The sequence below is a fragment of the Amyelois transitella genome, chromosome 13 (genome assembly GCF_032362555.1).
Source record: "Amyelois transitella isolate CPQ chromosome 13, ilAmyTran1.1, whole genome shotgun sequence".
Classification (NCBI taxonomy): Eukaryota; Metazoa; Arthropoda; class Insecta; order Lepidoptera; family Pyralidae; genus Amyelois; species Amyelois transitella.
This window is the reverse complement of record NC_083516.1, coordinates 6021846-6128510: the sequence shown is the minus strand read 5'-3', so window position 1 is coordinate 6128510 and position 106665 is coordinate 6021846. Positions and strand designations below refer to the sequence as shown.

The 106665-nt window shown below is 35.9% G+C and overlaps 6 protein-coding genes across 21 annotated transcripts; 3 read left to right on the top strand and 3 right to left on the bottom strand.

Annotated features, from left to right (window-relative positions):
* Positions 1–6085: 6085 nt before the first annotated feature.
* On the bottom strand, positions 6086–18045 carry LOC106132107 (vitamin K epoxide reductase complex subunit 1-like protein 1). Of its 4 annotated transcripts, none has more exons than XM_013331432.2 (4): positions 17949–18045; positions 12227–12412; positions 11687–11784; positions 6086–6749 (listed from the first exon to the last, which is right to left on the bottom strand). In XM_013331432.2, the coding sequence occupies exons 2-4, from the start codon at positions 12394–12396 to the stop codon at positions 6547–6549; spliced, it is 471 nt and encodes a 156-aa protein (XP_013186886.1). In that variant the 5' UTR covers positions 12397–12412; positions 17949–18045; the 3' UTR covers positions 6086–6546. The 4 variants fall into 4 exon arrangements, with proteins under 4 accessions (XP_013186886.1, XP_013186884.1, XP_013186885.1 ...); XM_013331430.2 differs by lacking the exon at positions 17949–18045 and adding an exon at positions 14774–14895; XM_013331431.2 differs by lacking the exon at positions 17949–18045 and adding an exon at positions 14666–14878.
* LOC106132050 (autism susceptibility gene 2 protein) lies at positions 16469–77451 on the top strand. 7 transcript variants are annotated; one of them, XM_060947125.1, is made up of 17 exons: positions 16469–17350; positions 30415–30537; positions 38012–38131; positions 38711–38746; positions 39840–39866; positions 66382–66441; positions 68147–69751; positions 69949–70097; positions 70531–70621; positions 71066–71256; positions 71702–71814; positions 72348–72508; positions 73184–73315; positions 74356–74412; positions 74884–75094; positions 75237–75433; positions 75488–77451. In XM_060947125.1, exons 1-17 carry the CDS (start codon positions 17111–17113, stop codon positions 75932–75934), a joined length of 3960 nt encoding a protein of 1319 aa, XP_060803108.1. In that variant the 5' UTR covers positions 16469–17110; the 3' UTR covers positions 75935–77451. The 7 variants fall into 7 exon arrangements, with proteins under 7 accessions (XP_060803108.1, XP_060803105.1, XP_060803109.1 ...); XM_060947122.1 differs by having other exon boundaries at positions 75237–77451; XM_060947123.1 differs by having other exon boundaries at positions 16470–17350; positions 70534–70621; positions 75237–77450.
* A 1713-nt stretch (positions 77452–79164) lies between these two features.
* LOC106132072 (NADH-quinone oxidoreductase subunit B 2) lies at positions 79165–81943 on the bottom strand. Its single transcript, XM_013331387.2, has 4 exons — positions 81801–81943; positions 81393–81704; positions 80854–81042; positions 79165–79399 (listed from the first exon to the last, which is right to left on the bottom strand). The coding sequence occupies exons 2-4, from the start codon at positions 81695–81697 to the stop codon at positions 79261–79263; spliced, it is 633 nt and encodes a 210-aa protein (XP_013186841.1). The 5' UTR covers positions 81698–81704; positions 81801–81943; the 3' UTR covers positions 79165–79260.
* A 273-nt stretch (positions 81944–82216) lies between these two features.
* LOC106132136 (cell cycle checkpoint protein RAD17) lies at positions 82217–87543 on the top strand. 5 transcript variants are annotated; one of them, XM_013331472.2, is made up of 10 exons: positions 82217–82365; positions 82697–82792; positions 83263–83563; positions 83806–83971; positions 84058–84186; positions 84440–84621; positions 84912–85070; positions 85320–85510; positions 86919–87040; positions 87329–87543. In XM_013331472.2, the coding sequence occupies exons 1-10, from the start codon at positions 82348–82350 to the stop codon at positions 87432–87434; spliced, it is 1470 nt and encodes a 489-aa protein (XP_013186926.1). In that variant the 5' UTR covers positions 82217–82347; the 3' UTR covers positions 87435–87543. The 5 variants fall into 5 exon arrangements, with proteins under 5 accessions (XP_013186926.1, XP_060803344.1, XP_060803343.1 ...); XM_060947361.1 differs by having other exon boundaries at positions 82697–82804; positions 83806–83908; XM_060947360.1 differs by having other exon boundaries at positions 82697–82804.
* Positions 87544–87633: 90 nt separating this feature from the next.
* LOC106132137 (RNA-binding protein with serine-rich domain 1-B-like) lies at positions 87634–92125 on the bottom strand. The gene is made up of 7 exons (XM_013331473.2): positions 92035–92125; positions 91821–91931; positions 91346–91483; positions 90692–90835; positions 90339–90580; positions 89284–89404; positions 87634–88839 (listed from the first exon to the last, which is right to left on the bottom strand). Coding segments are annotated over exons 1-7 (885 nt in total). The 5' UTR covers positions 92037–92125; the 3' UTR covers positions 87634–88712.
* Positions 92126–92405: 280 nt separating this feature from the next.
* On the top strand, positions 92406–105263 carry LOC106132079 (uncharacterized). Of its 3 annotated transcripts, none has more exons than XM_060947460.1 (5): positions 92406–92533; positions 101085–101200; positions 102135–102299; positions 102592–102693; positions 104771–105263. In XM_060947460.1, the coding sequence occupies exons 2-5, from the start codon at positions 101111–101113 to the stop codon at positions 104849–104851; spliced, it is 438 nt and encodes a 145-aa protein (XP_060803443.1). In that variant the 5' UTR covers positions 92406–92533; positions 101085–101110; the 3' UTR covers positions 104852–105263. The 3 variants fall into 3 exon arrangements, with proteins under 3 accessions (XP_060803443.1, XP_013186849.1, XP_060803444.1); XM_013331395.2 differs by lacking the exon at positions 92406–92533 and adding an exon at positions 97928–98063; XM_060947461.1 differs by lacking the exons at positions 92406–92533; positions 102592–102693 and adding an exon at positions 97928–98063.
* The last annotated feature ends 1402 nt before the right edge of the window (positions 105264–106665 follow it).

Sequence of the window (106665 nt, the reverse complement as noted above, 5' to 3'; positions counted from 1 at the left end):
TCAAGACTGTTGGCTCTGTCTACCCCGCAAGGGATATAGACGTGATCATATGTAATGTAATGTAATGTTAAATTAGATGCCATTAGCGAATATAACTTAAACCAAAATTAAACATATATTTTATTGGCACGGGAGAAAGAAATCTGGTTTTGCTCGGGTCGTTCATGTTTATAAGTTGTTTGTCAACTATGTTATGAAGTCATCTTGATATATCTTTGTCGATTATCGATTTAAAACATACACGGTAATATAAACAGTGAATCATCGATATGAATAGACGCAGGTTTTCCTCTGCACTTGTAAAGACTAGGAATGTGACATTGTCTCATGATTACGAGTTGTTTTTGTGTTATTTTATTTATTTCCTGTTGTAGATGTTATCTCCAAACACTAAGTACAATTTATCGTTCTTTAAAGTGTTAATTAAAATGCGTAAGTACATCATAAATTTTCAATCTTGTTTTGAGCTCGGAGTATATTTTTACTTATGTTTATGGTATTTATTATTTGTTATAAAATGCAATGCAGGTGGATGATTTTGGCAGTCCTGTTTTATTACTTCTTTTCCATTGATTAGTTGCATCTATATTAGTTGTATACTTACATCATGCAACTAAATGAATCAACGGAGTTCTATTCCACTTGTGGTTGAGATACAAATAATTTTCAGATATCTAAGGAAAATTGATAGCCCTACTTGACAGGAGTTCACTCGCTTTGAATAAAACTGGGTAGAACTGCTTGTTAATGCATATTATCTATTCGATAATAAGTGCAAAAACATCAGTGCGTGGTACAAACCAGAGCACCTTCGGCTTTAGTGGGTGAACCGGGCACATTTATCAGCCCAGATGCATGCCAATGAGGTGCCCAAAATAGAGTAACTGTTACCTAGAACACGCGCTAATTAAGTTCATTACGATAACAAAAAATGCTATATATGAAAATATAAGGCATAGATGTACCGAAGTGCATTCACAGTCAAATCGAAGTAATAAGAAGAGTTTGTTGCCTAAATAAAGATAAATAAAAAAATAAAATAAAATAAAGTATGAGACCAAGAAGCATCAGTAACTATGAATATTTATGATCGAGTGTAGCTAACAAAACATCTCACCCCCAGTATAAGAGGTTTCTTCGAAAAAACAGTTAAATAAACTTTCACCAACTGGCATGAAAAAATAGTTTTGCCTACAATTGTCGCAAATGAGCAAAGGGCTGCCTACTCGCTTGATTTGTTTGCGCGCGATCTACACCAAATCAAGGTAACTGAATTAATTCTATAAGTGTAGGCGACTCGCATAATATTAAAGACATCATACTTGCCAACTGCCACCCGACAGGCATTCCGACCGATTTTGTAGATAAAATACCAGATATAACGACGTGCAAGTTCGGAGAAACCGTACTTTACATACCAACACGTGAGACTATATCCTTAACTTATTATGAAATCGTTATCTGTCCCATCTACATTCGTTTGGTGTGATTATGTTTATCCCTGATCTTGGTACGTATAATAAACTTTTTAATTAACACACAATTTTTTGAGATGAAAGTACCTATATGCTGTAGGAAAAATGGCTACTTTACCTGTATTGATATCCGTATTTTTGGGTTGGTCCTTTAATTTTTCTGTCTCTTACATTAAAATCGTCTTTCCCCAGATCATTTTACAATCCAGCTAAATGTTGAATAGAATAGAATAGATTTATTTTTGGATATATTTTTGGACAAAATTTGATACAAGGTATCACTTATTAACGGCATATCACTTAAATCTAATTATAACTACTGAAACCGAGTATTGTGATTATTCTGGCTCTGTCCACTAAAGGGATTAAGGCGATATCTAAATGGCACATAGGTATTATGCTCTCCTTTGAATACTACTTTATAATCCTTGTTTGACACATTGGATAAAGATTATGATTAAGAACTTACCTATGTATTGTATAACTAAGAATCCACCAGAACTGAATTGCTAACAAGGAGACTAATGGTTTTGATTGCATACGGCTATCGCTTTTAGTGGCGGTCTCTTGATGTTCATACAAATATGGTTGCTATAAATTACGCAAATGAAACTTGTACATCTCATAAAAGGATTTCCGTTTCGTTATATTATTTTTTTTAAATATATAACTGTAAACTTACTAGCACTTTTCAACAGAGACATCCCCTAAAAAAGTAATGAATTTGACATTTTTTTATACATGTATACAGGAAACTAATTACATGCTCACTGACAGATTGACTGACAGATCAACGCACAGCTGGGATTTGATTTTTAGTATTTGGTAAAGTTCCTTATGTAATCAGGTGGTGCACTTAAAGATGATTTCCTGAAATTCCGGTGGGAATAAAGTTGACATTTTACACGGGTGCATTTTATTAAATAATTATGTAATTATTGTTAAATCTTTAAAGAAAACCATATCCATGTATAATGTTGAGAAACCACGTCACTAACTTTCATCAGCTGATCAAACACCTGATACAATACAGTAATAAATAACGTAACGTGCAAACTTCGTAAAGGTGTGTTTAGATTATGTAAAGGTAATGTTTACATAAATCCTGTCTAAATTTGCATTGAAAAAATTCTGTTGTATGCCCGTTCTTTATAAGAGATGCATGTAGCATTAACTTTTTATAGTTAAAATTATGACCTGCAATACAATACAGAATCTAAACCTTCATAAGTAATCGGGAACACTTCGGCAAGTTTGAAATAAAAGACATTGCAAAGTCACTATAGGAGGTACAGTATATTTATCCCATTCAGCAGGGATTGGGCATCAGCAGTTGAATGCAAAATAAATTTTGAAGCAAATATTGTTTTATATGTAAACGAATTTTTTTTATTTAATTAGTAATCACTCTTTATTGCACACAAAAAAGACCAATGTTATGGACATAGAAACACCTAGATGCAGATGTAGTAGAATGGTTTATGTATGACGATGTATCTACGACAATGCTTCAGTGGTTGACTTCAGTGGTAACTTTTGTGAAGACTGTACGTAATAAACTCAGTAAATACACTGCCTAAGCCACATCCATCCATTACGAAGTGTTACTAGTTACAACAACGGTTGGTATTTGCCCACCGGCCGATGGTATCTGCCTATCTGAGGTGGTAATGACTTGCCAGTTACAAACCATTTTCACGGTTTAACCAATGATTAATGATAAAGCTGTTTGCTTTCATTAACCAGTTGTTTTAATGATGCAATCTAATTTTGTAAGTAATATAGTGTTTGAGGTATGATGTTAATAGGGAATTCTTTTATTTTTGACTTAATATTAATTATATATATTTTATACTACGCCCGCGGCTCCACCCGCGTTTATCAATAAATCCAGCTAAATTCCCTCGGGATAAATTTTACAATATGATCCCAGTAATTCTTGTTCCCGAAGGAATTTCTTGTTAATTAATTAATTTATAAAATCAATTCAATAACATCAATAAATCATTTAATAGAAAACTTGTAAGTGCGTGGGTAACACTCCAGTGAAATATTTAGGGCGAATTATGTGCCTTAATTAATCTTGAATAATCAAAATGCTGGTAAAGGCAACGAGATAAATTGTCTTGTCCATATCGATCTCCTATCAAAGTATTTGGTTAATGATTAATTACCTTGCTGCAAAGTTTCTACTGGGAATACTTAATCGACAAAATGAGTCAAGATAGAATCGTTACAACCACCCACAAAATGTGCTGTGGTTGATTATTATGGGTAATTTTATCGGCATTGCAGTGGAAACCTTTGTTGATTGCGACTTAAAAACAAATCATCTTAAAGTGATGTCTTGACTTGTTAGTAATTTTATCTAAGGTTTTATTAGCAATCAGAAGCGTAAATAAAGGTGCTCCGAGGGCAAAGAAAAATACATAAATAAAAGACATGGTTGCGCTTAGAGGAATACCTACCTCGTTCTTCTCCCTCTTTCTTTCTCAAATAAATATTTCTTTTTTTTTTTGGAAAGATGGAGCCTTCAAACGCGGTGGAATAATACTATAGTCGCATATATTTCATTCCTTGACATCTCTTTTATTTTTTAATCAAACTCTCGAACCAATAACAAAATTAGGCTTCGAAAGGCGCGTAAAGCCACTGGTCGTGATTGGTCGTGCAAGATCGAAAGAATCTGCTCTCACACGTACAACACATTAATAGTGCAATGATCTTTAAAACCTACGTGCCTTAATAAATCGATTAAAATTAAAACGGGTGTGGGTGTTTAAGATCCTATTAGAAGTACTCCGAATATTTATGTCATGTCACTAAAAAATTCAGATACGACGCCACACGTTGTTTGTTGTTTCTGTATTAAGACCCCTACAAACGTTGCGGAGGACAGACGTGAGTCGCTTAGTGTAATAGCCTTACTTGCCCATCGTGGTCAAAGGCGGACTCCGGGCTCTTCTCCAAAAGGTGAAGGCGCAACCGACAAACGCCACGAAGATTATGATCACTGAACTTGAATGAAAACTTTTTGCAGATAAGTTTAGTTTTATGTTTAATGTAGATACTATTTACTTACGGATACAGTGGAGTGTTACTCCTTCAGAAACCTTATAGTTCCAAAAAAGGCAGGTTTTCGCAGCGGCAGCTGTTAAATTTGAGGTCAACAGTTTCCCAAAATGGATTGTCATAAGTAGTGAAGGCGATTTGAGCAGACATAAAGGTCTTGCGGTTCCGTATGATGATATAATTATCTCCCACGTCTCTCGAATCTAATTCTCTGCCAGCTAATAGTATTAAGGTGAACCGGAGTAGTGATTTTAAGTCATCTTCTTCCTTGCATTTATCGTAGATGACTCTTCTGACACGTATATTTCTTTTATTATTTCAAATGTTTTACATATAATAAAAATTTTGTATTCAATGATGGATGACGCAAAATTTATCGAAAAAGAAAACACCGATCTCATGACCTGAAATATGAAGTGAAAATTAAAAAAAATCAACTTATTTTATAGCGATGTTTCGTGTAGTGTATTTATATTTTTGCTTTCGTGAAGTGACATTCAAAGTGAGGTATGTTGTGATTCGTAATACGCCAACCACACGACAATTAGACGCGACCATGCGGCGCATGATCATAATTCGCGTGGGTGATATTTATGACGAGCTCCCACATTGTCAAGTTTACGGTCAGACGTATGTTCACTCGTATGTGTAATGAACTCGTCTATATTGTTTCTTCAAGCAGATAAATTGTTCCATGCTAGGCTGACAGCGAAGAAAAATCAAAGGGTGTGCAAGTTTACAAGTTGCTCCTCTTCCCGCGCAGATTATACAAGATGATCCATTGAAAAGGAACTCGGGCGAGCAGCCTATCCCTTTCTCTTCTTATTTATTATTAATCTTATTTTATTATAAATAATCCAATAGTACGTGGCCGCATCTTTTTTGGGTACTGACCCGGTTGCCAAATGAAGACCCTCCGAGTAAGCGACAGTCTTATTTTTGTACGTATGTAGATAAGGTAATTCTTACACATAACTTTTCCGTCTGGACCAGCCCCCGTAGCAAGGCACGCGCTACGCCGTTATTATCGCGCGTAAAAGGTGGAGTGTTATGTATAAAGTACAACATACAAACATGTCAGCACGCCTATTTACCAGAGGGATTTTTTACGCTCCTTCTTTCTTTCACATTTCTCTTGCATCCTCAAAACTCTACTTCTTCTAAACATGGGGTATGTATTATTTATTACTGGAGCTCCAAATACCTCCTATTTAGGACATCCGCAATGCTCCCCTAAAATCGACTAGACCCTGTCCCACTTTAGTACAAAAGTCATGCTAACCATATGGTTAGCAAGACTTTTGTATTGCTGTACATATGTACATACAACCCACAATCATATCGTGCCATCATCAGTTTGAACGACGTGCCTTCGAGTAGGTAGAGGTAACCAGGTATACCTACGGTCATCACGCTCATGATTAAGTACTTGGTAAATAAATCTTAAGAAGGAAATGCCTGCCCAGCGTAGATTTGGTAAAATAAAACTGAGAATTTCTAGGTTCAAATAAAAAAATATTTTTATTAAAATAATTTTATTTACCACGCTAGTTAAACCTATTGTACAACTGCATCTGATACCTTACCTAATCTAGCGCTACAATAAGACTAGGTAGGACCTATTTCGAGTGATATGGAGATGTACCAGCAGCAAAATTAAAATTATAGAATTGAGCAAATAGAAGGTATACAAACTGCAGTAGTCTTTCAAACAAAAAAAAACAGCGTAGGTTTGCACATTTTCTTTAATATTTTTTCCTATAACTAATAGTGACCACACTATCGGATCAAATTTCTTTAAGATTCCTTCGATGATTTATTAAAATGGCTACTATTACTGCCATCTATAACTTAAATGTGATAAGTATGCACTAAATAGTACTGCTATTCAATAATAGATGGCAATGTAAATTAGTTACAAATGTAAATAGTAGATGGCGCTGTGTCATAGACTTAGTAATCTAATGGAAATAAAGATGGCGCTATATACTACCTTAAACTATTTACTTTTTTCAGTCAACAATCTATCTTTTTTATACACTAAGCCTACTAATGCTGCATTTATAAAATATGTAGAGACACACACAATACAAAAATCTCTTAAAACAAAAGCGAGAAGATATGCCAAATACACACTAGATGCCACTGAAGCGATAGCCAAGTAGAACTGCAACCGCACGATGAACTTTTGATCAAATGTTGCTGAAAACAATATTTTTTTTATTATTCATCATAATAAAACGTAAATAAAGTTAATACTATAAAAACTTAAAACTATTTTGCTTTGCCTGCCTGAATAGCCCTGTGCTGGCTCATTATGGTGTTTTTCTATGGTAAATCCTCTAAATAAACCAGAAAAACACAGACTGTTATAGGTTGAGCTCAACACCTATTCCTACGCCCATGATACTGTACTGAGAGTACTGAGAGCCCATAGAAGTAATGATAATATATATTTTTCCGAGTTCTATCGAAAAGCCGCTTATGTTATGACAAGTGAAAGTAGGTGTTTCACTATACACGAGCGGAGCTTTAAGTACCTATATAGGTATTATTGGCGGGACCGAACGATCGTGATGTCTACTTCATCTAGTCTTAATAAGGCTAAGCCTACGATATTTTGAAATAGACCGGAACAATATGGCACACGAAAGAAGGGATGGAGAATAAAGTAATTGCGTGTAGAGCGACAACACAGAACACAAAGATTGGCGACAAGCTGTCTATTTTTTTCGATTACCTGATCTATAAAAAAAATAGGACACCCAGCTTTTTTTTACCTGCGCCTGTCTGTCCATCCGTTAATTCCGTCTGTTTAACGTCTGGGTGCTTAGTGCCCGGACCATAATACCAGAAAGCAGTAATTTGGCATGGTTTTAGTCATCAAAAGTGATAAAAGAAAATCCTGATTTTTTATACCTCCCCTAGATATATGGGATACGTGAACATAACATTTGTATTTTGTCGTGTAGTAGTTCTATGGTACCTGTGTGTGGAAAATCATTTAAAAAAATTCATAAATCATATGATCATGGGATCCGTTTGCGGAATTGTGACCCTAATATTTTGATAGAGGCAAGTGTGAATGTATACGAGATCAATAGGAAAAAGATTTCTTTTTCTTCTCAATCTCTGGCCAGACTAAAACATGAGTCTCGGTCCGATCCTTTTAGCAAGTACTTAAATATAACAATAGCCATAATGTTGAATTCAATCAATTTACGTGAACGGAACAAACTATTTTATTTGATACTATGGATCAACAACACAGATCAAACAAAACTTCTGGAGCTTTCAATATCGAAATGAAATATTGCAATCACAATTCGTTCAACAATCGGAATGTTTGGCAGCGATTCGGGGAATTATCAAGCAATAAATGCTTACCGAATATGGCGGAAATAAATTTAGTAAAGTTATTTAGCTGTTTATTGGTAAATTAATGAACAATGCCTTTCATCAGTCAGCAAGTTATAAATTAAATTGATTTGTAATTTATGGAATCGTGCAATATAAATTACATTAGATATATATTGTATGCTTAGCACATACATTCAGTCAGAAAAGTATCGGGAATGGATTATTTATTTATGGTTCCAAATTCAAATTTTTGTTTTTTTTGTTGTTGTTAGATTGGCACAACTGTTCATTTTGGCGCGGAGTTTGAGTTGCATCTGTTGTTTACATTAAATACAGTGCTATTTTTAGTTATATCATATCTAGTGTGTATTGCTAATTTCATAATGGATAAAAACATCGAACAAAGAGTTTGTCTTAAATTTTGCATTGCCAATGGAATATCGTGTTCGGAGTCACTGAAAATGTTACAGAAGGCTTACGGTGAATCGACTTTATCAAAAACTCGTGTTTATGAGTGGTACAAAGCGTTCAAAAGCGGTCGAGATGTGATGGAAGATTTGCCTCGCTCTGGTAGGCCATCAACGTCTGCAACTGAAGTTAACATCGCAAAAGTGAAGGAAATAGTGACTGAAAATCCTCATTCAACTTTGAGAGAGATAGCCACCGAACTTTCTGTATCTCACGAGTCGATCCGTACCATTTTAACTAATAATTTGGGTATGAAACATGTTGCCGCTCCGCTAGTCCCAAAAGACCTGAATTTTTTTCAAAAACTCAATCGCATGAGTGTCGCTGAGGACATGCTAGAACGAGTCAATTCCGACCCAACATTCATGAAACGCATTGTTACTGGTGACGAGACGTGGGTTTACGAGTTTGACATGCAAACTAGTCAACAAGCTTCGGAGTGGCGCCTTCCAACTGAACCGAAACCGAAAAAACCACGCCAAAGTCGTTCAAAAGTCAAAGTCATGTTGACTGTTTTCTTTGACTATCGCGGTGTTGTGCACTCGGAATTCTTGCCGGAAGGTCAAACGGTAAATAAGGAATATTATTTGAGTGTTATGCGGCGTTTAAGAGAGCAAATCCGACGAAAAAGGCCAGATTTGTGGAAAGAAAATTCTTGGATTTTGCACCATGATAATGCACCTTCGCACAAGGCCATCATTGTGAACGAATTTTTAACCAAACACTCAACAAATACCATCGAGCAACCACCATATTCACCAGATATGGCTCCAGCCGACTTTTTTCTTTTTCCTAAACTCAAATTACCACTTCGTGGCACCCGTTTTCAATCGGTAGAAGACATAAAAGAGAATTCGCGGCGAGAACTGACCTCAATTCCGGAAACAGCGTTTAAAAAATGTTTTGATGAATGGATTATTCGTTGGCGTAAGTGTATCGTTTCTAAAGGAGCATATTTTGAAGGTGATAAAATAAATTTGGATGAATAACAAACAGTTTGTGTATTATTGATCTTTTCCCGCTACTTTCTTGACAGAGTAGTACTTCAAAGAGCGGTAGGTATGTTGATAGTGGTACCTCTATTTTACATTGTATAAGTTGTAAAACATAAGTTAGTAGACATATTTACTTATGTTTGTTTTCCTTACGAAACAGACAGAAGAGTAGTCTCGAAAAGATGTAATTAATGAGATAACACTAAGGACTAATCCGCCACACTCGTTCGAGAAGAATGTGTGCCTATCTATATATACCTACCATTTACACCATTTTATCAACCACTTCACACTTCCCAAGAGTACAAACGTAATCCTATTACGATAACCGTTATTCGCAGCCCGTGCGCTACCAAATAAGCATAGTGTAAGCAGCTCCACGCTGTTTTGCAATATTTTTCTCGCGGTGAAGTCACGACGCTTGCTCAAAACCACAGCGTGTAAATTGCATCAAACCTGCATAGTAATATCGCGCAAACAGGCATGGAGAAAGTGAACTAGGTAGATACTCTGTACCCATCTCGAATTTCAAATAATTTTGTGTTCAAGTCAACCATAGAATCGTTATTATTATGTTGGTACATATAAAATGTGCTCGGGCCCATGGGGACCCGGTCATTTGGGAGGCGTTCAATGGGCCGAAGCCAACATGAAGAGGCCCTTTGGTACCATTTGTTCTAGAGTGAGATGGCGGCAGCTATGGAGATCTGTCCCTTGATGAACCATTGGGAAACACCAACGGACAGCCCTCCACAGCTGCCAAACTATTGCCAAAGAGGGTTTTACTTAGTCTGAGTCATGCGGATGGGATGCTAGTGGATTGGATTACTGGGCTATGGAGTGAGATACGGACATCTGCCTCGAAAACCTCTCACGTTATTTTGATTAAGCAGATGGTGACTCGCTGCTCATTGGCTATACAACAGCCTGTGGGCACCCTAAATAAGCCACCATGCGGCGGCCAGGGCGCAACACGTTAAAAGCAGCTATAGGATGCCGAAAGGTGCGGCCCCGGTTTCACGAGCACGAGGTATGACCCCGTGCTGGTTTCCCCGCTATTACGCCATTACGTGCAATACACTTCCATCCTGGAGCATAGGGACTGCTCTTGCGACTCCACTCTGGCCGGCCGACTAAGGCAAGCCAGAGGCGGGGAAAGTGTTACTGTGTGTATGTGTGTGTATAACGCATGTCGGTATGTTCCCCAGGAGGTAGGGTCCGTGGTGTCGCCACTCACCAACGGCTTCACCACAAGCCGCCCCGCGGAGACTGACTGCACTGGGAAGGAAACCCTTTCACAGAGGGCGGTGGGGTCGTCACGTCCCTACACCTTTATTATTATTATTATTTTCGCAAATTTTAGGATAGTTGGTAGGTACTAAAAGTTACGACTAAGCGCCGGACGTCTTGTGGTAAAGATATGATAATATCTGTATTCTGTGATAATAATCATCACCATATAGCCCTTATAAAGCCTTTTACAAATATTTTTCATTATTAGTTAAGCGTATGGAGATACGCTGCAATGGTTGGTACAGAACTTTATGTAAAGTAGGTACTTTTTACCTAAAATTTGGCAATGCATAACGGTTGATAAATATAAAGTTTTACCTAAAAGAATAGGTAAATATTTACTGAAATAAATGTATTCATTTAATATACATTTGGAAAGTTTCATCAAGTAGGTACTTACAAAGGGCGTCTTTCTTGTGCGCCTTTTAATATAAAATTTGTGATTAAAAAAAATTTTTTCATCGCACCGCGTCTTCGGTTATTCCAAAATTATTATGATTTCATTTAAGACTTTTAACATTGATTTTATCCACATGTGGAGTTGATTTTATCAATTACGATGTTTAGTGAGGCTGTTTGTTATACTTACACAATATTTTGACGTCATTACATAGGTACTAATATTTAAACAGTTAGCTTACATATTCATTTAACACTATAAAAGTGTCGTTTATCATAATTATCGGTAAATTTGGCTAAATCTATCTAAGTTAAAGTAACGCGTCACGGAATAGCATTTTTACTGTGGGAATCTCCCAATTATCACCATCCCGCGTTTACGTAGGCTGTTAAAACAAATAAATTATATCCGGTATCCAACTCGAATGAATAATTAAATTAACTATTTATTGCTGCATTATCTAACCTGATATGTGTACAGACTATGACATTAAAAACATTAACCACATGAAAAAGTCCTTCCTGTTAATTTAACATAGGAATGGTAACGAAGTTTGTAAACTAACAATGTATAAAGTCGTCTATAATGTTGTTCTCAGCACTGTTTTGTTAAACTATACTTACCTAAAAGTATCATTATGCAGTAAAATAGTATTCCATATATGCAATTCGGAACTTCAAGCGAGGATTCTTTTGGCATTACTCCAAAACCTTTTGAATACCTGAAAATAAAACAAATCTAAGAACTAATTGCGCTAAGCTTAAGTAAACTATCAAGCTGCATCTTTATGAAACCGCTTTTACATGGCCCTACCAGTGATAACTATTATCACGATTTACCATTACCACTGGCACGATTGCCATGTAAAAGCAAGCGCTTTGTATTGAGCAGTATACTCAATAAACTAGTATTCGGTTCTGTTAATTCTGTGATTCGGTTCTACGTAATGTTCAGATTTTTACAATGAAGATGTGTGTGAATTCATATGTTGTTAACGAATTTATGAATCTGAAAATTACCAAAGATTGAAAAAACTTCACAAATCTGTGGTAAAAAGACTGGTCCTGGACCATTCTCAAGCGCACGCCGGGCTTCTCTCCAAACGATTAGGATGTTTCCAGGATCAATGCCAATAAGAAGACTAGTAAAATAGACCAACTCACTCAGACGTCAGCACTCTGGAACAACTGGCGTACTCGGCTATGTCGCACAGGGCTTTGTACCCAGGGTGGGCCTCCGCCGCCATTTCCACGTACAAGGCATACGTCGACACCAGCACCCCGGCTATGGCCACGACAGTGATGTAACGAGATAGGGCTACGGACTTCATCATCCAAGCTGCTTGATATCTAAAACGATTTATTTATTCAACTAGAGTACGCCCGCGGCTGTACTCGCGTAAAACGTAAATCCATTTATTTTTCATTCCCGCGGGAATTTCGGGAACTCTTCCCTTAATTTCAAATTTCTACTGTACGTACATTGCTATGTCAATCACTCAACCTACCAGGCAGCATCCTCTTAATATACATACATAATCACGTCTTTATCTCTTAGATGGACGAGACAGACAGAGCAACAGTTTCTATAGTGTATCTAATATATTTAGATGATGAAAATTTTTAGAATAAAATAGATAGAGTACTAGCAATAGTAACTTTGCCTTTGGTAAATAGGCTGATTTAATCAGAGGTAATTACGGAATCGGCCTTCCAGGGATACGGTATATACGAACGTTATATGCTTTGCTGACCTAATGCTAACATACGTACAATGTCAAATAGATAACGCTGACGACATTAAGTGATACCTTGTTATCCTATATCCTATTTTATAAACTATTATGTCTACAAATCGTTCTGAATCACCAAATCTAATTGACTAAACACTAAAAAATTTACGAAGATGGACTGAGTAAAAACATAAACGTGTAAGTTATGTAGTGATCTGTATCAGCGCATTCAGCTTAATTTACAATAAGTCAAGTGCCGTATTTTAAGAATTAGATTTTTATTTGCAAACCGATTCACACGCTCTTTTATAAATCAACTTTATTATTAGGGGAGGCAGAGCTACAATAAAATAAAAGAAAAATGAACAATAGACATTCCATTTAAGTAGGTAAATTGTTTTAGGGTAGCTAGTTTGTGTGTAATATATTTTTTGTTTTGTTGGCAGGTTGTAAAAATAAGAGTTTTTTTATATACCTACGCTTTATTTGCAATAAGATTTTGCCCACTATTTTTAATTTTCCCTCTTTGAAGATCATACCTGTGTCCGCCCGAGGGTAAAAACATGTTACTTGGAAGGTATCGGGAACTAAACGCGGATATTCTGGAATTCTCACAACGGAAAATAATAAATAGATATTTATATTATATATATATATATATTATATATAGAGATAGCGTATATTCTTTGACACAGGTACACGTCATATTTCAGGTTCCTCCGTCCGTATGTACCTAGTAACGATTCTCAGTAAAATAAAATTCAACTTTCTAAAATTGCTCTATAAGTTTACTATTAGTACACACACTTAAACACAAACTCTAGTCTACTAAGTATTATAATTAACATGAAGCTTAACAATAGAAGCCAAAAATAATTATTATTTTGGAATTTTTTGAGGGAAAATAGATAATATATATTCTAAACATTTATTTTAAAAAAAAATTAGGTATCTATGTCTCTTTTAGGTCGGTCATTTTATTCAGAAGACATTTTAATATTGCAAAGCTAGCTTTTGTCGGGGGTAATAAGAGGAGCGTCCTCCATTTCTTTCGTTTTTCCGGTTTTTTAATAGGTCATACAAATTAAACCGCCTTGTAGGCTAAGCGTAGGCAAGGCACAATTGAGAATAAATAAAGGCTATAGGTATTGCACAACGATACAGTTTTGCTTAAAATTTACAAAGGATACTAGGTATTACTTTGGATTGCATTTTGTTTACATTTTGCAAAATTTTAAGTAAAATTTCTAGTAAACTAAAATGGAATGTAAACGATGCGTTATTTTATATTAAAAAGGAAGGACTCTGTTATTTAATATCGCTTAACATTTAACCAACAATCGAGTTTCCTGTAGCCCCGGCTAACTTAACAAGTTACTCTATGTCCTTTGCCGTACGTACCTACGTAGTACATACTTTATTTGCGCAAAGATTCATAGAGATCGGTTCAGTAGTTCAGTCCTATTTTTGTATTGGTGCCGTGTGGTTCCCGGCACCAATACAAAAAAGAATAGGACCACTCCATCTCTTTCCCGTGGATGTCGTAAAAGGCGACTAAGGGATAGGCTTACAAACTTGGGATTCTTTTTTAGGCGATGGGCTAGCAACCTGTCACTATTCGAATCCCAATTCTATCATTAAGCCAAATAGCTGAATGTGGCCATTCAGTCTTTTCAAGACTGTTGGCTCTGTCTACCCCGCAAGGGATATAGACGTGACCATATGTATGTATGTATGTATGATCGGTTCAGTGGTTTTATCGTGCAAGAACAAACAAACACAAATACACTTTCACATTTACAATATAACTAGCACTCGTAGTATAGTCTAAGTAGAGCTATAGCAGCTTTAAAACAATAAGCGAAATTACCAAAAGCTACTTAGATTATTAAATGTAATGTTGATCACTAAATGTTCTTAGTTACATCGTTAATTCACGTTGCAATCCTACAATAGGACTACCAAATTCAATTATCACCTTAAAATACAGATACTTCACGATAAGAGCCAGCTGACTGATAACACGTTCGACGACAAATTTATATAATAACAACACAACTTATCACGCTGTTAATTCGGGCACAACTGACTTCAAACATTTAGATAAGGCAGTCATGAATATTAATCAATGGAATAATTAATCCACCCATCACTTCAAATTTATGTTACCCTATTTGGTTTCATTTCTAATTATTTATTAAACAATTTCATTATGCGATGTTTCCATCTTTTAGGACACAAACACACCTAAATTTACGATATCGGTTCTATCATTATCGGCCAAGTCGGCTCCTGACTTAGTTACTTTAATGTACCTAGGTACCTAATTAAAAGACAAACAGATTTGAATAAAAATAGATAATTACCGAATACTTATAATTACAAACATATCTACCTACATACATATGTACATATAGTCACGTCTCATCATCATCCCTTGCGGGGTAGACAGAGCCAAGTCTTGAAAAGACTTTGGCCACGTTCAGCTTTTTGGCTTGATGATAAAATTGAAATTCAAATAGTGACAGGTTGCCCATCGCATATAACAAGAATCCCAAGTTTATAAACCCTATCCCTTAGTCGCCTTTTATGACATCCATGGGCAAGAGAAGGAGTGGTCCTATTCTTTTTTTTTTGGGTCCGGGAACACACGGCACTAACATACCTACCTACATCTATAAATCACCTCTTTCCCTGAGGGGTAAGCAGAGACTACATGTTTCCACTTGCCACTTCCCTGCATACTTCTAAGTAATACTCATACAGCATCATACCACCATCATACATACCTATAATTAGGTACACTAATAAATATAATAAAAGCGTGCTTTTAAATAAAGGCCGTGGCTCTGCCTGCCCCGTAACGTATCAAAACGTGGCTTGAGCAAAAAATTCAAACTTATAACTTGTTGAAAACGATATTTTAGGTAGGTCATCTTTACAAAGACCACTCCATTTCGGCATTTATGTCGTAGAAGGTGACCATGGGAGCTTTCAACTAACATTACAAACGTTTACGGGTTGCTGGCGGCAACGCTTCATGCCATGCGGCCTTTGGTATGCATGCAGGTAGCATATATCACGTGCTTAGCGGGCCTCATGTTCCGAAAATAATACCAAAACGACACAGATTTTCAATTTAGCAAACTTTCATCTAAAAATGACAACAAATACCAACCTTCACTAGAGCTAATCGAGAGCAAGTGACCAGTCAATAGGTACCTATTTGGTTAGTACATACAAGCTCACTCATCTACCTCAAAGTCCAATAGAACGAGTTTTAAATATCGTCAAAGTGGTATGTACTTGATGTACTAGCAAAAGAGAATTTTAAACGAGAAGAGGTACGAGAGTAAAATAAAATAATAAAAGGGCTTGATTATTTTACTCATAGTCATAGAGTCAACCAGTCCGGTACTAGTATCAGACGACGATACGACTAGTACTAGATCAACTATTCACGAACGTTAACAATGCACGTCTTATCTCTCTTGCTCTACGGTTAACTTGAGCTAGAGAGAAGATAAGTCATACCCCAATGATCGTGAATAATCTCGCAGCTCTTTTCATTCAAAATTTTGCCAACCGAACAAAAACAGTAAAAAGTAAGTAACCTTTATGAAGTGGCAACATCTGTCAAAGGTATAAGATACTAAAGTCTTTGTTCTGCAAAGAAGTGACTAAAATGTGCACGTGCATAACATTATAAAAAATACTTTCAGATAAAATATATTTTTTATGAAAATTATATTTATTTATCTGTCATATACATTACATTGCATACAGTAGCTCGACAGAAACAGACATATCGGTAAGAACGAGAGAGAACGAGCGCTACATTGCCAATGGCGCCCGATATCACGGAATGTTCGTTTGGTTAGGTTGGTATTACTACGTTAGTTCACCATCGCGACCGCAACGCAGCGTTGGCGTCGTGCAACACCTTTCATTGTATTGACTATTGACTGATTCTGAACACAGAGAATAATGTATAAAGTTAATTTTACGTTTTATTGTCTTAGTTCTTGTTGAAATATATTGTATTATGTCGTAGTTTAAGTGTAATAATGCCTCCGTTTACGTGAATGTAAAATAAGCTAGCCTGTCGAGTGCTACGCGGCCATTTTACTTGCAATGCGGCAACGGTGTTCGGTCCGCCATTGGAAACGGCCTGTGTCTTTTTCCGAGTGTAAGATTTGTATGTTGTCGAATATCACGGCATAAACCCAACGGATAACCATGTGTGGTCAAAGTGTAGTGCGGACTTTAGTGTAGTGAAGCACGGTGGTCGGGTGATTCGAATAATGTGTGAACGATGGAAAACGAAGTGAAGCAGCGCAATCAAAGAAATAGGCGAAGGGAGCGGGCACAGCGCATGCAAGCACAGCGAGAGAGCAAAGTTAAGGATGGGGACAGCGGGGAGGACGAGTCTCCGGCGAGAGAAAAGCCGCCTCGTCCTCCAGCCAGGCGGAAGAAGTCCCGGGAGCCCCTTGGAGAGGAGGACATCATCGATGGTTTCGCCATAATGGCATTTCGCACCTACGAAGATCTCGAGGTTAGTTCATTTGACTTTATTAGTTTTTGTCCCAAAACACCAGGCATATCTTTGGAAATACAAAATGCTAATGAGTCTTTATCAATGAGTACCTACCTATCTACTCATTTGTTTACATTCACACCTTGGTAGGATATTCACAGCATCACATTCATTTTATTGTCTGACATTAAAAGTTTCTACCAAACGTGTTTCTCTCGCTTTAAATATCCTTCTAAAAACCTTTTAACTGTACAAATATTATCTTTACTTACCATATAGTAAATCCTACTTATACCTATATTAAAAAGGAACCTTTATTTGAATCACAAAGTGTCCCAAAATTTTGTTTTATATCTACATTTCATATGACTATAGACCTAGCAACATAAAAACCGCGCTTCGTAATCGCTTTGGACATCGCCACTAAAGTGCATTGACCCAAAATGAACCCTGTAACTGTGCAAATGTTTTAAAAGTGACTAGTTTCCTTCGCAAACATAGATAACCTTTATTTCGAGCTTATTTGTAAACTGTCCCTAAAAACAAAGTTTTAAAACGTAAGTGGCATCGGTTTCGTAAAGTCATAGGGACATATACTATACACACGTACACTTACCTATTATGTAGTAAGCAGCTGACGTCGGGCGCGCCTGTGTCGGGGCCAGCGTTCTCGGCTGCCGGAGTGCAGTCGCGGTCTCCCACAAAGTGTAAATTTGGTCTAAGTGGCTTTCGCTCGTTTGTGTTCATTTATCGCACCGTCGTCGAATAGTTATATGTTTGTATGTTGAAGTCTCTTATGTGCATAATAAAACAACATTCTGCACTATCGTTTTAAATTATGGCGACAGGCTTGTCGTTTGTGGCTCGTTGTAGCGGCGCGCGTATGTTTTAGGTCTGAACAGGTTCCTTAACTCCTATTTAATTCACCACATGCAGTGTGCAATGCTTATGCAATTTCTGCTTACAATGGTTTCTAAGATAATTTTCTATGCAGAACGAGTTAATTTTATTGGTAAAACGCCAGCATTAATATTTATGGATTAATAAGCATGCTTTAATTACTTTATGTGCTGTTGGCCATTTTTAGGGTTACATACACGAGACATACATTTTTAGGGTTACATACACATAACCCTAAAAATGGCCATGGTATGCCATCGTACGGTAAAACAGTACCGTTAATAACTAAGATCTCACTGTCTGTTTATCTGTCACCATCCTGTATCACATGGATCATGATAACAACACAGTTGAAGTTTTAACCATAGTATACCTATGTTGCCACTATAAAAACGTCTTATTCTATTCAAGATTCACAACATTCCATTGTCAGACTACCTCAAATCCAACTTAAAATTTTTAAGTCCTGCTGGTGATAAGGGCTCACATTCTTGGAATAATTTGACTGTAACTACTCTTTATCATACAAGCTTTTACTCTCACTCCTACACTGTAACATGTTCCTTGACTCCATTAAGAAAGTGCCTACTCGGGTAAGCTTCAAGGCTCAGGTGCTTAGCTTCTCCTGGTCCAGAACAACTTGTTAAAATTGGTATTTAAGATATTTATTAATGTAATAAAATGTATATTTATTTTATTAAATTATTATTAAATATGTAATTAGTGTGTAGTTTAATATATGATGTAGGTTTATCTGACAATTACTTAAACACCCCCTTATTTCTCTGCTTATTTTCATTAATTCATTTAGCATTAAAAATTTTAAAATTAAAATAATAAGCAACATATACTAAAAACAGAATATAAGAAATAAATAAGGGAGCTGCCATACATTAAATGTGATTCATTTGCAATTGCATTACAATATTAATACCAGGAACAGGTAGGTTAATAATATTATTACAGAATATTGTTTAGAATAGAATAGATTTATTTGCAAATTTTTTTTTTTCAAATTTTCATATTAATATCAAAAATAAATAATAAAAATTAAATAACCAAATATCCCAGAAGGAGGGCTGCCATATATCACATGTGATTTTTTTCACTCTATTGTCATGGATAAAGGTATGAAACAATTTTAAATAAATCAGAAATAACGTCAACACCGAAAACGTTTACCCTGTCATCAAATGCTATTGGGGCAGTGGAGAGTAACGATGTAATTTACGGCGCTCATGATTTTCCCACGGTTAACTGCCGGCATTGACCGCGACGTCTCTTTTTGACACTGTATAGCGCTTTTTTTATTTTAAAGAGCAGTTAGTATTTAAATAATGAATACTAGCTTCCGCGTTGAGCTAATATTCCCGTACCAATTCCCATAAAAGTAGGCTTTTTCTAAGGATAGCTTAGCTATACTTTTACTTACCAAGTTTTATTAAATAGGATTCTGTGATTTCATTGATAACAAACAAACTTTCACATTAAGTAAATAATTTACCTATTCAGTATCTGTACCAAATAACACGTACATGTGTAATATTAATATTTTCAAACATCAAAACCAAACAAAGTTACTACCTTAATATTTATCTAGATAACTTTGTTTATTAAGAATAAAAAATGAGTCAGATTCCAAAACTAATTTAAAAAGTTTGACAAGCCCCATCTACCTGATAAGCGGCAGAAAAAGATTGGATGTGGCATGAACAAGTTAGCGAGCGTGAATTATTGTAGACATCGGCATTCGGTGGGGTGCGATTCGATCCATTTTCATTGTGTTTTAAAAATACAATATACTTTTGTGTTGAACTAATCAGTCAGTTAAAAGTTTCCTTAAATAATTAGATCAACAAATTTGCAAAATATGTATAATTTATGCAGCCTAAAGCATACAATAAAATGTAAATCAAAAGGCGTCTACCGAATTATCTCGATATAATATCGAATAAATATATATCTTTTAAAATTATTTTTTCTTTAAAACAACATACATACACGCAGGCAGAGACTACCTCTTTCCACTTGCCACGATGTCTGCACACTTCCTTCGCTTCATCCACATTCATAACTCTCTTCATGCAAGCTTGGCGGTTTCGGGTACTCTTGACCTGACCCTTTACCAGGACGTCCTTAATTTGATCAAGATACGTTCGTCTAGGTCTTCCCACTCCGACTTTTCCATCCACACTCTCCTTGTATATCTTGCTTAGTCAACCTGCTTTCATTCATCCTCATCATTCTTTAAAACAATTTTGGCATTTAAGCCCATTACTTTGTTGATTTGGCATTTAAGGTGAACTTTTAAATAAAATTCGATCCAGCACTGCTATATCCCATCCCCTTGTAACATTCCCATCCCAAGCGGCCGATGTTAGCAAACTATGACATAAATACTTTACCTGAGTCAACTTTAAAACCGCTTCGTTTCGCTTTTATTACCACTTACTCTGGCTTCTTCGTCGAATTTTGTTACGCCACTTGGATTTTCAACACCTTCAGTATTAAAAGTTAGAGAATAACTTAGCACTTTTTAACTACGTAGCACGTATTTACTGGTTAACGTTCTTTGGCCTATGAAGTTATAAAAGACGTAAGGAATTGATACAAACAATTATGTATTACGTATATAAATTTTATAACATACATACATACATACATATGGCCATGTTTATATCCCTTGCGGGGTAGACAGAGCCAACAATCTTGATTGGCTTAATGATAGAATTGAGATTCAAATAGTGACAGGTTGCTAGCCCATCGCCTAAAGAAGAATCCCAAGTTTGTAAGCCTATCCCTTAGTCGCCTTTTGCTACAATATAAATTTTATTTTTAAGTATAATGCCTTTTCTTTGTTTTGTTTACAATTACTTTGGTATATTCTGATACCTAAATTCTTCTGAAATGCCACGCTCCCCAAAATGCAACAAAACTAAATCGTAAGTTATTGGTGTGATTGCCGGATTTTAGAGTAGGTGTAGACGCAGTAGAGCCTTGATTACAGCTTGTTGTGCAGTCGGAGATTGTAGGTGGGTTGTAAATTGCACGAATTACGAAGGATTGTCGTCAGTGGCTACACACGACACACCTTAGGCCCTCGTAAACATTAATATAAAGTATTAGTTTTAGTTATTACTTCGTTTGTTTCTGTCGATAGATAGAATTAACCCCTCTAATCTCTGTGAGAGATTTCTTTGTTTATATCGAAAATCTTTAGCATGACAACATAAGACTTAGAAACTTATTTACATTATGTTCCTTGAACAGTTTTATTGAAATCGCGTGTGTAGTCGTAACAATTTTGTGATTGTCAAAAACTTCCACCCATAAACTACTTTCTATTAAAATACACGGGCTGTTTCTTTAATTTTTAACTTTTCCATTGTTCTACCTCTTCGCTCCACATCCATTCGCTTCTTGTAGTGCATATGACAGAAAGTAATTGGTTAATATTTCGCATCCTTCGCATCTCTGCCTTTACTTTACACACATATAATAATATAAGTAAGCTTCAACTAGTTTATAAATTAGGCACAATTCGATTATTATTTGAATCCTAATTCTATTCGAATATCAATAAATTATTATGTATTAGTTTTGTTATATTTTTACTAACGTACCTATTTTTAGTAGGCTGGCTAGTCACTTTACTTAACCTACCGTGGTATTATCGGTTATTTCGTTGATATTAATTAATAAGGGACTGGCTATTAACGATTTTCTGAAACAAAAATAATCGATTAGTCCAGAAAGTTCAACCGTGAAAGAGATTTCTTTATCGTATTCATAATTACATTGCTTCAATGGAATACAGAAAACTACATACAAAAGGCGGACTTAGTAAGAATAGATACAACCCAAACAACCTTCATTTGCCTTATTTATTTCTACCTTTAATACCATATGATAAAACATACATACACATAATGTCGTCTTTATACCTCATAGGATAGACAGAACCAACAACCTTTATATTATCTGTCTTTTTATGATAGACCGAAAAACGATGGGGTGTATTAGATATTTAATTGGGTTGCCTGATTTCGAAATTTATCCCCAAGCTATATAGTTCATTGTAATCGAGATACAGATCGACTGTCTTTAAGCTATTTATTTTTTATTAAATAATAAACACATCGATCGACGATACAGAAATTGAACACAGCCAGTAACGTTGAGAAATCGTTTGAAGCCATAACTCTTGAGCGCAACGAAATCGGGGGAGTTACTTATCAGGGAATTTCCCGCCATGGGCAAGTATTCGGTTTCCGACTGTCGAATGGGGTGAAAATGATTACAAATCCCCCCGAGCCAAACGGTTATCGCTTTTAGATCATAATGTGGTTTATGGATTTGGCAATTCACTGACAGCTGTTTGAATACAAAATTATACTTCTGAAGAAAAGTTTATCGCTTAAATTGAAAGAATACAGAAGTATATTTTGGCGTTTCTGCTGTTCTCCGTTAACTGTGAAGCTATTCTCAAAACTTCTTCATGTAGGTAGTTAGATGAGCGTGCATTTAACTGGCTTCACACTTCACTGTTATACACTTCCATTTCTTTTCAACTATGTCACTCCTATACATACATACATAAAATCACGTCTATATATTAGTATGTCTTGAAAGACTGATAAGCCAAGTTCAACTGTTTGGCTTGATGATAAAATTGTGATTCAAATAGTGACAGGTTGCTAGCCCATCGCGTAAGAGAAGTACCTGTCCCATGTAAATAAGCCTATCTCCTAGTCGCCTTTTACGACTTCCATAGTATAGAGATGGCACTCCATTTCTTTCCTTGTGTGTGTCCTTATTCTTGAGGCCTTATTCTTTTTTCTATTAGTGCCGGGAACCACACGGTCATAGATTAAAAATAAATATGATGCAAACATGAGATAGTACAATAAATGTTGACGTATCTATATTTTCATGCCAAATGTTTCACCCGCTCAAGGGATCGTTTAAAGAAACGCCAAGTGACACCCAAGTAGCGAGAAAACCGATGTCGGTGCAGACTTCAGGGGATATTCGGTGGCGGGCGGTTCTTGGTCTGGAGTGCTCGCGGCATATCTCGGCGATCTGCCACGATCGACCGCAGCCCTCTCGGCTCTCGGCCATCGTGATCAAACAACTTGAGTTTCCAAGTGCCAAAGTGAATGTTACTATCTGGCTTGTCTTCCACACCACTCGTTTTTTTAACAACCAAGCAGTACTCTTACACGCCCTTATCGGATTGAACTTCTTATGTGTAACGAATATCGTTTTACAGTAGGTACCTTTTCTTATCGCAGGTAAGAGCTGAAGTTAAAATGAAACCTTTACTAATTTACTATGAATACCCACATAATACAGTTAAATGGCTCAAAGCGGTCGGTTGACGAATGTTTAAGTTATCCGTCTAACAAGTGTATAATACCCGGTTTCTAATACCATTTTCTGATTTTATTTGTGGTGATGACAACCTGTGCTCTTTAGCTGGTACAAAAAAGTATTTCGAAAGCACAAACGATATTTCCACTTATACATACATCAAATCTATTGATATCCAATCCACAGCGAAATAAGTTATCAATTCATTTGAGCTTTGTTAATCTTTATTGTTAAATAAACATTTGTGGAGAAGTTTAGATGGGGCCACGCCAAACGATGGCTGCGGCGGCCGGCCAAGCCCCGCTCCCTTTGATTCCTGATGAGTTGACAACACAAATAGAGCGGAAACACCAGTTGATTGGTGCATGCTTTAGGAAGTTATGTTGTCCTTAATACCAACAGGAATAAATAAGCAAATGCATGCGGTAACTATATTGTTGTTCTTAGTAGCATAGCTGTTATTAAGTATTCTCTCATTATAGCATATTTCCAAGTATATTAAGTAACATATTTTCTTAATTTTATTTGATTTTATCTGGTTAAGTACTTATTAAATTATGTGTTAAGATATGGTCAATAATCAATAATCCATTACGCCAGTTCTTGTGATTGACTTTTCAACGATACTTTTCGTACATTTAAATGTTAAGTTTGACGTTCATTGTTAAAGTTTTTTACTTCTTGAAAACTGCAACCGCAACATGCTGCACATTTGGTAAAATGGTGACGTCACATCGAGCATATGTCAGCCGCCTGCCTTGTACTCACCACACTTTCATCAGACATAAAAGCCATAAGTTTATAATAATTATAGGTGTATACTTTGTAAAAAATCATAACGTTAAAGATAGGTACTTATTAATGTTATTGTCATTGCATAATAGTTTTTCTGTCTGTAAGAGCCACCTAACTTTTTTTGCATAATTGGTTATTTCGTTTTATGTTAGACTCATTTCATTGTGTATACTTTTGCAGTCACATAATATTAATGACGTTTCGAAACGTCGAATTAGCTATGCCATATGAATGCGAAGGGATATTTATTTAAATCATTTACAGTAAGATGTACCAAACATGTCGCATCGTTTATCAATAAACATGTTTCAAGATGTCAGAAGCATATCATGTAAAAAGATGGCTATTAAATTTCACCATGTCCGACAGCCGGCGTGTATCAGGGGTAGTCTTAATTCCTGTGTGGGGGTGGACGGCGAGACTCAGCCAGGTAATCGTTTCGTGACACGCGACCGCCGCGACACAAGTTTACAAACATTTCGATTACGTCCCTCATATTTGTTTTCACGCTCAACTATTTCCACCGTTCAATTAAATTGTAAACGGAGCTATTAGAATATTCAGTGAATTTTATTTGCGTTGCTTTATTTGATATTCATAAATCAATTACTGTCGCTTGCAATGTAAATGTTTTAATAAAATTTATTTCGCGTATTGCTTTTTGATGGAATAGTTAACGCAAATAGTGAACTCTATTGGTTTAATGCTGTTAACGACTTGCTTAATCTTTACATTTATATGTAAACCAAAGAATTAAAAATTATAAAAAGGTGAAAATAACATGAAATAGCAAAGATTCCTGCATCCTCCTATGAGAAACCATAAACCAGAGCAAAACCCTAATGTTTCATTAAGTAAGCAGAGAGAGTTCTAATCCCCGGCTCACTAACTCGTGGCTGTCTGATGGCTTAATTAATGACCTGCCGTGTCGCAGGTAATTAAACAGCTAAGGCAAATTGAACTTCGCGCCTGTGCCACAGCCTGCGTCTACCGGATTGCAGATTAAAAACAAAATGCAATTTAGAGTGTTAACGCTGACAACGCTCGACCTGAATATTTAACAATATTTGATTGCGAATTTGCCTCTTAAATTTAATTCAAAATAATATATATCAAAATTCAAAGGCTGAACGTGACCTTTCATTCTTTTTAAATCTGTTGGCTTTTTCTTCCCCGTTCGAGAATACCAATATAGTGTATAGTTCAAAGACTAATACCGAAACAACTGTCCAATTTGTTTCTTCAAACTCAAACTAGCGGTTAATCGCTTCAACCGCAGGTTATTTATCGAGGTAATTGAGCGTATACTAAACAATTACTATTATCTTTATCGTCTCTCACGTATGTATGTAGGTAGGTACTAATGTATACCGCAAATATTTGGCCCAATTTTGTATTTTATCTATTCTATAATACTTTAAACCTGTTTTTCCAATTATGAGAAAAATTAAATAATACGTACCTACATGTATACGAGGAAAATAAATTTGTACAATAAATGGCGATACCTAACCATGTAATCGTCCTGTATCCATATGAAATGGTTAAAGCTCAAGTCATTCGAATATGCTATGGGAATTTTATATATTCATGTAAAGTAACTATACAAAATACTTCGATCAAATTACGAAGTATGTAATAATTTGCTTTTGCTAGCTCATTATGTTTTTATACTTCATAATGGCAATATCGATTCTGTCACATTAGTGATTAATTAATTGTCGCTGAAGCAATTACTGCAAATGAGCGTTGTCGGCAATCGTAGGTCGCACGGGCTCCGAGGTGTGACGAGACCACGCAGCGACCGGTCGGCCACTTGGGTAAGGTGGCAATTATTACCTCGTGGTCCACTGAGGTACTGACCGGTGCTAATTATTCGACGGCGACTTGTAAACACTGCAATGTGGCATTTATGGTGTTTGTTAATTTACTCGCTTTCATAACTTATTTTATTAATAACTTATGATTAATTTACTTCTGAAAGTAAATTTAAAAAACAAAGAAAACAAATCTGCCATTAAAAACAAGGAAAGCAGGTTGAAGGTTTAGAAATGAATTGTATTTTTTTGGACAAAATTGACTAAGAGACAATTTTTTTATAAAGCTTCACTTAGGGCGAAACTGGAATTTGAGATAAAAAGTTTATTATGCTAATTGTTATTGCATTTTCTTCTACTTTATGTAGGTACGAGATTTTCAAATGATACCATTAAATAGTTTCCGTGTTCCACCCTAAGCCGAATAAAAAGCCGATTCACGCCAACCCATGACACCCTCACATATTTATAAGCAGGGCCCGAAGGGGTTACCCGTGTACATTTTGAGATTTTCTTTTGTTTGTCAGGGGCAGATGTTTGTTGACTCTCAGGCTTGTTACGCTACCTCCTCGTAAATTAAAATTATTAAATTAAATGTTTTTTTATGAAAAATACTGTTAACTAAATTATTAATAACTAGCTTTTCCCCGGGGCTTCGTTCACGGACATTGCTTTTTTAAGGCAAATCCCACCTAAACAGTCTTTTTTCCTGGTATATACTTATGTTCTTCGTAGTTCTCCTAAAGGCTTAAAGCATACTTTTTGGATAACTTGCCCACAAATTCTTACGCACTGAACCCGTTTTTCCGCTCTCGTGGGAATTTCCGGAAATAACGGAAAACAATATTTGTAATTAAAATAGTATTCCCGCGGTTCTGCTCTTATTATTTCTGCACTTATAATGTCATCAGTTCCTTGGTTTGTTTGTTATCTCTTCATTCTTTATTCACTCAACGCTATCTTGTAATTATTTGTAAACGCGAAACTTTTTAAGGATCAGTTAATACTGCAAATCAATACATGGCGCATACTTCGGAGTAAGACAATACATACTTACAAAGAATTTATTTACATCCCGAGAGAAATTTTCGCGATTTTTATACCATATTTTTTACTAATTAAAAATTTAATTATCCCTATTCAAGAATCACCGTAAAAGCATCTATTAACGCTAAAACTTAATGTACTACAGCGCAGGGCAGCGGGAAACAAACTTTTTGACACCCAGTTTGTATAAAATAGTTTGAATGGCCGTCATACCAATGAAGATAGAAGCTCAAATCTGCTCGTATATCACATGTCTTTCTTCCATTATTAGTTGGCTAACAGCATCGATATTTTCTTGTGTTACTGCTATTTTTGGCCGACGTATAATAAAGAACTGTAGTGAGAGAGGAACGGACACGACGAAACTCAAAATACCAACAATATATGGTCGTTTCACTTTGTGCTGCAAGTTCAGAAAAATTAACAAGCTCGGTAAGTCATTTCCTTGAGATGCTTGAGAGCTTCGACGAAAGTTTAATTTAAAGTAAAGTGAAAGTTAAATTTTACTCATCGACATATCGAATTAAAATAAAAATTGCTTTTTACTTTTTTTATTATCAAAAAAAAAATTGTGTTATGAATAAAATTTCAAATAACTGTAACATATTTTGAAAAGTTTATTTGATGTATCTACATAACAGCACGATTTAATAATTATAAGTTGTTAAGAAAGAAATAAAATGTTTTAATAGAGCGAGTTGCTATTAAGCGTGAAAATTAGCCCAAAGTGCCGGAATCACTTTTTATGATGCGATCTTACAAGCGACATCTGTCGTTTAGTTCAGTTGTCGTGTCGGTGACGGGGAATATCACATTTAATGGTTATGGTAATGGCCCCCTTCTCATCCCCTTCGGCCCCTACACCCCTCATAACCGCCGGACCTATGATGAGCCGTGGACATTTTTTTATGTATTCATTTAAAAATGTGTCAGTGGGACCCCTTGTTTTGTTACGCACGTCACTCGTTTCACCTATTGTTTTAACTAAGTACTTAATTGGTGGCGTTTAAAATTTGTTTGGACATTTATAGTAATTGCCATGTTATGAGAAATATGACGCCATGAAAAAAATTTTAAACGGCTACAAAAAAGGAGATCTTTGAGTGTACGCTCGGTCCATAGAAATTTGGTTAAAATCTGGTCATAAATGTGGAAGATTTTGTATACGGAAATTGATGTAGGGAGGTTAGGTACCAACTCACGAATCGCCTAGGTAAGACGATTTGTTAATTTAATTTTCAATTATTGAGAAGTATGTTTTAATTTATTTTGTGTTCATTCTAGTAGTATTATGAGGAATGTAAAATGATAATATTTTTATGATGACGTTTAGTTTTCTTTCTTACTAATCAAGCACAATAACTTGTGAGCGATGGTTAGAGACGTTTACAGATTTTTTTATTTGGGTTAGGTAAAAACGTTTCAGTCCCTTTCGAAAAAAATTACAATGTTACAAATAGCAAAGCTTAAAAAAATCGTTGGGAATTATTTTGTTATATACGCAAATAAAGGAAAGGTTTTGTTACCCACGGAGTTAAATTCACTATAATAATATGCCTTTTGTTAGTAGGATATTCGAAAGCGTAGGTATTTTTAACCAGGAAAATACACCCTTTATATGAAATTATAAAAATCAACTTCTCTCATAATTATACAATACGCGCTACTGTCACGTAGTATCCTTCTTTGTTATGTGCGGCACGAGCAAGTTAGATATTTAAATGAAACTCTGGAGCGGAAGAATTAATTACGTTACGGTATTAACTCCGTGCGTATCGCGTTACTGCGATCATAGTGTCAATTACAGAACTCATTTATTATTTATGCCACTTTTGGGAGCCAGTAGGTAAATATCGAATGATTTCGACATATTTCGTTCATGTAAGTTACGTATTTTACGCAAATATGTATGTAAAAATGGAAAGCAACGAATAACGATTTGTTTTTCTGAATCTGAAAATCAGTCATTAATTACTTACCTATAACTACATATAGGTACATAACAACTATTTTAATTACTTGGCTGCGAAGTTAAAGTATTATGTTTGTTCAAATTTCTTGGGCTTCACGTGAATATTTTTATTATTAAGTTTTGAAATTACTTTAGGATTTTTTATCCGGAGTAAAATTGACTAATCGATATTCCTTCGTCGTATTGTACGTCCTATATGTAATAATGATACTAAATATATACGGGACAAATTAAACAGATTGATTTAGCCTCGAATTAAGTTCGAAGCTTGTTTCACGAGATACTAATACGCCGATACTTTATTTTATAATAAACTAGCGACCCGCCCCAGCTTCGCACGGGTGCAAAATTATAAATGTTATTATACATAAAAACCTTCCTCTTGAATCACTCTACCTGTTACAAAAAACGCATCAAAATCCGTTGCGTAATTTTAAAGATTTAAGCATACAGACAAACATACTAAAATAGCGACTTTGTTTTATACTGTGTAGTGATACTTATATCTGTAGATTAATATCTAAGACGCAGGCCAAACAGAAAATTCGTTTCACATCATGCCCTAACCGGGGTTAGAACCCGGGACCTCCGGTGTTACAGACAAGCGCACTACCGCTGCGCGCACTACTGCTGCACCACAGAGGACGTCAAATATATATTTTTAATAGGTATTTTGTAAGAGTAATTAATAAACAGATAAAGTTGTTGAATGTGAATGAAGCGAAGGAAATATGATCGTGGCAAGTGGAAAGAGGTAGTCTCTGCCTACCCCTCCGGGAAAGAGGCGTGATTTTATATATGTATGTATGTATAAAGTTGTTAAGACCGCTTTGCATTGAGAGTTACTAATTCTTAATGCAAAGGTTCTAAACGAGGAGCTAGTTAGGTGGGTACTTAAAATGTTCTCGCGTCTCAAGACTCATGTATAGTCAGCCAAACGGACGAGACTAAGTATGATTAAGTGGAACCATAATATTACCTACTTTGACACGGAAATACTCATTCTGCCCTACAGAATGTCGTCGTTTGACTTGGAGCATACTCCATTTACTGAAATTAAAATTAGACGCCTAGTGCTGAAATTTTGCATAATAAAATATAAAATCATAAAGCCAAAAGTTACTTTTTTTATTGTTATGCTTGTCTTGGCAAATTTTTAAGCTAGATTTTTTTTACAGACTGCTGTTAAATGTGCTTCTTCACCTCGCACCAATGCCCTGTCAACGAAGCCAAGGCTCCCGCTGGCTGCGTTGGCCGCAGACCCTGCTCGAAATCACCCACCAAACAATGTCAACTCTCATGTAAGTCTGACAACAATTTAATTTAGATCAATGCCATTATTACCTACTCTCCCGGCGGTTTACTAACAGAGGATAGAAAAATGTTAAATCATTAAAATTGATTTCGTAGCAATATGATTATAACCGAAAATGTGGGCCACATTTTATGAATTTATTGTTAAAATTGAAAAAATTGAAAATTTATTCATGATCTACAATAGGTAGGTACTTAAATGCTGGTATTTATGCTTTAATATCAGCGAATGACATTGAGCTAGGCAATCAATATTCTCTTATGACCTGTTTGCGGTATGTTCGTCAGTGATCGCCTGTGCACTGGGTGATCTCATACATCAAAAGCAGTCGGGCTAAATCCGTACCTGTCGACCTCTTCCGGGCGCCGCTTTCTCACAAATGCGCAAACTGCCACTCGTCTTGTCAACACAACTCAGTCGCCTCATCTCCAGAGATGGTTTCTATAACAACATGCGTGAAATGCTCACTTGTTTGCTTATCTTCAACAGTTTACCAAACCATTAACCGCTATTGACGCCGAAAGCTAATTCAATCCTTTATTTAAACAGGCAAAAGAGCTCGGTTACACAGCTAATCGTTAAAGCAGTTATTTCTGCAGATTTTCTGGATTATACATACAGTCGACAATCGACATGCACTTGGTCGGTCGTTGAGGGTTTCTATCATTGAACTTAGCATGAAAGAAAAATAAGTTTTAATAATTATGTAATAATAAAAATAAAAAAATATAATAATAGTAAAAAATAGTAATAAATAAAACTATATAATATTATGATAAATAAAATAGGTACATGTGATTTATTTATTTAGAATCATTAAATTGAAAAATTAATTTATTCTCACAAATTTTGTGAAATATGTGGGAATTCAAAATTGGCATCGAGAAATCATTAAACGAGTCGACCAGTACCTCGGTATGGTGCGACGTGGCTACCCAGCCAGGCCGAATTCAAGCTCATATTGGCAGCCATGAAAAGTTTATTTGGTTAACACGTCGCCGCCGGCTGTCGGTCTGCTATCTGCAACGTTTTGGGTTTTAATTGAATATCATGATTATTTAACTGCATGCCGTCCAGCCATTTTCATTCATTCAAATTCGTTTCCGAATGCACATTTCAATTTCCAATATCAATTTGCAAAATGATTTGTTGTGTTCTAAAATATATTCGGATGTTATCGTTCAGTTGAATACTTCTGTTTTCCCAACACAAACGTTCAGCTCAAATAGGTTCACATTTCTTCCAATGCTCGAGAGCACTCTAGGCGGAATGCGAGCAGCAGTTTACCCTCTGTGCTCCCTCGTGCATTTCGACAGTTCGCCGCCGCCAGCCAAGATATGTCGCAATCCCATCCAATTTGCCTCCCGCCGCTCATACTGCTGCTCGAATAAAGCGGAAAATCTTGCTCAGACAACGAAAGGATAAATTATGCCGACTTCAATATTGAATGGTTTGCCATAAAGGCACATGTGTTCAATATTTACTTTCACCTACTTCTTTAAACGGTTTTTATAAAGATATATTAGAACGACCGTAACTGACTTGTTCAGAATTAGTAAGTAATGATTTAATGTTCACTAAAGGAGTACATTACAAATATAAAACAGTACAGTATAAAGGCGTGCTTATCCCTAACTGGGATCTCTTCCAGCCAACTTGACAGTAAGAGGAAATTTATTAGCATTTCTTTATTTGAATTATTATGCGTAAATCTTGCACGACTTTTGTAAGGCATACTTTGTGACGAGCAGATTTTGGTTTTAAAACAATATCAAGCATGTGAAACACGATAATTTGGCACGTGCCGTTGCCTCGAGCCTCTGTGGTGTCAGCTAATAGCTCTTCGCCGATTCAATTTGTTGGCGAATAGAATGTAACCCCCGATGTATCGTACGCGAATACTCGTATTAAGTTACGCCTTGTTTCTCGGCTCGCCCAGTAAAATCGATTCGCACATCTAATATCCTAGCCAATAAGTAAATAATACAATCTCGTTGATCTAGCGGTATCTGCAACGCCTAGCTGAACGTTGCGCCTTTCCACGTACGAGTTATGAGCTGAACATTTGCAGCACGACCGTTCTCCAATCGTTACCCATTATTAAGTTTACATTTTTCGGACGTACGGAACTATTTACTACTATCACTATTTACTACGGAATATTTTTCTTCGCTCACTGCTTACCCTGAAATTTCAACTACATTCCTCTTTGGTAATCTGTTTACTCTTGTGGTTAGTTCCAGCTATTTCTTTTACTTAATAAAGTTTCTCGGATTTTAATTATTAGATACACAAGGTTGTTAACACAATATTGTTAATACTTCTTCAGAGGCACGCCGACATTCTTTACATTTATGTTTTCTTTAGAAAACTAGCGAATCGTCACAGACTCGATACCGCCAAATAGATTTTTATTCTCCAGATCGGCCGATATTGCTGTTTGGCTCTGGCACGTTCTCCTTCTTTATCTTGAGAGTAAGAAGGTCGGATCTCTTAATATTACAATGCTTTGCACACCTTTATTTGCCCTGTGTTATTTTTTTTAATTTACTAATAAAGTATGTTTCTTTTTTTTATATACATTTTTTAAACGTTAGGTTACTTGTTTATTACAGATATAATATATGGTATTCCTTTACGCATAAGGAATATTATATAGTTGAAAGTAAATAAATAATGGGCACAAGCTAAGCTAAGCTTCAACCCCTAAATCGAAATCTAAAGCATGCCAAGCCGCACGTTAAGCACCGCTAACATTTCATCTTTAGCTTTGTACCCACTGCAGAAAAGAGAATACAAACGGGACTGCGCTATGTTGAAATTACGCTTATTCGTCCAGATCCTGACTGTCAATTTTTATTTTAAAATAAAAAAGTATACCGGTTTATCATGAATTTATCATAAAGTCAAATGAATTACTATTTGTAAATACTCGTTTTAAATTTAAATTGATTTATTGATAAATGATGTCTTCAACTCTTCATCGAGTTTTAATTGAAATTTCGACAGCGATTCCCAATTAATTCGACATTTCTCTTTGTTCAGAAATGTAAACGCGAAATCCAATAATATTTATGATTCACGTAAATGTGGTCTCTTTAAATATTATGTGTACAGAAATGAATATTAAAAATATTGACCTGTGAGGTGTGTTTTTAACAATTTGTATTTTGCAATGTCTAACATGTTTTATCGAACAGTATTTATCGAACTTTTATTTAGTCAGGGAATTGTATTTCTTCCCGTAGATTGAAAACTTTATTTTCGTACTTTAGCATCAGAATCTATCGGCAATAATTATAAGATTCACTAACAAAAGTTTTTTTTTTATAAATAAACGTGCAATTTCTAGTATGAATGATAACCACAAATTGGTATCTAACCTCGTAATCCTTGTTGGGAAATTGGTTAAGTCAAAAGTTGTTTGTAATGTCATTATTTACTTCACGTACTGTGCAGGCAATAACTATGCAGTCTGCATGTAAAGTCGAGATCGTGACAATGCCACTTATAGTATGAAAGGCTTGTGCCACATAGTTGTATCTCACAAAAAAAATTTACATATAAAATTTGTTTTAGTTAAAAAAGAATACCCGTTTTTAAAACTTTAACATTTTGTCACAAAAGGAGGTAACTTTCGTTTCATGACATGATTAAATCCGTCTGATTCTTCTTTGTCAATTTTTCTAAGTAAAATCGATGAACATCAAATGCAAAATGATTGTTTTAATGTTAAATTTATCACTTTAAAGATGTTCAGACAAAATAACTATGCATGCATAACTGATACATATCAAGGGTCTCTGTGGAGCAGCGGTAGTACGCTTCTCTTCTGTGACACGGGAGCTCCCGGGTTCGAATCCCGGCCAGGGTATGATAAGAAACTAACTTTCTCTGATTGTCCAGGGTCTTTGATGTTTATTTGTATATAAGTATTTATTATAAAACATAGTATCGTAAAGTTAGTATCTCGTAACACAAGTCTCGAGACTCTCAATCTGTGTAATTTCATTTTATTTTATCATCTTAAGTGGATTGTAAATTTAAGCTTTGAAGTATTTATCTTGCTAGAATAAGATCAACATTAAAATTTAAATGAATTCATTCTATGGAACTGCCTTTAATCTTCATACACTTATAAAATAGCAAATGAAAGAAGGCAAACGCTACCAATTAGTAATCGAACTGTGATGGACACGATGCAGTGGATATGCTAATTAAATCACAATTCCGTTCGTTCAGCTTTCCGCACCATATTAATCCGAGAGCGATCTGTCGTGAAATTCCATTTGGAAGTGCCGAGCAAACGCCGCTACTACTGGATATTCTTGTTCCTATTTGATTCAGCCGGTGTGATAACGCGTGAAACTAGTTATAAGACAATCATCTCGACGTCATGTAATACTGGCGAAAGAAACATGCATAGCTTATTTAATAAATATCATACAAATCTTAAAATAATTTTATAATTTTCTGACTATATGAAAGCTATTAATGTTTATTTATAGTCTATCGATTAGTGGTTAGTATTAAACACATTATAAAAACTGTAATTAACGTTACAAACGAAGCCCGTTAACTGATTGTTAAACAGCGCATAGTAATTAGAACAAGGCTTTGGCACTGTCGACAACTTCCACCAGGGGAGTAGCGTGCCTTGACATAAATATATTATGCAATGCGCCACTTAACGACACCACAACCACACCCTGCCACCTTGCAGTCGCTCGCATCTTGTAGCGCCGATCTACGACTCCCGCCACTAATGATACTGATAAATTATCTCAAACATTACGCCACTTATCTCTTGCTTTAAAATTTATTATAGCCTGTTGTAAATAAAGCTATAGAAACACTAAATCTGTAACACAAACGCTGGATATACCAGTTTGTATACGTGCTATCGGTCTTCCGTGGCAATTAAGGTACGGAATATGCTGAAGTATATTTTCTATTAATAAAATAAGAGTATTATACCCTCTCCTCTTTTCGTGCCGGCTGCTCTCTTTTTTGGGTGCCTAATCTTCAATCGGAGTCCACCTTTGATTACGATCCAAATTTAAGATGATCAGGAAATTTAATCTTTGATGGTGCTGTGTTCTACTATTTGTTTCTTGATGAAGACTGATGGCACTGAATTTAAGTACATGGCAACATAATATAATACATATGTACCGAATGTTCATGAAAAATGTAATTGAATGATTTATCTGGTTTGTCACGTTTTACCGCCATATGGACTTCTCATGAATAAGTAATGTTTAGCCACGGTCGTTGTTTCAATTAGAGGTTGTGTCGCCGGCAGGGCACGACTGAGCCCCGGCGTCGTCGACCGCACACCAACCAACCCACTATTGTCATAAAGAAGCCATTCACTGCCTTCAAACATTTTACCGTCACATGCTCACACCAATTTATAGAAAATGATCATTGTTTCTGGTCTATCGTAAACCATACCAACGGTTTAGCAGGATTGTATTGCATAACCTTCAGTGAATGGAACTTATTATTTATAGGTATTGCACAGTTATTTGTATGCGTGTAGTTTTGTATTGACAAGGCAAAAATAGAGAAATTTACATACATGGATTCTATTTCTAGGTAACACGAATAAAAAGAAGCGAATTCTATGTATATGCTGGGTTTTGTTTTTTTAAAGACAGAAATGTTGAAAAATATCCTAGTCTTTTCAAGTTTTTGCCAGAGGTGATAATTTTTTAAGGATAGGTAATTACGCCATCTCCCTAATACGTTCTATAGCTTTTTGTCTAACAAAGCTCATTAGCAAGCGTTTCGTACTTAAGCAAGAAAGTTGCATGAAAGTCCATTATAATTGGGGCGAACTGTAATGAGGGAAAGTAATTATGTGGCAACACCCTGTGTTACAACCCCAGACTACAAACCGACCGGGATTAGAAGGACCGTGCTCGCCTACGCGGGATGGATTAAATTGATATGTGCGACTCTACACGACTCGTTTATCTATGTAAAGGGTCGGGAAGCAATCCCTTTTATTAGATTTGGGGACATAATCGTGCATGCATGTCTTATTGTTGTACGTTAAAGAGAAGGGATATTGACTCTTCAACGATCAGTTATGTGAGTATAATAGGTTTTCACAACAATTTTTTGTATCTTATAATGGATCAAACTTAATAATACTGAATAGAAAAGGTTTTTTCTTTGCGTTATTGTACTATTATGGTATTTATTAACTCTCTGATATTTATATAAGAAGAGTGTTTTTCTACTCTAATTGTTGTCCTTATTTCTGCAATATTGACTGCTATTATTGCAGAAATAAGGTAAACAATTAGAGAGACAACATACAAAATTTTACGTAGTTCAGAAACCTGTTCTTAAAAAATAAATTGGTTCTCCAATTGTGCCGTGTGGTTCCCGGCACCAATACAAAAAAAAGAATAGGACCACTCCACCTCTATCCCATGGATGTCGTAAAAGGCGACTAATGGTTAGGCTTACAAACTTCGGATTCTTTTTTAGGCGATGAGCTTGCAACCTGTTACTATTTGAATCTATCATTAAGCCAAATAGCTGAACGTGGCCAGATTCAGTCTTTTCAAGACTGTTGGCTCTGTCAACCCCGCAAGGGATATAGACGTGACTGTATGTATGTATGTATGTTCTCCAATCGGCCGCTAGTAATGGCCTGCCGCTTGTAGCCTGTTGGCTCTATCTACCCCATAAGGGATGAAGACGTGATTATATGAATGTATGTCAGTCATAAAGAGCCATAAAATTATTCGAATGGAAACTTACTAAAACCATTTGCATTAATGAATATCATAAAAATTATAATAAGAAACCACCGACAGTAACGGTCCTTACCTCCTGTCGATGGGCTTCCTTCTATAATATTTTAAAATATATATTTGAAAATGTTGTAAGAAAGAAGTAAGTAGAATAAAAGAAATAATAAGAAAACTATTATGTTATCTCATAAAAGATAAAACATGAATCTGGTATAATTCAATTTTATTAACCATAAACATGACTGCCAAATCAAATTGGATGCGAACTTTTCTCAAGTAATAATAGCGTGGAAGTTCATTGAGCGAGGCGGTCGGGGAGTTATCCATTTACAGAGAAGTTATACTCGTTTTATTTTCTTTTAGCGTCGACGAGCGCGCTTGTCGCTGAGCATCAGTCGCTTCCCCTGCTTGAGCGCCTTTCGAACCCTACCGTAAAATAGACGCGAAATGTGATAAATGGAAAACTCTTTTTACCGTCGGACCTCCTTTGGCCCATTACGTTGTAGGTTGTCCTCTTCGTACACCGCCCTCTCTCGTCCTTTTACTATTTTTTTATTGCTTGTTTCCTTACCGCTCTAATCTTTTATTTTATTTTTCTTCACTTTCACTATACGCAACAAAACTTAGTACGTATTGCGAAGTTCAATAACATTTTAAAATTATATGCCAACTTAACGTTTTTTGTAGGGTATTACGCTGCTTCAGGACGCCGGTACGTCCGATGACAGTGGACGGGCTTCAGAACGACTCACGGGCAGTTCAGTCGCACCTCGCGACCCTGACTCCTCGCGAGATCGACTTAGTGACGTAAGTATTACATAGCATTATATTCAAGTTGCGTGTCACTTATCTATAGCACATCAAATTGTGATTTGTTGAAATTCAAAATACTATACGATCAGCTCGACTCAAACCTCACCGGATGCCATTTAAATAAATTAAAAATAACTTGTATACGAAAATCACAAATCAAAATATTTTGTTTTCGCACTCCGCTAAAAGTTTGTGACTGGCTGTAAATTTTACTATCTAGATAAAGCTAAACACTGAAGTGCATGAGCAAAATTACCTCACTCAATGTCGTGTTTGCATTTACTGTTTGATTGTAAAACGAAACTCTTATTCTATTTTGTTGCTATTTAATCCCGTCTCACCTGCTACGTAAATTACGTTTTATTTATTGTTTTGTGGGTAAGCTCAAATGCTGCAATTTGTGTACATTATACAAAGTATATATAATATATGTATTATACAAAGTACCATTTCATTGCGGACTACAAATAGCACTGCAATCTGTTACGGAATCGAGGGCGAGACGGGATAGACTTCACCGCCCCTAGTCATTCCAGTCCACTCACATGTTCGCTTTCTCTCTCCTGCCTACAGGCCAGTAGCCGCTGTAGTTCCGGAAAAGGCTATATCGTAAGTATACTCATTTTGTATTCGTCTGATTTCTTTATATCCTGCATGGTGACTTCTCCCATAAAAAATATTTTTAAAAACATGGCACATAATTTTGTTTATTAAATATTTAGTGCATTTTAACTCGAAGACGGCATTGCGGGATACGTTATGTAGCTCGTAATAGGCTGGCTATAACAGCCATAATTTTCGATTACCGTTTGCAAATTTACTCTGATCACGCAACACACATAGTCCCCTGTTCGATATTCGGCGCGTATCGCAGCTAAATCACGAGATTTGTCGAGGCGGTGCCGCACCGTACTACATAACATTACCTGCTCCCGCCTTATACTTCATGTTCTGTATTTATTTGAAATTGTAATATCTCAGCCTGATCCTGTTGTTTCCCTCGGCGCGAACTTGCCTCGTAAATATCACCTAACGTATTCGTCGATTTATGATACGATGATAGTCTCCTTTTCCCACATGAATAGAAATTTTATTTGCATTATGATGTTCGTCAAATTATACTTTACCTAATTCAAGCAAACGTAAACAAAAAAAAACTAAAATTAATTTTTGAATCGGTGTTTTCTATATCTATTTAAAAACATGTATGATTGCAGTACTATTGATAAAATATTAACCGATTACATTTTATATTCATAGAAAACAATTAGATTTAAAAGAAAATAGTTATAATAAGTAATGAGAGGTGAAGTGTCATTTGCTTCTTTAGTATATTAGTTACAAAAGAAGCTACATCCAACAAACTGCAGTGTTTGTAGTACAGCTTTTTCCTCATTAACAGCAGCGATTATCCATAATTATATATATTATTAACATATTAACGGTATTTCTAAGTTTACGTGAGAAAATAGTTCATAAGGAAACCATTATCTATGCTGTCTTTATTCGCATAGTATTATATGGGCTTGATTATACTAAAATCAAAATTGTTGAGTGTGTGTGATCAATAACGTGAATTTCCCCTTAAAGAGTCCATTGCATGCTATCCAATATCTTTACCCACAAGATTGTGTTTTTAATATGTGCATTCGAAAATGTTTGCTTGTTATTATTGTTAATAAGAAACTTTCTCTTCTTGCAGTGTGATAGTGAAGGCGACGACGATAAGGCAAGTGATTTTATATTAATTTCTGTTCTCGAATTGCAGCATTTACTGACCAATAGCCATTATCTATATAGTACCCTGTTACGGGATTATATTATTGAACTTTCTTATTTTAACTTGCTCGAGTTGAAACTTGTTCATGTTTTCCTTTGAATAGTTAAATGCGGGTAATACGAGTACAAGCGCATTGGGTTCCTAATATTAGTGATGTACGATGCATAAATTAATTAAATCAGTCTCCAACTCCTTGACTCCAACTCTGAGAAAACTTTGGAAAAGTTGAAATAGAGCGTTCGAAATAAATGTCTGTGTAATGTAAGTGGGGAAGTTGCTCGTTCCCGGTTTATTGCCGACGACGGGCTCGCTGCAGTGATTAATCTTGCGAAGCGAGACTCTGTCCTCTACACCTGTTTACAAATTGTTTAGTTAGTCAGTTGGCCTACTCACTAATTAGATTGTTTCCATTATAGTAGTCGAACTTTTCAAACATCCATTAACGGAAACGATTTATGAGCTTGGTCATATATTATGATTTTTTCTATGGGATTCTCTGGGTTCACTGGTTAAATCTCTTCCAGATATCTCTTGAGAAAAAAGCAAAAGGCTATATAAAAAATTATTAGTTTTTTCAAAAACTACAAATAACATAGGATCAATACCTAAATAATATTTTAAGTATTGATCGTATTATAACCTAAATTATTTCTACTATTATATCGTTACATAAAATATAGTTAAATTTAACTATAGGTACGTATTTTGGACCTTAACTACCTCGTCAACAAGTAGTAAAATACGAGTGGAAAACTGGCACAGTTGGAGCTTGAAGCGCTCTCGCGCATGGTGCAAAGGCCGCTGATTACGCGCCGTCGCTCTGTTCCATAATTACTAGATTGGCGCAGTCTGGAAGTGCCCATAATTAAATACATTACACCACCTTTGCCGCTGCTGGCTGCAGCACTGGCGGCGGCGAATCTATTAAATTAAATATCTTAAGGCAGTTTGGAGTAGAGACTTAACTGTTTCATGATTGTATAAATTAAACTTTGAATAAAGCAATAACATTAAGTTTAACGTATTAGATTTAAATCGGGGCTTGGTTCTTGTCAGGGCATACGAATAAATATATTTGGATGGAATTTAGTGTGTATATTAATTTTCGGAGCAAGACATAAATAATCTGAATCATCAATAATTTAAATATTTTTTGAAAGATTTTGACGCTCGCGCAGACGTCTTTTGACCTCTTCACACTATGATGTAGTCGTGTAATTGGAATTGAACCCAAGACCCAGTCGTCGAAGCTGCGATAAAGACTAGATTATGTTTGTCTAATTTTTATACAAAATACTAGCTAAAAGCATTATTTAACAAGTGGAGACAAACATAATGCTATTTAGGTTAATGATCTAAATAAGAAAGCTACTTTACAAATCTGCTAGTTCTCACTGTTGATTTATTAACACTCAAAGGAAAACGAAGAATGACCTGTTCGAATTAAAAAGGCCTGAAGCTAAAAGCAAACTTAAGTACAATCAGCAGCAGCAGTCGTGCAAATCCGAAAGCTTTAAAGACTGATAGCATTGTTCAGAGGCGGCCGCAACCCGAGCTCGTCCACGTTCCCCTAATCTAATTATCTGGCCGCTTCGCTGCCGACTCCGCTGCGTCCGAAACACCCCACCCTCTCTCAATTCCCCCACTGAAAGAACATTTAAGTATGAAAGTGTTTTATTAAGCAATCCATCCTGTTACGCTCAAAGGAATAGCTATTTTAAACACGTCAATGAAAATTTTCATACGCGCGTTTAATTTAAAATTTAATTTCATACTTTTTGCACATTGCCGACTTTTTTCTTCAATCTTAATTGTAATAGAGATGCATTCGTATGTGTGTTAAATGACTTACATTTAACATACATACGCAAAAGTACGTAATTTTTTGTAACTTGAGTACGCCCGAGGCCTCGCCCACTTATATTTTCTTTAATGTATTTCGTAACAACCTTAATGAAATTTGTAAATTTCGTTTATTAAATCATGGGTAGCAATTAGTAAAACAATCACACATTAGTTTTGATGTTCTTTATTATTACAGGCGTAAGTCTATAAGTTCTAGGCATAACAATATTTAACAAACAGTTTCCCTGCTAAACGTATTAATCGAATTATGAATTCGAGAGATACGATAATGCCGATAAATGGATATCTGAAGAGGAAATCAGTCTCGGCTTCACAACTGTGCCCGTAGTAGATTGATTAAATTATCTCCAGATACTAAGCGCTAAGTAAAACGCTAAGAGCGAATACATGAGCGGAGCGAGCATGTTCACGGTAGCGTTCTCCCTAACAGATGTTACTCAACTATATTCCTCTCACTGCCACGCCACTAACTCGATCCTATTCCACTTGGGCTATTTGCTCTCCGGGTTCAATTATACCTCCACTTTGATATGCAAATCCAGTCGCTTTTGGCTAATTACGTAGACGCTTCTGTAGCGCCGCTTCTGACAACGTCAACTTGCACTGGTTCACATTGATTTCTCTTGCCCCCAAGTAAACCTTTATGTACAATTTTATATTTATTTTATTAATTAGTGTTTTATTGATAAATAAACCGGACAAATACGACTCGGACTCGCCCACGAATGGATTATTATTTTTTATATTCACGTTTCTACCTGTTTATTAAAATCGACCAAAAAATTGCTTCAACATTTTTTTCATTAGTTTTGTGAAAACGCCCCTTAAATAATAACTTTGTTGTTATTTCATTGAAGGTACAAGTAAATATTCTGTGATTTTTTAAATTTTTTGTTACCGTTTTTTATATTAAGCAAAAAAAAAATCACGTTTATTGTATGAGGACTCCCTTGATATTATTATTTTTTTAACATGTTAATTTATAATATTATAAATGCGACAGTTTGTCTGTCTAGAGCTTTGCGTAAGATAATAGCGGTAGTTCAAGACTTAAATAAATAAGTAAGCATCGAAAAGACAGTATTCTATAAATAATCTTTATGCATCAAAATTATAGGCAGCATAATAATGCAACTCTAGGTTTATGTGTTACAAATTGATATTGTTGCCTAAAAGAAGAAGTGGTTATGCATAGTTGAGCACGAATCTCGACAAACTCTACCGAGGGGTAAACTGTTATTAGCTTAGTAGTAACGGGAGTCAGCAACTGGCGAAGCGAACCTCCGAGAGTTCACTAAGTTTAAGCTTACGGCAACCATTCGGAATACAACAAATTTTATGCTTATATTCGCAGCACTACGATTATCTGTTTTCTTTTTAATTTAACTTTATAAAAAACACTTATCAGATTTTTGTTTACAATGAAACTAGGAATTTATATAACTGTTAATTTAACACGCTTATTGTTGTGTATTGTTCAACTCATTGATATGAGTAAATTCGGCTCGGGTAAATTCCCATCATCATTCATCAGGTGAGCATATCACTTCTGGTCGATTAGAGCGGGTGGCGACCTGGGCGGTAGGCGCGCAATCTGTGTACCTACCTCCAGCCAGCGTTTGAAGGTATGAGGCGAGGGGTCTTCTGAGCACATTAATAAGCTCATGAATACTGATCGGTTTACATCCCATTTTAGGGCCAAATTTATATCTCTTTTATATTTAAAACTGTTAAGTTTTTGTATCTAAACATAAGAAAAATATCATGAAAGTTGTACGTTTTTTAGGGCAATTTGATTTCGTATTTTACTGAGTAAGAACTGCGTCTATTTTACATCCGCTTTTAATAGTATACCAAAGTTGCATATTTCAACAAGTTAATCTGGGATAGCAATTTATCTACCTGCCGGAATTTAGGAGAGAAAAATTGCGCTCGTCGTATTATCTGAAGTTGCAATAACGGGCGCCTCTTGGCAGGATTTACCTTACGCAAACCTGCCTCGGTTAATTGAAAGAGCTTCTTTCGTTTGGTGTAATATTTTATGGCACGAAGTCGGCCACAGTAGGACTAGCATTCTATCCCCTTTTAACACATGTCAACTTACCGTAGCATCCTCCTTCCCGACAGTCGCTTACGACTCTTTATAGAACTCGTTTAAGAAGCAACAAGAAAATAATTTAATCTACTCCACGGAATCGGAATATAAATTTGTTTTCAACATTATCTTAATCGCTACTTCTATTTTATCATCTTTCAGTATTTGCTCATTTCTCAGAATAAATTCTTTTTACTCTCATTTCCTTTGAACAAAAAATGGCTTCTAGAAAATCCAATCAACTATTGCGAATAAACCTTTTTTTTTGTGGTTTTATTACATTTCTTTTGCGATCCAGTTTAGTGAATTATTAAATAAAATTATACTTGTGTGTGTATACCAAGCCGTATACATACATAAAATTATGACGATTATGTAACATTTATGGTAAAGAGTTTAAAGCTCTTGTAATAATTAGTGTAAAATTCGTCGCGTCGAGTGTAGCTTTACGAGTACCGCAATAAATTTTCCGCGCCCACGACGTTGTGGCACGCGAGATAAGGGTCACCGCAACACATTAACTACAACAATGTCACTGTTCCACTGATCAACTATATGAAACCTCACATAGCCCGGGATACGACACGCTTTATGACTTCACTCACCTCACAACACCTACAACTCGTAACTGCCACTTAAATCCAACCACACAAATGTGCAAATTGCCCTAACAGTGTGTAGGTCACTAACCATAGTGAAAACATTACATTGAACACTGTATGTTTGTTTATGTATTTTTTTTTTTACTCTTTATATAGCTGGATTATGTTTTAATATTTTTGTCGTTATAATAGGCGCCTATGGTAGAGGCTTATTACTTGGTATTCTTATAGGCGATGGTCTAGCAACCCGTCACTATTTGAATCTCAATTCTATCATAAGTCTAATAGCTGATCGTGGCCTGTCAGTCTTTCAAGACTGCTGGCTCTGTCTATCCCTACTCTAGTCCCAAGCCTAAAGCTATACGAAAAAGCAAGTTAAAATATTTATATCCAAGAGAAGTATAATTATAATAAACTACATAACTACGAGATTAACATAATGTTTCTGGAATGTACCACTTTTGTCTTGTAAACGAGCATAAAGTGAAAGAACAAATTGCGAGTTTCCCCAGTATTTTCCTCGCTCGGAAAAATATATGTTTTATTAAAGCTCGGCATTTCCAAGAGCGAGGCAACCCTCCGGGCGGGTGGGGGGCTGGGATAGGGATGGGGTAGCCGCGCGCCAGTGTATAACAGACAGTAGAGGGATATAAAACATATTTACGCGCCTATAAAGTACTCTCGTACGCTCGCTCTCCACCATTTTCTTTTGTTCCTTGCTCGCAGCCAATGATAATGCTTTCTCCCGTTCGGTTAAACTTATTTCTCTACCGTCTTATCTGGCTTTTCTTCGACACTTTTATTTATAACCAAAGTGGAATATAACAACATGAAATAAACGATTACACTCTGTAATCTTTTGAAATAGAAACATTTTTATCTTTTGTCAGTTTGTCAATTTTGTTTGTTGTTTGTGTGTTATATTTTTTCTTTACATTTCCAGAATGTAATATTGCCAATTTGACTTATGCTCGGAGCTGCCCTGCCGTAGGAATAATAAAAGTAGCCTATTTTTCTCCAGAAGCAACGTTGAAGTAATGTTTTTAAATTATATATATGTATGTATATAATTTATTATTTGATTCTATATCTGTGAATAAAAAAGACACGTAAGATAACGATATTTTGTATTGATTTATTAGTAGATAATTATAACAATTATAAAAATAATTCGCGTAAGCATGTTAAAAAGAGATATACGTATTTGTTATATGTTTTTAATGAACGATTAAAAACTTGATCTTGTGGATTCAACCAGAAACTGAGCACCCTTAATTCTATTTGGAATAAGAACGGAAGCTAGAGCGTTAACAACTAAGTGAGGAGCGTCTTAATCTTGCGCGACAGTAACAGTACGTATCTGAGCAGAAACCCCTTGCGTAGGTGAGAGGGTGTAATAACGAGACCCCCTCGGCCCGTCGTCTTCACCCGCAGGCAGTTCGTTCACAAAGTTCTTCGGAGATTCGTATTACTCTGTCGTCTGCTCTTACCACCTTGACTTGGAATAATATGTGCCATTTAGTTTAGCCACAAACAAAATATTAATAGAGTAAATTTTTAAACCGATAACCCTAAATATAAAATCTTATTTTCACTTATACCTTCGGCATAAACTTGCAAAATTCTGCCGCTTTTCCGGATATGACACCAACGTTGTGAAAGCTAAAAACATTGTTGCCACTTTCGGAGCACGTATAGGACAAAGCATCATCGTCAAAGGGCCGTAATTATCCGGAGGCAGGCGAGTGTTAGCACTCGACGCTCGAGGTCGAGATATCTCTCGACGGATCAGCAGCTCACTCGGGATGCACTCTGCGATTCCGTTTGTCACTGCAATGCACAGTGCGCTCGGCTGCGGTCCGAGCTCTCGCTCTGATAAACGCATGTCAACGCGGCTTGAATACGTAGCGCGTTTAACCATTGTGTTGCCTACAGGCTTCTGTATAAAAAGCTTGATACTTCAATAAATGACACGGCGCCATGTAGACAATTTAGCTAATACATCGTACAGTACGCTTAAAAATAAATTTCATATATAGCCCACGTGACCACATCTGGTTGTAGAGGTCGATAATAGATAATGAGGAAAAAATACATGTGCTTATGACTTATCCGGAGGCAGGCGAGTGTCTCCCAGCTCATAAGCTGGGAGAGAGGCTAGCTGAAATCTAGGAATTATCTAAACAACTCAGTCTCTAAACCTCTAAAGAAACCCGATATTCTGCTGCACATGCTGATGATGAACTAATTTGATTCAGACATGTGCCATAATTATAGGACCTACATTAGTGGTATTATTCAAAACAAATCACGCAGGGCGGGTGGGTTATATAACTCGGTATGTAGATAAGGGTACTCGGCTATTTGCACATCGTATGCGCGACCCAGGCCGGCCGTTCGGCCGTAATTAGCCGTCCGCAAAGTTCACAGGAATGCTACACGAACACCGCACGATCCCACCGATACACATACCATACATAATTTATACAAGTTCCAACGAACCTGTGGGCTTTGTTCATTTTGTTTCATTCTTTTAAGTAGCGTTTTCATGTGGAATACATGCCTACTTTTTTGTGAGGATAGATGATAAAATATGAGTGAGCAAACATAACTTTCACATTAGATTGTACATTTTAATACATACATACATAAAATCACGCCTCTTTCCCGGAGGGGTAGGCAGAGGCTACCTCTTTCCACTTGCCACGATCTCTGCATACTTCCTTCGCTTCATCCACATTCATAACTCTCTTCATGCAAGCTCGGCGGTTTCGGGTACTTTTGACCTGACCCTTTACAATTTAAATTTACACAAATATGTACTTTCAATGTAAATAAAAACATCTAGGCTTGTAATGCATCCAGGTTACATTAAAAAGCAACACCTTTATCCGTGAAAAGTGTAAGTGCAAAGTTGTTGACCGGCGTGCCGTCCCTCGCTGATTACTTCTCGACTTCCGATTGCCTCTTTCTTAGTTTCGATTGCCCCAAGTATCACTACACGTTTTCCTATTAGCAGGAAGGTTTTATTCACTCTTCTTTTGTACTCGAAAATAAGGGTTTGGTTTCTAGTGGGTTTTGTTAACTCTATTTTGCTTATTTATATTACTAACACATCTCTGTTGGTTTTTGTGAAAAAATGCTATTTTATAATGCTATTTTTCTTTTCCCAATAAATCTAATATATACAAAAAAAAATCTCATATATTTATCTCCAAATTCTCTTAAGGTACATAGAATATATTTAATGTTCTTACTTAAATTTCTTTATATTAGATGTTGTTTTGTAAAAAAAAATTGAAAACATGCGATGACATCCTGATAAAAAGTACACAAATCCGCCAGTTCATGACTGCCGCCGTTCCACCACCATTAATATTTCGTTAACTTCGCGACAACAGCCAATTTATAATATTCCGTCTGGAGTTAAATTTCAAGGGATTATTATAAAGTAATCTAAGTTAGACGACCCGTAGAGAGATGAGGGGGCTGACAGGTGTTCAAATATACGGAACCGCTTTACTCACACTGCTTTAGAGATTCACCCCATTACAAGCAAGATGAAGTCGCTCAGGCGTGCGGCTGCAGCTCTCTGAACTCTGCCATTAATTGCTCGTTGCGATGTGGGGTGAATACTTCATTCTCTAGACTTCAGATACTTACAAAGCGCTCTGTCAGCACGTACCTACATACTGCAGTTAAGAAAGTTAAGCATTTGTAATCTCTTTTTACTTGGTGTAGCCAAACTACAATCTTATTCACAGTCTTGTGAAGAATCTTTCCACTGTATTATTTGCTGTTCGAAAAGAGATTGTTATTTTAAGACTTTAATATAAGACGTGTTGAATGTCAACATACATACAACAGTCTTATGTAGGCACCATGTCATTTTTATTGCACTTAATTCCTAATTATATTAATTAAAATTCACTTTTAAATTCGACCTGCTCCTGATTTTCTATAGAAATGCAACTTACACTACATTATTTATTACGATACTATCTGTCAGCTCTTGGCGTAAAGGCAACCTCTAACTGTATATCAGCTCATATCGAGCCACTTGCTCCGCCGCGCGTCACTTCACTCCCTGTCATAATAAATAAGTAATTTGTCCGGTAATGGTTGCTAGTGTGCACAAGGTGTATAATTTACTCTTGGTTTCGTCCCATCGATCGACAATTAATATTAATGACCATGATTACTTATGCATTGTGTCTGCGCATAATACAATACCATTTACGACAGCCAACACGATTAATACAAACACTTTTTACTTTGAATAAATACCTGCATCAAATAAATGAATTCATTGAGGTACGTTACGCTGACGAAATGAATTAAAATAAAATTAGTCTACTAAATATGGCCAAATATGACATTTTGTAATTTATTTTGTCATTTGGAAAAAAAAGTAGTTTCCCGTATATATTTATTTATTTAACTTTATTGGACATCTTGATGATCATGTCTTGTGTCAAAAGTAGGTATTTAATTATATGGCTTTTGAAATTGGTCCACATATAAAACAATTCCGGATTATTCAAAACGAATACGCATTGTACATATATAGTTTTTGTCATTCCTTCATATTTAAATTTTTTACAGGCTCTTAGACTTAATTAACATAAGTGTTCCGTGTGCTTCCAGGCAAACAACGCGGTAACAAAAACGGTTACTCTAATTCAATTAGTATTCAAAACGCATAAACAGATTAAAATGAGATTTTAATGGGTATCGGAGTGAGCGGAACCAGTTCTAGAGGCGCAAGCGCCCGTGTTATATTGCCAGTGAACATTCTGTCGGGCTCATTGAGACTTTTTTTCATGTTTATTTTTTACCTCTCTTCTTTTGAGTTGGGATGTATCGCCTATAGTGCAGAATTCTGTGTTATTCTATTATTATTGATTACTATTATTATACATTTACATAATATATGTACATTGACATTATATTTATCTCACATAATCTTAATTTTATCGTATCTTCAATAAAAAATTTAAATTTTCGCTTATATTTTCGAATAATAAAATTCGGTGTTTGTTTTAATTTTGGCAATGTTTCTTTGTCGGCCACCTAAAAAGTACAAGAACCACAAGATCGACAAGAAGAAAAATGTGACCATATTTCTAGTAACCACGGCCTAATGACACATTCCTCACCATCTTATTACTTGCAAAGGAAGAAAAAGGCTTGAATACCTATATATTTTTCCGACTTTATAATGTATATTTTTTTTAAAGTGGCGAAGGAAATATGAATCGAACAATTCTAAATATGATTAAATAATATCTTATGTAATAGCAATTACCATGACCGTTTAGTTTTCTAATTCCGTTTTATAGCCCGCCATGAACCGTATGCGAATAACGTGCACGAAGATAGATCATTATTTTATATGAGCTATAAAGTACGGCACTTCAGCATTCGTTTTGTCAGATTATTCCCCACTTTATGTTCAGGAGATCCGTCAACCACTTTGTTGTTTTAAACTGAATCTCGAAGAGACATTATACATCGCCTCATTGCTTCGTCGCGTTTCGCTTAGATAACCTTTTCTTTTTACATTTGTTGATATTCTATCAATTTATTACGATTCCTTATGCAAACCGCTGTTGTCGCCGCGATGATGCTATGTAGCAAAAGTTTGATTTAAATTAAACTTAATTTTTGTGTTATGTGCTAAAATAAATAGGAGAAAATTTAACTTACATACCTTACAGTTTTAATAACTACACAAAACTATTTTTCAGTGCCCGATAGTAAACTTATTCATGAGATCAAAGTAAAAAATAACATTTCAAAATTATCCCGAAAAAAGTAAGATAGGTACTTAATTGGGTAACTATGCTACATAATATTATTCTTCCATTCATCTGCGTAAGTCACATGTTTTTGATAAATTCATGCATTCATTGAGCAAATTCCGGCAAACGCGTCAATTGCTCAGGTCAAGCGCAATGCCATCTTTATGGAAGTCGTACAAATACAAGGAACTGGCGTAAATCACGCGAGAGTACCTAAGAACGATTAATGAATGACCTAAGTGATACGAAAATGTGACTACAGTTTAAGTTACAAATTAGAATTTAAACAAAATTTAATAACTCGTTAACATATGAGTAATTTTATATTATGAATAAATTAAAAAGCGTTTTTATAAGGCCTCGAACTTTTTGTACTGATTCAAAACTAATGGCGTACAATAAAATTATTATTGAATGAAACTTGTCATTCTTCGTGAAAAAATTGTCACAGATTTAACAGGGAATCTCATAAATGTACCAATTCGTTTGATTACTCGACCAAAAACAAGCTAGCGGGCATTGCGAGAAATGTTGTAATAACGTGAACCAAAGTCGGTGCCCTCAACAAACGCTCAGAAAACAAACTACATTTTTATACGGGAAGCAAACAAAATGAGTTAGCGGTGCCGCTACGTCGTATCCTGTGTATTCCTAGCGAGAGAGCTTGAAAATTCGCTTTAATACCTTTGTTCTACAGCGCTTTACGGCTCTTATGTTGCGCTGAAATATTTTCAGAGCTCAGGTTTACTTCATGTCTGAATATTTTACTCCTCATTTTCATACTCCAGAGAAATATTAACAACTTTTACCCAGATATTTAAGCTGGATTATTGATGCTTTTGGAATTTGTGACATGTTTAATATTAATATCAAATTAAAAAAAAAGGTGGAATTGAGTACATTCTCCTATTTTGAAATGTGTTAAAGTATTTTACTTGGCAATGTTATAAGTTTCTAATTTAACGTAGTTACTATCAAGACAGTATTTTTATAATAATAGTTATTGTTTAATACGAACAGATATTACTTTGTACAACATTTATACTAGCTTGTTAAAAATTTCCAAAAATACCTTTAAATAACTTTAAAAAAAGTTGGAAATAACATTTTCTGAATACTACTTTAGGCTCACGTGCCTTTCAACAAGCAATAAATAAAATAAGGAAGCTAAATCTCATAAATCAAGTCCACTAAGTGTTGAAGGATGGTATGATCGTTTTCATTGTGAAATTAAATAAAATAGGTAGAAACTCCCGGTTGAGTTTATTCATTACTTCCTGCCGCGGGCCGAGTGGGGGTTAGGTGGCCACCCCATACCAGTCGCTTTATGGATATAACCTCGACAAAATACCCCTAAAATTGCACTGTTTTTATTACGTTTTCTCTTTATCTCTTTCAGTTTGTTCCTGGTTATTATTTTATTAGCCAACATAATCGCCCATAAAATCTATTGTGAACACTATTTATTAGAAGTATGATTGACACAAAAAGCATCATTCAAACTTTGGTTTGTTAAATTTAATATAGGTAGGTAGTATTTATGTTCCGTTTCCTATTGAACTTTTAAGTCAATCAAACATTTAAACTGTGAATCTGCAGAGCTAATGTGAAATACATACGATGGAGATAAATATAAAGTGCCGGTAGTCGCGACGGTGGCGATGGCGGCGGCGGCGCGGTGGCCCTGCACCGCCCGTCTGAGCTTATAATTAGTTACAAACCAAGTTATTGAGACGTGCTTAGCTTTCTATAGGACGCAAAATAATTGTATAAGTAAACTTTTACGTTGCTTAAAGTAAACAAATTACTATAACAGTATTTGAGATTTTCAAGAAATCAAACCGTATACCGTTTCATATTCGCAATTTTTAATTAAATCATTTTTTGCTTTAATCATTTATTCGTTTAGTAATAGGTAGATGATAAATCAAAATGTATTGTCCAAAACAAAAAAAAATCGTTGTTTAGATTCAAAAAAGTTACCAAGAGCGATAAAACAAAGCGGCTGGCAAACGACCAACTCGCGCAATACTCTGCAACACGAGTGGATGAGCGCGCTATGTGCAGTCTGCAGGCATCTGCTGGTTGCGATGCGACGCGATTTCGTGTCGCCTCCCATTTCTCTCTCGGAACGCCGTGCTTAGCGCAGATTCGCACGGATACATTTTAAATGGAGCCGTCAGATCGCAATTACACTCCCTTTGAACGCCCGGAATGCGTTATGTATGACATTCAATTCAATTTGCCGCACAAAGCTCACGTCGAAATTCTCCCATCTCTTTGACAGAATCCTCTTATGCAATAAAGCTTTGTTGGCGTAATAGTTTCAAGTTACTAAACAAATATTAAGTTGTGTAACTTAATATTAATGTTATTAAGTATACATTAAAATCGTAATTTTTTTTAACTATGTGACATAATTACATTTCCACAATAAAAAAATACAGTATGAGTATTTTAATTGACTTGGCGTACCATATGACGGATTACCAGCATGTCAACAAGTACTTTTGATCGATGTAGGAACTACTCAACTACTCTTACATAGTTGGCAGATTGGTTGGCAAGCCCGCCAAATACATTCCTTGGTATGTCGAGCCGTCCACCTGGCTCGTGGGCGAGCACATATCATCGGCTTGACTTTGATGTCAGCCGAGAAAGCATTTATGGATTCAGGTAACGGAGAAGTAACTAACGCTCTGAAATAACAACCCGTTATGTAAACAGAGATAATACAATTTAAAACAATATGACAATAGTAACAATTAGAATAATTTTCGCCTTCTGAAAAGGAAACCTATCCAGGTTTCGACATAAGCGTGATAAGATAATACTGCTGCCTTCAAGTCTGTGGCTCTTTTCACTTGACTAAGAGCATATACAAATTGATTTGTTCTTTTACTTAATGTGTCTTCTTTTCAAACTTGAGATTACCAATTTAAATCTTGATCAATAGTCAGTCCTAAGAACTTAATGCTTGTAATTTTATTGATTTTTTCAATATTGAATGTGAAGTTGCAATATACCTAGGTGCTTAGATTTATATAATTGAATAAAATTTGATTTTTCAAGAAAAAAATTAAATTATTTTTTTAACCCATTAAATTATTTTGTCAATTGTATCAATTATGTCAGTTTCATGTTTAATCATTGTATCGGGTTCTCGATTATTTATGTCACTTATTTAAGACACAGAGATGTCAACAGCATATAAAATGCACTTATGATTTGTGATGTTAACAATGTAATTAATATACAGCAAAAAAAAAGTTACGGCCCCAGCACACTTCCCTACGGTACACCGTGACTAACCCTTTTTGTAATCCAATGTGTAGGAGCGCATTTTGTCGTTTGACATTTTAACACATTGACATCGGTTGATTATCGTAAAAGTACTGAATTGTTCTGTAATCAATTGGTTAATAATCCTTATCGATTAAAAAAATATTTCAGTTAAGCTATTCCCTCAGAAGTTTGAGTGGAATTTCTGGTAGTTTGTTTTAGATCCGGTGAGAATTATAGTACTCATACCTTAGCACCGAAGAAGGTGAAGGTAAGTTTTCTTATCTTGTTAGCACAGCGGAATCAGGTTTTCTTTGGTTTTATATTTTTGTTAACAGAGAGAACAAGAAGTGTAATTTCCTTCTTCTTTATTTGACAACCGATGACAACACATTTTGAATAAAAGATTTTTAAACCATGCATCCATTTAATAATAAATATTTTAATCTGTACTCATATTTAATATACCTACCATTTTAAACCTTTGGGGTTGATCCTTATCTACACTTTCGGATCATATGTAAATTTTATATGCCGAGGTTTAGCCGTTGTTAATTAATTTAAGCCAAGCGAGGTGAGGCTCGATTAGCGGAATAAATTGGGCTTGCGGCGGGCGGAATCCCAGCGCAGTAAACAGCGCCGACAACAAAGGCATCGCCCGACGAGGCAAACACGACCTTAATGCTAACCTATTATTTATTCACATCTGTAACGAGATTGTCAGTGCTCCCTGTCCTCGCTCGCTTCTCTAAACCCGCTTATTTTGTCTCTTTAACTCTCCGACCGTTGCTATATTTGCTCGCTACTTTTGCTCATATTACTCTTTTTTGCGCCAAACTATAAAGCTATTACTGTTTCCTTTTAAGTTTTCCTTTTCTAAAATTACCAATGGGTCTCGTGCTCTGTCGACAAGCCCGCTTCTCTGCACATCTTTTACAGAAATATATTTTCCTGGCAAACGTCTGTTTTATTTACATACTTTCATATCCTTTGAGCACTCGATATGCGGCCGTTCTCAAACAATATTCGTTGATATTATATCCAATGTTTGTGAAGTACATTTTCAATAAAGAAGACATATTTGGTTGGGATCCACGACAAATTTTTATTAGGTTTCAATAATGTATTTGTACTCTATCATATTATCATTATGAGCCAAAATCTGTTACGTTGACGGCGACGCTGGGCAAAAACAACCTACCTAACTAATAAATTGGTTGAATAAGTAATCGAATATGTTTTCTACGCGTGGTTTTGTTCGTGAAAATCGTGACTGCTCACACATTATTATTTTATTTATCTTACATCCCATTTTACTTTTACTAGGTTTTTAATAATTTGGTTTTTAATATTATTAATAATTCAAAGTTAACTGACCGCTGAATACAAAATAAAATCCTATAAGATTACAGAAATCCACATTGAAACAATGTTACTCTCACAGGTTACACTGAGGAATTTTTATTCAAAAGATATGAAAAGCGCCAGAGCACTTGCAAACGGCTAGATAATGCCGTCAGATAGTCGGTGCAGTCGTTGAAAATTTTATGTCGCCTCTCTGCATCCTCGACTACATCTCCCCCGCATCCGTAATTCCGCACCCTCTTAGTGTTGTCGCCATCGACTTATATTATGCAATATTCATACAGCAACTCCCATTTCACGAGTAAATTTTACGCCTTTACTTTATGGTATAATATACTTTTAGTTTAGTGGTATTGCAATCATTGGATTCGAAATATTTCACTGAGTATATTTTAAGCAATTTTTGGGCAAATTTAATAATAATGAATTCTATAATGGAATCTCAAACCGTATCTCTGTTAAATTTCCCGTGCTACTTTTTATTTCCAAAGTATTCTATTTACTTACTTACGTTTTATTTTAATCTGTACAGAAAGATGCTGAGTGAGATTATTTGTTGACTTGAAGTGTTTAGATTAAGCAACCCTTTGTGCTGTTTACGCTCCTCCGCATTTCCATTTCGCTCACTTTCATGATAAAAATACTCATTGCTGCCACCGAAGTGAGAATGAAAACTGAATCATGCAACATGTTTTTGTGTAAATTCTACCTTAAAAATTTTTAATTATAGGATACTTCATATTCCATTATTATAGCAAACTTCATATCGCTTAATCCATCCAAATATTCTTTACAAATCCAGGCGAAAGTCACGCAATTTGAGCAAGCTTCGAAAGTTAGGTTCTTATCTTATAACCAAGCTAGTGCAATAGCTGTGCGAGTACGAGAGTAAATATTTTGGGCATCATTGAAGCCATCAAGGATCAATAATTTTCCCGTCTTTTTTTCACATTTTCCATTATTTCTATAGTTGCAGCGTGATGTTACATATAAAGCCTTAAGCTTCCTCGATAAATGGTCTATCAACGCAAAAAGATTTTCAATTCGAACCAGAAGTTCCTGAGATTAACGGCAAACACACGACACTGATTTTACCACAGTTATGTACCTTTGTGTGTTTATCCTCATTTCTAATTGTAATTCTAACCGCGTAGACGCTAGTCACATGTTAGTTTGTATTTCTTTTGCATTACTCGTTGTCTCTTTGTTATGTGGGTCCTCTTTCGTTCCTCGCACTTTCAAATTTTTGACCGTCGCTTTCTCTTTTAGAAAACAATATGTCACATGTATACTTTCAATTGATTTTTGTAAGTAAGTATTTATTGAAATATTCTTCTGACTCAGAAGCTTTTTGCACTTTAATATAGCTGTCACGATTTAATAATTTAAACTTTAGTTTAATTTAAGAGTATTGTAGGTATAAGTTTCTTTTAATTTTATATAAAAGAATAGTACCTTATGGTATTAGTCTCGGTTTGCGTATAATTGGAAATACGAAGGTTAAGGTTATTAAATTTACTCAAATTTCCGTACATATTACAGAGTAGCTGGTCCCTTTCACTTCCACATCACATGATCCAGATCTTTCATTTTTTTCATCAATATTTTACTGTTTTATTATATGCATTGATTTATTCAACAACTTTTCAACTTTGCTACATTATTAAAATGTATGCGTTTAATTTATTTGTGTGGGGAATAGTCGTTGCCCAAACCGTATCGCTTAATAGCACTTACCCTTCCTCATTTGAAATCCGCGGTGTTAGGGTCGAGCATCGTAAACTCGAGTGTATCGTAAGTGTTAATTACTTTTGTCACTCCACAGGCGGGCGTTTAACAAATCTTGTCGTTACATAATACCGCTGCCGAGTATTGTAATTTACATCGTAACATTGTTTGGATAATAAATTATAATGCCTTGGAGCGTTCTTAACGGGCGGCTAAATCGATAAGCGTCGTTTTTATTGCATCATTAACAAGCTGCGAGGGGCAAAGAGATATCAATCTGCGTAATCAACGCCGGGTGCTGCCCCGTATCGCGTTCTGCGGGACCTAATTGATGCTAGAAATATTATTAAAATTATACTTATCGCCCTAAAATTACTTCTAAAATTTTACGCGTTAAACCTTACAATTTGGTGAACCTACTTAAGATAAAAACAACAAGAAAGCAGATCATTTTTTCCGACAGACACTAGTCTTTCAAACAGCTCACGGAGATGATAAATAAAGAAATGAAAGAAACGCGATCTCGACATTATATGCTCAACAGATTAGAAAACATAAATATAATTTAAATTATTACAGATAAAGATATAAATACTGAGACTGTTACAAAAATCATATTTTATTAGTTTTATAGTACGTTACTGTACTCATTTTTATTGCTTTAAATGCCGAGAATGGAAAACGAGAGGAAAAAATAAACAGTGCGCTGTCGCTCGCTAGCAAATTTCCGGCTCACTGCCGTTCGGGACGTTTCAATTTTACAAAATATAAACTTTTACTCTCCGCCCGCGAGAACTGACAGCTTAAATTTATAAAATTTCGTATGTACAGTTTAATTGTTTCGAAAATCGCAAGTATCAAAGAGCAATTCATGCAAAGTTAGTTAGCTTCCAAAAGCAATTTGAGTGCATAATTTGCGCTTGTGAATAGATGTGTGTTAATAGTATAAACATTGTGCAACCGTTTTATTGTTATGAATGAAATTCATATACCACTGCAAAATTAACTAATGACACGTCGTGTTAACCCTTAAATTAATGGGTATTAAAGGGCTAAAGGTGATCCGAAAGTTAATTACAGCTTGCTAACAACATATTTGTAAATATAATTTTGAATTACGCGTGACGGCGTTAGTACATACTTTTCAATATTCGTATATCTTTTGTACGTACTTGGTAAGGGTTATTATACGGACCCTAACATCTCGCTTTAATATATGAAATTTTATTTCTGTTTTCAGTGAAAATAATAAAATAATACTCTATGAGATCAATAGTAAAGGTTTTGCGAGTTTACGAATGATAGTCATGAGAGATCATGAGATATGCTAAGTACAAATACATAAGAAAATAACGTGATGGGCCACTACGGAAGTAACCTGTTCTATAATATTAAATCTCGTAAGATCAAACTCTTTTGATCGATCATTTTTGTCACAATTCATACAAAGAGATTCATATCGTTTTAATTTCCCACTGGAATTATACGTTAATATTTTACGTGATATCACAATTCTTTGCAAAAAAGTGATCCCTCTTTGGAAATACTCTGCAAATTGCTCTTTACGTTTATAGACATTCTTGTATAGCTCGGTTACCGAAGACAAGCCGAGATTTATCTCGCTCATCCCTGGCGCTTGCTTCGGTGTTTTCCCCTAAAATAAGGGGTCGTCTTTTATCCGATTTTTTTCCTTCCTGAATAAATGATTCCAAATTAATATTTTCTATGGGGAGCGCTTTTATTAAGCTCCTTTGCCTTCTTATTTTTCTTGTTTTTTTCAATTAATATTTGTTTGTATTTTTTCGTTCACAATGCAGGTTGATTGATAAGATTTACAGTAAAAAATAAGTTTCTATTATATAGTTAAACGAATGGCAGTAACATACAGATTATTTTTCTTTTACGATATGGCGCTTTTACTGCAAAAATGTATATAAGATAATAATATCTCATTTATTTATATAAAAAATACAGAAATCGCTTAGCCGTTTCCGATATAATCAAAAACAAATATTTTAATGTCCTGTACACAAATAATGATTTTTGCAAATTCCTACATGGGAGTCGGTAAAGTAACGTCGTGCCGTGTGGTTTCCGTGATTGTATATACCGAGTCCACGAGTACTGCGTTTGAGGTAATTAATTTAGAAACATACGTAGAGTTAACAGTTAGCAATGAAATTACAAAGCGACCATGTTTACTGCGGTTTCGCCGGTAATGGTTGGCCTACAGAATGGCTGTATTTATCGTAGTCGTAAAGCAATAAGTTATAAAACGAATATAAATAAATTGTTTTATGGTGGTTTTACTGCTTTTCGCGAATGTGTTATTGCTAGGAACTGGTCCAACGCATAAAAGTACCTTTCAAGTAGGCGGATTGCCGCAATACATTATAACATGATCAAATAAATAATAAAAATCTATTGGTATGCTGTTTTCATTTTGGATATGTACTTATTTTTGCATTTTAAATACTTAATCGCTTTTCTATCATATGCATATATTGTGTCCACCCAATCATAATTAAAGCACTAACAATTCCAAAATTAAAGTACATATTACGAATTCATATCACGTTAAGTATTATGGTGCATTCCGGAAATGCAGTCATTTCGAATAGTAAATTTATTTATCCTCCGCAATGAAATATTAATTAATATTAATGTAAAAGCTGGCTCGAACAGCCATCATTTATTGCAACTTCCAATAAGCGGAATACATACAATTTAATACCGGTTTCGATGTGAAACTATGCCCATTATAATTCGGCAGTGTAGATAATAAATAAAAGTATAAAAAATATATTAAATAAACTATAATAAATACTACCACTTTATACGCCTACCTGACCGAATATTGGGCAAAATTGTATTTTAATAAATATGATTTACGTAATAATCTGGAAAAAAAATGTTACTAACATGTATTGTCAGCGCAAACTTGCAAAGCCGTTTACATTTGTAGTGATGTAGAATGCTCGACTCGACAAGGCGGTTTTGTTGGGCGGGCGCGCGGCAGCGCGTGCGCGAGCTGCGGGGGGAGAGGCCGGCCTCGTCTCTACGGACGACGACCGCCGCGCGGCGCGGTATTCACGCCTCGTTCGCCGGGCGCCGTGTACGTGGCCCGTGCACTTTCAATTCTCTTTGTCTCATCCCACATATCGCGATCGTACGTTATTTTTAATCAGATCGAGACCAAAGATCGTACTGAATCACGTCGGATGCCATATTCTGGATTTCAGTGTCCAAGGATTGCAGTGTTACAACAGGATTTTACCGGCCCCGTTTGTTGTGATAAGTGTAAAAGAGTTTACTTTGTTTCGGTAAAGTTAACTGTGGTGAAACGTAACTAAAGAAGCATAATTATATATTTATGTATTTTGTGCACAGTAGATACATATGATGCATTGAAGTGAGATCTACATATAAATTAATTGTTATAACTCGTGAGTAAAGTTAAAAAAAGTTACCATAGTGAGGATCAAAGATTCACCCAAGAGTAATGCTGAGAGCAGTAGCAAAAAAGAAAGCAAGAAAAAAGGCGTCAAGCAAAAGGCGGAAACTAACGCAGCGGTGACAAATAAGGGTGAAAAGATTACCAAAGCAGAGAAAGACACTCAGAAGCGAAATATCAGCAAAGATGAACCAGAACAACAACAGGTACAAAGGAATGCTATAAATTTTACACAAGTTTATGAGAAGAAAATAGTTTAATTATATTATTTTTTTTATTATAGATCGACAATGAGTTAATAATGAAACTGAGACACAGTTCAATTTAAAATTAAAAACACGTACAACTTAGAAAAAATTTAAAGGAATCTTTATTACACGAAGTCACGACACTATACATCCGAAACGCAAACACGCGTCGCTTTTACTGCCATTACAGTACAATTCAGCTAGAATGTTTATAGCCACTAAAAACCAACAGCATAATTATAGCTCCAGCCACTCAGCTGTTAATTTTATTTTTTATTAACAGACATATCTAGGTTAATAAGCACGTATATAGAAGATGCCCTATCAATTCCAACGTTGATTGAAAACATTTCCAACTGACATTTCCGGTCCCGTACCATCATCACGATAATATTTATGTTGTACCTGTTAATTCTACAAAAGATGTTGTTTGGAAGCCCCTTTTAATAATTTTATTTAATTATTTATTGGAAAGGTAATAAACAACAAAAATTCTGTCAAAATTTTAAGCGTCTACCTGTTACCGTTATAAAATACGAAAAAAACACGTTTATTGTATGGGGACCCTCTAGATATTTTTTTATTTTTAGTTTTTGTTGTTATACCGTGTATACGGAAATAAATAATTTGTGAAAATAACAACTTGCTAGCTATGACGGTTTATAAGATGCAGCCTGGTGACAGCCAGATACGGAACCCTAAAAATTTACATAGTAAGTCCTAGTCTACACCAATGAAAGAACAAAAAATAGCACGAAGTCACCAAATTCTATAACAACACAAAGTTAACGCAGCCAAAACTACGGGCAAGTGTTAATCTTGATAATATATCATTTTAATAAAAAAATAAATAAACTTTTCACAAATTGTGATTAACAAATATATCATGTTTTATGTTAATTGAATGTAAATAACGTCTCCATCCGTTAATTCTATTTAAATATACACACGAAACTGGTTTGACTATGTAATTATGAACATTAACATTTAATCTGATAAGAGCTACCGTCGTTAATTCTTCAAATTATAGACCAATTAAGTAGTTACAGAGATACTTTGATACAATTTTGTAATGGCACCTATGATTAAACATGTGATACTTGTTTTATTTTTTTTAATCAAAATTGAAGTTAACTTTACTTACGTATGGTTTACATTACATTGTTATTATTATGAGAAATTTCATGAAGTATGTGCATATTTGTTGATCCCATCATTTAAAGTTGAATGAATATTGTCTAATATCATACGTTTACCCAAAATAAATATTGAGCTCCTCATTAATCATCATAAAAGTTAAAACAAAATAGATAGCATTAAGGGTAGAAGAACCTATGTTATGCTTAATATTTAAATGCGGATTATGAAGTTGAGTTATGATGGGACTATTACTGGTTGTCACAACATGCCTAGTGACTGGTAGATTATTTATTAGTCACCTTCGCCTACTACTGTAACGTGTTAGTAGCAACTCACGATTAATTTATACTATGACATTCCGTTAATTTATTTTAGTTAATATTCATATCTACATGTGTTGCTTTAAAATGTTTGCTATTGTGCCAAAATATATTTTATTGCTTTATGCTTAACATCTTCTTGTAACAAATGAAAACAATATTGTTTAGATAATTAGCCGTGATAAAAATAAAATACTGTGTTGGTAAAAATAAAGAAAAACTAGGTATAATAATAAAAATAAACTTATGGCTTCTTAAAATTAACAAAAGAAGATCGCACTTTTTCGTCTTCTTATAATTATTCCTTTTTAATAAACGGTCAGTGTGTAAATTAAACAATACATTTTTAAAATATTGCAACAGGATAGCTGAATCTTTATGGTATAAAATGTAGGAATTAAAAACTGTATATAAATCATACGTATAAAATATAAAAGTGATGACCGTCAGAATTGAGCACTACTGAAAGTAGATTTATGCTATAAATTACTGAAGCCGTATGAATTATTCATAGAGTATGGCGAACTCAATGTAATATCCACACGCGAGGATCCTCGGCCGGCGGCGGTCCCTACACAATACGTTAACTAGGGAGACTCTTTTTGTAAAGCCATCTAAATCGATTAGAAATGTTGATACTTACTTACCTATATTATTTTATATACATAGTTTACATATTATCAAATTTACCACATGAAAAGTATATATATATATATATATATATATAGTATACATGAGTTGTTTTTATAAGTTTGGCAATATAACGGAGAAGATTTCAGATAATAATACAAAACTGGTCGCTGTAACAAAGTCACCTCAGGCTGATCAGAAACGCTGTTTGAACTTCAAGACAAAATTCTCCCTGAATTTTAAGTCCGATCCTATTAAAAGTTTGTGGAAGTATTAGAAATTCGAATGAGGGGCGAAAAGCTATCACGCCATTTTTTCCTGATCTCCCTGCTTCACAACAGTGGGTGAGGAGGCGGGCGAAACGGCCTCGAGGCTGGGAGCGCGAGATTATGCTTCGCTATCTGTTTTGAATTCGTAATTTTATCATAATTGATTCAGAAATTTCTAAGCTAACTTATTTAAAAAGTTATTAACCGCTTTTAAATGCCAGAAAAACAAAAGCTTTGACCCGAAATCATTTAGAATCTCTTATTAAACTCTTTTTAGCGCATAACAAATTGGTGTTTACAAAAAAAAATCAACACGGAAAACATCTGCACTAAATACTTTTTGTATTTATTTTAAACAGTGTTAATATTCTTAGTTTTATTTTGACAGCGTTGACTAATGCAGCAGTTTATTTTTATAGCTGGTGTATTTCGAGAGGCGCGTGTTTCTGCCGGGAGGTGGGTACAGGCTCTCGGAGACACAAACAGACTGTTAATATTTGCCGACACGACATCACTCATCGTGCTAATATCTCACTGATTATTATCCATTTTATGTAACGCTAGTTTGACACTTTGCCAACTTTCAAAGTTGATGATAGACAGTGTTGTTCTAAACGCAAACATTAGGCGACCTCGATATTTTATGTTAATACATTGCGACTTGATGATATTGTTTACTAAAATAATTTTTTTCTTTAATTTTAAATAAATTTAGCATGGTGAAAAAAAAAACAGTACCTACAGGTTTCATGTCTAACACATAAAACTAAAATATAGTTTGCTACAAGCATAAAAATAAAATATAATTCGGTATATTTTACTTTTATGCTTTAGGTATTTATAAAGTTAAAATTTAAATGCCTCAAAGTTAATTTACGGCTGAGACTCGCAAACTAAGTTCAAAATCACATGAGAAAGGTTGTACTTGTTAACAAAAATATTATATTGTCAATAGTATCCAGTGTAACCAGAAGCAAATGTATTGTAGCGAGACAAAAAAGCAGATGGATGTCAGCATTGCGTTCTGCGGTGCCTTTGAATGTCTTTTATGCAGGAAAGAGCGGACACGGAGCCGCTCAGCACGCGCGACCCATACTTGATTTATCACTCCATTGTTGCGAGGCGACGACCCACCCCCACCGGATAAGGCTAAACATTCAATTGCCGGAACGCTCCCGAAACGATTTGTTCCCACAAAACGATCGATTGACTATTTCTTCCGGCCACTTCTGTATTTAGTGGATCCTGGAAACCTGAAAAGCTTTAACTGGTGTGAATTGCAATAAGTTTATATTATCTTTTATTTCAACCCTTTCTTCAGGTTATCGAAATATGTGGATCACTTTATATGTAGTAAAAAGTAAATAATATTTTATTCATAAATAATTTAATGTCGCCTACGATGACGTAGGCGACAAAACGACAAAAAACATTGTACAAATCCAGACAGACATAAGAGACAATACCTCTTAAATTGCATCTGCGGTTATCTCGGCTAGTTTTATTGCGCCATTCTTGCTCGCTCATAAATATCTATCTCCTAGTAATTACTTTCCAGCCCCCTTCAGATAATACGAAAGCCAGCTACAAAAATACTACTGTTTTAAGAAATGACTCTTGAAATATTCCTGACATCGTAATGAATAATGCTCCACAAAGCAGTTAATATTCTTTCTAACTTTTAAAAGATATATCAGGTAAGTACAGATAATCGTTTGACTGGTTATGAATGGATACAACTACACTATTTGATACTGCCAAATATAGGTATACTTAAGAGCAGACGTTTCATTACCTAAATTGTTAAATAAATAAATATATAAATAGGGGAGAGTTGGCTTTATTGTGCCAGTTTTTAGTTTTTGAAAAATATATTTTTTTAATATGAATGAAAACAAACTCTATCATTAGTTACATAGATTATCTCATTAAACATGTATCGCAATATCGACACCATAATATAAACGGTTTTCACAAAATATGCATTTTCCTAAAGGCTTTCCTTTGGAACAATTTACCGAACTAGTCGGTTTACCACTAAGAGTCTATACCTATTATAAAGTAAAATAAAATATTAAAATATTTATAATAAAACACAAAGTGTATTGATTATATTTTAATTAATTATAAAAAATGTGCTTACAAAAATTAAATATTTTCCCATAGAAACAGTCATAACAGGCAAAAAATTTAAACATTTATCAAATTTAAATACCTTTTTTCTATAATTAAACAATAAAATATTAATGAAAATGGAATAACTCACTTTTATTTAAGAATATTATTTGGTCAGTCATCGATTTATTTATCTACTAATGTACTGAGATGAAATTGTTAAAGATCTTTGTTTTCTTTTACCCTGTTTAAGTTTAAACAATTATTTATATTACATGTGTGAGAGATCTGATGTTTTTCTACTATATCAAATGTGAATTTCTGAACGTGATTGATAGTCAGTCCAAACATATAGGTACCTTTCTAAGTCAAGAATGTGTTTAACCAGCATATTTTCCAACTCAATATCAAAAGTAGTGGGTCTCCCTTTATGAATATTTAAATTATTTGCAAATTTATTTCTCTTTCTGGTACGACGTTAAATAGAATAAGTTGCATATATCTAATTCAAACTCATCTCCTTCTTTTCTATGCCCTTTCTAAATCATCCTTTTTCCGTTTATAATTTTTTTTGTCATCACTCATCTGAAAAAATACAAATATAAATGTAAATTGTACAAGTACAAATATAAGCTGTTGGTGGTACAATTTACCAAACTAAGAGATTTTAAAAATAAATATTTGTCACAAAATAACCTCTAAACATAATACGGTCGCAACTTTAAAACCCATTAACTCCTATTATAAGTAGAATGTTAGAACTTCAAACTTGAGTGCATTCGCAAGCTGCACACTCGAATCATAAACCATTTTTTTTTATGTCTCATTGATTTTTTTTAACATGTCAGACGTGTTCGCATCTTTATCTGATGAATACTAAAAGCCCGTAGGCGGTCATTGTGTTACTTAGAACAATAGACACGAGCGACGAAATAAAAACGGACATAATACAGACACGGGCTCTTTCGGCACTAGCGCTTAAGTACATTAGTACCAAACCAATTGATGTTCCTTTATTTAAACAATTTCTTTAAAGGGTTGATAATACATACACCGGCTCGTTCAGCACTAGCGCTTAAGTACATCAATCCGAAACCAATTCATATTTCTGTTTTTAAACAGTTTCTTTAAAGGGTTCACTTTCTATTCTTCGGCATATATTCGCCCACTTATGGGAATATGCCTCTTCAATATCTTTCCGACTATCTATCAAAGGTTTTTCTAGCCCAGGTTATCCTGGCATGGTTTTTATGTCGTCGGATCAGCAGGATAACGGTCTGCCAGTAGTCCTTTTTCCAGCTGTTGGTCGCCGTTCCAGAACAGATTAAGTTTAGCATAGCGGTGACCAACGTCCACTTCTTTGGTGCGCTCACCAAAGTGATAATTTTAAACACAAATTTTAAGAAATTTAGATTAAAGATATAAGGCGACTATCTGATCTTGTCATTGCTTCGCAAGGCGTAAGGATCCCTATATATTACCCCTATATATCTTAATGTCCTGTGCATTAATATTGTACTTATCTGTTCTGTTTTCTTTGTTTTAGGCGAGTCCCGAAAATAGTAGAAATGCTTCACCAAGATATCACGATGCAACAATGGAAGATGTAAGTTAACATTATTTTGTTCTGTAGATAATTTATATATACTAGAAGATGTGAACAATGAAATATAAATAAAATATATTCGGGAGAAATTACACAGATTGAGTTGGCCGCAAGGTAAGTTTGAAACTTGCGTTACGAGATACTAACACAACGATACTATATTTTTTATAATTATAATAGATACTTACATAGATAAACATCCGAGACCCAGGCCAATCATACTAAGTTCTTTTTCCATCATGTACAGTATGTTATTTGAACTTGGATGCAGCCATGCTTGTTTAATTGTTCATTTTTAAAGTCCAAACGCCAATAAGCCGTTATAATAAACCCATGTAGTTATTTTGCATAGTTTTGATTGTTTTTTTTTCTAATTTATCAAGGTCATTCATTTTAACCAATTTTCCTTCTATCGTCCAAAAACATAAATAATTAGGCCGTTATATTTTACAATTAATAGGAAGCCGAAAATTAAACATTCAAACAAAATTCCAAGTTTCTTACTCTAAGGAAAAGCAATTTTTCAAATAAAGGAAATATTAAAAGATTTATACCGTATTGGCCTTTTTTTAACCTAAAAATCGAGCTACATATTTAAAGTAAAACAATTTTTTTATATATAGCACAGCACTTCTGAGATATTACGTTTCAAAGTTTTTTTCTGAATTTTATCGAAATGGGGTTGTAACTTAAGCATATTTAAAAATTTTGTATTTATATAAATATCTTGTATTTTCATTGGTATAATCCGATCATAATAATGACTGACATAATCGGAAGATGAAGGAGTAGGTATGTCCGGAATGAGTTCACTATTATCGGATCTTAAATAGGTATCTGTGCTATCCGAAAATAGTAAAATTTCATCCGTGTTGAGTGTGATGTCTTCACCTCGCTTTTTTATGTTCTACTAGAGGCCGCCCGCGACTTCGTCCGCATGGAAACCCTATCAATCCCGCGGGAACTCTGGGATAAAAAGTAGCCTATGTGTTATTCTGGGTCTTCAGCTACCAAATTTCATGGTAATCGGTTCAGTAGTTTTTGCGTGAAAGAGTAACAAACATCCATACATCCATACAAACTTTCGCCTTTGTAATAGTAGTAGGATAAGAGGATAGCATTGACAAACCTAGTATTTTTTTATTAATATTTTCTAAGTCCTACGTTTGTACAATGAGATTTTTTCTGGGAGTTAATGCTAATACGAAAAGATGCCTTTGAAATAAACGTATATTCTAAATCGTTAAATTTAATTCTTACTAAAATTTTTTAGGTATTTTAATATATTTTTTTATAATTATATTTATCTAAGATAAACCTTTTTAACAACTATTGCTAACCCTTTTTTATCAACTATTGCTAAGGATGAAAAATATGGACGTAGAGAAGAGATAATTATTTTTTCTGGTTTCTATGGATTTTCCTCGATTTTTTATATATCTTTAAAACTATGACAAAAGAGTAATGATATTTGTGTTGTTAGTTTTGTTTTAATAAGATCTATAAACTAAACCGAGAAACTGATGATGGCCGCTAGGTAGGTACTAAGGTCAAATTACACACTGTGAAGCGAGTAGCCGACAATAGCGCCAAGCAGGCCGCCGCATCAATCAAACGATAGATGAAATGAAAAAGAGCCTGCCGCGAGAGCACACGTCGGCCAATTGTCATTGTAGCCTTTTATCTTATACGTTTATGTTTTCAGGCATCGGACGCTGGCTCTCTGTTCCGGGTGACAGGTGCGGGTGGCGGCGGGGGTAAAAACGAGCTGGTTGCGCGGGGCGGCAGCGGTGGAGCGCTCGCACTGTCTAGGGCGCCCGTCGGTGGCAGCGCCAGCCCCGCGCCCGCGCCGCTGCCGCAGCCTGCGCCCTCGCCAGCACCTGCCGCCCTGCCACCTCCCGCGCTACCGCCACCTCCCTTCCGTGCTGATACACCGCACCGACCCAACGGCGCCCACATACCAACGCTCGACGGACATGCTGCAACACAGATACCGGCCCGACCGGTCGGCGCCGCCGGGCCTGACACGCCGGAGCGACCCGCCAGCAATAACAACAAATTGCAACCGGGCGCGCGTGCCGCGGCCGACAGCCCGACGCCCGCTCCCCCGGCGCCGCCCGCGCCTTCCCCGCTGTTCCCCTCACACACCGCCTATCAGTCTCACGCGGCGGCCGCACTGCCTGACTACCGCCACACCAACCACGAGACGCGGACCGAGCCAGCCGAGCCGCCACCGGCGCCGCTGGACTTGCACGCACACCACGCGCCGCGCCCGCCCGCCGCGCTGCCCGCCACCACGCAGGCGTCCCTTCCTAGTCTCACGAGCCGCGTGCCGCACTCACAGCCTCATCCCGTTATGCCCGGACACGATGTCCGGAACGTCCCGCCCTCCGCTCCTGCTCATCCATCCGTTCCTACCTCGTTCCCGAACCGAGTCAATGGAGTGCCACCGAGCGCGCCGCCACACTCGAGCGCGCCGGCGATCCCGAGCTGTCTTCCGAGTCAAACGGGAGCGCGTCCCCCCTCTCCAGCCGCGCCGACGTCACGCCCCTATCCTACCCCGTCTATCGGATCTAGTCATGTAAACTCGAGTGTAAGTTCCAGTATTCATAACCATCCTAATCCTATTCCTTATCAGAATCAGCAGAGTTTACAGAAACATTCCGTACAATCGGTCTATACCAACCGACCGTCTCATCTCGCTCCGTTTAGTGTTTCTAATCATATTGCGTCGAATCATATGCAAATATCTTCAGCAAACCAACCGACTCCCACTCACATGAGCCATCCAATAAACAGTCATTCCATTTTAAATCATTCAAACCATTTACCAATTCCTCCAAATCCATTAATTTCTTCAACACCGAATCACATTGGACCACCATTGTCTTTGGCGTCGACAACAAGTACAATTTCGAGTTACACGTCGACATTGAAGCATCCTGGTCTTAGTTTACCGCCGCATCCGCCTCTAGGTCCTCCAATTTCTTTACATCCTCCCATAAATCATGTAGAATCATCGCCTGCCACAAGTTTGGCACCGGCAATTATACCCCCTGTGTCAAGTGGCAGTAGTCATTCGTTGGCTCCTCCAGTGGTGGATTCTAGGCAACCAATTGTGTCTTCAGCGGAACTACCAGTGAGGTCGGAAGTGCCAGCTATTAACGCGGCACTCTCTTCTAATGGTTTTCCGCCTCCTGCGCCTTATTCCAGTACAGCCTATCCTCTCTATGCTCCCTATGCTTCCTCATTACATCATAGCCCTTACCTGCCGCCAGCTGCAGCGTCTCCGAGAAATACCGCCGATACGGTAAGCCAAATTATTAAAAAATAATTTTCTATATTAATTTAAAGTATATTAAGTAAAGTAAAATATAAAGTAAAGTATATTGTTAATTAAATAAAATAAATCAGCTCTATAATTTTCGGTTTAAAACTAGCAAAATACCGCTACTGACCACTTTTCTTTCGTTCACTATTCCACGGTTCTTTTTTCAATTATTACAGCGGGCGAGTCTAGCGGCTTCACCACTCGTAGCGCCGAAAACGCCTAAAGGTGTGCGTCCTCATACGCCAGGCTCCACTGGCGCCACTCACGCCCCGATCTCATACTCACCTCGCGGACACAGCCCCAATAGGGAGAGGGAGAGCTTCAGGTAAGAAATATTGGAAAAAGGAATGCAGAGATGTAAACTAGCAGACTGCACTAAAAATATGTGCCCTAAGTAAAGAACTGTAATATGTGATAATTGTAGTGTAATATATAAAATGTATAAAAGTGAAAGAGAAGGAAATTATGTTCTCTCTAGCACACATGCACATGCAGCCATAAAATAAATCAGCAGTTCATGATGGAAAGTACAGTGAGACAGATATGCTCACTGTACTTTCCATCATGAACTGCTGAGATCAGAGATGAGACAAATCCTAGGAAGACGAACTACCACACTATAGCCATAGTTCAAATCACAGAATCATAGGAAAGGTGCGCGCTCTCGCGTTTGCTTGACCACTGCGAGACTATACTATTGAGCATGATGCATTGTTAGTATGGGTCAGATAATGTAACTTGGGACCGCTTGGTTCCAGCAGCAACATCAGCAGCCTGTCGCGCAGCACGCCCGCGTCGGCGGCGAGCGCGCCGGTGTCGCTGGCGCCGCCGCTGGTCGCGCCGCTCGCGGTGAGATAGTCATTTTTCGTCCAAACTTTCTTGTTGCATTTCTTTAGTGTCCGCTTATGTATCAATTAATATTTCTCCCCAAGAATTTTCAAAGCATCAACATTGATTTTTAAAATAGGCAAAAATAGGTTATTTGATTCAGAAAATAGGCCTTCACAGACATTTTTTCACGACATTTTATATTGGAATTTGTCAAAAAGCTACAAGTTACCTAAGCAGTTAACCCCCTTGAGGCTAGCGTCCCTTTTGAAGAACAGAATGAAACGATGTTCAAAATGATCTGACACCCCAAAATAGTTTTAGTTTTAAGCGCTCATATTGATATGCCTCATATATCGTTATTTAAATATCCTGGCTTATTTTTACCTAAGCCTTACTTACATAAAATACCTTTATATGAAAGATGTTTGTTCACAAAAATAAATCAGTTTTTTATCATTCCAGGCTCCTCTGTCTGGCAGTTTAAGTGGTCCTCTGGCTCCGCCACTGGTTCCTCCACTGGGTGCCCCCCTCGCGGCGCCCACGCCCACCCCAGCTGCGCCCACGCCCACGCACCTGTCGCACTCGCTTGCGCCCGTGCCCACGGTGCCCAGCATCAGCTCCAGTGCCAAACCGCCCGCCCACTGGGGGGTAACGTGAGTATACGTTTTATGATAAACATTCATTGAACAAATTTGGTTGGTTGTAAACTATATCTGTACGTCGTATATTGCATGAAAAAAGAACTGCTCATCATTGCACTTGTGAAAAATCAAAGAACTATATGTAACAACAGCCAAAGAAAAAAATGTTTATTGTATCATTGATAGATTAAATGTCAAAAGTCTAATTTCAGATTAAGATACCTACTTCATCGTAGTACTTTAAATAGTAAAAAAAGAAAGTAGTGTCTATTCTGTAGTTTGGTACTTATTAAATCTGCATTGCTAAGAAGTTCGGGGCTTAGTATATAAAGCAGTAATAATGAGGTCAGTCTTCATCGTATCGGTTTTACGAATTATAATTTAAAAAATAAAACGACTTTCTGAAGAACGTCATACCCTCGGATATTGTGATGATGATAATGCATATGTGTTACAGCCGTGGCGCGGGAGAACGAGCGGGCGGGTTTGCGCCTGCGCCGCCTTTATTCGGCGCTCCGCTGCCGCCCCCCAACCCCAATCCCTTCTCTGCAGAATCACTCTTTCAAACTAGTAAGTACCTCACTATACTATTTTCATTGCTTTGACGTGCGTTGAATACAAATAGAGATTGTCTCATCTTTATAGTGTCCTGAATTATTTAAACTACAAAGCTTGTACAATTGACGAAACGAGGAATATAAAACGACGTCACTGGTTTGCCGTATTTCTAGTACGATCTTCTGTTCATTGCTGAACAAACACATACGTGGTACACACGAACTTGATAAGGTTCCAATTGTGAACCCAAATTATTATTAAATTAACATGAGGGTTACTAAAGTTCTTGAAGTCTCCCATAATTCTGCTGGCATTTTTTCTGGTTGCATTCTCGCTTTACTGGAGAGGAGCCGGAGTTCCACTTATGACCACGGATGGAGTTCAAGTTAGGTTTTTACACGAAGCTAACCAATCTGACCTCCACAACCTTTGCAGGGGAACCTAACCCATCTTGGATCGTGGATCACAATAGCCTCGATGGATAAAATAACAATTTTACCTGGTAAGTTGGTACTGTGACGCAACACAACGTAATATCTGTCCAGGTCCCGGCGCAGACCTGCTGCGGCGCGAGCTGGACAACCGGTTCCTGGCGGCGGCGGGCGCGGCGGGCGGCGTGCGCACGGAGATGCACCACCACCAGCACCAGCACACGCACGTGCACCAGCACCCGCCGCACGCGCACCACCCGCACCAGCTCCGAGTGGTCTGTACACGTGTACCTCCTCATTATTCTTTGTTTTTGCGGTAAACCCGGTGACTGCTCTCTGGAGAGGAGCCCGGAGTTCACCTTTGACCGTGATTATGGGTTGGATATGTCAGGTTTTTATATGAACTTTCTGCAACCTTTCCAGGGGAACCTTATCCGTGGGTCATGGCAAAAGCTGAATGTATACCTATGCCCTCAGAGATGAAGTGGTACTTTTCTGAACTTCCAGTATTGGCCTTTGAAGATTACATAATATTTGTGTGTAACAAGCTTCTTTCAGTGCACACATACCTACATCCCGACATAAAAGTCTATCCTCACACATCAGGGACGAGTCAGGAACGTTATACCTACATTCTTTACGAATTGAAATTGAAGCATAATCGAACCCCGAAATTAGTACAAACACCGAACGAAAAAACCTTGTTTAATGGAAAGGAATAGTTACGACGATAACGTCTCTGCTGCTGGAGATGGTCCAGCTATCAACGGCAACTGGACCCGCGAGGAACGTCACATACATTTCAAGCCACCAAATACGTCTTAAGGATAATAAGATATCAAATCTAAATTTACCAAATATCTTACTTTACAGTAGATCTTTAAATTCAATAATTATGTTTTAAATGATTCAACTGATTGAATAATTAAAACAATTTTTTTTTATTTTAGTTCAACGACGTAGGCAAGATGTCTCCACTATACCGCAGCGGGCTCGGGCTTGGATACCCGTACTCTTCGAGTCTGCTTCACCCCACCGCGCCATACGTACCTCCAGCGCCAATCACTACATATGCGCCTAAGGTAATAATTTATGTGACTTTGTTTGTGATTAGTATTAAATTGGTGACGAGAAGATTCATAATCGTTTTATAATGACATTCTATTTGAACAAACAGACTTGTCCTGTTCAAGTAATGTATCTATGCTAATTTGCTGAAGCTGGGAAAATATTCTATCTATCCCTGTACGGTATTAATATGAAGTCAATTTCCTAGTTCTCAAAGCAAATGCCATTTTAGAACTTCTCGTCGTCAATGGTCATAATGAAACGAGTGATATTGATTCATTTTCGTAGATATATTTTTAAAAACAATAACAAAAACGTGCCTAGTAATTGAAACAATACTACAATCGATTCCAAGTTTCTCTATGACCAAATATAATACAGGGGATGTAAAATAGAAGGGAGTTCCAATTTGCACCTACACATATATCATCTGACATCTGTAGTGCCTTAGATAGATACTAAATGCTGATATTTTTTCTTTGAAATCTCATATCTTAGCTTTTTTTAAATAATTTTCCACAAGTTAAAACTAATCATTTGGTATTAGGTATATTTTTTTTTGTAAAAAGATTTTGTAGCCTTTTATTCAAATCATTTTCTTTGACTGTCTACTAGCTTTATGCTTAATTATACAGGGCAACATTTTAAACATTCCAACAAAACAAAATATTTATGTATTATATTACTAAATTGATATTATCAATCTTCATTGACCTTTATCTAAATGCAAATAAAAAAAAATTGCCACAAATAACTGTATTCATTCCTCAGAAATAAAGAACAGAGAGTTTACAGATTTGAATATTATTATAAATTTTAACACCCATTACCATAAGTTTTGGCCTATTTAATTAAGAATAAGAAAAAAGTGTGACAAGAATAAACAATATGCAATTACTTTCTCAAAATAATTCCTTTATGAACATGAAGCTCAATAAAAGTATTTGCTATTCATTAAAGAATTCACAGAAAAGCAAAGAAATGGGAATGTTTGAAATGCACTCTGTATGTTTATGTTGCTTCGTGATCATTAACCCTTTCGCGTGTTTAACAGCCCGTAGTGTCAGCGGCGAGCGAGCCCGCTAAACTGCCGCCGCGCCCCGCCGTCGCGGTAGGTTCCTTGCCATTTCATTACACCATGCATGCTCATCTTTTTGTTATTTGTATTATACTGCACTCTTTATGGACTGTTGTGCTATTTTTAACCCTTCATGTGACAGCTTTACTTTTGGGAACTTTTGCAAGGAAACTGATTTCGCAATCTCAGTTAAGATACACGTTCTGCTTCAAAAAGAAGCTTATACACACCACATGACTATCTAAACGCCCTGCTCCCGTAGTATGACCCACGCGGTGCCTTACTTTGGGGGATTATTTTAATGATGGCCAAAAAAAAGTTCAAATTCTAACACGGATCGCATAAGGTTTAGAAATTGCCAAAGGAACCCACCTTGAATTATTTGTAAAGTTGTCAAACCAGAATAAAACGCCTTCCTATTGGCTAAAGTCGATTCTTTATCGCAATCGAGAAGAGTGTTTTAAATTTTAAATTGTCAATATTTATTTTACCATGTTGGAACAGAAAACGGGGAAATGGAACGCAATGCACGTGCGCATAGCGTGGGAGATCTACAACCACCAGCAGAAGGAGAAGGGCGGCGTTGGGGGAGTGGGCGGCGTGGCGCCCGCGCTCGACAAGGACAAGCTGCGCGCATTCCCCGCGCCCGCGCCGCCCCCCGCTTACCGCTCGCCCTACGACCTACCGCCCTACCTGCCTCACCATCCGCCTATAGGTGCGTATATGCTAATATGTTTATAATTTCAAATTTTTTTTTTGGATAATTTCTTTGTCACTTTAGAGTAGCTTAACGGGATGAGTTATAAATAGACTGTTTCTATGACGAACGTCGATTAATTATCGTATATCCATTTCAGGAGTATCACCGTTCGGTCGGTACGGCGCCGGCGCGTTCCCCGGGGCGCCGGGCGCGTTCGGTCTGTCGGCGTACGGGCGCGAGCTGGCGCTGCCCGCGTCGCTGCACGGCGTGCACCACGCGCCGCCGCTGCCCGCGCTGCACGACGCCTGGCGCGTGCGCCCCGCCGGGCCCGCCGCGCCCGACGTGCGCCGCGACCTCGAGGAGCGCGAGCGCGCGCGCCGCGAGCGCGAGGAGCGGGAGCGCCGCGACCGCGAGGAGCGCGAGCGGCGCAAGGCGCGCGAGCAGCGGGAGCGGGAGCTCGAGCGAGCGCGCACTCGCTCGCCGCTGCGGAACGGCGCGCCGGATGCGCACCCGCCCAAGGACGAGCGCAAGGAGCCGCCGCGCCACCCGCCGCCCGCCCTGTACGCGCCGCCGCCCTGGGACCCGTTCCGCGCCTACGACACGCTGCAGCACATGCGGTTCGCGCCGCTGCTGGAGGCCACGATCCGCGCGGAGGAGGACCGCGCCAAGATGCTGAGCGCGTACGCGCACCACCAGCAGCTGAAGGCGGGCCCGCTGCTGCACCGGCCGCTGCCGCCGCACGGGCCGCTGCCGCCGCTGGGCGCGCACGGCCCGCTAGCGCCGCTGGCTCCGCTCGCTCCGCCGCTGGCGCCGCTGGCTCCGCTCGACCTGCTCAAGAAAGAAGAGCCGCGATGATGACGATCCGGCGCGACCGCCGATCCCCACTGTACATAGAGTAGTGTAAACGACGTCGCGAGTGAGAATACGACTAATTTCAAGTATATCGTTTCGCATTATCGGTTTAGAAAATTATTTATTGTAACGTCGCTTGTCCGACGGTCGCTATCTCGCCGGCCGCCCGTCTCGCGTTTCTAGCGTAATATAGCGGTGCGGAGTCACCGAAGTGTGGTAGTGACCAATAGGGCAGTACTCTCAGAAAGTGCAATATAGGGCGAGGACTAAGGGCGCTCGAGCCGGCCTGTACACTACTATACTGCTTGTTTATTTACATGAAAATATCTATGGAGTTGTTATTTGACCATTATTAGTTAATTATACATCAAATCGCTGATTATGTGAAAGATAGGATTTTATCTGAATGCCTATCTATATAATTATACATATTTATATATACTTATAAATAAAATGTAAATATTAGCATGTAAATTAGTGTTAAAATATAGAATTGGTTTATTTAACGTCATACAAAGGAAAAATCCCATAAATTATTATCGTATCGGGAGTTAATTTATCTCCCGTTAAAATCTCATAATGGTTTTTCGATTGTACCAGTGGAGTTTATTTATTTATACTCCTCATAAGTTCCGTAACAGTACAGAATTCTGTTATATCAGTTGATAAATATTTGTTTAATGCATTTAAAAGTATGTGATATTATTGTATTGTGAAATACATTTTGTCTGACTTCCAAGTAGTGTCTTGGATATACATAATTTAGATCTACTTATTATCACAGTAATGATCAAGCATGTGTAAAAAAAGGTATATTCATTAATCATGAAAAATATTTTTGTGTTTCATAATGTTTGAATTCTGGAATTTGTTAAGATCACACACGACAGGCACTGAATTTGCAATTAACAACTAGAGCACTATAAATCTCATTCTGTGCCATTGATTCAACATTAATGGACATTGAGTCAGACAAATTGGATTTAGTATCTCTTTCATAAGACACGGCAGATAATTCGTGTTCTTATAATCTCAATATGAGTGACTCAGAAGTGTAAAATAGTTGAAAAAATCATTCTGTATACTAAAAAGTAAATGAAAGCTTGGTGCGATTCAGAAAATACCATTAAAACTTTTGATTTTTATACCAATAAGATTTTTTATGCCTATCCCTTAGCTCAATTTATCATTGAAAATTAAGAATTCATTGATAACTGGCTTTTACCCGCAGCTGCGCCCGTGCTAATTAAGCCCCACCTAATAATATACAGGTTTTTCGCAAATCACACGGGAACTAGTTTTGAGCGGAATGAAAAGTACTCTCGTCTTTCTCCAGACTCTTAATTATACATACGCAAAATTACCAAGAAGATTCTTATCATTCCTTCAACCAAGCCACAAATATCTCACAATAATTAGGTACTGAAAATCTCAAAAGTATATCATTCCTTCCATCAAGCCACAAATATCACACAATAATAAGGCACCTACTTTTAAATCAAAAGAGCAGCCTGAGCAGTCACATGGTTTAACCTACTCGTATTCTACCAAGAACTGGAAAGTTAATTTGGTTGGTCTACTCGATGTACAGAATATACATACCTACACTACTGCAATTAAGAACACGGAAAGAAGAAAGAGTTGAGGAGAAACTATTTTATGTTTATTACGAAAATTTCTATTAGTTGCCGTACAAACTTTTTAGAAAAGAGGTATATTTTTAACATACATTATACTCGTAGTATAAAAAATATAAAATTCTAAAGTTAAGGGTTGTCCACCCTCAACATTTTTTTTTTACAAGACATTACTTAAAAATTATTTATATGGCAAAATAACGTTTGCCGGGACAGCTAATAGTATCAAAAATAATCGAACTACCCTTAATTAAATTATAAAAAAAGTTTGGATATCAGTCGCTTTACCCCAGTAAAAACAAGCTATGAAAATAGCTGAAATAAACAAGCCTATCTGTAGGAACATTTGTTAATTGTCGGTCCCTCCTAACAGCATAAGCGGAGCAGACACCCATCAACGCTACACTTATCACACAATAATACAGTATTCCCATTAACTAAATAATTTATTGCCAACTAAACAACTTAGCATACAAAAAAAAAACAGCATTAGCGGCAGAACTTGGAAAGTTTAGAAATATGAGTGTACCCTACTGTGATATTTTGCATCTTATTATTCCTAAAAACTTTGTATTTTCAACAAACTGTAATTTCTGGCCTTACAGTAGTATGTCAGCTTTGGCATTGCTTTGGAAGAGCAAATTTTATGCTTTGTAACATTATAACGTATCCGTTTGGTCCGCGTTATCCTCGTGGACCAAACAGATACATAGGTATCGTCTTTGTTCTTTCTGAGGTAGGCAGATATCCATAGTCTCGTGGATGTCTTACGATGGAATGAGATAGTGACAGGATTACTAGTACATCATCAAAAGAATCCCAAGTTCTACTCGATTTATTTTTACAATTTGCGCGGTAGTTAATAGTTGCTGGCACATACTGTTTTTCCTTCGCTACCAGACCACTACGGAAACTTGGTTAGGCCATACGACGCCTACGCTTGTAAAGGCAAGCTTCACATACAAATTGAACAAGAATTATCTTTGAAACAGGTGGTCCGATTTTGATGAAATTTGTCAATTATAACAAATAACTAATAATTTCTTTACTTCGTCTCTTTAAACCATGACATTGGCAATACATCATGCACAGATAAACATACCTAATCAAAATAGGGCACTATCTTCGAATGTTTGAACACCGTACGCTCGACTTAGGTGACAATTTATCAAATAAATATCTCATCCGGAGATAAATGGATCCATACGCGCATCTATCTTTTAGCAGTACCTAGTTAGTCCAGTTAACCGGACTAGGGTAACGGCATCCAACGAGACTGCCGGCACCGCCGCGCTGTCGTCTCTCGTTGTTTGATGAATTCACACCGCTCGCGTGGACTCCCAACCTTCTTGTTTTTGTTGGATACCTAGGAAAAATTCGGCCGCCAATTTTTCCAACTATTTGAAACGAGAATCAAATACCTACTAAGCGTAATTATAGTACTAACTACAATATGCAATGCCAGTTATCAGATACCCTGTATAATCGTGATTACCGACTTATCCTGACTATAATCATCATTAAGAAAGATTATCATTTAGAAGGTATACTATGAAAGTACTAATGAATATTAGGAGAAAGAAAAATAAATTGAGATTCAATGCTTGCACTAAGATGTATTTACGATAACAGGGGTTAAATTATAACAAAAATACATAATTTGTCTAACGATTTCATATGTTTATTTTCGATTTACTTTCTATACCAAATCTGAATTGTTTTCATTCTTTTCACTTTCTTCTGTAGCTGAAGAACTCCATAAAGCAAGGCTTCAGCAGAAGGTGGGCAACCAGGTACATATATGTCAACAGGAACAATGCGGTCACATCCTCTGTAAAGAAAAATATTACCAGACATCTTTAAATATTATATTATTGGCTTTTAGTCGTAAATGTGGGTAATTAGTACCCTTATTTTCTTAATAATTTCAGTTGCTGAAACTAATGCAACACTAGTAAAGACCATGTACTGTTAAAATAATTATAAATACTGCAAAGAAACAACTTTTTCTTCATCTATACATATATTAGAACAGTGTAGGAAGTATAGTTATAAAAGTTATTTATTCCTACAGAAGATAGAAGGAGAAAAGAGGAGAGAAAAAGTATTTTTCTGTACATTTAGTATTTTTGAGTGAAATGGATAAAGGGAAGAGAATCACTACATAGTATAAAACAAAGTCGCTATTTTAGTCTGTTTGTCTGTATGCTTAAATCTTTAAAATTACGCAACAAATTTTGATGCGGTTTTTTGTAACAGGTAGAGTGATTCAAGAGGAAGGTTTTTATGTATAATAACATTTATAATTTTGCACCCGTGCGAAGCCGGGGCGGGTCGCTAGTGAATAATATAAAGCAAATTTTTTTTTCTGTTGTCTGTATGTATGATCACGCTTATCTCTGAAAATACTGAACCGATTTACTTGAAACTTTCACCAATTGCTTTTTTTTTACTCAGAAAAACATTTAAAGTTTATTTCATCAAAATTGGTTCACTTAAAAAAAAAGTTAATATCTATTTCATTTGAATGAACTCAAGGCATGAGTTTGCCTGCAAATAAATTACAAAATTTACAATTCAAAGTCATTTATTTATCATTGAACAACAGCATTATACCTATGACATATAAAAATAAGTGAAAATCAGTTTGTTAATATCCTGGTTTTGCCGAACCTAACATGCGTAATTCTCACGTAAAAATATTTTTGGTTTGTTAGTCTATTAACCCAAAATAATTTACTTGTCACATATTTAAGTTAATATGTCATATGATTAGTATAATGATTTATTTTATTTTTTTTCATTTTTCACATTTATATCCCTTGCGGGGTAGACAAGGCCAACAGTCTTGATAAGACAATCTACATTCAGCTGTATAGCTTTATAATGGATTTGAGATTCAAATAGTGTTAAGTTGTTAACTTAGGATTCTTCTTGTAGACAATGTACAAGAACAATCTCAAGTTTTTTAGACCATCACTTACTATCTCAAGTTTATTAGACTATCGCCTTTCATGACATCCATGCGAAAGAGATGGAGTGATCCTTTTCTTTAGTGCCATGAAATTCCTTTATTTTAAGTAAACTTTTGCTAGGACTACTCAATGAGTAATTCAAGAATATTTCTGATGGGAAGAAAATGTACCTCCCATCAAGGTTTAAATAAAATAATAAAAATTTTATGAGCAGCAACCATTAAAACCCAAAAAGTTTTTTTTTATGAACAATAAATTATTTACAAACAAACAATAACATGATGAACATAAAAACTTACTAACCACTTACCTCACTACTGAATATGAGTAATGATAATATCCACCGCCATTAGCACAACTGCCCATAGAAATAACCCATCGTGGATCTGGCATTTGATCATACACTTTTCGCAGAGCTGGTGCCATTTTATTAGTCAGTGTTCCAGCTACAATCATGACATCTGATTGACGAGGAGATGCCCTGAATACCACTCCATACCTATAAATTACCATATGTGATAATTTTTATACTTATATTTTTTTATATTATAATAATACCTAGTTGATAAAAAGTATGGTCTTAGTTTTCAATAAGTCAGGTCTGAGAACCTGATAAAACCTGTTCCTGATGCTATACAAATGCTATACAAAATGTATAATTTATTTATTAAATATTTCAACTCTAATCTAGGCTGATGATTTCAGAACTAAAATTTGATGATGCTATTTTGACATATAATGATGGTTTGTTAAAAATTTAAATATCTAATGAAAATTGAGCATGATTAAAATAGGGGTGGTATTGTTTTGTGATTTCTAATAATACCAACCAATTTTTTTACAATGTACCTGTCCATGTCATATCGTGGGGCAGCTATGTGCATCATCTCTACAGCACAGCAAGCCAAACCAAATGTCATGGGCCACATTGAGCCCTTCCTGCCCCAGTTCAACAAATCATCTAAACGCGCCACAGCATATTCAGCCATGTTAGAAGCATCTTGAAAAGGAGAGTATGGGCGAGTTTCATTTGGCTTTGGTGCGGGCAAATGGGTTTGACGAATTTGATCAACAACTGGTGCAAAAGCACCTTTTTTTACAAGTGAGACCACGGTTTTAGGAGCAGAAGCTCCTAAAGCCTTGATAGCCTGCATTTTATACCTGAAAAAATCAATACAAATAAAAAAGAAAGTCTAGATGTAAACAAAAATCTTAATTTTTATCTTATGTATTCAAAATCACTATTTATTTACTTACTGAAAATTAATAGAATGTTTAAAGGACTTGAACACTTTATACTTATATTTTCTAAATTTTATTTACGTAATGAGATGAGGAAATGGATACCTACTATTTTACCTTTTGCGACAATGATATCAGATGACAATGATGTTAGTTGGCACAAAGGAGTCGGACAGCAGCGGCCTAATTGGGCATAATATGGTGCCGTGCAGCATCCATCGACTTGTCCGAACTAGATCTGACAAAGAAATAGAGTTAATTTAATTTTACTATGCCGAAGGATTTTTTCCCTATAAGCTAGAACATATTTACATTACATGTCGAAATCGGCCGCTACCACAATAGTTGGTAAAGATTTTTGTTTAATGTCAAGTCTTTTTTGTCAATGTGCTGACCGACTTTCCATTAATCAATGTCAATGCAATGTCAAAACAGGTGGATGGATTGTTTTGTTTTGATTTGAACTTAATTCTTTGAAACAATTTTTCAACACATTAAACATTTTTTTGTCTTATTTCATCAAAGTTACAAACATTTTGACAATTCAATATTAAATATCAAAATGAATCAACAAAAAAAAGTAAGCTAACCACTAAGCAATTTTATCATTAGGCCATACCTACATCTGAACGTGGCCCTTCAGTCTTTGAGACCGTTAGATCTATAAGGGATGAAGATGTGATTGTATTGTATGTATGTAATGAACACTAAGTCTTGTTTCTTGTATGTTTTAGAACCCTTAAAAGACCCTTGATTCGGTACATCATTAAGAGCGCCGACACAGTGATACAATAATATTATAATCGTTCTTAGAAGTCTGTATAATCTTGTGCTCTGCAGACTTTCGGAGATTCCACTTATATCACAATACTCACAGAATTTTTATTTGTTCTTATTTTATCGCATTGCAGGATCGTAAATGGTGTAACTTTGACTTTGATGAGAATGAACCTCCCATGAAATTGATGAGGAAAATCCCTAAGGAAACCTTAAGTGAGGCAACAGAAGTAAGTGATCTGGTAGGTACTTACATTTCTTGCTCGAAACCCATTATTGTGTATAATCAATATTAATTTTGATATTACTTTGATGGGAAGAGAAGAGGTGGAGCAAATAAATTAAGGACCTTTTAAGTTTAAAACAAAAAAGAAAACCAAAGGTGGCAAAAACTTGTGGCGACATCTCTACGCCACAAGTCACAAAAAAACATGCAACACAACCAGTCAAAAACAGCCAAAAGTCTAAATCTAAATCTTGCTAGTGAAGATTTCACAGATTGAAGCAAATATACAACCTCTGACACAACATTATTGGAGCCGCTGTTCCCCATGCCAAACAGCTAGCCTGGTAGAAAATCTTTCCTTTGGTGGCGGTTGAGCCAAATCATCCCTCCCACTACATCATCATTGCTTGTTGAATAAGATATTAAATATTACTTTTATTAATTAATTAATTTTAACTAACATTTTCATTCCAGAAAGAAGTTACCTCTGCACATGGCAAAGCAAAAAGTTCTTATACCATTATTAATGAGAAAAATTGGATAAAAAATTTTGATCCCGTCACAGTTGATGATCTAGCTGTACACAATAAAAAAGTTCAAGAAGTTGAAGAATGGATTAAACATTGTTGTGATCGGAATCAGGGTGATATGTTACTATTGACAGGACCTGTGGGATGTGGGAAAACCGCCACAATCTTTAAATTAGCATCAAAATATAATATTAAAGTTACAGAATGGATAACACCTTTAGATATTGGAGTACCTTCAGAATATGGTAATAAATTTTTTGGTCCTTTAATTTTTATCAGACAATTATTGAGCACTAATAACACCAGTTTTTTGTTATTTACCTTTCCAGTACAATTTGGGTAATATGTGTTGGCCAGCAAGGCATGTATTGTCAGATGAAACTCACAGTTGTAAAATGAGCATTAATGTATTAATGCTCATTTTACTTAATGTAGTAAACATTTTGTCAAATCTTTGATACAATATTGTTAATCTTTAATTTTTCAGGTGAATTTGAACACAAAGAAAAACAGTCATCAAAGTTTCTTGATTTTATTATTAATGCTGCTAACTTCACATCTTTATTAGATAATAACAACAGGAAACTAGTGTTAGTTGAAGATTTTCCAAATACCTTTTTAAGAACACCTTCAGAATTTACAGATGTTTTACAGTATGTCTTAATAAACTTTTTTCTATGTTTTGTTTAATAAGGTATGAACTGTTAGTGAATTAACTTGGGCAAATTCTCAATTTCAGCCAGTACAAGCATAGGGCTCGATCTCCAATAGTGTTCATTTGCTCAGAAATGCATACAGATAATAAGAATACTGCAGTTAATCTTTTTACCCCAAGTTTGAAGGAACAATATAATATTCAACAAATAGTGTAAGTATAAGAAAGAACTATAAGTAAATACATAACTCACGTCTAAATCCCTTGCAAGGTAGATATAGCCGACAGTCTTGAAGAAAGTTCATGTTCTAAGTAATAAGCTATAATGGCAAATTATTAAAGGCATTGTGATTTGTTAAACATAAAATTTCTATGTATTTTGTAATTTTATTAGGAAAAATAGGGTTCTCAAAGTACATGAGCTTGATTGCTGTATTTTTATTGTGAAGACTTGCTTTGATTTCAGTTTTAATAGCATATCAATGACTGGTTTGAAAGGAGCATTAAAAAGAATAGCAGAAATAATAAGCAAGAAACATACTGCTGTCTATAACATTCCGACCTCTGATATGATAGAGTGTGTTGTCAATTCGTCAGGAGGTGATGTGCGATCAGCAGTATTAAATCTTCATTTTGCCTGCCTCAAGGGTCTGTATGTAGGAATTAATAATAAATGTGAAAATAGAATATAAATTTCAAAATTCCTCTCAATACAAGAGCAACTATTGTACGTAGGGAGACCTATGCACAATAGTTGGCTGTGCCTTGTCTGTCATACTATAATTGTAATGTTTATATATAAATTAATATGGTTTCATAGCGCTTTTTTATCATATTTCATGTTAATTTATTTATTAGATGGTACTTAGTTTAGTACTCTATTTTAAGGTTATATTATGATGAATTTTTATTTATTTATTTGACTTTTATTTATACAGGTTCAAACACTACTTTAGAAACAAGTGTTTTGGTTGAAAAAGAAACAAAAAGTAAAGGAGCAAGAAAGAAAAAAAATTTCTCGAGCAAATTTATGTCAATAGGCAAAGATCAAACTGTTAGTATTTTACATGGAGTTGGAAGAGTTCTGAACCCGAAGGGTAAGTCATCTTTAAGATTCAATTTCCTTAAACCAGACAAGTTTTTGTCTGTGGCGTCGCCTTTGATATGATTTCAAAAATTCTTGAGCTATTGCCGTCACCTGAAGTACTTACATAAAAATAATGGCTCTTTCTCAGAGGGCTAGCCAGTGAATATATTTTACACTTGCCATGATCTTCACTTCTTTTGCTTTTTATTGGTAGAAAGTCGGGCATCCTTACCTTTTTGTTCAAACGATTTTTTTTCAGTAACTGAAGAAAACGAAAGTCGAATGTTAACCCATAAGCCTTCAGATATCATTGAACAATTCCTGAGCCAGCCTAGTTCCTTCGTAAATTTTTTAGAAGAAAACTACTTGCCACATTTTTCGAGCGCGGACCACGCCGACAAGGCCGCTGCGGCGCTGAGCGATGCAGACTATCTGCTGGCCGAATGGAGGGTAAAATACTAGATTTTTTTTTATATTACTAAGTAATTTAAGGCTTTTGAAACCTTTTCACTCAATAATTTTCCTCAATATGTTCAAGTCGATGCACAGTGGAAAAGAAAGTCTTTTAAGCTGTTTGTATTATAAGGTTAAGTTTGTATGGATCTTTTCTCTGGGTGAAGTTTTATAAATTACATATAAAATTGGCGTTTTCTTGTACTAGTACAAAACTTCTCCCCTTTAAAAGAATTGAAGGCTATTGTGGTAACGTGCGTAACCATTGAAAACCACGTCCTAGTTAGCTTCAGGCTTCAGTGTTAGTGATAAAACTATTTTAATCGACTTAAAGCAAATTGGGAAGACTCTTGAAAAGTGGGTACCTCACGAATTGAGTGAAGCAAACCGGTAAACGCGTGTCGACTGCGTTACATTACTTAACCGGCACAATCATGAAGGGTTTTTAAATCAAATCATTAATCACAGGTAACTGATGAAAAGTGGATTTTCTACAATAATCGGATACGCTCATCGCAATTTCTAGACTCTGGCTAGCCAGCCAAATCCTGCTCCAAGCTAAAATAGACCCAAAAAAAGTAGTACCTAGTAAGTGTTTGGTGGACTTGTGCCCGTGTCGTCCATTACAGTTTTCTCAAATCTGGCCAGACGATTACGGCAACGGTCTTTTTTCAGCAATTGCAAACTATGATGGAAAAGCTAACTGCTAAATAAACGAGACTGGTCAATCGCTCCACGCCACTGCTGCTTCACGACAACGCTAGACCACACACTGCACGAGAGACAGTTACCAAATAAGAGGAACTTCAATTGGAATGTCTAAGATATCCACGTACTCCCCGGACCTTGCTCCGACAGATTACCATTTTTTAGAAATTTGGATAACTTCATCCAAGGGAAAAATTCAACTCCGATAGGGCAGTCCAAACCGCCTTCAAAGATTTTATTGATTCTATTTATTCCGAATGGTTTTTTTAATGAAGGGATATGAGATGGCAAAAGTGGCTCTTGCTTTGATTAAATAAATATATTATATTAAAAAATATTCGACTTTTTGTCCCTCCTATACCAAACGCCAATTTCATTTGTAAGGCCCTAATATAATTTTGTATGGATCTTTTCTCTGGGTGAAGTTTTATACACAACTTACGGGTTACCTAGAAGAATTAATTAATTGAGTTATAATATAAAGAGATATTATAATTGTATTGTATTGCATGGATACTTATGCTAAGCTTGCTTGTGGCATTAGGAAGCCCAGTTGTAATGATAGTTAAAACAAAACCTTTTTTTCTTATTTTTTTAAACCACACAGAATCAGAAACATAACAAGTGATTTACTATCAAGAGTTAACATGAAACAGTATGTAACCAAGTGATTTACAACCATATTTGTTTTTTTTAGGAAAAAATGTGTCAAGAATATGGATTGTACACTGCAGTGGCAGGACTAATGCTGGCAAACAAAGCTCCTGTATCAGCTTGGAATCCAGTGAGAGGGCCAAAAAATATGAAGATTCAGTATCCGTGAGTTTATCCACAAATTAAATTTCTATTGAATGTCTGAATATATGTAAATTTCGTCGTGTGGTTCCCAACACTACTTGCGAAACTTGGACTTTTCTTTTAGGCAATGATTTTTCTTTTTTCAGGCTAGCAACAAGTCAATGTTTGATACATATGTCGCGAATGTGTGATAAGTCCGCTTTGTACCTCATAACCTGTTTTTTTGTCTGATTTTATTTTTCTTTTGGTGCAATAAAGAGCTTTTCTATCTATGTCTGGATTAATAAATAACAGTTTCTTCTATTACAGGTCACCTCATGAGTTGGGTCTGGAACCCAACTTTTTGTACAAAGGAAAAGTATTAGTTGCTGATTACCAAACTTATTGTAAATTGATTTCAAGTAAAACTTCATAATATGGTAACACATTTATTTATTGAAAATAAAACTTAACTTTTCATTTCTTGCTTATTTTTGATAACATTTGCAATGGGACAGTTGGATATTCTGGGATTATTTGGAAATGGAAACAGGATCTTTGGATCTGGGAATAAAAAAAAACGTTAATTACCATTACAATTTATTTATTGACAAAGTCAAGAGTTCTTACAATGTTACAACAAAAAACGCGTAAATACATAGCACTGCACTATCTTGAATCATTTAGTCTTATTTTCACAAATCACGCACTCGTTCAGTTCCCATTTTGCAAGCTTTTATAACAGAAATGTGCCATTAATCATTGAACATTTATATAACTATACACTGAAAGTTTTATTAACTACTATACTTACCTGAAATATGTTGCTGTGGCAATCAACCAAATTTTTTTGTATGGGTGAGTTGGTGATACTTACCACAGTAGCTGAAATGGAGTGTGTTGTATCTTGGGGTGGTACATACAAACCCGCCAAATTGTTTTGTATGTAAGTCGATTGAAAGAGATGTTATTCGTCATATTTTTTTTACTGTTATTGCGTTTTCATGCATTCTAGGTGAAGTAAATAGTATGATAAATATGTAAGTGAAGGTGACTCAAAATTGAGGCACTAAAACTCGATACCAATTTGTGATAGCTGCTGAAGATTTTAAAATATTTGTGAATGCAGTACGTATCTAATTTAATGATAAACATATTGGGTATATATTGAAAATTTTTAAATAATTCAAAATGAATTTGCTTTATGAAACCCTTTTGGGTAAATTGTTCAATATAATAAGCTAATGTAGTAAGTACACTTTATAAATGTCATATTCGCATTCCGCATTCGCATTCCATTTTCTGTGATTTCGGAACGCAGGAGGCCGATAATATTTAACACTTCAAATCAAAGCAGCTTAAACGGGAGCATGTTTAGTTCGTGTTCGTTCGTACTTGTGGTACGAGTAGTATGAACAAGACTGAGTGTATATAATTTACTAAGCAACTTAAAAATTTGTTGGATATTGGAGCGAGTGTGTATGTGTTAAGGTGAATATGACTGACTGGATGGAAATTTAACAAACATCAAAAAACACAACAAAATACTTTGCATGGCCTTTTTTACTTACTTTCCATCCCTTTCAAAATAGTAATCAGAAAGAGATGGGAAAAATTTTAAGGTCATTGTCAATGTGGTGTTTGCTAAAAGCGCGCGTTTTTTTTCCATCGTTGGTGATACTGCCATGGCTCAAAGTATATATGTGTGTGGGAATTAGCGGGAGGAGGAGGAGGAGGACCTGGAGCGGCGCCTGCGCGGCGCGGCGCGCGGGGAGCGCGACCGCGAGCGGCGCCGGCGCGGCGGCGAGCGGCGGCGCGGCGGCGGGCTGCGGCGCCGGTACCTGGAATATGGGAATTAAATTAAGCACATACATTTTTGGATTCACATTTGTGCCCGATTAGAATGAGTACAAGGAAGCACAGGTACAAATCCTACCTATGTCTAAGTTTTGTACATTTATTTGACTGCTAACTAGCTCTTACGGTGAACAGTGGTCAGCCGAAAGACGCTACGTGTAAAAACATGACTTATCTTCTCCGTCCAGGATAATGGTCAATTGACTCACCTCAGGTTTTTCTCCAGAGGTGAGGATATAAGTAGATCTAACACCTGGAGGAAGAATATCAACTAGTAATTCTATTTTAAAAAATAACCAGTCAATGAAGAAGTGCTAAAATCACTTTATGAGAAAACCTGAAAGTTTCAAATATGTTTTACTTTTTGTGTATGTGACGAACTGCATCGAACCAAAAAAAGATTCTGTGAAACTTGTAGGTTTATTTACCTAGGCGGCGAATGTCGTCGTATGGGCGCGTGCCGTGGCGGGGGCGGGCGCGGGGACGGGCGCCGCGGCCGGGACGGGATCAGCACGGGCGCCGCCGTGATCTCCTGCCCGTCGATTTGCCCTACAACACAATTGGTTATGATGCGCGTATGAAGAGCGTTGGTGGTCGAATCCCAAAGCGGCCATGGACCAATGACTTTTTTGAAGTTATGTACATTAGTTTGATAACTAACCGATACTCTTACAATGAGGGAAAACATCGTGAGGAAACCTGCACATTAAGGCAACTGAATGTGTAACCATATGACCCAAAACGGGTAAAGTTCCTCTGCAAAGGTTACGGAGGTCAGATGAGTCCTTTTGACTAAAAACCTGACTCACCCAATCCGGGATCCGTCAAGAGCTTACCCTGGGCTCCTCCCCAGAGTGGTGAAGATGCAACTAAGACTTTAGCCAGGAAGAAGAAGACAATTTGTTATGACTATATCGTTATATTTCTTTCATCTCTGAATCCGTTGATTCAGAGATGAAAGCAAAATCTAACATTAAAAAAAGAGCCAAGTGCGGGTAGGACTCGCAGGCGAAGTGATGGTACGAAACCCTTGTTACTTAAATATGAATTTTTAAACCTGTTTATTAAAATAAAAAAATAAAACTAAAATAAATACTCAATAGTTAAGTTGCAAATAAATATTCTGTGAAAATTTTAAGCACTACCTGTTACCATTGTTATTATTGAGCAATACGGAAAAACTTATTGTATGAAGATTCCCCTAAATATTTAAATTATTTGAATTTATTGTTATAGCAAGAGATATACAAAGCTTCCTAGCTATTACGGTTTAAGAGATACAGCCTGGTGACATACAGACAGACAGCAGAGGCTTAGTAATAGGGTCTGGTTTTTAACTTTTAGATACAGCCCCTAAAACATCCACTCTTATAGATCATTTTATTATCATTCACAAATGGTAATAGATACAATTTTGAACAGACAGAATTTGTTTTCATTATGAGATGTGAATAAATGAAAATGTGAAAAGCCTCAAACATACCTCCATCCATGTGCTTCATGGCATTTTCTGCTTCATCTGGATTGCTGAATTCAACATAAGCATAGCCTCGCCCATTGTGAGGATGCAATCTATCCATTGGGAATTCTACAGCCTTGACAGAGCCATAGGTGGAAAATATTTCATGGATATGTTCCCGGGATACATTCAGAGTCAATCTGCCAATGTGGATTCTGGTGGGCCTTGGGGGAGGTGAACGTTCACGTTTTTTACGCCCTGGAGACCTAGACAACGAAAAACAAGAAATAAATATGATGTGCCATTTTTAACTTATTTGATATACTTTTCATTGATAATGAAGTCTAGATACAAAATAGTAATTGTTTGCCATGTACCTTTCATGTTTATCCTTGCTCTTAGATTTGTCATTAGCCGAGGGCACTGACAGCTTCTTCTTATCTCCTAAAGGCGACCTGTCCCTAATTTTATCTCTATCCCCTTCACGACGATCTTTTATGGGGCTCTTGTTTGGAGATGTCCTGTTAATTAAAATGAATTGAGTTTTGTACACTAAGAAAAATATTAATTCAGCAATGGAAAGGTTTCTTATTTTCAGTGTCCCTTATACCATCTCAGCTGCAAAGTTTTGAAGTCCCATGTCACCCAATGAGTCAGGAGTAGTGCAAAAAATATGTGAATAAATGTTGATTGAAAATTTAGCATCTGGGTATGGGTAGAAATACATAGAAATTCAGGCAGTAGTAGATCAACCATCATTACCTTCTAGGTCAATTTTTTACTAAACTATAATCATTGACCAAGACCTAGACAAACATATCTTGATCAAATTAAGGACGTCCTGGTAAAGGGTCAGGTCAAAAGTACCCAAAACCACCAAGCTTGTATGAAGAGAGTTATGAATGTAGATGAAGCGAAGGAAGTATGTAGAGATCGTGGCAAGTGGAAAGAGGTAGTCTCTGCCTACCCCTCCAGGAAAGAGGCGTGATTTTATGTATGTATGTATAATCATTGACAAATATTGAACTTACTTCTTCTTTGGCCTGGAACGATCATTGTTACTACTGGTACTGCTAGAAGAACTGGACGATGATGAAGACCGAGAAGAACTGCCAGAACTAGATGAAGATGATCGAGATGATGACCTTGATGAACTGCTTTCTGATGAACTGTTTTGAAAAAAAATAACTCATTATAGACATTACAATTGAAATAACATAATATAACATGTATAGAAAGATAATGTTCTTGAAAATGTGCAGAAAACAGTTGGTGAGAGGAAAAATGCTTTGGAAAATTAACACCTTTTAGACATAGCAGTAAGATGTTTTATCAAAGTAGGCGAAAAGCACAGTGACTCTGATGCCTTTATAGTTTGTAACATGAAATTCAAATGTCAATTCGATATAAAATAAGAATTTTTACAAACATAACCTATAAAAATGGTGGTGTAAATAAAAAAATGATTTTCATTTCAATAAATATTTAACATTATGTAAAATTTACCTTCCGCTACTATCACTGCTACTAGACCCTGAATCACCTTTCTTCTTTTTATTCTCTTTCGGCTTCTTTTTCTCTTTATCCGATGCCGCCGAGGGAGATTTATTCCGCGCCCTAAAATTGAAGAGGACAATTCAATGAAATGCACGGTATAAGTTATTACGTATTTTAAAACAGTACTTTTATTTAGAAAAATGCAATTAAACAAATTACTTACATTTTTACGAATAAACTAAAAACAACTTTAATCTTTTTCTCACTTTATTCGGTTCTGCTTCTGCTTTCATTGGCGTCGGTGTTTTTTTTTTTATTATCTTATCAACTTGTCATTGTCACTTTTATATTATTTTAAGGCCTTGGACACAAGTCTTTTAAGGCCCTTTTTCTTTTTGTTGCCAAACTGTTTAAGTACTGTCGGATCATGGTTTACATGAATATCTTCGTGAAATTTTTGATAATTACTTATTTAATATCAAACTTAACAGAATAGAAAGTAGTACATAAAATATTAAACCTTTGTTTAAGTGACACAGTCGAAGGTCTTTTTCGTATCAAGAAGAAGAAATAAATATGGATATTCTTCAATTTAAATTTCACCATGCCTATTTCTATAAACAGGGTCTATAGTCCTCAGACCCTACACTCCTCCTGGATAACAAACTCAGTAACATTTTGTTAAGTACGTTAGATTGTATTCAAGACTGGAATTATAATAAGTGAGTATTACTGAGGGTATATACTGAGGGTGACCTCAGTATAGTTTTATTATTCAGGCTTTTCTAAGCTTACTAGGTGGGTCCCAGTTTTGTGTAGTTTTAGAAACTAAGGCTTGGAAATAAAGATTTTCAATTATATAGGTACTTATATATTGAACGAGCAATATTGTGTGTATGTCCTCACGTTTTCAAAAATGGCTCTAATGATTACGTCTCCAACGATTTTGATGAAATTTGAAATATAGATGCAAACGATCGGTTTTAACGTCAAAGTAGCCAAGTTCGATCCTCAGTGTAGGTATAGTCCTATTTTTGTTTTTTAATTGTTATTATGGTTTTTCTGACGACTACCGAGCTCAGCTCGTTCACCCAGGTATATTTTAAAAATAAAAAGTTAAAAATCTAATAAAGAGTATGCGGTTGAAAACATTAGTTAAGAAGCCCACCCCACGAAGACCTTGTACGTACGTAGCCTTGACACCTTACCGATTTTTGTGAGCGACGAAGTGACGAGTGGACTAACTTGCTTAGGCGGTGGCACTTATCCCTAATTTGGAGGAAGATTCGGTGCCTGTTCCTCTCTGTGATTCTGGTTCAGCATGAACCGCGTCGCAAGTTAACTGCTTTCTTAGTGCAGTAACGTTTGGCAACTTATAAGTGGCGTGGGTTGAAAGAACTCATGCCATAAACTTCAGAGTGGTGTAATCATATCTATCTTGGCACCCCGATCTCAAAAGACGACGGTTTTGGTAATTAAAATAAGGGTCACATGCAAATCACCAGATCGGCAAGGGGTAACATACAAAAAATCAACCACCAGATGGACCGACCAAATCCACGTTGTAGTGGATGCACTTGCGCACATGTGTGCGAGGAAGGAGCCTTGAGGAAAGAAAGAATGGCGATAAATCGTTAAGTTAGTCATCAGACTGGATTGAATAACCACGACCACTCTGCCAAGAGTGTAGTGACTGAGAAGAAGTGCGATTGACTTCAATCCTCACCTAAAGGTTATCTAAGATAGCGCCCGCAATCTTTAAAAATTCCTATTCACCTTGCCATACATTGTTTATGGTGCTATGCTGGCTTGGTTTCTAAATGACAATAGGGCAGATCCATCTATGTTTTGAAGAGGTCTATCTCACTCTAAGCTTCCTCTGGACTATTGGTTCCACCATCAAGTTTCTTTACCTGGAAAGTTCAACAGTATCTATCTTTTACGGCGTAAACCGGATGTAAAGGATGGTCCTTAGCAGTATCTCTATTTAGTTTGTGGTCCTTAGTCTAACCATGCCAGAAATTTTAACTAACAATTTTCAGAATATCACCACTATCTTTAGCTTGTAGCTTCTTCCGCGTGATATTCCATACTCACTCGAGAAAAAGCGCACCTTTTTACGGGCTACCGAGATTTTTCAAGCCAGTTTAAATATATCTTATATCATTTTTGTAGGTCTCTTTTTAATTATGGTGGTTTCTAAGTGGGTTCTTATGTACAGATATTATATTAAATAAAATTTTACGATTCTGGATACTAAGTTAGTTCAGTTAACTCGTACAGTTGTATATTTTAAATCATAGATAGCGTTATTACATTTTAAAAATATTACATAGCATACAAATTTATTTTAATAATATAAAACACATCTAATAATATAAATAAATTTTATAGAATCCTTCTTTCTACTAATAATATAAATGCAAATTTCGTAAGGATGTGTGGATGTATGGATGTAAGTTTGTTTCTCTTTCAAGCAAAATCTTCCAGACGGATTTTAATGTCATCTGTTACACGGATAGAATATAACCTGGATTAACATAATAAATACAAACTTTTCATTTACTACCGAAATTCTGATGTAAGCGCAGCCCCTAACCAAGTGGTGATTGTGCAGACAGAAGGCACTATAAAGTAAATAAATTTACTGTAGGTTATCTGAATTTAGAATAAATAAGTGTATAAATAAGACGTTACACACAAATATAAATATGTTTGTCAAATAAAACCTTTTTACAAGTTACTAATATGTAAACTTTTCATTTACCATTCGAATTACATACACACACATATGTATTTAGGTAGCTGAATAGAATCCAGAACTACGTAGGTAGGTAATCACTATTTAATGCTTAGTAGCCGTTGAGTGGCCCAAATGATCAGGCTATAGCCCCCACGCTGGGCGACACGGCCGACACATTAGCGCAGCTGAGTTCCCTTGTCGCTTTTACGAGACCCGCCCACCCCGCCTATGTCGCGGGCTACTCGACCTCTTTATAACTGCCCATCCGATACACAAAACATTTCACACGTCCTTCGTACTGTAACATAGTTATAGTATTGATGACGAAACGAATATAGCTCGAGCATTCTCGACGTGACATTTTATTTTCCTGGGTTTTGTATATCACAATACAAATCTTATAGGTCACTGACTCATCCAAGAAGTCCATTGAAGATATGCTTTTTGGACAGTTGTTATTTTTTGCTGGTCCAGTAGAGAAGAATAACCGAAGCGTATTCCAATTGCTTGCAGCTCTTCTTGTTTAGATTGTAAAAGTCAATCAAAAGAAGGGCTTATAAATTTGGGATGATTTTAATTGTAACACGTTCTATGCAGAGATCATTCGCTGTATATTCGTAGAACACAAGCCGGTTTAGTTTCATTAAGTTTGTTTTTTATTGTTTGTTTGTTACAAACAAACAAACAATAACAATTTATAGCATATAAAAAAGAAATATAGCTAATTATTTTATTTGTTTGTATTATCACTTTACTTCACTATAATATTAGTTAAGAATATAAACAAATATTGTTAATTTTTTTCTCCTTGTTTTTATTTTTGTTGTTTGTTGTCTTTTTTTTCTCCTTTTTTTCTTGCTCGGGCTTATCCTGTAGCATCTTTTTTAAGAGATGAGATCGCATCTTGGCACTATCTCAATCTCAATTCCACTAAGCAATCAAGCCATCTAACTGAACGTAGATTTCGAGTTTTTACAAGAGTAAACTGCCTGAGAGATCCTCCGTAAGGAATAAATACCTACTTGATATGTATGTATGATGGACATTTATAAATACTATGTGACGCCATAATTCAAGACCCAATTTATCGAAGAACGATTGAATACCCTTTTATTAAAAAATATACGAGAAGAACTTCCAAGGTTCTTTAGATATTTACTATTCAGTTTCTAACATTAAAGTTTGCGAAAAAATTTGCTCCTGATTATTTGATTCGGGTATTTATTTATTTCTGGCAAATGAATTTAGCGCTGTCGTGTCGTCGTGGATAGACTACAAGGATATTTGTGCCTAGCTTGGTTAGGAAAACTTATGACTCGAATCGAATACGCTTAAAATGCGTGTATGCGCAGGTTCGAATCCCACCTCGGCCATGTACCAATGACTATTTTCGAAAGTTAATTAGTATGAACCTACGCTTTTACGGTTAGGGAAAACGGAGTGTGGAAACCTGCACATTCAGGAAACTGGATGAGTAACCATGATCTATCCAATACGGGTTAGGCTTACCTGCAAAGGTTGCGAAGGTCATATGGGAGTCGCTTCATGTAAAAACCTGACTAAACAATCCAGAGTCCATAGTCCTAAACCCCGGACTCCTCTCCAGAGCAGGAAGAAGAAGGTAAGCAAAATTTGTGTTGCCTTAATTTCAATTTTGATTTAGCGGCTTTATGTTTGCAAACAAAGACAATTTCCTCTTCCTACGAAGCAAACTCAACGGATTTCCTTTATAGAGTTCTGTTTCGATCTGGACCATATTACTATGTATTAATTGGACGTCCGTTATGTTTAATGTGTATTTATATATTACGCCAAATTAACGTTAATATAATCATGCGATTTGTAGAAACAAATTAACGATACTTGCATTGGAAATATTTTTGATCAAATATAATATTTTCTTTGTTAACAATCCGTGGGAATATTCGCCAAAGTGACATAGCCAATAAGGGATATACTTTCACGTGATTGCGTGGGTTACAACGAGTGTAACTATAATCCGCTCTGATAGCAGGTATTTATGGTTTAACTGCGGCATATCAACAAATGAATACTTTTCAATAACTCTATTATTGTGTGTGTGAACGACCTATATTTTATGAATTGGATAGATAATAATAGCGAACAATAATCCTGGATTATCAACAGAGAAAAACAGCTCTAATAACAAAAATGAAAAAGCTGTCTATAAATATGTTTTAATGATAATCGGAAATATTTAACTTGATTGAATTTGAAATCCTTTGACGCATAGTATTTCTGGTGATGATTAATTAAAAATCAGTTGGTTATAATGAAGATCAATTCGTTAACTCGCTGATCTATTAAGATAAAAGACTTAGACATTTTAATACAACACTGTGAAATATTTTAGTAAAGTTTTTGCAATTACTGCAGGTCTGATACCAACCTACTTTATCGTCCCCTACGACGTTTATAGGAAGAGATGTAATCGTCGTACTTACACAAATGAAATATTGTCTTATACTTGCGTATGTATTATTCACACGTATGAGTAATAAGGGCAATGTAAAGGACAAAAATGATGTCGACGTAAAGTGAAATTTAAACAAAAATACTTGCAAAATTAAATAGACCAAAGAATGTTGCATAAATCTTGGCTTAGAACTACTTCTGTATAGTAATTGAAATGAAAAACGTTAAGCCAAAGCTACAGCAGAAGACGCGCAATTTTTAATTTAAGTAATAATTTCTTTTTTAGATTTATATCTAGGATGCACTGCTATTAAGTTTTATTATAACTAGTTAATAACTACCTAGATACCGAACACAAACTGTTTTAAGGATGCATTTCAAAATTTTATGCTCTAAAATTGAAATTAAAACATTTTTTATTATGGCTGTTTTAAAACATTAATAATTTAATAAATGTAAATTCCTAAAGAAATAATATTAAATTGCAATAAACTCAAAAGTTACCCATATCCTTTGTCCTGTGTATAGACGGCACAAATATCTAGACTATAATAAAACTTACATTATCACAAATAATAGATTTTTGGGCATGTCATTTATAAAAATTAGAATAATGAGCAAATGAGCTATATGAAAATAACGTTGGCTTTCCTGATTTAACTAGGTGTTGTCTTTAAATATTTATTTTATTTATCGAAATATTGTATTTGAATGCTCACACTAACATCGTTCGTTGTTCGTACTAATTTTAAGTTTTTCTCAGAAAATAAAATGTAAATTTGTTTGAGAAATAAATTTCTTTAACCATTCGCACGCTATTTGCCTTTTACCAACCTGACTTGAAAATTTAAACTTCAAACTAAAAAAACAATGTAAAATGAAAATTATTAGCCGATGAATGAAAATAGGGTACCGGCAGTAGGCCGTGGCGGCCGGGCTTATAAGGCGGGCGGGCGGCGTCGCTCGCATAAACAAGTGGCCGCCGCCGAGCGCTCCGCACTTGCCACCTCGCTGCACCGGACGCGGAACTATCCTAATTGCAGTGTGACGCACTCTCTGGATTTGTTACTCTTGTAAGTATTGTACTTCGTTTTTTTTAATACTTTACGTGCACTTTATACCTTTTTTGTGCAATTAAAGTATTAAATAAATAATGATATAACTGGTTGTGACTTTACAAGGTGGTGACAATTTTTTACTTGGGACTTTAACAAGCGTATACCTACTACTACCAAATAACCATTTTATAATTTATTGTCATACATACACATAAACTTCCATAAGTTGTGTTCGGTTTTTAAGGTACTTATTTTATTTTAAAGCATCTTAATGAATTACCTAGCACTTTTTTCAAATACCGTTACCGTTGTATTTCTACTTCCTGCTTTAATGCCAGGAAACATAACTTTTATTCTTTATGCCCTAATTTCGATTTTAAAATTAATCTCAATTGAATAAGTATCACCCACGGGTAAATGCGGGAGTTTCCATCCTTATATAGAAGATATGTATAAATTAAGATCTCACCACAATTGTCCTAAAATACAATTCGGTTACTTCTATTATAAGCCTTCCTAACTGTTATCACGTGGTTTTACAGCATTTGTTCAGTGTTAATATTTCAGTCGATGTGAGTAATTTATCTTGATCACTGTATCAAAATAGAACTGGTATTCCAGCACTTAAACTAACAACAAAAATGTCTAGCTACAAGTGAACGGCCTTGTGACGCGTTTTAATCGGGTGTAGCCATATGCAAGCTTTTAGAGATTGCAATCTAACTAATTGAGACCTGTCAATTTCCACAATAGGAAAAACAACGTTGCGCCTTTATGATTTTTGTAGTGCCTGTGGCGGCTACATCTCATATTAGCTGATTACTTTTCAATGAGAAAGATGGAATAAAGAAATATTAACTGTTGAATATTAAAAAAGAAAATTCTAAAAGTTGTATGACTTGATGAATGAAAATGAAATAGGTAAGTAACATTTACATCCGATATAGAATGAATGGGTTTAAATTAGTCGTTTCCCGCCGTTTTGCTTATATCACTTTCCAACTCTTCAAATGCCTCCGCGCAAAATCACATCAATCTTGCTTGCCCTGTTTCGACATAAAAGTCTGACAAAAATACACACAATATCATATTTGTAATATAAGTATTAATGTATGAATTTGATCTTGTAAAGTGTTAATACATGAAAATTAGTAAATACCATACAGATATGAACCATGGTCTATCAAAGTATATCAGGGATCGAACCTGGGGCCTTGTAACTCAAAATAAAATACGTCCCATTTCATCAAAGATTGTTGGTCGAAGTATAGGTACTATGGATTCTAATTTTGTGGGTTCGTAACTAACGATTAGAGATATGTAGCATACATATGATACATGTGTATTTCAAATATCTTGACAACAAAAACGTTATCATTAAAAAAAAAACTAGAATAGTATATTGTCTTCTCACTCGTTAATTCAAACTACCTTTTTCTACTAACACTTCCACTGTCTATATTTTTCTTTGAATAATCAAACGCGAAACTTTTTGAGGATAAAATATTTACATAGGGTTGAAAGAGCAATTTATCACGAAAAATTACTTTGCGGATTTTGATAAATTACTTATATGTAGAGCAACCTCAGATCGTCTTACTTGGCGCTAAAAGGAGCCCAAATATGTAGGGTCATGAACTTCGTTAATGCAGGAACTTCTTAAGTGAGCCCACTCATAGAGACAGAGAATTACACGACGATTTTTTTAATAGTGCACTTAGTCCGTTCTGTACAAAGCTTTTTATTTATTTTTAGATTACTGCTATGTTAAAAGAATAAAAAAATTATGTATGATGAATGCGCAAGATTCTTCATCTGTTCGATGTTAAAGAAATATTTTTTTTTCTGAAAATTCCCATACCAATTGAGACGCAACAAGAACTTTGATTAGCGCGAATGGAGCAGCGGCCAGCTTGTACATTATCAGCGTAAAAAAAAAAATATTACCCGGAATTTAAAACAAAATAATCCACTGTATATAAAGAGGTGCTTTCGTTTTATAACATAAATTGTAATAGTACTGACGAAGTAAATTTTCTCTCGAAGGAATGATGAGAAAATTGTTTTACTTTATTGAAAAAGATATGTTATCGGATCGTGGACTTAAACTATGTCGTCGTGATGTCAGGAGAGCTCAAACAGATATGTAGGCTCAACACGTGTGATCCCTCGTAAATACATTGACGACGTTATCTTATTTTCCCAATTTCTAATACGCGTTTAGCTGTTAGACAGCACAATGAAAGTAGTTTATTCACAAGTGATGCACTAGTCTTTATGTACTTACGTACAATAACAGTCCGAAAGAGAAAAGTGGCCCCCGTATTTAGTTAAAAATCCTTTTAGGGTTCAATTTTATCTGCCCCCGACTATACATACCGAAAATAAGTGGGACAAATTCTAATTTACAAAATTGCAACAAATTGAATCAATGCCTACGAGTATATTTGTTACGAGCGGCGTAGCATCTGCTACAAAAATCGTAGCGTACTACGATTACCGTAGCAATTCTACAAAGATCGTAGCGTTCTACGATTGTCGTAGCCGTTAGTGCAAAGATCGTAGCATACTACAAGAGTCGTAGCGATTGCTACAAAGATACTACGAATGTACTACGAGCATTTCTACAATATTTCCCAGTTCATTCGCAGTGCTTGCACATCAACTCTTGAGCATTTTCTTGTAAATGAGAAGTGTTGAATGGACACATTAAATAGCTGTTACTTGATCGCTTCCCAAGAGATTTGTAGATTTGTAGTTGTCTTTGTAGTAGTATGCATGCCACTTCCATTAGCCAACGGGCCAATTCCGGTATATTGTGTACTACCTGTGTGTTTCTAATCTCACACCATTTCTTGACCCTATACAAAATGTCTATACTTTCCTTTTAGTTCTGTATTATGCATTCCCTATTCCAGGGAGGCTGGCATTACTCATTTCCTATTAAAGGGTTATTTCATAAGGGGGGTTATAATAAATCAAAGGGGTATTTCCCTTTAATAGGAAATGAGTAATGCAGATGATGATGTATCGCAGGTGTGCCGTGTGATGAGCAGCCGAAGATGATGTGTGGCTCGGTTCCGCTGCTGCTGGTGGCGCTGACCACGGCCCTCGCCGCGCCCTCGCCCGCCTTCCACGATTCGGATAACTCGGTAACTTGTACACGTTAGCCTCATAGTCTACACATTTTATGTTATAAATGGTCTAATAGAAGTGAAGACGCGGTAAACTGAATAAAATTGGAAAGTAGAAGAAGCGGACTCGAAGCTCAGTGGCGTAGGGTGCAACTAGGAACACGCCGAGATGAGAGAGAGAGATATATTAATTATTTAAGGTTATTTATGAAATCGAAATTGGTACATAGAATTAAAAAAAAACATTTCTCAAAAATTAACTTATTTAATTGAATAAACATTGGTTGGGATGTAAATATTTTGTAGTCGTATTTGACGTAAAATTGTGTCCCTCGTAAAATTCCTGGTATCGGCGCTAACGATAGCCCACGCCAAAGTATTTGGATACCTATGACATTTAATTTGTTTACTGCGTGACGCACCCCCTTTCTGCTAAGAAATAGCATTAAATTATTTCGAGGTAACTCCAATTATATGATGTCACAATCATAAAACGAAGTTTCAGTTTATCGAATGTTCAATATTGATTTCGTTATATGACTCGTGATGAATGATACGAGCTTTAAAAGTCAACTTCCTAAAATAAAATGCATATACTATAAGTGTAAAGCTAGAAAACTAATTAAAATATAATATGATAAAATTAGGAATGTTTTGGAACTTGAACTTACACTATGTTTATTATGCATTTTTGACTCAATCAACATGTTTTAATTATGTATAATGAAATAATTTTGAAGAGTACGGTTTTTAACACAAGCAAAAGCATCTTATTTTGCTTGGAAAATAATTGCAACCTGCTTTGAGTATCTTCCTAATTGTAAACCTGTGGAACAACCACATTAAAAAAATACTTTAAATCTGCCTATTCTATTGTACCACACAGAGAGTATTTTTAATTTTATTAAATTTTTAAGAAAATTTTTACACAAATGAAATCAAATTTTTGTAGGAACAGATAATAGTCCCGCAGAAGCGAGCCGCCCTGGTGCTGGACCGGCTGCTGATCGCGCTGCAGAAGGCTCTGCACGAGGACAGCCAGCAGAAGGCCGCGCCCAGCAGAGAGTGGCCCCGCACCGAGCCGCTGAGGATCAACATGGATAACGATGGGGACATGGTAAATATCTTTGATATTGCTTTCACTTTGTATCGGTAGAAGATAAAGAAAAACAGTCACTACTAAAAAGGCTTGTCAAAAGAGTTCAATAAATATTGTAGCCATTTAAAATTGTTTATTTTCTATTAAAACTCACTCATCAAAATCTATTTTGGTGGTTAATAAACATAGTTTGACAATACATAACCTTATGCTTTTATTTAAAATTTTAATTACCACGGGTTCGGAATCGTCAGTTCTTAATAAATGTAATGTGGAGGTAACTAAGTGTACGGTGGTGGTCGCGTTGCAGAGGGATCATTACGAGGAGGTCCGGCCGCTGAGTTTTGATCTGTACGAGCCCGTCATCGCGCCCACCCCGCCGGCGCCCAGGCATAGCGACAGTGTAGACACGGTGACTATGGCTTCATATCTCAATTACCTGTTTAAATGGCATACCAGAGTTATCACGCACGTAAAATTAAAGCTTTGAATAGAGTGAATAAGTGAAAGAAACTTTTTTTTTATTACTTAATTAAATGCTGTATTCGATATAAAGAAAGAGTTATTCACGTGCTTCTGATAGTCTTTATTTTAATGTTAAAATTAACGTGGCAACTTAAAACAAACTTTACTCTTACAACCAAAATATATAGATTGTCTTTCTTCGTTTGATATGTTATATTTATTTATTATATATACCTATAATATTTCTGTTGCGCGCTGCTTCCACTTATCGTCATTGCTTATAATATTCTGAAAATCTTAATTGGGTTACTCATAGGTAATTTATATAGTATTTATATGAAATCAATTTAATAGTGCATTTGAATAAATTTGAATAAAATAATAACTGTTAAAAACAATAGATTTTGAAGAGTGAGTTAAATTGTAATTATTTAGAACATAAATTTCATAATGTGAGAAAATTACATACATACATAAAATCACGCCTCTTTCCCGGAGGGGTAGGCAGAGACTACCTCTTTCCACTTGCCACGATCTCTGCATACTTCTTTCGCTTCGTGAGAAAATTATCTACGATTTTTTGCTATTTTCGATTCGAAACTTGGCTTAGGCACTGCCGTGTGCCTTGATATTAGAAAATCAAAATTAGGGCACCACTTGGCCCTTGAAAGCTTTCCCGTCTGTTTGTCTTGTACCAAAAACTCATCTCACAAAACTTATTATACAAGTTTAATTAACGCTGTCCATTTACGGATTAGATTATTGACAACAAGATCTTAAACCATTATTTGAATTTTGAATTACAGTCGTCTTAACCTTATTTCCCTTGTGTACTGTAACTATGCTGTAAAATTGAAATTCTTATCTTTTGATTACGTGTTAATCTTAATAAAAAATATAAGCAGTGCGGGTGTTAAAGAGACTATTGGAAATGTTCTGGAGGGGATAAGACAAAGCCTTTGGATTTCTCCTTTCTCATAGTGACAGGTTGTTAACTTATCACCTACAAGAGGCATTCCAAGTTTATAAGTCTATTCCTTAGTAGCTTTTTATGACATCCATGGAAAAGATGTGAAGTGATTCTATTCTATAGTACTCACGGAACAAACGGAACTCTTGGTATGGTTGATACTATATCTTACTCTTGGTACATTCAATAACATAAAGAATGTGATGCATTTTCGTATTACCTGCGAATAGCCTATGATTTGTGAATCGTAAGTTGCGGTTTGTATAAAAATATAACACAACTTACAACGTATTTAATGTTTATGTACTCCGAGAGCTTACATCAAACAAACAAAAACATTCCGCATAGGTTTTCCCCTTTTATAAATGCACGATCTTTCAAAGCAAGCACAAACATTACATGGTAAACTTCTGTAAATTGAGCATTTTGTAGTTTTGTAGTACAGAGTTAATAGTATGACAGGTAAATTGTTGAAAGTTCGGTATGCTGGTTCACTTCACGCTAGCATGTCGCGCTATGGATATGTACTGCTTCTAATGACTGGTTATTTACTTTTTATTTTATAGCAAGTCATTATCAGAAATAGAAAATTCATCTTATTTAAAAAAAACTTACGGCGAAATCAAATATAATTTTGAGTGTTTAATTAATTTCTAATATTTATTACATACGAGAGAGAGTTATGGAATTTAAAAAGTTATTGAATTAACACAATACACTGAAAGGTATCATCTTATTTTTAATCGTGTGCAATATTGTGAGGATTTTATTTAAAAGGAATTACAGTAATTTTTAGCGTGCAATGACAAATAGGGTCTTTGGAGCTTCACTCTTCCACTCATATTATCTTTCTGTGTTGCATTCACTAGATGCGAGTAATATTATATAATACAAAGGTTACGGAGGTCAGACGAGAGTCGCTTCGTGTAAAAACCGGGGTAATTAATAAAGGGTCGTGGTTAAAGGCGCACTTCTGGCTCCTCTCGAAAGTGGTGAGGATGCAAACGATACTAAAACCATGACGATAATAAGTTTACTATTTGCGTTGTTTCAGAGCGGCCTGCAGCGGCGCGGACAAGGCGGCGGGCGCGGCCGCGTCCTGCGTTGCTATTTTAACGCGGTCACCTGCTTCTGAAACTTTAGAAGATTATTTTCGCCGGCTCCTTGTTTTCTGATTTGATTGTTTACTTAATTTGAAATGAGTTTAATTTTTTAAGTCTAAACCTGTTTTCTCGAAAGTCTAGTTCAATATTTTAGCCGCAGTTGCGCTATTTTTAAGACTTTTTCCAGTATTTATTATAGGCATATTTCTTAACTTGTTTTATGGAAACAGTTTTGTTTTAAAAGTTGAAGATGATACAAAAGTAACTTTGCAATGTTTTTAAATGAGTTCCATGATGATGCATTGAAACAATATTTAGGTGTATCCAGTAAACTTATTCTCTAACTTCAACTATTAATAAGTGTGATCAAACTTGACCATAATTCCTTTACGTTACTACTATAGGTTGTTTCGATATTTGTAAATTCATGGCCATTTCGGCCAATTCGTGGCCATTATCAAGCTTTTAAGTTTCGATTACATACTACTTATGATAAATATATTAAATAATGTTTTACAAATTAAGTCTATTTATTATTTATCCCCGGAAACTAAAGGTTTGAGGCACTTATCTGTTAAATAAACCGATTACAACGGAACGTTATTGTTGTAAAAATAAATAGTTTTCTATTTAGAAAATGAAATACTGGTTGTACCATGAGTATCGGTAAATAAATAATGTAATGTATTATGTAACTTAGGAAAATCAATAAAACATGACCGCATTCACAATCTATACTTGTACGTGGCCGTAGTGATATTCGACCCCATTAATCTCTTCTTTGATGACGTCATTACGAAAATAAAAAGCTCGATTCGAGGATATTTTTTTCAAATTTACCTTTAATTAATTTTGTCTTTAAAAATTAAGTGGAAACATAATAATTGATATCTTGTATCTAAAACTTGTTTTTCCAAAGGTACAAATAAAAGTATTGTATTGTCATTGGCGACTTTTTTGCTACAGATACACTAAATTTGTTTATGGCCATATTACGATATGTTTCACTTTAATCCGCCTACTGAAACACTAGCCAGCTCTTACTTTATATATCCGGGGGCAGGGCATGTCAGGGCAACGCCCCCAAAAAGTTGAGGAATGACAAGACACTGTCACTACCTCACTTATAGTACTAATCTACTTATTAATGCCACCTCATAAATAGTAACTTTTTAATTATCGTTTTTATAATATATACTAATAATTTGTTGTTGTTGTTTCCCAGTGATTTAGTTTTCGGCTTTCATAAAACTCATATTTTAAGAATCTTCGACAGTATTATCATTATAATAAATCAATAAATTTACCCTTACATGTAACGTAAATGAGTAAGTTCGTGAAAACACCGACATCTGTTGGATGATTCCAAAACCATTAACATTGAAGAAGACTGGCCAGGGCTATATTTTCAGAACCAATGACAATTAATCGTGTGGACTGTGAAACAAGCTTGAGAAGATGCCAAATAGATGGAGTAACTCTTTGATCGTGAAGTGAAGCATACTTTAAATGTTGAACTAAAATTTACCTTCGCCTGTACAGAAACATGACCGCACATAAATCAGAATAATCCTATATTATTCTGAACGCTATGCATGTCACCCTGTTTATATAAAGTGATGGAGTTGTCCACTTTGTCTACAGATGATTGTATTATATGTTCTTCATATATTGCGCCCCGCCGGTGGTTGTGTGATGCGACCATGAACCACTGACTATATCCTTAGTTATGCGCTTACTGTGCCAAAAAACATTGTGCACTTAAAAGAAAAACTTACACATTTCACGTTAGTAACTGAATGTGTAAGCCTGATTAAAAAAAATAGTTTTTACCTATTAATAGAGT

What these genes read in the sequence shown, in the direction of transcription:
- LOC106132072 (XM_013331387.2), bottom strand. Translation starts at nt 81,697, where the DNA reads ATGCAGGCTATCAAGGCTTTAGGAGCTTCTGCTCCTAAAACCGTGGTC. An exon ending in CCACGATATGACATGGACAG is followed by an intron (nt 81,043 to 81,392) that starts GTACATTGTAAA and finishes GGTAATTTATAG; the next exon opens with GTATGGAGTGGTATTCAGGG. An exon ending in TACTCATATTCAGTAGTGAG is followed by an intron (nt 79,400 to 80,853) that starts GTAAGTGGTTAG and finishes TTTTCTTTACAG; the next exon opens with AGGATGTGACCGCATTGTTC.
- LOC106132137 (XM_013331473.2), bottom strand. An exon ending in AGCAGTGATAGTAGCGGAAG is followed by an intron (nt 91,484 to 91,820) that starts GTAAATTTTACA and finishes TTTTCAAAACAG; the next exon opens with TTCATCAGAAAGCAGTTCAT. An exon ending in AGCAAGGATAAACATGAAAG is followed by an intron (nt 90,581 to 90,691) that starts GTACATGGCAAA and finishes TTCGTTGTCTAG; the next exon opens with GTCTCCAGGGCGTAAAAAAC.
- LOC106132079 (XM_060947460.1), top strand. Translation starts at nt 101,111, where the DNA reads ATGATGTGTGGCTCGGTTCCGCTGCTGCTGGTGGCGCTGACCACGGCC. An exon ending in TCCACGATTCGGATAACTCG is followed by an intron (nt 101,201 to 102,134) that starts GTAACTTGTACA and finishes AAATTTTTGTAG; the next exon opens with GAACAGATAATAGTCCCGCA. An exon ending in ATAGCGACAGTGTAGACACG is followed by an intron (nt 102,694 to 104,770) that starts GTGACTATGGCT and finishes GCGTTGTTTCAG; the next exon opens with AGCGGCCTGCAGCGGCGCGG.
- LOC106132107 (XM_060947129.1), bottom strand. Translation starts at nt 13,360, where the DNA reads ATGTTTTTACCCTCGGGCGGACACAG. An exon ending in TTACCCTCGGGCGGACACAG is followed by an intron (nt 12,413 to 13,334) that starts GTATGATCTTCA and finishes AAATCGTTTTAG; the next exon opens with ATATCAAGCAGCTTGGATGA. An exon ending in CTGCATAATGATACTTTTAG is followed by an intron (nt 6,750 to 11,686) that starts GTAAGTATAGTT and finishes TATTGTTTTCAG; the next exon opens with CAACATTTGATCAAAAGTTC.
- LOC106132136 (XM_060947360.1), top strand. An exon ending in CAACAGAAGTAAGTGATCTG is followed by an intron (nt 82,805 to 83,262) that starts GTAGGTACTTAC and finishes TTTTCATTCCAG; the next exon opens with AAAGAAGTTACCTCTGCACA. An exon ending in GAATTTACAGATGTTTTACA is followed by an intron (nt 83,972 to 84,057) that starts GTATGTCTTAAT and finishes TCTCAATTTCAG; the next exon opens with CCAGTACAAGCATAGGGCTC.
- LOC106132050 (XM_060947122.1), top strand. Translation starts at nt 17,111, where the DNA reads ATGGAAAACGAAGTGAAGCAGCGCAATCAAAGAAATAGGCGAAGGGAG. An exon ending in CGCGAGATCGACTTAGTGAC is followed by an intron (nt 38,132 to 38,710) that starts GTAAGTATTACA and finishes TCCTGCCTACAG; the next exon opens with GCCAGTAGCCGCTGTAGTTC. An exon ending in ACGATGCAACAATGGAAGAT is followed by an intron (nt 66,442 to 68,146) that starts GTAAGTTAACAT and finishes TTATGTTTTCAG; the next exon opens with GCATCGGACGCTGGCTCTCT.